The sequence below is a fragment of the Vipera berus genome (genome assembly GCF_964194415.1).
Source record: "Vipera berus genome assembly, chromosome: 3".
Taxonomy (NCBI): Eukaryota; Metazoa; Chordata; class Lepidosauria; order Squamata; family Viperidae; genus Vipera; species Vipera berus.
In genome coordinates this window covers 112,679,828-112,824,006 of record NC_138204.1, presented here as the reverse complement: position 1 = coordinate 112,824,006, position 144,179 = coordinate 112,679,828, and the positions used below count along the sequence as shown (strand labels likewise).

General features: G+C 39.8%; 1 protein-coding gene across 1 annotated transcript; it reads left to right on the top strand.

Annotated features, from left to right (window-relative positions):
- Positions 1-81,175: 81,175 nt before the first annotated feature.
- Positions 81,176-142,264, top strand: BRINP2 (BMP/retinoic acid inducible neural specific 2; the record flags this gene model as incomplete). The annotated part of the gene is made up of 7 exons (XM_081324783.1): positions 81,176-81,441; positions 112,034-112,224; positions 116,458-116,657; positions 120,070-120,175; positions 124,095-124,331; positions 129,803-130,025; positions 141,151-142,264. The coding sequence occupies 7 exons, from the start codon at positions 81,176-81,178 to the stop codon at positions 142,262-142,264; spliced, it is 2,337 nt and encodes a 778-aa protein (XP_081180909.1).
- Between the last annotated feature and the right edge of the window lie 1,915 nt (positions 142,265-144,179).

Genomic DNA, 144,179 nt, shown 5'->3' with positions numbered 1-144,179 from the left:
GTAATATAGGGAAATCATGTTCCCCTCCACAGAACTCAATCTGGTCATTGCATGCATTCCTTAATTAACAGGCCAATGAGATCCCAGCTAAACAAGACCTGGTTTCATAATTCCAAAATCCGAATTTCCTAATCTTAAGTCAATTAACAGTTCCCTGAGCGAAAGCATTTCCTAGGGTGATGATAGATATGAAGTGTGCTGAACAATAAAAGGGTTTAGCCAGCAATTCAATTCAGGGAGAAGCAGAAGGCTATGATAAGCTAGAGAGCAAAAATAAATACAAAGACAACGAGGAAAAAAGGAACTGGTGAACTCTCTACAGATCTTAGAATTACAGGCTTGCAACTCAGGATCCAAGGTGGAGAGGCATGCTAAATTTCAACCATGCAGTGTTTAACTGCATGTTGAGGTCAATTGAAACATATTAGTTGATGTTGCAGGCCAATTTTCTTCAATATAGGAAAATGCTGGGAACAGATGGAATGAGAAAGAGAAGCATCATCTACAGATTTGGGGGGAGGAAATGGGTACAACTGGACAGAGGTGCACAGAATATTTATAAGATGGGGAGAAGGCCCTTTCCCCATTCAACTGGTACCTTCTCTGTATTAAAAGTAATTTGGTCAATTTTCATAGGGAAATAATGTGCTATTTACATGCTTCCGGTCTTTCTGTTGGGAGAGAGTTCCTTGTTCTGGGGCCTGGTGTGCTGAAGCTTGTTCACAAGGAAAGTTTCTTGGAACAGGGACATTCTTTTTATTATTATTCTGTAAAACACCAGAGATCTTGATGGTATTACTTCTATCTACCTGATTCGATGTCATATTAATAATTAGTGGTGGTAGACTGGACATTCTTAACTGGGGCTTTAAAAGCATCACCTATAACGTCTGTCCCAAGATAATCATAAACAGTTCTATTCAGGCTGCCAATGAACTACCTTTCTTAGCAACTGTGTTTGAAAGTGTCTGAACTGATCCTTCATATACCACCGATCTACAAATTTCTTCAAATTATTGAAAATAGTTTGGTGTACATCTTTGGCAAAGTGGGTGACATGTGAGGCTCCATATATTATCAGAGCACAGTTCTCGTTCTTCCTTATGATTGAACTTATTAGTGAGGGCTGGTGAAATTCAGCAATAGTTGGAGAATTATGATACTTATCTTAACTTTTTAAGGGTATTGTTCAGTCTTTCCTTATTCCACTAGAGCTCTTCAAAGTAATATTCTCCACAGTAATGTTGTTTGTAATTTGTGGGTCCATTTTCACTATAGGGAAGGTTGACTAACCTAATTGCAAAATTAGAGAAAAATTCAAGAATATTTGAAGGTTCTGACTTCCTGGGGAGATTCACTGCAGCAGAGTATTGCCTACATTTCCCATTATTAAGACATTAGCTAATTTTCAGTGATTAGCATGGATTTTTTTTGTCATGCTACATACATTTCTCCCACCATCTTTTACAGTCAATTAAGAACACTTTAACCAGGGGCCAAACACCTTGTTGGATATGCAATGGTCTGGAAACCCACAGAAGAAGTACAATATGTGCCATTAACTTTATTGCTGCAAGGTGAATTAATAGCTCACCAAACAGCTTTAATTCTTGAACATTGGCACTATGGAACAATAGTTGTGCTCCTTAAGACACGGAATGTCCTGCTTCTTGACTCTCATTTTCCAACCCACATCTGGAATGGCCAAGTTTCCAACCTATTAAATAGGTCCCATCTGTCCAATAAAACTGTTATGCTACAAGATAAGATGATTTTGCACCACTCTTATGGTAATCATGTTGCCAGCCAGTCCATCTTTACCAGGTCCAATTCAGCAAGAGAATGGTAGTACCACAACTTCTGCCCTGGTCTTATCTTTATGTTATTTCTATTTGCCTCTGATCAGTGCAGGCTCAAGGATATATGGTGTCCTAGGCCACATTGACTGAGGGTGCCATCTTCCATTAATAGTAATATTTGAATTTTAGAATGTATGATTTAATATCTCTCTGTATTATAAGGCCTTGGAACTATAACTTGGTCCATTGCTGCTTCAGAGCAAACATGCCAAATATAATCATTGAAAATCACTAAACCACAGTGCAAAAACATCTAAAATCCTCTAGTATGAATGGTTAATGAAATGTAAACAATTTTTTCCTGTAGCCTTTGTTTTCAGAAAGAGAATGGTGTTGGTGCCCGCAAAGCTTTGGTATCCGAGTCTAGTGCTTAATAGGCCTTAATCTAAAGTCATTCCTACATCTGATATGCCAAAATGGTTGGGCTATATTTCTTGGAAGTAGCTGAATGATAGTCCTTTGGATTGGGCTAGAATTGTAGAAGTGGCAATCTTTTGTTCTGCACAAATACTAGTTTAGATAGGTGTAAAGCATGGTAATTTGATAGCTTTCCTTATCCTTCTATCTATTGCTTTGCTAACTGAGGTAAGGAGGTATAGGATGAAGCATTGTGACTGGATACTTTACACCATTATGAGATATTGAAAGATAAATGTTACTGCAGCATCTGTCATTGGTATATGCTTTCATCATGATACTTAAAACTCCCACTGAAACATTTCTATATTTTGCTATCTATTTTTGCTTTTCAAGAAGCTTGATAAAAATATGTGCATGCAGCAAGTCAACCAATCCTTTTTTTCTAAAAAAAAGGAAAGAAAAAAGAATTGAACATGAGTACAAGGCAGGGCCATTCTCCCCATTGATATGAATTAATATCAGCTCAAAAATCAGATCCATCAGGCCGTGGCCTCTCCTGGCATCTCTAGATTGATTTTTTTCCCCGCATTCATACCTCTCACTCTTACACCTTATCTCCTCAAGGTGGAATTTATGTGGGCTAATTTTGGGAAAGGGGTGTACGTAGATCCCACTTCCAATGTCTCTGCATGGCTGGCTGCTCTTATATATCTTTCCACATAGATAGGAAACAGTAATGTAAACGCCTTAGAGATTCTGGAACATTACCACTAAGTGCAATGTGCATATAATTCAGGCACCTTTCCCAAATTTAATCTTCATGTTGAACATCCACGGAGGACTCTTTTGCTATGATCTGCAGATCTAGAATATCAAAAAATGCATATTTTCCTATTTTTTAAAAATTAATTTTAGCTATCCAAATATGTTTTCGAGAAACTGACTTACTGTAGCAAAGCAAAACTTTTTACAGAAGTCCAAAAAAATGCAAAAGTTTCTGCATAAGTTATTTATATATAGCATTTACAAATAAAAATGATAATCCTGAACTTTATTCATGCAAAGCCTTTGCCAAGAAAGAGAAACTCTTGTAACTCAGATATATTATGAAATGTAAACTTGCAAGGCTTTGCTTATTTTAATCAATTGTATTTGTTGCAATTAATCCCAAGAAAATGCAGTGCTGAATCACTGAGATTTACTTACCTAACTTTAGAATTAGAACCCTACTTCTAGATTAGCCTTTCCTGAATTGGTGTGTTCCAGATATACTGTGACTAAAAGTGTCCACATTTTCAATGGCTTCAGCCAAAATATCTGGAGATATCTGTTAAGTACAAAGTGTGGTGCACAGTCTGCAGCTTGTATATTACATCATCATAGAGGAGGGCCTAAAGTAAATCTCTGTTTAACCTCCTCCCACCTTCCCCAAATCTAATTTTGTGTCGCCTAAGAATATAGTGCTTGCGAGGGAGAACCATGGAAACAAAAAAAAACTTGCTTTGATACTGGCCTGTGTTACAGTTGCCAAGGCAGTTTTAAATGAATCCCAAGTTTGGTGAGGCAAATCTATTGTCAGAGGTTGCCATATATTTAAATAAAACTATTCAAAAAGAAGGCAGGAGTGCATTTTTGGGAGCTGAATCAAGATTTTGAATCTGATGCAGCCCATATTGACAGCCTTTTATTTCTGGTGCTGAGATATTGAATTGAAAGCTCAGCCATGCCAGGTAGACCAAACAGGAAGTACAATGAGAAAAGCTTATTCTAAATTATTGCAAAGCTACATTAACAGAATCTTGCAAGTCTGAAAGTACAATTGTCCTGTTCTCACTTTTCAGACTGATAACTTAGAGAGAGTCCCACCTGAGCCTCTTGCTCTGCCCACTATGCAGCTATGGTCTATGTTCAGTGGTGGGATTCAAATATGTAAACAACCAGTTCTCTGTGTGGATGCCGTTTCTGGAAGACCATTCTGGGCCTGGGCAACAAAAAATTAGCTACTGGTTCTGCTGAAGTGGTGCGAACCTGCTGAATCCCACCACTGGCTACACTGTTGCTTATCTGACCATACCCTCTCTTCCCTTGGTCTCCCAAGGTCATTCACACATACCATTATATCTATGAGACCCAGTTCTCAAGTCTGATTGCCAATCATCGATCTCTAATTTTATTTTATTTTCTTTCTCATTCCATGGCAGCAGACAGACTTCATTTCATTCATTTGACTGACAGTGTCTGCTGTTGAGCAATAGCCATTTATAGCTAGGATTTGATCACCACCTGCCTGGTAGGAAGAAAAGTATACAGATTTAACAGTCTAGATGATTTAGATCCACACAATTCAACAGTATGTGGAAATGACCTTGAGGGAAGAGAGGAAGAGATGTTCTCTAGGAAACCATCAGACAAGAGAGGGAGCAAACTCCAGTGGCTTAAGGTCAGAGGAAAAAACTTAGGAAGGACACATCTCAGCCATAAATAAGCCAACAGCCAAATTTGTTTATTGTCCAGCTTCTTCTGAAACCTTCCATGTTCATTCTTCTCTTGATATAAATTGGATTATGTTTACAGGACTGAAAGTTCTCCTCTTAGATGGTGGGTGGTGGTTTATAGTAGACCAGGAACCAGAAGATATGGCAAATTATCGGAATCAGGACTTAAGAGAAAGTTAGAAAGTAAGGTTAAGAAACAATCCAGACAGACATCTACATCCAGGTTAAATCAGGTCAATATAGAAAATTCTTTGCTGAGAAGATTCCCACATACAGAGAAGTCATATACCAGTTCAACAGCAGTTCTTTTGTTCTGCTTATTCTAAAGACCCAGCTGAAATTATGTGTGAACTCACACTGGTAATCTCAGAAACAGTACTGAGAATCCCAGACTGTTTAGATAGGACCAGGGATCATCAGGAGTTTGTAACATTAACCATAGCATTGTCCCAATCTCTCTGATTTAAACTGGAAACTAGGACAGTTAGCATGACTGGCAATCCAACTGCTGCCTTGGTCACTCAGAATTCACTGCAAAATTGCTTCTGCCTAGCAGAGACTTATCTGTTTGGTATTCTATGGAGCGAGTCAAGGGAAATAAATTGGGCAGTGCCTAGATACTTGCATTAAATATGATTAAACTCTATTTAAAACTCATTATCAAGACTACTTTGTGCTGCTGGTATAGGCAAAAAGCAGTTATTTTTAATCACCATTGTATCATTTTGCCATCCAAGGGACTTTTCTGGGCAGTTCAGGATATTATATAATTTGGACCAATTGGCCATTTCATTTGTTGAGCTCTAATGATGTAGACAAAGTAAATCTACTTCATATGTACTGTTCAATTCCTTCGCCCCTTGATTTATTATTAAGGGGAAAGAAATTGACTGTCTGATTCCAGAGGATAATAAATGCTTCCTTGGAAAAGGTGAAAGCCCAATCTGCTAAGAACACTGATTATGTTTACATATTTATATCTTGTACTACATAAACTCACCTGCTGCCATTCTGGTGTAGTCTCCTTAGGGACAACAGCGTTGTTCTGGTCATTCTTCAGATAAGCCTAATAGCAACATGCCTGTTTTTTTTATTTTAGTATGGAGACTTCCTTAGCATTTATTTATATTTATATGGCCAGCCATCTAATATACAAAGTTTGGATGGCTAATAACAGTCAACATGAACAATATAATGAAACCTTTATAAACCAAACAAAAAATTAAAATGAATTATAGTACAATAACCAAGGAATCATAAAACTCATTGACACAAAGCCACAGCTATATTGGTCTCATCTATTATCTCAACCCAGGGCTTGTGGGGGGAAAAACATGATCTCAAGTGTTTATGTGAGTGTTCCATAGAGCAGGTGTTGTGACAAAGAAAGTATTGCTCCTTGTCCCACAAGATGATAATTGTTCAAAAAAAGGGATCTGGAGCTCACTCTCCCTGTCAGATCTGCTAGGATGGCAGAGACCCTTGGAGACAGTCCCACCTATAGACTGGTCCTGCTAAACCTGTTCACAACACTGCTCTAGGTGTATGCAAATGGTTCCCTGCTGCACACATCTGCCCACGTACCACAATATGAGAAGTAAACATTGCTATGACTGGCAGACGTTTTCCCCACTGGTTGAAGATTGGGGCAGCGAAACTGGAGGAAACAACCATATGCATGCATATAACAGTGGAAGCAATATTTGATGGTTACTCAACATAAAAAATATAGGCAGAATAGGGATCAGCAATGGGAGCAGCACATTTTCTGCCAACATAGCTTTCTGATGTTTTAAGATAGATGGGTATTAGAAGTAGCAATGCTTCAGATTCAAAGGCAAGCTATTTTGGAGTATGTGAGCAAATCCTCATAATGCATGCAACACTATCCCAGTAAAACATGTTCCTGAGGTCTGCAAATTTGATTGGCCTGAATAGTGACTTGGAATGAGAAGGTCCTGGGTGCTCTGGATCAGATCATACCCAAGTGGCTTTTCCCTACCTGGGGATCCCGGAACTTCCCTTGGTTCACAGAGGAGTGGAAGGAGATGCGTGGGTGAATTGGATGAAAAGTTGCCTGGAGCACTTCTGGAGAATGCCAAAGTACAAATCTGACTGAAAACAAGTAACAGCCACTATAAGGGCCTATATTGTGGTAAAGCCAGCAGAATATGAGTATTTCTACATCCATGTTTTCTCTGTGGATAGTTGACTGGTGGCCTTGTTTCAGGTGATGTGAGCCCTCCTGAGGCTGAGAAACCTGCAGGGCATCTGATCAATAAGATTAGTTGGACTTGTGCTAAGTTGGACTCTACATTTGTAGGAAGTCCTGTGGTACAGGATCTGACTTAGTTATTGGGAAAGAGTCTGAGCCTGTTGGGCTTGATGAAGTGGATAGGGTTCTTGTGACTATTAGTTCAGCCACCTCTGTTTTAAATCCATGCCCCTCAATATTGGCTACAGTCTCCCAAGACTGACAAGACTGAGTGGCTGTTCGTGCCGGCATCCCGGGATATTCTGGTTATTCCATCTCTTGCCATGGGGGGTGAGCTATTACCCCCCATAGATAGGGCGCGCAACTTGGGGGTCCTTCTAGACTCACAGCTCTCTTTAGAAGAGCATATTGGAGCTGTGACTAGGGGGGCCTTTGCCCAGGTTCACCTGGTGCGCCAGTTGCGACCCTATCTGGACCGGGATGCCTTGCGTACAGTCACTCATGTGCTCGTGACCTCTCGTCTAGACTACTGTAATGCTCTCTACATGGGGCTGCCCTTGAAGTCCACTCGGAGGCTCCAACTGGTGCAGAATGCAGCCGCGCGAGTTGTACTGGGAGTTTCCCGATACTCCCATGTTACACCTTTGCTCCGCGAGCTGCATTGGCTGCCGGTTGTCCTCCAGGTGAGATTCAAGGTGTTGGTAATGACTTACAAAGCCCTACATGGCATGGGTCCGGATTACCTACGGCAACACCTGCGGCCGGCGTCAACTTCCCTCCGTCCAGTGCGCTCCCACAGAGAGGGCCTCCTCAGGGTGCCTCCAATCAAAGAATGCCGATTGGTGGCCCCCAGGGGGAGGGCGTTCTCTGTGGGCGCGCCAGACCTGTGGAACCGCTTGCCGGTTGAGCTCCGGATGGCCCCCGACCTTCGCTCCTTCCGGCGCTATCTAAAAACGTATTTATTTGAGCAATCCGACCTGGTTTGATGGGTTAGGGCATGGGTTTTAATATGTTTTAATTATTGTTTTAAATTTGGGCATTATATTTAATCGTTTTTTAACTTTTGTATTCTGTTTTTACATTTATTGCCCTGTACACCGCCCTGAGTCCTTCGGGAGAAGGGCGGTATAAAAATATAATAAATAAATAAATAAATAAATAAATAAATAAATAAATAAATAAATAAATAAATAAATATTATGGTTGGGTCTTGGTAGAGGTGAAATCTTCTTTGAAAGAGAGAGTGAATACCACCATTTCTTAAGGAGACTGATCTGCCTCCCTCCTCAATAGGCCATTGCTGGACCCAATAATGCTGGACAATTTGCATGCATCTCTTTGGGGAGAATGTTGTGGAGATGGTAGTTGTGTAGCAGTTACCAAGAGCTCTGGAAGAAGCGGATTATCTGGGTCCCTTTCCATCAGAATTGAGACCCAGCTATGGGACAAAATTGGCATTGATTGCATTCTTGGATGATGTCTGATGGGAGAGAGATGGAGGTGATACATCCACCTGTGTGCTTCTTGACCTCTCAGTTGCTTTCAATAAAATCAGTAATTGTCAAAGGAGATTCTCAGTCATCCAGGTCATGGTTGTCTCAAAGGTGCAACTGGTCTTTTTTTTCTCTTCTTCTTAAAGATGTTTCGCTTCTTATCCAAGAAGCTGAAGAATCCATCTTTCCATCTTCAAGGGAAAAAAGAAAGAAAGTCCAGTTGTCTTTTAAAAAAGAACCTTTTGGTATATCAATCATGGTATTTTTCTGGCCCGGTTTTGGGAATTGCAGGTGAGCAGCAACATGTTGTGCTGGCTTTCTTCTTCCACTGGTTCCAGTCAATGTTGATAGGAAAAGAGAGATCCAGACCATGATCTCTACTACTTGGGATGCTGCAGGGCTCAGTACTTTCATATCTCTTCTTTAACATTTACATAAAGCCACTGGATCCTCATTTTTGTGGGACGAGTTTTCATCAGTATGCAGATGATACCCAGGCATATATCTCTGCCTCAAACAATCTGAATGATGGTATGGAAGTCTTCACTCAATATCTGGAGACTATAGTAACCTGGAAGCAAACAGCAGGCTTCAGTTCAATCTTAGCAAGACTAAGTAACTCACCCAACCCTACTGGCTTTTTTCAAGGCCTTAAAGATCTAGTTGTGCAGTTGAATCTGGGGCCATGATAGTACAGATGAGCCCATATCTTGGCTGCATTGATTGGGATGATAGTGCTGTTGCTTGGTAGCTATTTCTGTTATTTATCATTTGGTGATTGCTCAGAATCATGGATTGAGATGGGTCCCATATAAATTTTAAATAAATATTTAAAATATATTTGTTTTAAAGTGCTGAAGAAACATGTTATGTAGATGCCCTTCCCCATCTGTTCTGAAAAGACTTGTTGCCTTCAAATCCAAAGTGCAATATAATGTTTAGAGTAGCAGAATCAGAGTGATCCAAGATCAAATGAGTTACTAAAAGGCTTTTACATCATGGCTGCAAATCCTGGGAACTGCATACATATATCTTTAGGCTAGGAGAAAAATCATACATAGGTATTGTATTCTATTTAGAAAAATGGAACTGAATAATTGGTTTTTGTTTTGTTCTATGACTTGTACTTTGGCCACCTAATGAGAAGGAAGGACTCACTGGAGAAGAGCCTAATGCTGGAAAAGATTGAGGGCAATAGAAGAAGGGGACAACAGAGAATGAGGTGGCTGGATGGAGTCACTGAAGCAGTAGGTGTGAGCTTAAATGGACTCCAGAAGATGGTAGAGGACAGGAAGCCCTGGATGAATGTTGTCCATCAGGTTGCTGTTGTGATTCATGGTCAGCCTGTGGGTTCGGCAGTTGGGTCGGACGATTCAGAGGAGGAGGAGGGGGGTGTTGGAGAGCTTGCTGATGAGAGCCCTCAGCCAGGCCCCTCCCACCTGGTTACGACACAGACCCAGCTGTGTGAGCCTGACAGCGTGGTTGAAGATGACCCACAGCTGGCCCTGTTCAAGGATGCCCAATGCAGGAGGCAGTCAATCAGGAGTAAACAGAGGAAGGCAATGGGGCACCTCGGAAGGAGGCAGAGAGAAGCCACGCCCTGAACTGTTTAAAAGGGGAATGCGTGGGAGGGCTGGTTTGCTGAAGGCAACCGTTTGAATAGTTCCTGTTGCATGGTTCGTGTCTTGTTTTGCTCTATTTGCTTTTGTGTTCATAAATTTGGCAGGCTTAGTTCCAGCCTCTTGCCTTCTTGTAAAGGGGTTGTCCCTGCCTTATCTGCAGGGCCAGTAGTAGGCTGGTACAGAACAGTTGCGATGGGTCAGACATGACTTCACAACTAACAACAACAAATGACTCATATCTAGAAATATTTCCAAAACAATGTATATTTATATGCCATTTTGTTTCACATAGAAAATCACAATAAAATTATTACTCATAATCAACACAGCATAATAGCTTTCCTTGGAACTGCTTCCACTGATTTCAGGTTTTTTTTTCTCCATACATGTTTGATTAAACAATCATAACTTCAGTTGGCATGATAAATGCTTTAGTTCAATATTTCTGAATCAAATAATGGGAGTTTAGTCCAAAACAACTTGAGTTTACTTGCTCGGGATGAGTGTAATGGGTTCATCTTTTCACTTAGCAGATTATGAACCATCTGAACATAAATTTCATGACAATGTGGACTACATCGTATTGACAGAGACATATTTCATTCAACTTAATCTAGTGGTAAAATATTTCATCTAAGTCTTGTCACTCAGGTGATATTTGTTGTTGATCATTTAAGTTACTGTTTCTCATAAGAAAATATGCACAGATCCTTTTTATAATGTTTCCCATCATCTTTAGGCAATGCTTCCAAAATGTAACAGCATATAAACTTTACAAAAGAGGATGAAGATACAGTCATAGGCTGTATCATATTATCTTCAGTGTCATAAATAAGAGTGTTATCTGTTTCCAGCCTTTAAAAGATCTATCTTTCTGCATAAATATTGGTTGTTCGTGGTGATTGTTGCACTTAACCTCTCTGTGTTGTTTTTCTTTAAAACAAACTTTCTGATAAAAGTCTTTATGCACTTGCAGATCCACTCTTATACTTTCTTGAGTGCTCAGTATGGGAATTTTGTGTTTGCCTATTTTCTGGCTGAAGGATACCTATGCAGATAGTGTTCTTTCTTTTCTATGTTCTGTATTCAGTGTTTCTGAACCTTGATACATTTAAGTTATATGGATGCATGCTGGCTTGGAAATTCTGGGAGCTGAAGTCCACATATCTTAAAGCTGCCAAGGTTGAGAAACATTGGTCTACACCAGGGGTGTCAAACTGCTACCCCATGGGCTGGTTTCATCATACCAAAGTCGTGCCCACCCCATTGCCGGCAATGCAAAAAGAGTCGCGATTACGTCACGACACATCATGTGACGTGGCGAGTTTGACACCCGTGGTCTACACTAATTTTGTTCTCTGGTCATGTCGATATGACAGCAATCTAATTTGTAGATGAAACATGTATCTGGGATGGAGTGAAACTGATTGATCTTAAAGACCCAATAAAGCAAAATATTTGTAGTTCAGGGTTGAAAGGAAGGGTGCAAATGAGTGCTCTCTGAACTTGTTTGTTTTCTTACAGACATTTCACTACCCAAAGTATGTAACATCATCAATGCTAGTAGGGGAGTGGGGTTTGCTTTCATTTTATATTCTAGTGCCTTGTGCTGGCAGTTTTGTTAGGAGAGGCCTTGGTTTTCTTTTCTTGTTTGGCAGTTCCTAGATTGGGGTATTGTTTACTTCTTAATTGTTGACCTGGTGTTAATTTTGGTGTTAATCTATGCTCATCTCGGTGTTGATTGCTGGTAGGAAGGAGTTTTATTCCTTTTTTTGATTTGTTGATTGCCTCTTTTGCCTAGTATGTAGATGTTATTTTTGTCTATGTGTCTATTGATGGCTGATTTGTCAGAATGCCATTTTGTACTTGGCATTCATGAACTAGTTGAAACTATAATTAAGTCTCTCCATGTTGTGATAGACTTTTTTTGTCATGTCTTCTGACTGCTAGTTGTTGTTCATGGATGTGCTCTGCTAGTCTTCTGTTTGTCCTTCCTGACCAATGGGGGCATGGCCATTCATTGTCCACTTATTTCTTAAAGAAGAAACTGGAGTGTTCTTTTTTAAACTTTATTTTACTTCACATAAGTCAGTTTCAAGCAATTAAGTCAGTGGTCTGGGCACAGTCCCAGCCCAGAACGGAGCATAAAAATGGAATAGACCTTGTCAAACTGGAACATACGACACACCTAGAACCAATTTCAGTAAGGAAAAAAAATAGAAGCCTTTTTTTGTTAGTTCTTGTTGATTCTCTCCCAGCTACAAAAATGGTATTCCCAGATAATTGAAACTGTACAAAAATAAATGTTGCTTTTCTACTTTAAATGGGAACAATGCATTTTTAGAAAAGAAAAAACATGGCTAATATTTGATTTTAAACATACTTATAAATATAAAATTACTTTGTGATTTTACATAAAGTACATTGTATAATTAGGTTTGCTTATTTAAGTACGGTATATCTGGTATATAAAATTACAGAGTATAATTTAGATAATAATTATACTTGTACTGCTTAACTGGAGCTGTAAGTGGTTGAACTCTAATAATTTAATTTTTCTTTATTTTTGCCCAATCAGGAAAAAAGTTGTTCTAGTAAAACAAAAATGCTATATATTCTGCATTTTTCCTGCAACTATATGAGACTGATACAAACATTTTCAAAAAAAGTAAAATGAGAAGAACCAAGAATTGGTGTGAAGACACATATACAATTTTTTTTACACTTTAACTACTGTCTATATAGCATTTAAATAAAACAAAAATCATAAACTTTTATTTTGTAAAATTACAGAGTGCTTTTTTTAGATTCTGGCTCCCGCTCTGGGAACTTCTATCTCTACCCAAGGGGATTGGAAGGGCTATTGTAGTGGACAAGTGGAAGGTCGACAAGGATTAAGTAATCCTTTCTGTCAGTGCTTCTTAAATCTGTAATGTGATCACATTTTTGGAAAGCAAATTGATTATTTTTATCTAAGTAATTTTAAAGTTTGCCCTTTATTCTAATTCTAGCTGTTATTCTAACAGGTCTCAGGCCAAAAGTTCTTCACATGACATAAAATTGAGAAACAACAAAACAATACAACTGAAGAGGCAGTAAAAATAATTTTGGTCAGATAAGAACGTCTTGGCCTTCTGTTGAAAAGATTCTTATTTGGGGCTATTAAGCTTTATTACAACCTAAGATACACAGATGATACCACTCTAATGGCAGAAAGTGAAGAAGAACTAAAGAGCCTCTTGTTGCAGGTGAAGAAGGAGAGTGCAAAACTTGGGTTGAAACTTAACATTAAGAAAACCAAGATCATGGCATCTGGCCCTCTCAATTCCTGGCAAATAGATGGGGAAGAAATGGAGGTAGTGACAGATTTTATTTTCCTGGGCTCCAAGATCACTGCAGATGGGGACTGTAGCCAAGAAATTAAAAGACGCTTGCTCCTGGGGAGGAAAGCCATGGCAAATCTAGACAGCACACTAAAAAGCAGAGACATCACCCTGTCAACAAAAGTGCGTATAGTCAAGGCTATGGTCTTCCCAGTTGCAACGTATGGCAGTGAAAGTTGGACCATAAGAAAGGCTGAGCGCCAAAGAATTGAGGCCTTTGAACTGTGGTGCTGGAGAAGACTCCTGCGAGTCCCTTGGACCGCAAGGCGATCAAACCGGTCAGTCCTAGAGGAGATCAATCCTGACTGCTCTTTAGAAGGCCAGATCCTGAAGCTAAAACTCAAGTACTTTGGCCACCTAATGAGAAGGAAGGACTCACTGGAGAAGAGCCTAATGCTGGGAAAGATCGAGGGCAATAGAAGAAGGGGACGACAGAGATTGAGGTGGCTGGATGAAGTCACTGAAGCAGTAGGCGTGAGCTTAAATGGACTCCAGAAGATGGTAGAGGACAGGAAGGCCTGGAGGAATGTTGTCCATAGGGTCGCGATGGGTCGGACACGACTTCGCAGCTAACAACAACAAGCTTTATTAGGAAAAATATTTTAAACTAAGGACATCCCTAAAGAAATTAATTTCTCCTTTGTGTAAACATAATGTATTACAAAACCTGATGGCCCCTGGATAAGGAGAACCCAAAGATTGTAATACATTAACTGGTTGACATAGAAAGAGGCATACCTATAAATATTTGGATCATAAACTACTAAACGCTTTTCAGATAATCATCTGTGCCATATATTTCATTGGAGGAATGATCCAATAACATTAAATCTTTAGCTCCTCTTCACTTACTGGCCACTAAAAGGCAGTAGGGTGTAATTACAGAATTAAATATTTACTTTTTGTCCCCTCTTGTCTATCACGCTGCTTCTTCTTGCCTATCAAATTACCAATCTGAGGTCACTTCTTCTTTTCTCAATAAACTTGCATGAACAGTATACCTAGTATCCTTTTGGTAGGATGAGCCTATACAATACATTTCCTGCAGATAAATCTTTATATTATAGTTATACAGGTAGTCCTTGACTTATGATCACACAACTGAGCCCAAAATTTCTTTTGCTAAGTGAGTTTTGCCCCATTTTATAAGCTTTCTTCCCACAGTTGTTAAGTAAATCACTGCAGTTAAGTTAGTATCATGGTTGTTAAGTGTATCTGGCTTCCCCATTGACTTTGCTTCTCAAAAGGTGATCATATAACCCTAGGACAGGGGTGTCAAACTGCCGCCTCATGGGCCGGATGCATCATGGCGAAACTGCGCCCAACCCCATTGCCAGCAGTGGAAAAAACCTCACGATGCATCATAACACGTCATGTGATGTTGCAAGTTTGACATCCCTGGAGTAGGACATTGCAACCATCATAAAAACATGCCAATTGCCAAGCATTCAAATATTAACCATTTGACCACGTGGATGCTGCAATGGTTGTAAGTTTGAAAAACAGTCATAACTCATTTTGTTTGGTGCTGTTTTGACTTTGAATGATCACGAAACAAATGACTGTGAGTTGATGATTACCTGTATAGCCTCCTTTGCCAATCACTGCTCAGATCAGATTGACACATGCACACAGAATGTTTTAACCTCCTCATCTCTAATTAATTCAACTTGTGCCCTGCCCTCCTCTTCTTAGAGCATCTAAATTTTTGAAGTGAATATGCTGACCACTGTGATTAAGCTAGATATAATGTAGTTACATCTTGCTTAATTAGTAGAATTTTCAAAGCCTAATTCTAAGTGCAACTTCTATATCATCATCAAAGCAAACTTACCTATAAAATATTATTTGTTTGACTTTGATAAGTACCTTGAATATTGGCTGAACAACAGGCAGCCCTTATGGAAATAAGCATGAGCTGTATAAGAGGAAAGAAATAGGTCCTAGGTATGCATGGAACCACTCAAAAAGCTGGTCTAAAACGTCTATTGGTGATTTAGAAAGGCTGTTGAGAGTACAGATCAGAGTCTCATCATTGCTAATTTGCCAATTAGAATCAATAGGAAGCAGGAGTGCAAGCTGAGCCTTGTTTTCAGCTAATTACAGGAAAATAGTTGCTTGCCGGTGCAGGAAAAATCTTCGTTGAAGACCCCGACCCTGAGTTTCTAATCAAAAACTCCTTGAGATTCTTTTCATCAGAGATACTGAGGATTAAAAAAATAGAAGCAGAGTTGAATACTATGGCCTCCTTCTATCGCATCCAGCAGCTTATCTGGTTGCCTGAATCCTCTCCTTTCTCCTGACTGATCCTCTTCTAGCTCTTGGGGAATTGTCTGACAGTTTACTACCCATCTGCTTAATTTCACATAGCTGTTTTTATTCTGTTTAGCTCTGCAAGCCTCCTGTGCCAAAGATGGACACATCCCGGAGGAAAAAGGGCCAGTGTTTGTTACCCTTATTTTCTCCACTGGATTCTCAAGTGACTAGGCAGCATTGAATGGGATGTCAGAAATATTTGAAATCTATATTTAGAAAAACAGATGGGCTTCTTGCTGTGGCAAGTCAGGAAGTGTACCTAGGCACACATGAAATATAAGATTTATAAAGAGCAAAACCCCAGGGAGATTAAACATAGATAAAGAGGGAGCAGAGGCCCAAAGCCTAAACACTGCCATTATGTTCTTTGATTTCAATAGAAGAAAAGTAAATTACAGTACCAAGAAGCTAAGTTGGAGGGTGGAAAACAGAACACTGGGAAAAAAACACCCAGCACTAATAGACTAAATTAAGGAAAGCAAATGCATAAAATGGCTATCAGGAATAATTTTGTAGCAGTCCAAATCCCTACAGCATAGAATTATCACCCTTGGGAAACAGCTAGAGGCCTGTGGCTTAAATCTTTAGATCTGGAGAAGACAAAATATGGAGACACAATCCATAGGGACCAATCCTGTATTAAACATCAGGATTAAAAAGGCCAAATGATTTTTCTGCCCTCTAATATCTGCTGTTCCACTCCTGCTGCCTCCTATTAGCCTGAAAAGAGAGAAATAATATATCAAGAGACAAAGGAATTGGAACTTGCAGCATCTGAAAGCAACTTGCAGCTGTATGAGAGCTGGTGCAGTCAATGGTGTATTTACAGGTCTTTGTTATGAATCAGGAAATGTCTGATTCAAATCTCCGTGAATATATTGGATGGCCTTAGCCCAGCTACTCTTCTCTCAATCTTGGTTCCTTATCTGTAATGGGAGGGTAATAATACTGTCTAGGCCATGAAGTTTCCAAAAGAATTGGAATATGACTGTGCACACAAAGAGCTTTGAACAGGTTAAAGCCCTGTGTGAATGCCAAGAATTATTTTCTTAAAAGCATGGGACGTGGGACTGCCGACAGAGATCAGCAGTTCTTTTGTTAGAATACACCAAGGAAAGACAGAGAGGTTCTTGTAATCTTGAGAAACATAAAGAAGAGGGGATGGTAGCAAGAACAGCTTGTTGGACTGCACTCTTCTTTTCTTAGGGTTGTGTACTTAAATATAAGGGACCCCTTTATCCTTGGACCATATTTCTTCTCATTTCCTCACAGGAAAGTTTAAGTAGACAGCAGAAGGATTGCAAGATATGTTGCTGGAGTGTCACACTCAAGCTATGCAAAAAAAGGTTATTTGAGGGACCATCTTTTCCTGATTATATCAGTCCAGCCCATTAGATCTGGCAGAAGGCACATGCTGTGGATACCATCTGCTAAGAACCTACATTTGGTGAATCCAAAACAGTGGATTATATATATATAATTTTTATAATGCTTGTTTTTATATATGTATTGATTTTATTGAATGTTATATGCTGCCCAGAGTCACTTTTCATGAGAGGAGTGGCTATATATCAATCAATCAGAATAGAACTGGAAGGGACTTTTGAGGTCTTCTAGTCCAACCCTTTGCTCAAGCAGGAGACCCTATACCATTTCAGACAAGTGATTGTCCAGTTTCTTCTTAAAAACCTCCAATGGTGAATCACCCACAACCTCTGACAGCAAACTGTTCCACTAGTTAATTGTCCTCAGTGTCAGGTAGTTTCTCCTTAATTCCAGGTTGCTTCTCTCCTTGATTAGTTCCCATCCATTGTTTCTTGTCCTGCCCTCTGGTGCTTTGGAAAATAAACTGACCCTCTCCTCTTTGTGGCAACCTCTCAATACTGCTATCATGTCCCCTCTAGTCCTTTAATATAAAATAAAATAATACAACATAAAATATATTCTTTAATATAAAATTGGTTGACAAATAAATAGCCTAGCAAGGCTGCATACAGTGAGGGATCCTGGAAAAAAATGAGGCCAGTAGCATAGCTGCTTTCTTGCCAGCTTCAACATCTGCAACAAACAAATTATGTACCAAGGGTGTTGATCTTGTTTGTTCTCTGGAGTATTCAGGGAATACAGATGTCAATGTATAGGATTTCTAAAAGATAGAGCAGCTAGTGCAATTTATTCCAGATCTCCATAAAATAAGTAGAACCTTTGCAACATCCTGGTTTATAGGGAGGAGAGCTGGGTAAAATACCCTCAAACCTGGTCACTGTTGCCAACTGGAGCATCAAATTTCTACGTGGAGAGACAGAACACTGATCCTTCTTGTTTTTCTGTTCACTTTTTTAAAATACAATTTCATTACTGACCAAGTATCTCTCTGAGAATTTTATGCTTGGGCCTAGAAATAATCTAAAATATATGTGTGCCTATTGAAACATATCATCCATTTAGGTAGCATATCTAATTTACCTCAGCTGATCTCAATAAGCTACAACAACAACAACAACAACAACAACAACAACAACAATCACCACTGACATTGATAAAATTGCCATCAGTCAATTGCAAAAGGCAGCTTTACTTGGAAAAGCTTACATCCTGTGATGATACTTTTAATACCATCAAAAAGGAACATCTGCCTATCCCAAGTTCTTGGGAACAATTCAAGTGGTGGATAAAAATCCAGACTAAATATCTGGTTGATTCTGAGACCAACCATAATAACAGTAATAAATGGACTTGGTCAATAATTAATGGGAAACCTCCAGTGGATTCTTGGACTGAAAAATCCTTCTGGAAGAAGACAGTGGCAAGCCCCCTCTGTTTTGTTGCCAAGAAAACTACACATCCATTGCCACACGCTAAATAAATATATACATACATACATACCTACATACACATCCATGTAGTCACCAAAACTCAAGCTTCATTCAGGGCAGGCTTTATGCATACTTGGTAATTCTGATATTATGCATAGCCCTGAGAGTGGGCAACCATGTTCACAATTCTTTAAGCTAGTCAAAATAGCAGAATGATATGAGTGGGATAGGTGAAAGTGTATCCTTTTATTTCTGCAACCTGCTCTGTCTTTTTCATCAGGATATCAAATGTAATAGGGTACCTCAGGAATACAATTCAGTTTACAAAGAAGAAAAGATCTGAAGGCATCAGACTTACCATACAGTTTTCCTGAAAGCAAACATTTCAAAGCTTAATAGGAAGTTTCTGATTGAGCCAAATATTCAGGGAATTCTGAGAACAGAAATAATTTCAATAGGCCTAGTCCACAGGTCTGCAACCTGCGGCTCCGGAGCCGCATGTGGCTCTTTCAGCCATCTCCTGCGGCTCCCAGTCCTCTGCCATGTGCAGTCCAAAAAAAAAAGTGGGACTAAAAAAGTTCAACCAATCAATTCAAATATGCAGGGTAGGTGCATATCTCGCCTTGGCTCCACTCTTCAGTCAAACCCTGTTCTGCGCATGCACGCATGTACGCGCATGTGCACACATTTTTTGCAGCTCCCAGTTTTTCCTTTTGTGAGGGAACCAGTTCTGAGTGGCTCTTTCACTGTTTCAGGTTGCTGACCCTTGGTCTAGTCTATAGTCTGAAGCATACTGCATAAATCATTTGTTCCTGAGCTGATATATTCTAATGGCTGAAAAGTGAAAATATGAATCAAAGCTGGTTACTCGGTAGCTTTACCTAATAAAAGGATCTTTCTCCAGTTCAAATATCTGCAAAATGAACATAATATTAACCTACATTGTAGGGTGCTTGTGTACAATGATAATATAATGAAGAGCTCTGAATGCTTTCAAACATGGTATAAATACTATATTATTATTTCACTATTTTTATTCTCTTATCTCTACTACTTGGAATTATTTTATATCATTTTATGGCATGTAAATATTTCTAAGCAATTTCAAATTTTTCATTCACCATTTTTGTGATATGAAAGTTCACTCATTAGATAACAAAATATAGTGTAATTGCTTCAGTTCCCAACAACCAGACAAGGAGTAGTGTTTAAAATATAATAATCCTACTGTCATGGGCTGTCATACTGATTAAATTGTGTGTGTGTGTGTGTGTGTGTGTGTGTAAGAGATCATCCTGAAATTGCATCAACTGTATTCAGAAACAGAAAACATTCAAGCATTCCCACACATTTGTGAAACAGTCTTGAATCAAAAGCAAATTTATATAAACCCACTCCCTAATTTTATGACCGATGTACTGATAATTCAAGAAGACTGTTTGTGTTTTCTTCAGGAATTTGTGAGAACCTATCAACTAGCCTGACTGAAGTGAATTCCATCTGTTTGTTTTTAATACCAGCACCCCCTAGAGCTCGGAGGGTTGGAAACAGTATTTAGGACCATCATAGAGAAAAAGGATTAATCCCATCTTTCCTGTCTGTTATAGTTCCTGCACTCCTCCAAATAATCTAATAACAGTATTTTACAAAGTGTACATGTTATAGGTAGTCCTTGACTTACAACAGTTCATTTGGTGACTGAAGTTACAACAGCACTGAAAAAAAGTGACCGTTTTTCATTCTTATGACAGTTGTGGCATTCCCGTGATCATGTGATCAGAACACAAACACTTGGCAAATGACTCATATTTATAACAGTTGCAGTGCCCCGGGGTCATGTGATCACCTTTTACCACCTTCTTAACAACTGCAGTGATTCACTTAACAACTGTGTCAAGAATGGTCATAAAATGTGCCAAAACTCACTCAACAACTGTCTCACTTAGCAACAGAAATGTTGAGCTCAGTTGTGGTCATAAATTGAGGACTACCTGTACTTGCTTTCACATTTGGATTTTGGAAGGAATTACTTCACTGTGTAAATCAGGAGCCTGCAGCGCTGATGAACAAAGAGTTAATCATCTTCCTTTGTCCCCAGATGGGATAGAGCTTCAGAACACTCAGACATAGAATTGCATTCAGCACTCTAAAATGCTGAAGTGAGCTGTTAATGAGCTGCCGAATGAATGTTAGCACCAGCCATGACATTCTGAGAGTAACATTGCACCTGTGAGATGCTAGCTGGCTGCTCTCAAAAAGCCTATATATGTAACATGTGAAGGAGGTGGAAGAGCGTGGTTGGTGAAACTGATAGTAAGTTGGACCATGATGCATTTGCCGAGCATCAGATCTATTGAGCAGCTGAAACGTTTGTCCTGTGCTCTGGTCCTCTAAAGCAGTAATATCTTAGATTTCAATCTCAGGGAAAATTGATTGGAGAGAGAGAGCAGGAGAAACAAGTGCAAGTACAGAGAGGTTTTTAAAAGAGGTTTTAATTTGTTTCAAATTAAACTCAATTTTAAAAAAAACAGTTTTAATTTGTAAAGAAATAAAATCACATGTACAAAGCAACAACTCCCTTTCCCATGCTATATTTGTAAAATATGGGTTAAACAGAATGCCTTGCTTGCTTCATGTCCTTTTACAGCATAAACAAGTCTACCTGAACATACATGATGCTTCTAGAAAGAATGTACTCAGATGTGATCCAGGCCAATGGATGCTAGTGACCATTACACATTTTGCCTCAGTCCTAACCCCTATGTGGGGTTAGAGAAAATAGAAGAAAGCACAGAGTTTGCCATGAAATGGGATATTTTTACTGAAGGGGTCCTTGTATGAGGAGAAAACCCAAGTGAATGCCATGTCTAATTGCTATATAAATAAAACAGTTTCACTACAATCACTAAACTCTACACTGCATTCAACTGTTCAGTCTTTGTTATGCCACAATATTTGCTTTTTTAAAAAAAGAATGATTGGGAAGCTGTGGATCTGTCCAGGTTTGGGCTGTAATAATTCTACCATGGTGAAATCATTAACTTCACATTTGTGACAATCCCTCTGAGATGTAGCACCCATCAGCTTTTATTATGAAACCTAATCACCTGTGACAGGAATGGCCTATATAGCATTTCCATCGGCAGACAGAAAACAGTGGTGCTAGGAACCTGAAGTGAGGAAAAAAGTTGTTTGACTGTGTGCGTGTGTGTGTGACAGACACATAATTCCACCATAATTTCTCCTTGACTGATGTAATTTCCCAGAACAACATCCTTTCTTGCACCCATCAGATAATTTATTTCCTTATATTCAGGGTATGTTGCAAAATATATTTCAGCTTGGAAAATATAGTTTCTATAATGCCAGTGTTACATAATAAATATCAAGCATTCCCCCTCTATATGCATCATTTTTTCCTTGTGTGTAAAGCACAGAAGCTTATGCCTTAAGCTGAACTGCCACTATAATAGAACTGTAGAATTAAGAGTGTTGGTCATGAGAGATGCCCATTTTTTCCATCACCATTTATTTTATTTCCACTTGAGTGATTAAAAGAAAAAAAATCACAGAAATGTCATTTTTAAAAAGGTACACACAATTTTATATTAAAATTGTACTTTGCTTCAAAATTTGTAATTTTTCTAGATTATACATTCATGCATCTTTGAGGGCTGCACAGTTATTGCAAAGAGCTAATCCATTCCAATTTGTGTATTATTGTGTTAATAATGCAAATTAGTTCCACTTGCTTAAGAATTAGGCTTGAATGCAACCTTCAAGCTGCCTTTGAAACCTGACTAACCTTTGAAAGCAAGGGCATGGGAAGGTATCATTCAGCTGAAACTAAGCTAAATATGACAACAAGAAATAGAATTAGACTAGCACTTCCTTGCATTCAGTGCCTATAGATGTGAATAGAAATGCACCAGAAGGCTGTGATCACAAAGGCACTGTAGTTAAACTTGAGATACCATATCAGTCTAATCAGATAACCCAAGCGGAGACTTATTGATCAAGCAGCACTTTATTTGATCTAATTAAGCAGCTGGGTGGTCAACAATCTGGAATGCTGGCAGAGTTATGTCCAGAAGTGCCATGCCTTAGAAAGTTGGCAGCATTGCTTTATAAACTTTGTTAGCCAATGAAAATCAGACAACGGCGCCATTACATCATAAAGAACATATCAATCATTCCTGTACACTCCCTTATTCCCTGCTTCAGTACAGCCTATTCATGTACACGATTCTCAAGCCTGCATGAGATTTCCCTGGTGCAAAAGCTGATTACAAAAAGCAAGAAAGCAACAGTTAGACTAAACAATTCCCCTTTGTTCCAGAACCCTTCAGCACTTTCCATGAGTGTTCCATACACATGCAGTAGCTAATATCCATAGAAGAATCCTGATCTTCAGTGCAATTGTCTCACTTTCTTTTGAAGTCACTCAGATTGCTCTGTTATCTATCCTGAATATCCAACTGTTCAGCCTTGCTAGAGGATTTCCAGTAGGTGGAGCAAGACAGAAAGATTTAACCTTACCCTGTCCATTCCCACCCCCCACCCCATTCCAAGCGTACCATTATCAGTTTTTATTATGTTCTTACTTTCATCCCATTCCCAATCTAGAAAGCATCAAAGATTATTACGTTTCCTATCTAAAGAGCCCTAATGGTTTTAGTTGTCCATTTCTGTTGTGGTTTTAAAAGGGAACATCTATAATTTTGATGGCTGCTTGTCAAAGTTCTTTGGAAACTATGATTTCCTGTGTGCATTGCTTTGAGTCTCCTTCCCCAAAGGAAGGAAATGATAATTCTGTAGAGCAGACTGTGAAAACCTTTGCTAGTCTGTAGACATGAGGCTCCTTCTGGGATCTTGGCAATGGGTAAATGTGAAAAGCATAAAAATATGCTAAAGTATATATTGCTGGGCTTCCGTGTCTAAGCAAATCATTTAGCAAGTTATAAATAGCGATCACTAGAAGTCTATTAAACAGAAGCCCAATTTTTCTTCCTTATAGCCAGGTTTTCAGCTTCCTATTAACTTGCCAAAATCAATGACCAGATTATCAAATTGCTCACTGGGTTGTAAATCATCTGTATAAATGAAATAGACTGGAGGCCCAACTTCCTGATCTTGAGTCTCGATTACAATTAATATGACAGTGGATATATATTAGAATAAAAGGGGCAGGTAAGAAAAATGGTTACTGTATAAAAAAACTGGAAAGACTGTAGTGCTGTGGTGAGAATGTTCATAAATACAAGCCGCTGCTAGAATAAAATGTACAATGGAGACAAATGGGATAAAATTAAAATAATAAATGTTAATGATTCAAAAAATAACAAGGTTGAGAAATTGTAAGATAAAATAATGTGAAATAAAAAGAAACATTAACCGGTCAGTTTAATTGCAAATAATTCTTTTTTGCAAGCCAGTGGAAAATGCCAGTCAGCATGTGTCATCCACCTGCAAACAGGTGATCTCCAGATATAGTGTAATTAGAAGCCCTAAAATTTACAATTAGCATGGTTGTTAGTCACAGTGTTTGGAAATCCTAGGAGTTGTAGTCCCAAGAAATCTGAATGGCACCTGATTAGGAGAGGTTTCATGACATTGTCCTTTAGAGCTGCCAGTTGAGCAAGGAGCAAAACCAGATAACTGAAGCTATCTATGACTTACGCTAGCAGGACTGTGGTCCCATTAATGACAGTCCATATCCAGGTGGATAGGAGAGATGTATATTTCACAAACACCACTTCATCTGGCATCCTTTCAAACTAGCCCCCCTCAGAGAACTTTCAGCTTAACAGGGTCCTACTTCTACTTAGGTGGTTGTTCATTTGCAAGGACGTCAGCTAGAAATTTTGCCCAGTTGCAATAGCAACTTAGCTGTTTGAATGACAGCAAAACAATTTATAGATCTCAGAATATGATCTGAAGTTTCTTGCTTGGCTTAGGAGATTCTGCTATTAGCTCTTTCCCTTAAGCCCTGAGTTTATCCTCTGGCATGATGGTGTTCACTTTCAATAAACTTCACACCTCCCCAACAAGTCCCGCATTTCTGCAAGGTAATGGTTCTCCCGTGTTTTACATCTTAACTTTCCCCTTAATCATTTTGTCAAAGAAACTGAATCCTACCTTATTAGAAACGAAAACTCCACTTTTTCCCAAGAAAGCTATGATTATGTTGGTTATTAAATTTGGTTATTAAATTTATCATTTACAGTACTTTAATGACATAAAACAAGGCTGGGGATAAATTTTATTTCAGTGGATTCAAAGCACAAACAAATCAATTCCATTTGTAGTTGAAAATTTTAATACCATTTGGTATATATATATATATATATATATATATATATATATATATATATATATATATATATATATATATATATATATATATATATATATATATATATATATATATATATATATATATATATATATATATATTACTGGTAGTCCTTGCTTAATTATCCTAATTGGGACTGAAATTTATATTGTTAAGCAAAGCAGTCATTAATCACACTATCATGTAACCGCATTGCTTAGCTTCAGCAATTATGGTTATGGCTCTTAGGCAAGAACTGCACCATCATTAGGCAAGGACCTCACAATTCTTTTACCCTGCCACACTCACCTCTGTTTCAACTCCCCCCCCATCCTCCTATTTTGCCAGCAACTCTGCCCTTTTGGTCATCCTGCACTCCATCTTTCCCTGCCTCTCCCTGCTGCTCCCCCCGCCCCCGGTCTTCACCGTCTTCTTCCTCCTGTGGCTGACAAAGGATGCTTGGCCTTGTGAAGGCCCAATAGGTGCCTCAACTGGATCTGCTTTGTCAGCCGCAGGAGGAAGAAGGACATTTAGGGGCAATGTGTGTGTGTGTGTGTGTGTTTGTGCAGCAGTAGGGGGTGTAGTGCAGGGTGGCCAACAGGGCAGAGATGCGGGTGAGATAGAAGGAGGGAGGAGTTGAAATGAATACTGTGGTTGTAAATGTGAATGGACTGACAAATGCCTGAATTTTGAACACATAACCAAGAGGGTGCTGCAGTGGCTGTAATTTTGAAGACCACCATAAATATATTTGTTCAGTGTCGTCCCAGTGGTCACTTAATGAATGGTCGTTAAATGAGGACTACCTGTATGGGAACTGTAAAACACAGATAAGCAATTCATACCATGGCAGCATAACAGCACACATTTTATTGTTATGACTAAAAAATAAAAGCAAACAAAATTGCCATACTTCATCCCAGGCTTGGTAATAAATCAACTCTCCAAACACTTAATCCCACACTCAGGGACTTGCTTACAGCAGACGCTCAGAGACAAATAGCTAGATAAGCTACTTTATTGCAGACAACACAGAACTCATACATCTGCCAAGAATCCATCTCCCACAGAACATGGAAATTACATACCGTATATACTTGAGTATAAGCCGACTCGAGTATAAGCCGAGACCCCCAATTTCACCCCCAAAAACTGGAAAAAGTTATTGACTCGAGTATAAGCCGATCCGCCGTTCTGCAAGCCTCTGCCGCCAGCAGAGGCTCGATCCGCCATTTTGCAAGCCTGAATACACAGGAATACCCTGTGTGGCCGCGGCTCGTCGGCAGGTCTCCGTTCCTCCTGCCGACCTTTGGGGAGGTTTGGGCGCCTCCCCAAACCTCCCCAAACGTCGGCAGGTCTCCGTTCCTCCTGCCGACCTTTGGGGAGGTTTGGGCGCCTCCCCAAACCTCCCCAAACCTCGGCAGGTCTCCGTTCCTCCTGCCGACCTTTGGGGAGGTTTGGGCGCCTCCCCAAACCTCCCCAAACCTCGGCAGGTCTCCGTTCCTCCTGCTGACCTTTGGGGAGGTTTGGGCGCCTCCCCAAACCTCTGCAGGTCTCCGTTCCTCCGCGCAGACCTGCCGACCTTTGGGGAGGTTTGGGCGCCTCCCCAAACCTCGGCAGGTCTCCGTTCCTCCTGCCGACCTTTGGGGAGGTTTGGGCGCCTCCCCAAACCTCCCCAAACCTCGGCAGGTCTCCGTTCCTCCTGCCGACCTTTGGGGAGGTTTGGGCGCCTCCCCAAACCTCGGCAGGTCTCCGTTCCTCCTGCCGACCTTTGGGGAGGTTTGGGCGCCTCCCCAAACCTCGGCAGGTCTCCGTTCCTCCTGCCGACCTTTGGGGAGGTTTGGGCGCCTCCCCAAACCTCCCCAAACCTCGGCAGGTCTCCGTTCCTCCTGCCAACCTTTGGGGAGGTTTGGGCGCCTCCCCAAACCTCGGCAGGTCTCCGTTCCTCCTGCCGACCTTTGGGGAGGTTTGGGCGCCTCCCCAAACCTCGGCAGGTCTCCGTTCCTCCGCGCAGACCTGCCGACCTTTGGGGAGGTTTGGGCGCCTCCCCAAACGTCCCCAAACCTCGGCAGGTCTCCGTTCCTGTTTGGGGAGGTTTGGGCGCCTCCCCAAACCTCGGCAGGTCTCCGTTCCTCCGCGCAGACCTGCCGACGTTTGGGGAGGTTTGGGCGCCTCCCCAAACCTCCCCAAACCTCGGCAGGTCTCCGTTCCTGTTTGGGGAGGTTTGGGCGCCTCCCCAAACCTCCCCAAACCTCGGCAGGTCTCCGTTCCTCCGCGCAGACCTGCCGACCTTTGGGGAGGTTTGGGCGCCTCCCCAAACGTCCCCAAACCTCGGCAGGTCTCCGTTCCTGTTTGGGGAGGTTTGGGCGCCTCCCCAAACCTCCCCAAACCTCGGCAGGTCTCCGTTCCTCCGCGCAGACCTGCCGACCTTTGGGGAGGTTTGGGCGCCTCCCCAAACGTCCCCAAACCTCGGCAGGTCTCCGTTCCTGTTTGGGGAGATTTGGGCGCCTCCCCAAACCTCCCCAAACCTCGGCAGGTCTCCGTTCCTCCGCGCAGACCTGCCGACCTTTGGGGAGGTTTGGGCGCCTCCCCAAACGTCCCCAAACCTCGGCAGGTCTCCGTTCCTGTTTGGGGAGGTTTGGGCGCCTCCCCAAACCTCCCCAAACCTCGGCAGGTCTCCGTTCCTCCGCGCAGACCTGCCGACCTTTGGGGAGGTTTGGGCGCCTCCCCAAACGTCCCCAAACCTCGGCAGGTCTCCGTTCCTGTTTGGGGAGGTTTGGGCGCCTCCCCAAACCTCCCCAAACCTCGGCAGGTCTCCGTTCCTCCGCGCAGACCTGCCGACGTTTGGGGAGGTTTGGGGAGGCGCCCAAACCTCCCCAAAGGTCGGCAGGAAGAACGGAGACCTGCCGAGGTTTGGGGAGGTTTGGGGAGGCGCCCAAACCTCCCCAAACAGGAACGGAGACCTGCCGAGGTTTGGGGACGTTTGGGGAGGCGCCCAAACCTCCCCAAAGGTCGGCAGGTCTGCGCGGAGGAACGGAGACCTGCCGAGGTTTGGGGAGGTTTGGGGAGGCGCCCAAACCTCCCCAAACAGGAACGGAGACCTGCCGAGGTTTGGGGAGGTTTGGGGAGGCGCCCAAACCTCCCCAAACAGGAACGGAGACCTGCCGAGGTTTGGGGACGTTTGGGGAGGCGCCCAAACCTCCCCAAAGGTCGGCAGGTCTGCGCGGAGGAACGGAGACCTGCCGAGGTTTGGGGAGGCGCCCAAACCTCCCCAAAGGTCGGCAGGAGGAACGGAGACCTGCCGAGGTTTGGGGAGGTTTGGGGAGGCGCCCAAACCTCCCCAAAGGTCGGCAGGAGGAACGGAGACCTGCCGAGGTTTGGGGAGGTTTGGGGAGGCGCCCAAACCTCCCCAAAGGTCGGCAGGAGGAACGGAGACCTGCCGAGGTTTGGGGAGGCGCCCAAACCTCCCCAAAGGTCGGCAGGAGGAACGGAGACCTGGGGAGGTTTGGGGAGGCACCCAAACCTCCCCAAAGGTCAGCAGGAGGAACGGAGACCTGCCGAGGTTTGGGGAGGTTTGGGGAGGCGCCCAAACCTCCCCAAAGGTCGGCAGGAGGAACGGAGACCTGCCGAGGTTTGGGGAGGTTTGGGGAGGCGCCCAAACCTCCCCAAACGTCGGCAGGTCTGCGCGGAGGAACGGAGACCTGCCGAGGTTTGGGGAGGCGCCCAAACCTCCCCAAACGTCGGCAAGTCTCCGTTCCTCCGCGCCCTGCCTGCCTGCTTCTTTCCGCTGCGGAAAGAAGCAGGCAGGCAAGGCGCGGAGTTTGGGGAGGTGCGCGCGCACCTCCCCAAACCTCCCCAAACTTCGGCAGGTCTCGGACGGCGGTGGCTTGGGAAAGGTGCGGGCGATCCCGGAAGCACCAAAGCCTCGGCCGCGCACAAGTCCTCGGTAAGTTTTTTTGTTGACTGGAGTATAAGCCGAAGTGGAATTTTTCAGCCCAAAAAGTGGGCTGAAAAATTCGGCTTATACTCAAGTATATACGGTATGTCTGCTCCAGGGTTTAAATCCATTCACTGCCTGAACTTGAAACTGAGAGCCATTGGCTCAATGTTTTCAGAAGAGTTCTACCTAGCCTGAGAAGCTGTTCCCCACCCCATCAACTTCAGCCCTCAAAAAACAATCATTTCATTGTTAATCACTGTGTGAATATAATTCAGCATTATTATTTCTTCAGCTGCGCATCTGTGTCTATAATGTAGTGTAGAGTTCAGGGACAGCTCTGTGAGGATCCCTCCCTCCATTGGACTAGTAACACTAAACTAAAACTCTATCACAGAACATAGAACATAGACTCATAAGGCTGGAAGGGATCTCAGAGGTCTTCTAGAATAGGATAGAGCTGCAAGGGACCTTGAAGGTCTTCTAGTCCAGCCCCCAGCTCAGGCAGGAGAACCTACGGTATTCCATTTCAGACAAGTGACTGTCCAGTCTCTTTTTAAAAACCTCCAGTAATGGAGTGCCCATGATTTCTAGAGGCAAGCTGTTCCACTGGTTAATTGTCCTCACTCTTAGGAACTTTCTCCTTAATTCCAGGTTGCTTCTCTCTTTGATCAGTTTCCAACCATTGTTTCTTGTCCTGCCCTCTGGTGCTTTGGAGAATAATTTGACCCCCTCTTCTTTGCAACAGTCCCTCAAATACTGGAATACTGCTATCATGTCTCCCCTATTTCTTCTTCTCTTTAGATTAGCCAAACCCAAGTCCTGCAGCCATACTTTCTTTGTGTGTTTTAGTCTCCAGCCTTTTTATCATCTTAGTTGCTCTTCTCATGTGATCCCCTTTTGCAACCTTCTGACGAGCACTGTCAATGGGGAAGCCAGATTCACTTAACAGCCATGTTACTAATTTAACAACTAGAATGATTCACTTAACAAATGTGGCAAGAAAAGTCATAAAATGGGACAAAACTCATTTAACAAATTTCTCCCCCCCCTCCTCCTTTTCTCTTCATTGCACTTCCAGCTGATTTTTCTCCTCACGGCTACGCTTCTCCATCTTTCTTTCGCCTTCCCCTTCTCTTTCCCACGTTGTCTTTTTTTTCTCTCTCCCTCTCTCGCCAAAATCTGCTCCTTTTATAGCCTCTCCTCTCTCCCCCCTCCTATTCTTTTCTGGGTGTGTCTCCTGGGTCCTCTGTCTCACTCCTGCAGCCCTGCCGAAGCACCAATCAGCATGTAGCTGCATGCACCGATCCTGGGGCTTCTGCAGAACCCTGCAGCTTGTGCAGTACTGCTGCCACTTCAGCAAATTCCCCTCCTCCTCTACACTTGTCTAGGATGCTTGTCTACCACCTGCCAGTGCCAAACTACCACCAGGGGTACACATACCACTGGTAAGAGAAATCAGCTGGAGGAATTTCTAAATAGAGTTTATTGCAGGATGTCAATATTTTGAACTTTTCAATGTGCAGCATAAGAGTCTGTTGAAAAGTCCCGATGGAAGAACACCCAGTTTCATATTTAGAATCTTCCTAGCCAAAGTATTCAGGCTTGTGATCATCTTCAAATTTAAAGGATGAATCTTTGATAGTAATCTTCATCTCCACCCCATGGAACATTCTTTCTCCAGAAAGCAAGTTAGCTTCAACCCTCCTCATCTTTCATAAGACATTAAAAATTATTGGTTCTGTGCTCAGACCTGGGGTCCCAAGTGGCTATGGTACTGATTGTTGTGGTTTACTTGGCTACTGTATGTTTTAATTTTTGTATATCTTTTTTTAAACATGTTCACTATCCAGAGTCATTTGAGATGGCCAGACATATAAATCAAATCAGTCATTCAATTAACCAATATGAAACCAACTCACAAAGCAGGGGCAACACAGGGGCATGTCAAGACAGGCCCACTACTGTTCACCCTGCTTTATTATGGACCAGTTGAAGTTTCCAAGTGGTCTTCAAAGGTAGCCCAATATCAGGAAGGCCTCCATGCATTTATAAAATACTTTTCTCTTCAACACCTCATTAGTCTCTAGATAAATATTTTTGTATGACTTGGCATGTCTCTCCTCACTCTCAAAGTAAAAATTTACATTTTATTCAGGGTGATCATAAAGTTCATCATCTCCAGGTGTTGTTTCAATTATTTTAACTTTTTGGATGTTACTATCAAAGGTTGGCAGTTTGGCGGGTCGAATCCCGAGTGCCGCGTAACAGAGTGAGCACCTGTTACTCGTCCCAGCTTCTGCCAACCTAGCAGTTTGAAAGCACATAAAAATGCAAGTAGAAAAATAGGGACCACTACAGTGGGAAGGTAACAGCATTCCATGCGCCTTTGGCGTCTAGTCATGCTGGCCACATGACCACAGAGACGACCTCGGACAAGTGCTGGCTCTTCGGCTTTGAAATGGAGATGAGCACTGGCCCCTAGAGTTGGAAACGACAAGCACGCATGTGCGGGGGAACCTTTACCTTTACCTTTATCAAAGGAATGAAGAGATTATCAGATCTTTGTTATCTGAAGGCTGTAATGTTTTGCAATTGTTCCTAACCTTTAAATATAAAGTTTCATAAACATAATGGCTATAGTTTTATGCCTTACATGGAAAAAGAGGTGCCAGATGTTCAAGCCAAGAAAAGGCCAAGGAACATGACACAATTGCTGATACATTCTGGACAATTGAGAGTGCTGGTATGCTTCGTTGATTATAGAAAAGCCATTGATTGTGTCAAACATATTTATTTATTTATTTATTTATTTATTTATTTATTTATTTATTTATTTATTTATTTAATTTGTATACCGCCCTTCTCCCGAAGGACTCAGGGCGGTGAACAGGGCAATACATATTAAAAACAAGATACAAAAATTAAAAGCGATTAAACAATCAATGCCCATGAATAAATTAGTACACATTAAAAAGTTAAAACAGATTTATAAAACCCAACCCCATCCCATCAGGCCAGGCCAGCTTGTTCAAAAAGGTAGGTTTTGAGATCGCGCCGGAAGGAGCGGAGGTCAGGCACCATCCGGAGCTCGGCCGGAAGATGGTTCCATAAATCCGGCATGCCCACAGAGAACGCCCTCCCCCTGGGGGGCCACCAGTCGACATTCTTTGACCGGTGGCACCCTGAGGAGGCCCTCTCTGTGGGAGCGTACTGGGCGGAGGGAAGTTGACGCCGGCCGCAGGTGCTCCCCAAGGTATTCCGGACCCATGCCATGTAGGGCTTTGTAGGTCATTACTAACACCTTGAATCTCACCCGGAAGACAACTGGAAGCCAATGCAGCTCGCGGAGCAGAGGTGTAACATGGGAGTGTCGGGAAACTCCCAACACAACTCTCGCGGCTGCATTCTGTACCAGTTGGAGCCTCCGAGTGGTCTTCAAGGGTAGCCCCATGTAGAGAGCGTTGCAGTAGTCCAGACGAGAGGTCAAGTTATAGAAAATGCATGGAAAAATGGGAATCCCCAAACATATCATTGTCCTCTTGAAAAACTTATATACAGATCAGGAAACCATAGTATAGTCAGAACATTGTGAAACAGAGTGGCTCCAGGCAAAGAAGTACAAGAAGTGTACATATTCTCCCCTTATTTATTCCACCTGTACTATAGGTGGAATATACATTAAGTATATATGGATTGAAAGAAAAACATGGTTTTAAAAACTGGATGAAGAAATACAAATAACATGAGACTGATAGCGGAAAATGCAAAGGATCTGCAAGTCCCTAGTCCTAAAGTCAAAGAGTACAGTGAAAATATGGGCCTAAAATTAAATATAAAGAACATGTAGAACAATCAACCTTAGAACTGACAGTGAAGATATTGAGGTGGTGTTGGATAGTTTCTGCCTTTTTGGATTTACCATTAACAGTAAGGGAACAAGCAGTCAAGAAATGCGCTAAAGACTAGCACTTGGTAAGAGCAGCCATGAAGGCTTTGGAAAAGTTACTCAAATGCCATGATATCTCTATGCCTACAAAGATCAAAATTGTGCAAGCCATGGTAAAGTATTCCTTGTGATACTCTAGGATATGAAATATGTACTTAGCAGGATAGGAAGAGCATTGATGTTTTTGAAGTTTGGTGTTGGAGAAGGTTTCTGAGAATACCAAGAAGAGGCAAGAAAACAAACTAATGGTTCATTGAATAAACCAACCTGGAGTTCTCAAATGATCAGGCTCAAATTATCCTATTTTTGACATATTATGCAAAGACACAGCTCTTTGGAAAAGACTCAAATACTGGGAAAGGTGGAAGAGAAGAGGACAACCATCTGCAAGATGGCAATGAGTGGACCATTGGGAAACTTGAAAGAACTTGTTAAGAATAAATCATCATGAAGAAAATCTATGTGGTTGCTAGGTGTCAAATATGACTTGATGGTACATAATAGTTTTATGTCTGTGTATCATTTATTTTGTTGAAGAACATTGGAACTCTACACCAACAAATGATTTAGAATGTGATGTGATTCTCATCATAATTTAAGTGCACATCACTGTTTCCAGTGATGTAATTCAGTTCCCTGCCATTTATGTAAGCCATGCAATTACATATGCCCAGAAACAAAAACATTTTGGTAGAACATCAGTAGATAGGAACATATGTAGTGACGTCAACAAACATCGATCATTCTTTAAAATGTGGAGAAACTTCTGGTTTTGTATAAATTTTGCTTTGGAGACTACTTGACTAATTTCATGCTCAGCTGCTACATCTGCACAACTTGTAAGCGTCTCCCTGTTTCTTTCCTCATTTTCATGGTGCAGGGCCCTTGGGGAGTGACGATAGCTGAACTGTTTGTCACATTTTCCAGTTGGTTGCCTGAGCATCCCCAAGGGAGCTTTATGTGCCAGAACCCAGAGGAGGTGAGAACTGCTTCCTGTTTGCATGTGCAAGGAAAGCAAAAACACAGCAGGCTGAGGAGAATAGAGGAGCTGTCTGTGGCTCTTTCAACTTCAGCAACACCAGTTGATCACCGCCTTTGACGTTGTGGTGACAGTGCCCAACTGAGCTTGGCTCTTGATGAAATCTCCTGGTACAGGGGGAAAAGGTGACTTGGGCAATCAAGAAACCTGGTTCTAATGTAACTCTAAACTGTCATAGGAATTTTAGTAGATTTAGCATAGTTATATGTTGGAACATACTTTCTTATACGCTGCCTTGACAATTCCTAGAATATGTTATTAAAAGGTTTAAACTTGTGACACAGCATAGTGATGCTTGAGGCACTGAAAAAAAGATTTTTAAGTTCCAGGTTTGACTGAAATGGTGAATAGCTATTAAACTGATCATTTCTCTGCAGCCATTTTCTCCATTAAAATCCTTCCTCAGCTAGTTTTCTGTATTATTTGGATAATAGGTATTTTTTTGAGAAAAAAAGTCTCTTGGGAAGGGCATTTAATGGTCAAGTGTCTCCATGGGAAAATTGAAAATATGCCTATCTCTTCTTTTTGCTGCCCTGCTCATATTTATAATCCCCAGGAGCAATATTAACCTCAAAAAAACCACAACATACATTAGGAGATAGTCTACTTTTCCTCTTATTTCTTTGTCCTGGCATACTATATTTTTCAGAATCAGAGCTTAACTCTGACTAAATAATTAGTATAGATTCAAACTCTGCACAATTACATCTGTGAAGCAATTAAAATGGCTTTGCTGTGCTGCCTACTCAGATATATTACTTAGCTGTAGTTTATTTTTGCCATAGTTTTAATTGTAGTTTATTTCAGCCGTGTGTTTTTTTCCCCATAAGTGAGAGCTCCTCTTGATTTCCCATGTTCTTTACCTACTTTTGCCAAAACATGTTTAGGTGCATTTTAAACTTCTGGGGTGGGGTGGAAGAAATAAGTGAAGGAGAGAGGTTAAATCCATAGGTTACGAAAATTTAAACAACTGCTAAATACTTCTGTTTATGATGAGAAATAACGGCATCCTCTTTCATTTTGAAACCTGCTGTCTCTTGATCTGTTTACAATTATAAATAAACCATGATATTTAAACTTTTTTAAAAATAAAAATAGGATTCAGAAAAATCTCTTCTGTGCCTTTGGAAAATTTGCTGCTAGGATAAAAGCTGTGTTTCTAATCTTTTACCAGCTCCGCCCACCTTTGAGGGGAATTCTGCTGAGGAAGCCTGACTGCTACATTGACCTTTCAGCTCCCACTGTGTTTTCATCTCCTCGAGGTGGGTTGCAGATTAGAGCTCAGGTTGAATGGAGAATTTCCCACAAAATATTTTTTTGTACCAGTAACTCAAACACATAGGAATGCCTTGGAAGAGATCACCAGTAAGTAACTTCTGACTAGCAGGCTGGCTGTAGTTTTCTGATATGACACTGTGAGGACCATTTTGAAACTGCAAGCACCACATTCATTATTAAGTCTTCCTTCTTGCTCTGCTCATCACTACAGTGGGAATAGCTGGCAGTCTTCAGGTCAAGTTAAAGGTGTTTAACCAAGTACTTATGAAACTTGCAATAGGGCAGGCTGGGGAAGCTGGAGACCAGTAATAAAACACAGAGGTTGTGATGATTCATTCTAGTGCATGAAGAGATGGAATAGCAGGGCTAATGAAGGCCTTTGTGGAGGCTCAGCAGAATTGCTGTAAAGAGCTCCAGATCTCTTGAGTAGTAATGAGCTTTGCAAGAGCTGAATGGCAGGTATTAGAAGTGATAAAGAGTAGAGGAGAAGTTGACTGGGGAGTTCAGGATTGCATACATTTGCTGAGCCACTTGAGGTCGTTTATCATCTCAGGTGTCCACTGACTTACCTGGTCTGAGAAACAAAGCATGGTTAGGCTTTGGATGGGAGCCCGTCACCGGGGTTAGGGTTAGGATTAGGGTTAAAGTTAGGGTAGGATATAGGCTGCACTGAGAAGCATAGAAATTTATAAGAACTCACATAAACTTCTTTAGTGACTGTGAAGTCACTAAAATGAGCTTGATTCGAAGGAAACATTTTATAATAGAATGGCAGGGCTGTTTCAAATCACATCCAAAATGGTTGATTCTAGAGGCAATATTTTCTACTGTTTTTTATTATTATTATTATTATTATTATTATTATTATTATTATTATTATTATTATTATTATTATTATTATTATTATTATTATTATTATTATTATTATTATTATTAGGGTTGAATGGCACAGCCAGACAATTTGTACAACAGAATTGGCTCTAATGTCAGCATGCCAACATACAAGGCCTGATATAAGTGAAACACATAGAAATCATATTAGAATTGGAAGGAAAATATCTTTTAGGGTTGGATAGTTGGTTGTCAAATTTGGAATATTTTGAATAGAGAGATGGATTGGTATTTATCACAAAGCTATTGATTTATGAAAATTTGTATGATAATTTTTATTATGTTCTATTTATTTAAACCCCATCATGCATTATTGCGTTGTCATGGCGAAGGGGCTTGCGTAATTCAATGAAGTTATGAGCTATGCCGTGCAGGGCCACCCAAGATGGACAGGTCATAGCAGAGAGTTCTGACAAAATGTGATCCACTGGAGAAGGAAATGGCAACCCACTCCAGTATCTTTGCCATGAAAACCCTATGGACAGTACCAAAAGGCAAAATGATATGACACTGGAAGATGAGCCCCTCAGGTCGGAAGGCATCCAATATGCTACTGGGGAAGAGCAGAGGGCTAGTATCAAGGCAAGCTGGACGTGGTCAAACAAGAGATGACAAGACTGAACATCGACATCTTAGGAATCAGCTAACTAAAATGGACAGGAATGGATGAATTTAATTCAGATGACCATCAGGTATACTACTGCGAGCAAGTATCCCTCAGAAGAAATGGAGTAGCCTTCAGTCAATAAAAGAGTAGGAAAAGCAATACTGGGATACAATCCTCAAAATGACAGAATGATCTCAGTTCAAATCCAAGGCAAACCATTCAATATTACAGTAGTCCAAGTCTATGCCCCAACCACTGGTGCTGAAGAGGATGAAATTGACCGGTTCTATGAAGCCCTACAGTACCTTATAGAACTAACACCAAAAAATGATGTCCTTATCATCATGGGGGATTGGAATGCTAAAGTAGGAAGCCAAAAGATAACCGGAATAACAGGCAATTTTGGCCTTGGAGTACAAAATGAAGCAGGGCACAGGCTGATAGAATTTTGTCAAGAGAATACGATGGTCATTGCAATCACTCTTTTCCAACAACCCAAGAGATGGCTCTACACATGGACATCACCAGATGGTCTACACAGAAATCAGGTTGACTATGTGCTCTACAGCTAAAGATGGAGAAGCTCTATACAGTCAGTAAAAACAAGACCAGGAGCTGACTGTGGCTCAGACCACGAGCTTCTCATTGCAAAATTTAGGCTTAAACTGAAGAAAGTAGGGAAAAGCAGTAGGCCACTCAGGTATGAATTAAATCATATCCCTCTTGAATATACAGTAGAGGTGACAAATAGATTTAAGGAATTAGATCTGATAGACAGAGTGCCTGAAGAACTATGGATGGAGGTTCGCAACATTGTACAAGAGGTAGCAACTAAAACCATCCCAAAGAAAAAGAAATGCAAGAAAGCAAAATGGCTGTCTGAGGAAGCTTTGCAAATAGCTGACGACAGGAGGGAAGTGAAAGGCAAGGTAGAAAAAGAAAGATACGCCCAATTGAATGCAGAATTCCAGAGAATAGCTAGAAGAGATAAGAATGCCTTCTTAAATGCACAGTGCAAAGAAATAGGAAGAAAACAATAGAATAGGGAGGACCAGAGATCATGAAAATTGGAGAGATGAAGGGAATGTTTCATGCAAAAACGGGCATGATAAAGGACCAAAATGGCAGGGACCTAACAGAGGCAGAAGAGATTAAGAAGAGGTGGCAAAATTACACAGAAGAACTATACAAGAATGAGCTTAACGTCCCTGATAACCACAATGAGGTGGTCACTGACCTTGAGCCAGACATCCTAGAATGTGAAGTGAAGTGGGCCTTAGAAAAACTGAACAACAACAAAGCTAGTGGAGGTGACAGTATTCCAGCTGAGCTATTCAAAATCTTAAAAGACAATGCAGTAAAAGTGCTACACTCAATTTGCCAGCAAATTTGGAAAACTCAACAGTGGCCACAGGATTGGAGAAGATCAGTTTACATTCCAATTCCAAAGAAAGGCAGTGCCAAAGAATATTCAAACTATTGCACCATTGCACTCATTTCACATGCTAGTAAAGTTATGCTTAAAATCCTACAAGCTAGACTCCAGCAGTATGTGGATAGAGAACTACCAGAAGTACAGGTAGGATTTTGAAGAGGCAGAGGAACTAGAGATCAAATTGCCAACATATGCTGGATCATGGAGAAAGCTAGGGAGTTCCAGAAAAACATCTACTTCTGCTTCGTTGACTATGGTAAAGCCTTTGATTGTGTGGATCACAACAAACTGTGGCAAGTTCTTAAAGAGATGGGAGTACCAGACCATCTCATTTGTCTCTTGAGAAACCTATATGTGGGTCAAGAAGCAACAGTGAGACCTGGACACGGAACCACTGATTGGTTCAAAATTGGGAAAGGAATACGGCAAGGTGTATACTGTTGCCCTGCCTATTTAACTTATATGCAGAGCACATCATGAGAAAGGCAGGGCTAGATGAATCAAAATTTGGAATTAAGATTGCCGGAAGAAATATCAACAACCTAAGATATGCAGATGATACCACTCTAATGGCAGAAAGTGAAGAGGAACTAAAGAGCCTCTTGTTGCAAATGAAGGAGAGTGCAAAACTTGGGTTGAAACTAAACATTAAGAAAACCAAGATCATGGCATCCGGCCCTCTCAATTCCTGGCAAATAGATGGGGAAGAAATGGAGGTAGTGACAGATTTTATTTTCCTGGGCTCCAAGATCACCGCAGATGGGGACTGCAGCCAAGAAATTAAAATATGCTTGCTTCTGGGGAGAAAAGCTATAGCAAATCTAGACAGCACACTAAAACACAGAGTCATCACCCTGCCAACAAAAGTGTGTATAGTCAAGGCTATGGTCTTCCCAGTTGCAATGTATGACTGTGAAAGTTGGACCATAAGAAAGGCTGAGCACCAAAGAATTGAAGCCTTTGAACTATGGTGCTGGAGAAGACTCCTGCGAGTCCCTTGGACTGCAAGGTGATCAAACCAGTCAGTCCTAGAGGAGATCAACCCTGACTGCTCTTTAGAAGGCCAGATCCTGGAGTTGAAACTCAAATACTTTGGCCACCTAATGAGAAGGAAGGACTCACTGGAGAAGAGCCTAATGCTGGGAAAAGTTGAGGGCAAGAGAAGAAGGGGACGACAAAGAATGAAGTGGCTGGATGGAGTCACTGAAGTAGTAAGTGTGAGCCTAAATGGACTCCAGAAGATGGTAGAGGACAGGAAGGCCTGGAGGAACGTTGTCCATGGGGTCGTGATGGGTCGGAGACGACTTCGCAACTAACAACAATGATACTTTAGTTACAGTATGTGTAAAGATAGCCCTTTTATCTATCTTGAATGTTCTTCCATCCAAGTAATTGGATGACCCCAGGTTCTAGGACAGAAAGGTAGAAAATTTCCCTCACATACTTTTGTTATAGAATAAAGTATCATCAACTGTCAAGTCCACCACATTTTTCTTTTTCCTTAATAAAAATATTTGTTTGTTTGTTTTTGGTGCTTTCTCAGTTCTGCAGGATCCCTTTTACTTCTGATGACTAGAAAAATACCCAAAATGATGTAAACTAAATGATGTTATACTTTAATTTTGTATAATACCTTGAACATTTTACCATTGCAAGAGCTAAAGGACCAGGTTAAGGGGAGATGTTTATGTGGATCCTATCAATGTAGTTGCTAAGAACTGACAATAGTGTGGTGACACTTAATCATCATCATTTTTTACTATTTTAGCAGCTTCATCTAATATACTTTCCTTCTTTCCAATGACATGTATTCATTAATTAACACAGGTCAGGTTCCTCCACCCTCGTCTTCATAGAGAAATTCTGAATCAGTCTTTCCATTTTAGTGTTCTAAGATCCCCTTCTGATCTATCACTATGACATCAATTATTTTCAATATATACATATAAATATAAATTACATTAGAAAGTTGCCTTTTAAAAAACCCTGCAAGGCATACCATGTTTATATTTTACATGTAAAAATACATCCCAAAGCCCATTTTTCACATTCTCAAAATATCCTTTTGGAGCCATTTACTGTAACTTTTTATTCAACAGTCTTAATTGTTTGATGCTTTTAACTAGCTGGGAAATTATAAAAAGATTTTATCAAAATAAATGGTAGAGTTCCAAATATTATACATTAACTTGTTCATTTAGATTTTATTAAATAACTGAACTTAAATTAGCTTTTTAACAAAATATTGTTAAATATTGTTTAACAGAATATTATTATTCATTATTTTTTGGAGAAGGCAAATGTATTTCTAAATTAAAGATAGAGGAGAGACCTGTTAAGGGTTGTTTTTTTTTCCCACAGGCAGGACAAGGGCTCCACTTGTTAGCTGTAAATTCAGGTATTTGTTTACATGCAATGCCAGTCATCTTTGTTGTTCAAGACTGGTTTAAAACTCTGGACATTTTAACCATTCAAATACTGGTTCACCTGGATATATCTCACTGAATTGTAAAATATTTTGCCACATCTGTTTTACCCAACAGGAAAGAAAGAAATTAAGATGTCATCAGGAAAACTGAGCTTTGTTCCCCAGTGTATACTTTTATTTTTACTTTGTCACGTTGCTTCAGCAAAAAAAGTATTTCAACCAATTCTAATTGATTCACTTGTAATATTTTGGTTTTCAAACAGTCCAATAACCTTTATGAACTTAAAGCAGGTTGGTTAAGGCAGGCGCCCCACAGAGAAAGAAGCTTCAACCCAGGGGAGCAAAGAGAGCTTTGCCAGAACAATAAAGCAAAATTTGCAAACACATTTCCATTATTCCCTTCTATAATAAACCATTCAAAGTGCAAGAAAGGAGACATGCCAATCCCAGCGTGTAACATGTCATTCTAATGCAAATACAATTTAGCAAACATGGTACACCTGCCAAGTTTTGCTTTTCGAATGGTAGATTATCACCATAAAAGCTGACTTAGTGTGCCAACAAGCATATAGGGACATGTGCAGCAGCTATAATGTGAAGAAATGACTCCCCATTTTAAAGATTGTTAAAGAGAGGAGATGATGGTTTTCAAGAACCATCTTTCATCTAAGGACTAAGTCATATTTCAAGCTGATGAATTATTTGACATCTCAGTTATTGTTTTTATATGACTATGGTTATTGAGTTCAGTCATATATTGCAAGTTCCACTTGAGCAGACCCAAGGGCAAGATAATGAATCTCTAGCCATGGGTGACTATGGGGATGTCAACATCTGCAAAATGGCAGACTCTCTGTTGTAACTGAAGCCCTATCCACATATAAAAATGGGGTGGGGCACTGATAGTAATATCATGCCTACCATCTTGTAGTTTTGACCCACTCAGCACAGATACCTTTGCCCCGGATCTTCTGCGCCTAGGATGCTTTTAACCAAATTAGTTTATCTTTCTTTCTAGGCAGATGGGTACCCTTCCAAGCAAAGGCAAGCAGTACGGCCATCCCCATTTGTGTGTGTCTGGAGGGGACAGAAATAGTGAAGATGTAGACTACAGTGGTTTGCTTGGCCTTGCTGCTTCTCACTGCTGCTGCTGCTGCTCATGATGATGGTAATAGTAATAACATTAGCAAGAAGCCCTGTTAGTATCAAAATATATATGTCTAAGGCACAACTATTGCCTGCAAGCAGATGTTTCTAATTAACTGCATAGTAAGAAGACTACCAAAAACATCTAATGTTCAGGGAGAAGACCTGATTCCAACTGGAGAGCTGCAGAAAGGTTTTGATAGACATCTCTGCAAAATAGTTCCAGATCTAAGAGAGCAGCATCTGCATAGAGAAGCAATAAACAACTCTAAAAAGGCTTATTGTTAAAAAGTAATAAATTGTAAAATAAATAAATAAATAAATCTATTTTGCCTTAGCAACAAGTCAAAAATGTAAGTTAAAATATTTAGAAATCCTGCAGTCTCAAAGAGTAACTCAGTAAATATTTTGGCTCCTCTTATTTTTTTCATCAGCTCTATGAGTTTATACTGTAGTTGGACAATAAGTGAGTTTACTGTTTTTCTCTACCAGGCAAAAATATTTTAATGGTCTCAAGAATTTTAATCAATGGATAAACTAATTTTAAGTGTACATGCTGCTTAGAAAATGTTAACTTATCTTGGTTACTATATTTATTTTTATTGTTTATAATTATATTATTGCACATTGTTTTAAATAAATTTGTTGTTGTTAGCTGCGAAGTCATGTCTGACCCATTGCGACCCCATGGACAATGTTCCTCCAGGTCTTCCTGTCCTCTACCATCTTCTGGAGTCCATTTAAGCTCACGCCTACTACTTCAGTGACTCCATCCAGCCACCTCATTCTCTGTCGTCCCCTTCTTCTCTTGCCCTCAATCTTTCCCAGCATTAGGCTCTTCTCCAGTGAGTCCTTCCTTCTCATTAGGTGGCCAAAGTATTTGAGTTTCAACTCCAGGATCTGGCCTTCTAAAGAACAGTCAGGATTGATCTCCTCTAGGATTGACCGGTGTTAGTTCTTTAAGGTGTTAGTTCTTTAAGGTGCTGTAGGGCTTCATAGAACCGGTCAATTTCATCCTCTTCAGCACCAGTGGTTGGGGCATAGACTTGGACTACTGTGATATTGAATGGCTTGCCTTGGATTCGAACTGAGATCATTCTGTCATTTTGGGGATTGTATCCCAGTATTGATTTTCCTACTCTTTTATTGACTATGAAGGTGTTGTGATTCAGGGTCAGCCTGTGGGTTCGGCATTTGGGTCGGATGATTCAGAGGAGGAGGAGGGGGGTGTTGGAGAGGTTGCTGAGGGGGTTGGAGAGCTTGCTGATGAGAGCCCTCAGCCAGGCCCCTCCCACCTGGTCACGACGCAGACCCAGCTGTGTGAGCCTGACAGCATAGATGAAGATGACCCACAGCTGGCCCTGTTCAAGGACGCCCGACGCAGGAGGCAGTCAATCAGGAGTAAACAGAGGAAGGCAATGGGGCACCTCGGAAGGAGGCAGAGAGAAGCCACGCCCTGAACTGTATAAAAGGGGAATGCGTGGGAGGGCTGGTTTGCTGAAGGCAACCGCTTGAATAGCTCCTGTTTCATGGTTCGTGTCTTGTTCTGTTTGCTTTTGTGTCCATAAATTTGGCAGGCTTAGTTCCAGCCTCTTGCCTTCTTGTAAAAGGGGTTGTCCCTGCCTTTTCTGCAGGGCCGGTAGCAGGCTGGTACAGAACAGAAGGCTACTCCATTTCTTCTGAGGGATTCTTGCCCGCAGTAGTATACCTGATGGTCATCTGAATTAAATTCACCAATTCCTGTCCATTTTAGTTAGCTGATTCCTAAGATGTCAATGTTCAGTCTTGTCATCTCTTGTTTGACCACATCCAGCTTTCCTTGATTCATGGATCTTACATTCCAGGTTCCTATGGAGAAAAAATCTTTACAGCATCAGACTTTCCTTTCACCACCAGACACATCCACAGCTGAGCATCCTTTCAGCTTTGGCCCAGTCGCTTCATTCTTTCTGGCGCTACTAGTACTAGCCCTCTGCTCTTCCCCAGTAGCATATTGGATACCTTCCGACCTGAGGGGCTCATCTTCCAGCATCATATTTTTTTGCTTTTTGGTACTGTCCATGGGGTTTTCATGGCAAAGATACTGGAGTGGGTTGCCATTTCCTTCTCCAGTGGATCACATTTTGTCAGAACTCTCTGCTATGACCTGTCCATCTTGGGTGGCCCTGCACGGCATAACTCACAGCTTCATTGAATTACGCAAGCCCCTTCGCCATGACAAGGCAGTAATCCATGAAGGGGAACTAAAGTATAGGTTTCTTTTTATCACATTGTATAACAATAGATGATAAAATGATGGATAGCTTTACTATGGGATTAGAGTAATTAATGGAGGATAAGACTATTCTAACTATTAATCATAAGAAATGAAAGAATTTGGCAGTGACCTAATTTAAATTGCACTTACCAGATAAATAAGTAATTCAAATAATCATCCAATAAACTGCTTTTCTCAGCTTTGAAACTGCATATAAAATACAACTATTTTGGACAAAAGACACACAAAATGAGTTAGGAATTGTACTAAGTAAAGATATATATATGATACTAGGCAACCCGTGCCCCATTATGTCATCATTTCAAAGATGTTTTGTTATGTTAACTGAGAAACAGGATGACCATAGTTGGGCAAAAAAATCAGTGCATAGAAGAATGACTTTTCCCATTGAATTTCCTTGTGGGAACCTGGAACCCTATTCTTCTTTTGCTTCTGACCCGCAATACAGGAACCCACAAATTATGTGTCAGAATATACTGTTCCAGTCCCTCACTTTGAGCACAAGGGTGCCATGTCAGATAAATATAATGTGCCTTTCTCTGGGCAGCTCTACCTAGTTCACTGGTCTGGACTTCCTTCCTTCCTTCCTTCCTTCCTTCCTTCCTTCCTTCCTTCCTTCCTTCCTTCCTTCCTTCCTTCCTTCCTTCCTTCCTCTCTCTTTCCAACAGGCAGGTAAATAGTTGCTGCTGGATGAGGAAGGAATTGAGGGATTGTGAGAATGGTTGGCAAACTGTGATGGAACCTTGAAAATGAAGATCAAGTGGCTGCAGAAGCAGCATAACAGCAGCCACTAGCACAGAAGCAACTATAAACTCCCCAAATTTTATTTCCTTGGAAATCATGGGTCCTGGATTTTAGACATATTCTGTAAGTTAGCCATTGAAGTACAAAAATTGTTACCCTATGATGCATCATTTTACCCACTTAAAGGTCATAACAAGAATTTTAGCAGTAAATACATGTATTTTTGTGAAAGGTGTGGGCAAAATGTGCATATTAGAGAAGGTTTTCAAATAAAGTCATGTGCAGATTTCTATGCATATGCTTGCACTTTGCTGAATGATGCAGAAATTGGAGGGAATGGAATTGAAATTGAGTTCATGCAAAACTGGCATGGATATAAAACAGATTTTTTTCTCTCCATGTTTGTGATGATTATATACTGTAGAACACCAGGTATCAGAAATAGAATGGCTCTGATTACTACTTGCTAGAAAACATGCAGGCCAGTGTTATTGTTCTGGGGCTCCCCAGAAGCATATGGAATAGTAAAGTGGCCTGTGTGGGCTTGGTTTTACAGTGTTCTTGGTTTAGCAATGCTATTCTCATGCATACCTGCCTAAATGTTAGGGTAAGAAATAAGTATATACATTTATCTACTGTGCTGTGCACTAATTTTTAAATTTAATGTATGCTTCCCCTCAGAGCACACCTGTCTCTCAGTCCCTGAAGGATTAAATCCAATAAAATGAGAAATAAATAAGTGAGAATAGAGCAGTATTTGCCACTGTGGAACAATTTTCCCTTAAGCTTCAACCAAGAAATATGTCAAAATAATGAGTGAGAGCTGTCTACCAGCTTACTGAAATTGTCATTCATTCAAATGTAAATTACGCTATATTAAGAAGCCCCCTGAAGTTTATTTCAAACAATGATCAGATTTCCAAATGAAAAAAGAAAAAAAAGTTATCTTCACTTTTTTCTTTTGTTTCATGTTAGTTTGCTAGTATGGGATTGATCTTATTTCATCCCACAATTTGATTTATGGGAAAAACAAAATCCATGTTATGCAATTTGTATCAGTGGAGTCAATTTACACCAATGTTCCAGAAATAGGCCAAGACTTTTCCCCCATCAAATCTCCTTTCTGCCCTACCATTTCCCTACCATTGTGTTGTTCACTTCTATTTGTGTATTCTATCTTTCACTTATTTCAGCACCTGCAATAAGTATTACTACATTACCTAGTACTGTATTGATTTGGGATCAAAATAGCCATTAACATCTTGTCCAATGCTCTTACCCCCCCCCCCCAAAAAGAAAAAGATTCCTCTAGTTGAGCATGTTACATCAAACCAAAGTTGCTGAAGGAACCTCCACTCTAGGCTAAAATTTTAACCAGAGTGAATCTACAACGTGTACAACGTGATGAAGAATGCTAATAAAATTCATAGTGACATGATTCATTTTAACTCCTTGACTGCCATGGTAACCATGTACATAAGAAATCCAGCTGTAGAAAAGAGGGGAAAAGGTTTTCACCATACTTAGAACATAAGACAAGGAAGAAAATTTGTTTGAGTAACATAGTGCTTAAGAATAAAGCTCTTACAATTTATGAGCACATTGGTCAATGTGCTTGAGTTACAACATTTGAACCCATTTCCCCAAAACTCCCCTCCCTTCAGTGATTTAGTGCCTCTCTTTATGGAAATTTGCTGCATGTGATGTTTTGAAGAAAATAACCCTAAATTCAGAGAAGCCTGTATTTAAAAATCATCATAAAATTATCTAGAAAACATTCTAGATGTAGCATTATCCATAGACACACTATTTGGTTCTTATTCCACCTAAAGCGAAAGGTTGGCAACAAAAGGAATCTTGCAAACATTTTTGTAATCTGGTTAAGAGTTAGACGAGAATATTTCTTGTTCTACTTGGGCGTCTATTTAGAAGAAAAAATCTGAAAGGTTAGAGGAAAAGAGGCAGTGCAACATTGAGCATGCCGCAGATTCAATTTTCTCTGAGTGTTTGGATTGTCCCCTCTAAAGTACTGAAGGTAGGACACTGAATTGAATGAAAGGGGGTGATTTGTGATAAATAAGAAGCTGTGGTAGACTTTCTATTAAATACAATAATAGATTGTTAACAGAGGATTTTGAAGTTTGCTTCATCTGTTAACTGCTTTACTTTATACATAGTAGAAAGATGATAGGTCCAATAAGTTGGAAATAGATATAGAAGTTTATAAATTTTGGGCTTGGGAGGGAGAAACTAACATTATACATTATATTTATCAGTATTCAGCTAGGGGACGTTTTGTTTTTTGTCCCTTTTTTCAATGTTCTGTTTATTTTTTGGTCTTGTTTTTGTAAAATTTCTTTTTAGTTTGTATTTTAATTTTCTGAACAAAAATAAAAAATACTGTTAAAAACAAAGAGGCAGTGCATAAGTACTGTATAGGCAGAGAAGAGCTGATGTTTTTTCTCATGGAAGTGGTGATTGCAGGGGGGAAGTCCTGCTCCTTTGCTCCTCTTGCCAGCAGCATGTCACCACATGACTACTGCATCATCCGTCAGGCTAGGATTTTTACCAGTGTGCCTTTTTCAAGATGGGTGACCTGCTAAAGTCATGACTGTCATGGTGAAACCTGAAAGCAACAACATTAAATTGAAAAAACAAAACAAAAAAATGTAGATAGCAGTTCAGAATTCAGATCTCTTGAAAATAGTGGGGAATAAACTGAAAATGATTACAAAATTAGTCAATCAAATATATTGACAATGGAATGAATTGTCAATATATGAATATTGAATAAATGAATAAATTACATTTATCTAACTATAGTAGGTATCAGGAGAGGGGGTGTTTCTTCAGAATCAAAATGTAATCCTAATAATCCAGGCATTTGCTAAGAAATCTACTGGTTTTGTTGTCACCAGTAAACATATTCCTGATTTGGAAATGCTTTTAGTTTTCTCGCCTATTTCTTTTTATTATGTTTTGAGGAGAACTCAAGTTGACTTGTATTATATAACTTTAGAAGAGTGTGAGTTGGTTCTCTTATGATTAGAATTTAAGTCAACTTCCTTATTCTTTTAATTCTCACAGCGAGATGTTACGTTGTCTGTATGTATTGCACAAACATTTGTAGGCTACTGATCTTTATTTTAATTGGCGGTAAGGGTCTTATCCAAGCCTGGACCAGGATATCAATTCCATAAAAAGGTTAAAACTGCCTTTATTGAGATGGGCTCTAATCACAAAATTTTGCAAGTCTCAATGTGCTCTACTTCCTCCCCTTCCTATATTTCTGTGAATAAGGGGTCTGTGTCCCTGCCTAATCCACTTCTGAATATTAGTTTGATTCTCATGACTTAATAAATCCTTCCACCTCTTTTGCCTAGGTAATGGTTCTTGCATATTAACATCATGTTAATTTTCCCTACTCCCTACAGGCCCTCCCTCCTTCCTTCTGAAATATAAACAGGGAGGAGAGTCCCTTATTAGCATACAATGATTGGCATTTCTAGTAACCAGTCATCACAGAAAACAAACAAGAATTTAATTAGGGAAGAAAACAGTTTAAATTTTCAAAATCGTTAACTGTGAAAGGTGGATTCACTTCATGTTTCTCCAGCATGATAGATGGAGAAACAAATGGGTTAACTCTGTCTTCCTTCCCAATTAGACTAGGACACCTTCCAGTCATGACTTAGTCTGTGCCCAGAATAGACATGGTAATTTTGGCTCCCAGAATCTTGCTCTGTGTGTGTGTGTGTGTGTGTGTGTGTGTGTGACTACACGCGGCACGACGAGACTTACGCGCCTAACAGCTGATACGTGCCAAGCAGCTGCTAGGTGCGACTTTTAAAAATCAACCAGAGACCGGCTTTTTCCTGCAAAGCTGAAACCACTGTGATTATAAACGGGCGAGCTTGTCACGAACAGGCCACACCCACATTCCACAATTTGAACGTTATAACTGCCATACAAGTGTATGTACTGACTCCCTTATCATTCAGCCCTTGCTTTGATGTCAACAGCTTGTTGACGAAAGCTCAGCAATAAATAAGAATTTTCTCTTATATCCTAGAGTTCATCATTTTTATTTTTACTAACTTCAAATATATATATAGGGACGCGGTGGCTCAGTGGGTTAGGACGTTGAGCTTGTCGATCGGAAGGTCGGCAGTTTGGCGGGTCGAATCCCGAGTGCCGCGTAGCAGAGTGAGCGCCTGTTACTCGTCCCAGCTTCTGCCCACCTAGCAGTTCGAAAGCACGTAAAAATGCAAGTAGAAAAATAGGGACCACTACGGTGGGAAGGTAACAGCGTTCCGTGCGCCTTTGGCGTCTAGTCATGCCGGCCACATGACCACGGAGATGTCCTCGGACAAGCGCTGGCTCTTCGGCTATGAAACGGAGATGAGCACCGGCCCCTAGAGTCGGAAACGACTAGCACACATGTGCGGGGGAACCTTTACCTTTTTTATATATATATGTGTGTGTGTGTGTGTGTGTGTGTGTGTGTGTGTGTGTACGCGGTGGCTCAGTGGGTTAGGATGCTGAGCTTGTCGATCAGAAGATCAGAAGGTTGGCAGTTTGGCGGGTCGAATCCTGAGTGCCGCGTAACAGAGTGAGCGCCTGTTACTCGTCCCAGCTTCTGCCAACCTAGCAGTTTGAAAGCACATAAAAATGCAAGTAGAAAAATAGGGACCACTACGGTGGGAAGGTAACAGCATTCCGTGCGCCTTTGGCATCTAGTCATGCCGGCCACATGACCACGGAGACGTCCTCGGACAAGCGCTGGCTCTTTAGCTTTGAAACGGAGATGGGCACCGGCCCCTAGAGTTGGAAACGACTAGCACACATGTGCAGGGGAATCTTTACCTTTACATACATATATACAATGGACAAAGATACAAACAAATGGAAGGAGCACCCATGGGATCACCCCTTTCACCTGTCATCGCAAACCTCTACATGGAACACTTTGAAACCCTCGCTCTAGAAAAATCCAACCACAAACCCAAACTCTGGCTCAGATACGTAGATGACACCTTCGTAATCTGGCCACACGGCAAAGAAAAACTGGATGACTTCCTCACACACCTCAATAGCCTACACCCCAAAATACAATTCACCATGGAAACAGAAGCTAACAATCAACTTCCCTTCCTTGATGTCTTAGTCTACAAGAAATCCAATGGCTCCCTAGAACACACTATCTACCATAAAAAAACACACACAAACCGCTATCTGAACGCACTCTCACACCACCACCCAGCACAGATCAACTCCGTAGCCAAGAACAAAACACCTAGCTGACGAACAACACCAAAAAACCGAACTACACACTCTCACTAATGTACTAACAGCCAATGGATTCCAAAGAAACACGATTACCAACTTAATCCGAAGAGAGACACCCACAAAAACCCAAGACAGAGAACAAGAAAATGGCAAAGCCCTCCTCCCATACTTAAAAGGGACCACAGACAGAATCAGCAAGGTCCTCCAAAAACACAACATCAAAACAGCATTCTACACAGACAGAAAAATATCCACCATCCTAAGAAACCCCAAGGACATAATTGGCTTAGAAAACCAAGGAGTATACGAAATCCCATGCACCACCTGCCCCACCACATACATCGGACAGACCAACAGAAGAATAAGTGCACGCATTGAAGAGCACAAAAACTCACTCAGAAAAGGAGAACAAACGTCATCCCTCGTCCAACACTTTGAAGCCACGGGACATGAAATTGATTTTAAAAAAACCAAAACTATCGCCAAAATTGAACATTTTAACAACAGAATAATCAGAGAAGCCATTGAGATAGAAAAACGCCCCCACAGCATGAACAAACGAGATGATACCTCTCGCCTACCAACCATTTGGAAACCCACCTTGATTGACAGACGAGTCCCAACCACCAAGAATGATAGACCCAAACTCATGATAACACCACATGACATCACCACCACACAACCATTCAAAAAGCAAATCCGAACCCACAATGATAACGAGGCACAACCACAAAACAGAAACCTAACTACAGCTGCAACATCAGCCACTTTAAACCCCTCCAAACCACACAATAAGCAAACTGACACCCACTATAAAAACATGGCACCACCACAAACACGAAGCCGAACAAAAGATTTAAGATTAAGATTTAAGATTTATTGAGATTTTTATACCGCCCTTCTCCCAAAGGGACTCAGGGCGGTTCACAGGGCATAAATATAAACAACAGTACAAACATTAAAAGATAATTAAATTAATGCCCAAGTTAAAACCAGAATAATAAAACAAACCTATAAAAAACCCAAGTACCCCCATCAGGCCAGACCCGCTAGTTCGAATAAATGGGTCTTCAACCCGCGACGGAAGGATCGGAGGTCTGATGCCATCCGGAGCTCAACCGGCAGTTGGTTCCATAACGCCGGAGCACCCACAGAGAAGGCCCTCCCCCTGGGGGCCACCAGTCGACATTCCCTGACAGGAGGCACCCTGAGGAGGCCCTCTCTGTGGGCGCGCACAGGGCGGAGGGGAGTCGACGCCGGCAGCAGGTGGTCCTCGAGGTATCGCGGACCCATGCCATGTAGGGACTTAAAGATCATAACCAAAACCTTGAACCTTACCCGGAAGACAACTGGTAACCAATGCAGCTCACGGAGCAAAGGTGTAACATGGGAGTACCGGGAAACTCCCAAGACAACTCTCGCGGCCGCATTCTGTACCAGTTGGAGCCTCCGAGTAGTCTTCAAGGGAAGTCCCATGTAGAGAGCGTTACAGTAGTCTAGGCGAGAGGTCACGAGCGCATGAGTGACCGTACACAAGGCCTCCCGGTCCAGATAGGGCCGCAACTGGCGCACCAGGCGAACCTGGGCAAAAGCCCCCCTAGTCACGGCCACTATGTGATCCTCCAAAGTGAGTCGTGAATCTAGGAGGACTCCCAAGTTGCGAGCCCTATCCACAGGGGGTAAAAGCTCACCCCCCATAGAAAGAGGTGGAACATCCCAGGTGTCTCGGGAAGCCGGAATGTACAGCCACTCAGTCTTGTCAGGGTTGAGTTGAAGTCTGTTCCTCCCCATCCAGACCCGAACCGCCTCCAGGCAACGGGACATCACAGCAAGGGCATCACTGGGGTGGTTTGGGGTCGAAATAAAAAGTTGGGTATCATCAGCATATTGATGATACCCAACTCCAAAACCACGAATGATCTCACCCAGCGGTTTCATATAGATGTTGAACAGGAGAGGCGAGAGGACCGACCCCTGAGGAACTCCACAAGCGAGAGTCCTAGGGGTCGACCTCTGCCCCCCTGCCAACACCGACTGCGAGCGTCCCAGGAGATAGGAGGAGAACCACTGAAAAACCGTGCCTCCCACTCCCAATCCCCTGAGACGCTGCAGCAGGATACCATGGTCGATGGTATCGAAAGCCGCCGAGAGGTCTAATAGGACTAGGACAGAGGAATACCCCCTATCCCGAGCCCTCCAGAGATCATTCACCAGAGCGACCAATGCCGTCTCCGTGCTGTGCCCGGGCCTGAAACCCGATTGGTAAGGGTCCAGATAATCCGCTTCATCCAGGACCAGAGGGAGCTGATGCGCCACCACACTCTCAACAACCTTCGCAAGAAAGCGAAGGTTGGAGACTGGACGAAAGTTGTTCAATACAGCTGGGTCCAAGGCAGGCTTCTTGAGGAGAGGTCTCACCACCGCCTCCTTCAAGATGGTGGGGAAACAACCCTCACTCAAAGAAGCAGATATAACCGCCTGGAGCCAGCCTCGTGTCCTCTCCCTAGCTGCATAAACCAGCCAAGAAGGGCACGGGTCCAATAAACATGTGGTGGAACTCAGCTTCCCCATAATCCTGTCCACTTCATCAGGGGTCACAGAATCAAACTCCTCCCAGATAACATTGACAAGACCGCCCGTGTCCTGATCGTCAGACTCTGCCCAGCTGGAGTCCAAACCGGTCCGAATCCGAGCGATTTTATCCGACAGATGTTGACCAAACTCCTCGGCACGACCCTGCAAGGGATCCTCCCTCACCTCCTGATTAAGAAGGGAGCGAGTCACCCTAAACAAGGCGGCCGGGCGATTATCTGCGGACGCGATGAGGGTGGAGAAGTAATTACACCTCGCCTCCCTCATCGCTGCGAGATAAGACCTAATGTAGGTTCTTAACCGCAATCGGTCGGGTTCAGATCGGCTGGACCTCCAGCAGCTCTCTAGGCCCCGTTTCCGACGCTTCATCTCCCGGAGCTCCGCGGAGAACCATGGAGCTCGCTGGGATCTGCGCCGGGTCAGGGGCCGCAAGGGTACAACCCGGTCGAGTGCCTCAGTGGCTGCCCTTTCCCAGGCTTCCACTAAGGCATCCGCCGAGCTGTGAGCAATGGAGGCAGGTGGAGACCCCAGCGCCGCTTGGAATCTCTCAGGATCCATTAGGCGTCTGGGGCGGTACCATCTAGTTGGCTCCGTACCTCCACGGCGGGGGGTGGCAAAATGGAAGACCAGCCGCAGGAGGTGATGATCGGTCCATGACAGGGGCATAATAAATGGAAAGCCCCCACCAAGATCATCCAACCACCGTCCAGATAAGAAAATCAGGTCAAGGGTGTGGCCTCCCCCATGAGTTGGCTCAGAAATTACCTGCGTCAGGTCCATGGCCGTCATGGAAGCCATGAACTCCCGAGCAAGCTCAGATGAACCTCCCAGGGATGGTAGGTTGACGTCTCCCAAAACTATAAGTTTGGGGAACTCAACCACCAACCCTGAGAGGACATCGAGCAGCTCGGGCAGGGCTGCCGCTACGCGACTAGGCGAGATGTACACGAGCAGCAAGCCCAACTGCGCCCCAGAGCCAAATCTCATGAAGAGAGACTCACACCCGACTATCTGAGGAACGGTGGTCTCCCGCGGACATAAGGTCTCCCTAACGATCACCGCCACACCCCCACCCCTACCCTGAGCTCGAGGCTGGTGCAGCACCCGGAAGCCTGGTGGGCAAAGATCAACCAAAGGGACCCCACCCTCTGGGCCCAACCAAGTCTCCGTGATGCAAGCCAGGTCCGCATGCTCACCCTCAACTAAATCCCTAATAAGGGGAGCCTTGTTGACCACGGACCTGGCATTCAAGTACACCAGCCGGAGCTCAGGAGGCTGCACATCATCGCTCCCGGAACCTCGGGAAAGAGGCAGAGGGTCGGAGCGCCCCACCGCTTGCAAATAGCGGAGCCGGCGCTCCCGGTAACGATATGGCCCCCTGTCTATCCGCCTGCTGCCATTCCCCATCGTGGGAATTGGTAATCCCACGACCCGCTCATGAGCCCCGGAGACAACGACCCCTCGTTCTCCCCCCGCGCGGTCAGACCCAAGTCTGGCCTGAACTATGGTTGATTGGCCGCCCCCCAAAGCCAGACAACCCCTATCTCCCACCCCCCTCCCCAACCCCGTAAAAAATTTTGATAAAAACAAAATCAGGGGCCTCTTATTACATTTATGTTGACGGCCCCTACCCCTGCCCAGCCATCTCTCAGAGACCCAAAACTCGGGCCCTTCATCGAGGTTAGAATTTAAAGAGGCGGGTCGCACCCAGGCGAGGGGGGCACCCCTGAGGGCGAGCAAGTCCGTGCTGGTATATTGTCGCATGTTAGTCCAGCAAGTCCAGAATAGGTAGTCCTGGAGATGATCAAGTCCATAGGAGGGTCGAAGGCCGGAAAAGAAAATATCTGGATCCACACCCAGCTGCACTGCCACTTAGCTGGGTGCCCCAGTAAACAGGTCCCCCCCGCCCTCTCACGGCAAGTTGCAACTCTGTACCTGGGGATGGTCAAAGATATACTCTGGGTAGGCATGCCCCATAGAGCTCCCACCTCTATGGGGCTGCAGATGTAAAAGTCAGCCACTCTCCCACCATGGCTGATACCCAGGACCGACCAAATCCAAAGGGGAGAGGGGGAGGCAGACAAAGTTATATATTCAGGCAAAAGAGTAGACGGGCCAAAATGGGCGAAATGGTCTAAAAGCGTCACCGCCGTTAGAACGGTCCAAAGGTGGTATAAAGACCGCCTGTTGCTCCACAACTCACCAGCTCAGGTCTAAGGCTGGCAGCTGAGACCAGCCCATCCACTCAAAACACCCCCCCACCCAATCAGAACACACCCACCATTCAAAACACACTCCCACCCAATCAGAACACACTTAATCCCCCACCCAATCAGAGCACACCTCCACCCACAGAACACACCCCCTCTGGCAGTTTAAAAAAGAGGAACAAACAGCCACATGCTTCTCCCAGAAGAAGGAAGCAGAAGCCACCAGCCTGATGATGACGGATGGGATTCCGTTGAAACGTCGCCCCTACACCTTTAGTTCTACGCGGGGAAAACCCCGAATAACCAAAGATCCATATATATATATATGTCGGGACGCGGTGGATCTTTGGTTATTTGGTTATTCGGGTTTTTCCCTGCGTAGAACTAAAGGTGTATATATATATATATATATATATATATATATATATATATATATATATATATATATATATATATATATATACACACACACATACATATATATATATATGTGTGTGTGTGTGTGTGTATACATACATACATACATATATATACTGCTCAAAAAAAAATAAAGGGATAAAGCGTGTAGTCACCCTGGCCATTCTTTCCCAACTGTTAGGGAAGTTGTTTTCCTGCATGGGAATAGTCCCATGGGCCAGACTACGTTCCAGGGACCTGCAATGCCAGGGGCTCTTTGTTCCAGGAGCTCATTCAGATCACCCTGACTACGGACGCCAGCCTCTTTGGCTGGGGGGTGCATCTAGGGTCTCAGTTGGCTCAGGGCCGGTGGTCCTGGTCTGACCTGAAGCACAACATAAATTGATTGGAGCTCAGAGCCATACATCTGGCCCTATGCCACTTCTGCAACAGGGTGGTGAGACAACATGTCCTAGTCCTCACAGACAACGTAGCGGCAAAAGGCTATGTGAACTGGCAAGGGGGTACCCGTTCCAAGTCCCTTATGGCCAAGGCCCAAGTGTTGGGCTCTTGGGCAGAGACCAACTTCTCATCACTCAGGGCCGAGCACATCTCAGGGGAGGCAAATCAGCAGACGGACTTTCTCAGCTGTGGATCACTCCGAATGGTGCCTGCATCCTGGTCTCTTCGAGGAGATATCAGAGAGGTTAGGTTGGCCAGTACTGGATCTGTTCGCTTCTCCGGTGAATTCCCAGCTTCTGAGTTTTTCCTCCCAGATCCCCTCTCCAGGGACAGTGAGGATGGATGCCCTCTGCAGCCCTTGGCCAGGGGGCTTGCTGTATGCCTTTCCGCCTCTCCCTCTCATCCCAGCAGTCATCCGCAAGTTACTGTAAGAGCGGGCAGAGGTGATACTTGTTGCACCACACTGGCCAAGATGGCCGTGGTTTGCTGACCTCGTGAGTCTGTCAATCTCTCCCCTGTGGAGGATTCCTCCAGATCGTGTTTCACTCAGCCGGGGAGCTCTGCATCATCCAGAACACCAGTGGCTTCAGCTGACCGCCTGGCACTTGAACGGTGGCTCCTGACATGTCTTATTCATCGGAGATAATTACGATGATTCAGGCCTCTAGATGGCCTACAACAAACAGGATCTATGACTCCACTTGGCAGAGTTTTCTGTAGTTGGTGTGATAAGAACCAGTTAGATCTTTTGGCTATTACTATCCCAAGGATCTTGGAATATTTATTGGAGGGGCTTAACAAAGGCTTGGCGCCCAATATCATCCGCTGCCAAGTAGCAGCTCTCTCCACCGTATTTTCTTGGGCAATTCAGAGGCATTGGCTCAACATCCTATGGTACACTCATTTCTCAAAGGAGCGACCAACACCACACCTCCAGTGGTTCGCTGGTATCCCTCTTGGGATTTGTCACGGGTCTTGCAGGCCCTTACCTCTCTTCCATTTGAACCCATCAGGACTCTGCGGTTCTTGACAATTAAGGTGGCCTTCTTGATAGCCGTCACATTGGCTAGACACATCTCTGAATTGGCAGCTCTCTCTGTCAGACAGGACTTATGAGTTTTTCATGCTGACAGGGTGGTCCTTCGATTGGATCCCTCCTTTATTCCTAAGGTGAATACCTTGTTTCATAGAGCTCAGGAAGTCATTTTGCTGGATTTTTGTCTTCATCCATCTCATGCCTTGGAATGGCAATGGCACACTCTGGACGTCTGCAGGGCTTTGCGCCACTATATTAAGCGGACAGCATATTTTCGCAAGTCAGAAGCCCTCTTTGTTTCCTTTCAACCCTCTACTATGGGGCGGAAGGTTTCTGCCTCCACTACAGGCAGGTGGACCAGGGCTTGTATTGTAGGGGCGTGCCAATCTCATTCCCTGTCAGTTCCCAGGCATATCACTGCTCACTCCACTCTTAGTGCTACAACCTCTGCAGCTTGGGCGACACAGGCATCAATTGAGGACATTTGTAGGGTGGTGACATGGTCCTTGCCTTCCCCTTTGGTGAGGCATTATAAACTGGATAGGTTTGCCTCCGCAGATGCCTCATTTGGCCAGAGAGTGCTGCAACAGGTAGTGCCACAGGGTGGGACACAGGCCCAGACTGATTCCCTCCCATAGGGACAGGGCAGCTTTGGTATGTCCCATTTGTGGATTCTCCATCTACCATGCTGGAGAAGGGGCATTGTCTTACCTGAACGCCTTTTCTCAGCATGATGATGGAGAATCCACACCCACCCCTTAGTGTTTGTCAGGGCCTGTGTCAGGGGTATGAGAGCCAACACATCGGACTGTCATCATTTGCTTCACCTTTGTCGTGACTGGGAGGTGTCCTGGCCCAGGAGAGGCGTGGCAAGTTTGACTGACTTAGTCTAATTGGGCAGGAAGACAGCTCCATCATCATGCTGAGAAAAGGCATTCAGGTAGGACAATGCCCCTTCTCCTAGCTTCAAAGGAATTGTTCTTCTGTGTGTGTTTTTTCAATACAGTACATCAATTGTCAAAATAGATATTGTCTGAAACAAAAATAACATTCTGGGATAAACAGTCATCTTAATCACAGAAATTCTCCCCAACAGTGACATTTGTACTTTGTCCTATCCTGATATATCTTTTTCAACTTCATTCCATTTTTAACATAGTTTTTGAAATAATATACAATTCATATTTGTCATAGCTGACAAACCATACTCAATGTGTAGTTGTCTCAAACCTGCTTTTTCAAGAGGCTACTGGACTTTCTTGTTTGTTTTTTTAAAGACATTTCATTTCTCATCCAAGAAGCTTCTTCAGCTCAGACTGGATAGTGGGGAATGGAAGGATTTATACTCCTTGTAGGCAGCTAGTAATTTGCATTCTTTTAGATAGTCATTGAGGCCACCTGGAGGTTTATCTGTGTCCTCAAGGTCACCTGAATGGTGCAAATGGGTGTGGAGTCTTCTTGGAACTGCTGAAAGGATTGTGTTGTAAACTGGAGATAGATTGTCTTTTAAATGCAGATAGACTGCTGAATCTTGTCCTGATGGGTTTGTTCTCCTATGTTATGTCATGTATTTATAAAGTGTGCTATGCCACGCATTTATTAAGTGGTTATTTTGTTCTGTACATCTGTACATTGGGCTCCCTTCCAATCCTGTTAGTCTATGTTTATACCCAAATATCTTATTTCCTGCTCAATCTTGAAATCCATTTTATTCATCAGTTCCTGTAGCTTCTTAGTCTTGTTAACTTCATATTTTTTGTTAGCATCTTCATCTTCTGTTTATTAGTCTTTTTTAAGTTTTATTTTTTTAACAGAGTTCCATAATAATTATTCAACAAAAACATGTTGTCTGAGTATCTTATTCACTAATACAAATTAAATTCCTAATCCCTAAATCTTTTCTCTAACCATTGATAAAATAGGTCCCAAGTTTGAAAATATTCCGTTTCTTCTTTTTTTTTCAACCTTAAAGTAAGTCTGTCCATTTCCACACAGTCTAATATTTTTTTGATTATTTCCTCTTCTGGTGGTATTTCTTTGTTCTTCCAATATTGTGCAAATATAATTCTTGCTGCTGTTATCACATATAGAATCAAATATGTACTTTGCTTATCAGGTTTTTCTGGCAGTATACCTAGTAAAAAAAAAAATCAGGTTTATAGTCTATGTGTTTCTCTAACATTTTTTCTAACCAAGTGCAGATTATTGTCCAATATCTCCTTGCTTTAATACATGTCCACCACATATGATAATAAGTACCTGGTTTGTGTTTACAATCCAACATTTCTCTGACATGTTTTTAAACATTTTTGCTAATCTTGTTGGTGGCAAATGCCATCTATATGAAAACATTTTATATAGGTTTTCTTTGTATGAAGCTGACATTGTCAATTTATAGTTACTTTCCCACAAACTTTGCCACTTTTCTAAGTCTATATTATATCCAAAATTCTTTGCCCATACTATCATTGTCTCTTTTACTTGTTCATCTTCCATTTTGAAATTTAATAAGAAATTGTACATTTTTTTAACTTTTCAGAAGTTAATAATGTCTGATCAAACATAATCTGTTCTTTGTAAAATCCATACTTTTTAATATCTTTATCATATCTTTATTGCATTTGTAAATGTGACCACCATGTTAAATCGATGCCCTGATTTTCCATCTCATATCTTTGTATGTCCATATTTTATTGAGACTGACTAGATTTGAATGTACGAATGCTTCCATTGTTGAAAGCCATCCTGGAATTTTAAAGTAAATTTTATATTTTATTTTTCCCCAAGTTGATAATAATGCATTACTAATGTAGTGGTTTTGGAAGTATTTATGTATTTTATTTTTCCCATACCATAGAAAAGCATGCCAACCAAGTTGCAGGTCCTGTCCCTCCAGATAAAGCAATCTTTTATTTCTAAGAGTTATTGTCTGAATTGCATTTATAAAGTTTTGACCAAAGTTCATTGTTTTTAGTTGTTGAATCATAAATTGCCAAGAAACATTATCAAATGCCTTTTGGGCGTCTAAAAATACTAGTGCCAATTGTTTCCCTGGATGAAGATCATAATATTCCAACATATCTAGTATTACCCTCAAATTATTTTTTTATTTGTCTTTTTGGCAAAAATCCATTTTGATCTGGGTGTATAAATTCAGTCAAAAATCTTTTCAGCCTCTCAGCTATTATTGAAGTGAAGATTTTATAGTCCACATTCAGTAGTGATATCGGTCTATAGTTTTTAATCTGGGTCAGATCTGAGTCCTCTTTTGGTATCAAAGTAACATTAGCTTCTGTCCATGTATTTGGGAGTTTTGCCTCCAATAAAAGTTCATTACATATATTTTTCAATGGTGAACATAATATATCTTGTAAACATTTATAAAACTCTGCCAGGAGTCCATCTAGTCCCAGTGTTTTTTTCATTTTTTTTGTCTTTTTATTGCCTCTGTAAATTCCATCATTGTTATTTTTTCATTTAACATAGTCTTAAAGTTTTCTGGAATTTTTGGTAAATTATTTTCTTCCACATATTGAGTCATTTTCTGCCATGGAGTTTCTTCCTTGTCATACAGTTTCTCATAGTATTCTTTAATTATCTTTTTTATTGTTTCATTTTTAAATTGTAAGCAGCCTTTTCATCTACTAAATTGTTTATCAATTTTTTCTCCTTTAAGTTTACAGTATAAGCCAGACATGTCAAACACAAGGCCCGGGGGCCGGATCCGGCCCGCAAAGTGGTTTCATGTGGCCCGCGAAGCCACCCTGGAAACAGTGAGGGAACAGCCCCCACTGCCTTGGCCCTGGCCCAGAGACCCTCCTTCTTCCAGAGACCCTCAGATCTGTCCCATTCCTGCCCAGGCCCCCATAGGCACCCTTGATGCAAACGATGTAGAGCTGGCCACGCCCACCCAGTTGGCCATACGCACTCTAGCCATGCCCACCCAGTAGGCCACACCCACCCTGGCCATACCCACCCAGCCCCTTGAGGGCAACCGCAATGCTGATGCGGCCCTCAATGAAATTGAGTTTGACACCCCTGGTATAAGCTAACCATTTTCCTGGTTTGTTTGCATTTTCAAAAAAGTTCTGCTTTGCCCTTTTAATTTGTTGTGCCAATTTTTCTGATTCTATTAAATTTAATTTATGTTTTATTATTTCCATTTGTCTTTTCAATATTTTCTTTTGTGGGTTTATTTGTAGTTCAAGTACTATTTTTTAAAATTCTTCTCTTAACAACTGACATTGTTGTATCTTTTCTTTATTTTTTTTTCACCATGTATGTTATCACTGCACCTCAAAAATATGCTTTGGCTGTATCCCATACATTTTGTACTGTTGTATCTTCTTTTTTATTTTCTTTGAAGAAAAATTGAATTATTTTTTTTGCTAAGTCTATAAAATTCTTTCTCTTTTAATATAGATTGATTCAAAGACCATCTTAATGTTTTCTGTGTTCTTTTCCACACCATTTTTAAGGGGTTATGATCTGCCCAAATACCTAATTCTATTTCAATTTCCTGCATATTAACCCTTAATTCAGGCATCATCCAAATCATATCAATTCTGGACCAAGATTTATGACTATTAGAATAAAATGTCTATTGTGATTTTCCTGGGTTTGTTTCTCTCCAGATATCTTGTATACCAATTTCTTCTATCATATTGAAACAATCTTTTTCTTTCTTGTTTCCCTGATTTAATGCTTTTATAGGCTAATGTCCCATCTACTATTGCATTGAAATCCCCCGTTAAGCATATATTTTGATATTCCATTTCTACTATTTTTCTGTGAAGGTTTTGATAAAATTCTTCTTGTTTATTATTTGGTGCATATATTGCTATCAAAAGTATCTGTTTTTGATTTAAAAATATTTCTACCATTAATATTCTTCCTTCTTCATCTGCATAAATCATTTTAGAATCTATTGTCTCTTTGACATATATAACTACTACTCTCTTTTTTTGTTGAGCTGATGTATAATAAAGTTTTCCAAGTTTTGGATTTTCCAAAAATTTATGAAGTTGTTTTTTTATGTGTGTCTCTTGCAAACAAATTATATCAATGTTGTAATTTCTGTAGTTGTTTGAAAATTCTCTTCCTTTTTGATGGAGAATTCAATCCATTTATATTCACTGGAAAAATTCAATTTTCCTTCCCCATTTTGGTTTACTTATATTCAGTGCTTTTTTCTAAAAAAAAAAAAAAAGGTGCCGGAACTCAGAGGTGCCGTCACTGGGAGCGATGCTAGTGTCTTGCTACGGCGTCGCTGCCCGTCCTTTGCACCCTCACCCCTGGAGCTCAGAGCCACATGCCATGGGGATTCCCCTCCCCACAGCCGCCATGGGGATTCCCCTCCCCGCAGTTGCCATGCCGTGGCCCATGCTCAGCCCCCACCCGGAGCTGCTCTGAACCCTGACCCAGAGCTGTGTTCCTAGTGGCAGCGGTCTCCGGTGCCAAACAGCTGATGGCCTCCAGCACCGGCACTTGTTCACTTACTGCCCCGTCGCTTCTAAATGTAGTAAGTGAGCGAGCGAGCAAGTGGCCTTTGGAAGCATTTGGAAGTGATGGGGCAGTAAGTGAGTGAGTGAATGAGCAAATGGCGTTTGGAAGCATCGGGGCAGTAAGTGAGTGTGTGAATGAGCAAATGGCGTTTGGAAGCAACAGGGCAGTAAATGAGTAAGTGAATGAGCAAATGGCATTTGGAAGCGACGGAGCAGTAAGTGAGCAAGTGAGCAAGTGGCCTTTGAAATAGATGGAGTGAGTGGGGGAGAGACTGAATGAGGTGCCTTTGAAAGAGATGGAGGAGTGAGTGAGAGCAACTGGAGGCTTTTGTGAGCAAAGTGTGGGTGAGTGGGGGGGCTTTTGCGACCGAAGGGTGAGAGAAAAAGGGAAAAGTGAGGGGGAGAAGTGAAAAAGAAAAGGCACTGACTTCTGACTTCCTCTGTTACAGGAGTAGAAGGAAGCATTAACATTGAACCTCAATTTTTTACTTTTTTATAATATTATAAACTAGCCATTTCTGTAACAATAAATGAATCTAACCAATGAAACCCAAAATACCCCCCCTTTTTTTAGTCATCAAGTTTGTGACACCTTGTTAAGCACTGGTGGTGCTTGAATATTGTCATGTCCTAAAAGTGGTACAATTTCTGAAAAGGTTGAAAAGCCCTGATGTAAATGCAGCCTAAATTGTTTATTGCCATCCTATTTGCAAATAATATCTTACTTACCTAGTTGAGATGGTGTAGTTGGGCAGCAGGGAGGGGTGCAAAGTTCCTGCCTCTGCTGCAGACAACTTGCCTGTGCAACATTTGCCGGCCGGGTCTTTTGGCGCGCTCAGCAGCAATTCCTATTGGCTTTCAAAAGCCAATAGGCCAGGCGTAGGCCACCGGAAGTCTCGGAAAATATCATATATTGTTATGTATATACTAAGTTAATTATTTAAAGACTGAAGTGCAACATAACTAGATTCTAAATAATCTATTTTTCAAAACACAACAGTCCAAACAGTAAAAGTCAAGTCCAAATTAAGAATATTTCATTCTTAAGAATTGTTTAATTTAAAGTGGTTTAGTTGTAATAGATGGTTATAGATTCAAAATAGTTTTCAAGAGTGTACAAAAGATACTATTTTTTTTCTAGCATCAGCTAAATTAGACATATTACATGGAGAAAAATGTTTCTCATTTCTTTCCTGTTACCTTTATTGATTTCATTGAAGAGATGTTAACATAGGAAATAGATTATTTTGTTATCTAATTTTACCTTCCAAAAGACAGAAGCAGATGAAAAATGTGAGGTTCTTTCCTGATGGCTTTTTTGAATTAGCTGCTTTAGATTCTAAAAGTTTAGTTCCTAAAGAATTAACCTTGTAAATAATTTTAATGTCCTCCTCTAGTGCAGGGTAGGCAACCTTGGCTCTTTTATGACTCAAGGACTTCAACTCCCAGAATTCCTGAGCCAGCATGGCTCAGCTTGGAAACCTCTCTCTTTCCCCTCAGAGTGGCTGGCTCAGGATTTCTGGGAGTTGAAGTCCATGAGTCATAAAAAAGAGCCAAGATTGCCTACTCCTGCAATAGGCTTTCAAAAGCCAATAGAGGGAGCTTTTTTTTTTTGCAAAAAAAAAGAAAAGTTGCTGGAACGCCGTTCTGAGCATTCTATGAGAAAAAAAAAAAGAAAAAAAAGCCCTGCTTATATTTAGGTCTTGTTGATCTCGTAATCCTCTGTTCTCTTACTATTTCCTAATTTTCTTGATTCATCTTCTCTTTTTCCTCTTCCATCTGTGTAATTGTTTCCTCTATTGTTTGTTGTGTCTGTTTCTGGCTTTTTTCATCCTCTTGTTGATATTTTGTTCTTTCTCCCAGAAATGCTCTATATCTTTCATCAAAATCCTCTGCCTTCCACACTGAGTCCAAACAATATCTTGTGTTATTCCAATTGATTAAAATCCCTTCTGGCATCAGCCATCTAAAATTTACTCCTTTTGCAATCAGCTTTGTAGTCAAGAAATGATATTGTCTTCGAGTATCCCTTATTCTCTTGGGAATCTGTTTCAGCACTACTATTTCTTTATCTTTATATTGTAATGGATCCTCTCTAACTGTTCTTAATATCTCATCCCTCATTGTTTTCTTCATAAATCTTACATGGACTTCTCTGGGCAATTTGTGTTTCCTTGCATAACTTGAATTCATTCTTAATATTTCATCCACTTCTTGCTGCATCTCTGATCTTTCCATTTCTAGGGCCTCTGCTAATAGATTAGTAATCATTTCTGCTATATTTTCCTCTTTATCTTCGGGTATGTTCTGAAATCTCAAATAGTGAACCGCCTTCTCCATTTCCAAAGCAGTGACCGCTCCTTCTAGGTTTTGATTTGCTTGTTCTAATATTTCATTCTCTGTCATTAGTGCTTCAATTTTTCCCCAATATCTTCTGATTGAATTCTTTGTTCATTTTTAAGGATCATTTGTTGGTGAACCTCAAATTGTGTCTTTATGTCAAGCATTTGTTCATTTAGCTTATTAAGATTGCTTTTTGTTTCTTGATAATTCTTCTGCATCATTTCTTGCATTAGTTGTAAATTTGTATTCATCTCTTTTTGGAGATTGTTTCTCATTGTAACATTGCTTCAATAGATACCTGACTTGTTGGACTAGATGTTCCAGAAAAGGGTGCAGGAGCAGGTTTTTTGTGATTTAGTGAGGTGTGGTGCACACATTATTCAATCAGGCAAATTTTGTAAATCCACAGGGAGAAGAGAAAGATCAAAAAAACCCAACTGCTTTAGGCTATATTCCAACTTTTTAAAGGAGCCAACTATTTTATGCTATAATCCAAGTTTAAAAGGGAGCCAACTGCTTTAGGCTATATTCCAAGTTTAAAAGGCAGCCTATTACTTTAGGTTATATTCCAAATTTAAAAAGAAGCCAACTGCTTTAGACTATAATCCAGGTTTAAAAGGGAGCCAACTACTTTAATCCAGCAAAATAAAAAACACCAACTGCATAAATCTAATCCAAATATTTCTGTCAGTTCAAAGATATTAGAGAAAAAAGAAAAAAGAAAAAAACCCTGTCTCTAAATAGTTTCTATAATAGTTATGTCTAAAGTTGAAAGATGTAGTTTAAAAAAATTGTTTTTTCTTTTGTAGAAACACAGGATGTTCTTTGTTTAGCACAGGTGTTGTTTCAAGGTCATCACTCTTCTGATTCTTTCTGTATTATTGTAGTATCTTCCTTCACCACTAGATGTCCTCATTAGTTATAGTGTGTCTATCCAGTAGTAAAACTTTTATTTAAAATGTCTTTCACAGCAAAAAAAAAATCTTCCTAAATAAAAAATAAAATAAAAAAATAGCCAACAACAGATTATCACTTTTTTTTCTTTTCAATCAGTCTCAAATCTTTTCTGCATATTTTTTATATTCCTTAATTTTGTTCCCCCATTCCAGTTTTCTCGCCGCTTCCCAAGTCTTCCTGGGCCTTTTTACTTTTAAAAGTTATCCAATTCAGGGAATTATATTTTAAAAGTCCATAGGGAAGAGAAACAAAGAAAAATCTCACCCAGATCAAACATGTTGTTGACAGTCAGCTGTTTGGTGGCGCTGCTGCAACTCTTCACTTCTTCCCTGGCTATCTATGGCTTGGGCTGTCTGCGTACATGCTGGCAGCCTTTCTGCCACCTGTTTAAAGAGTTTCCTCAGTCTGTTTGGGCCAACCGCCCTTGGCTCCATACTCCCAAGGTTTCCCTTCCTCCTCGTTGCCTCTCCAGGGCAACTTTCTGACCTCTTTGGGTCGCCAGACAAAGCGAAATCGGACTAGGAAATTGGAGCTCTGGTTTCTTTCATACATATCACCATGATGCCGGGGGTGAACTCTCTTCTGTTTATTAGTCTTGAAGCCTGCTAATGTTCCAAGTTCTTTTATTGTTGTTTATATTTTATTTTATTTTATTATTCTTTAGATACATATGTTAATTTACCAAACAACGTGTGAGCTGAGATCATAATCCATTAATACATATACAAATTTCACTTTTTGGTTCTCTTTTCCAACCATTTATAAAATAAGTTCCAGCTTTCATAATATTCTGTTTCTTCTTTATCTTTTAATCTCATAGCTAATCTGTCCATTTCTGCGCATTCCAGTATCTTCTTTATTAGTTCTTCTTCTGATGGTACTCGTTCATTTTTCCAGCATTGTGTATAACTTATTCTTGCTGCAGTTATAATATGTAAAACCAAGTATGTATTTTGTTTATTAGTCTTTCCTGGTAGCATACCTAATAAAAATAATTCAGGATTAAATGTTACCTGTTCTCCTAATATATTTTCTAGCCAAGTATGTATTTTCCTCCAATAAGCTTTTACTTTATCACATGTCCACCAAGTATGATAATATGTACGTATATTACATTTACATTTCCAACATTTACTTGATACATTTTTAAACATTTTTGCTAATCTAGCTGGAGGTAAATGCCATCTATAAAATATTTTATACAAATTCTCTTTGTATGCAGTTGACATTGTCAATTTATAATTTCTCTCCCATAATTTTTGCCACTCTTCTAATTCTATATTATGACCAAAGTTCTCCACCCATGTTGTCATTGACCCTTTGATTTGTTTACTTTCCATCTCTAAAGTTAACAAAAAATTATACAACTTTTTAATTAGTTTCTCATCAGAAGTTAATAATATCTTATCAAACACATTTGTTCTTTACCTCCAGCTAATCTAGCTGGAGGTAAATGCCATCTATAAAATATTTTATACAAATTCTCTTTGTATGCAGTTGACATTGTCAATTTATAATTTCTCTCCCATAATTTTTGCCACTCTTCTAATTCTATATTATGACCAAAGTTCTCCACCCATGTTGTCATTGACCCTTTGATTTGTTTACTTTCCATCTCTAAAGTTAACAAAAAATTATACAACTTTTTAATTAGTTTCTCATCAGAAGTTAATAATATCTTATCAAACACATTTGTTCTTTATAAAATTCAAACATTTTCATGTCTTTTTCATACCTGTTTTGTATTTGTAAATGTACCCACCATGACATGGTGATACCCTGATGTTCCAATTCTTGCTTCAATGTTAATGTCCCATCAATATTTAAAATATCTTTGTATGTCCACGTTTTTTCAAAATCTAACAAATTTACGTGTGAAAAAGCTTCAGTTGTTGATAACCACCCTGGAATTTTTACATATATTTTCATTTTGATTTTTTCCCATACAGTTATCAAAACATTTCTAATATAGTGATTTTGAAAATATCTATGAATTTTGTTTTCCCCATACCATAGAAACATGTGTCATCCGAACTGTAAGTCGTGTCCCTCCAAATATAACAACCTTTATTCCTAAGCATTATCCATTCTTTCACCCATGTCAGTACAGATGCTTGATAATACAAAGTCCACTCAGGTAAACCAAAACCCCCATTTTCTTTCTATGGCTTGGGCTGTCTGCGTACATGCTGGCAGCCTTTCTGCCACCTGTTTAAAGAGTTTCCTCAGTCTGTTTGGGCCAACCGCCCTTGGCTCCATACTCCCAAGGTTTCCCTTCCTCCTCGTTGCCTCTCCAGGGCAACTTTCTGACCTCTTTGAGTCGCCAGACAAAGCGAAATCGGACTAGGAAATTGGAGCTCTGGTTTCTTTCATACATATCACCATGATGCCCGGGGTGAACTCTCTTCTGTTTATTAGTCTTGAAGCCTGCTAATGTTCCAAATTCTTTTAATTTATTCATTGAAAGTTCAATTTCCTTTAAAGAGTCTGCTGAAATAAAAATCAAATGATCTACAAAAGCTCTTAACATATGACTTTTAAAAAAATTTATACCCATGATCGTCTCATCTTGTCTTATATCTCTATTTAATATTCCAAGAATTAAAATATAAAAGGAGACAGTTGTTTCTTTTTTATCTCATAGTTAAATCACCATCACTAATTATTTGTGCTGTCTGTGGAGTATAAATTGATGTCATTCATTTTACAGAATTCTCTCCCAAATTCATATCTTCCAAAACCTTTAAACAAGACAGTCCAATTCAAATTGTCAAAACACTTCTCTGCATCTAAAAACATCAATGTGGCTTGTTTTCATTATGTTGTCCAACTATTTCAAAATATTTAATACAGTTCTAATATCTTTTTAAACTGCCTTTTTCGATAAAAATCCACATTGTTCCTCATGAACAAATTCTAGCAAAATTATTTTCAGTCTTTCAGCTAAAAGCATTGTGAACAACCTATAGCCATTATTCTATAATGATATTGGCCTGGAACTTCTTGTCCTTCTTTAGGTATTAAAGAGACTGGCCTCTTTCCAAGTCTCTGGCATGCTTCTACCCTGTAGAATTCATCATACTTTGTAATGGTTATAAAGGTTCGTCCTCAAAATACTTATAATATAAACCCAATAGTCCCAGACTTCTTTCCTGATTTACTCTTTTTTAATTGCTTCTAAGATTTCCCTTATTGTTATAGATCCATTCATAATTTGTTTTTGTTCATCTATAATCATTGGAAGATTTTGTTTTGTAATATATTCATCTATTTCTCCAAGAGAATATCATAACCTTTATACAGTTTAGAATAATATTAATATTTTTTTGCATGGACACATTGTCCATAAGTGTCAGATCTCCCATCTTCAGTTTAGTGCTTTGCTGGTATCATAAATTATTAGGGATTCAGTGACAAAGTCTATCTATCCACAGTCCAGACCACTTTCAAAAAAGCTGGGCCCAAAATATATTGGCCCCTTCCCCATAAAAAGAATCATCAACCCAGTAACCGTTGAGCTTGAACTGCCAAAAAATCTCCAACATGTTCACCTGGTATTCCACTGTAGTCTGCTAAAGCTGGCAACTAAACCACCACCCAATCCCATCATGATTGAGGGGGAGCAACATTTTGAGGCCAAAGACATTTTAGATTCATTCACACAAGGGGAAGGGGGAAAAATCCATTACCTAGTGGCGTAGAAAGACAGAATGGGTGGATTCACAACGCAGAAGAGCCTCCACATTCCTCAAAAAGTTCCAAAAAGAATACCCAGACAAATCTCATTGAACACAGATTAATTTGGCATTTGTGCTTGTTTTTCTCTCCTCTCTCACTTTTCTTTCCTCCACAGGTCTGATGTCTCTGAAAAGCGGCAGAATGTCAGATCTGCCATCTTCAGCTTAGTGCTTTGCTGGCATCCTGTCATAAGTTGTTAGGAGTGGGAGAGAGGAAGTAGGCAATTGGCATGCAGAGGGTAGAGATGAGCAAGGCCAAGTGGGCCAACATGTCCTTCATGAGGGGTAGGGGGTAAACATTTTCCACACAAACAGCAGTAAGCCTGCAATAGTCTACGCATAAATGCAGGATCCCATCTTTCTTTAGTGACATAGTATCTCTCTCTTGTAATTTCAATTTCAATTTCATTTTCTTTTCTCTTTCTCTTTGCAATTCTCTGGTTTATTCACAAATCAAAATTTCTTTGCTTTCCATCGTTCAATTTTATTTCCATTTCTCTTATTGTTAACATAGGTAACTGTTCTGTAAAATCTTAATTTGTTAGGAGATACTTGAATTTCCTGGGGAGTTCTTTAATTATTCTTTTTTTCTTTTTATATCACCCAAAACATTTTGTATTTTCTCTTGCCTCTTCCTCTTAATTTCAGAATTTTGTTGTATCAGGTAGTTTCTAATAAAAGCTTCATTTGCATTACAAACCATTGTCAAATTCTTTTAATTTCGTTTTGCAATCCTTAATAACTTTTTCTTTCTGTAGCAATGCTTCATTTCATCTCCATCTGAAAGATCTAGATTTTCTTGTATAAACCAGACTCAGAAAAAAAAGTAAGCCTTAGTATTTGAAATGTCAACTCATTTTTTTAATTGTAAAAAAGCAGTCGTCTGTTTAATAATTATCAAGATAGGTTGAGCTTTTTCAATAAATTGAACTTTTTTATATCTTTCATTTTCTGTTTAGGGGAGGGTAGAGGTTGTAGGTCATGTGCAAAGAAATACAATACAGTAAAATCCTTCTTTTAATGAAAACTGAAAGCATTCTTTCTTTCCTGGGCACTTAAGAATAAGCAAGAATAATCCCCTGCTAACTTGCATCTGACTAGGCCAGGGGTCGGCAACCTCGGCTCTTTTATGACTCGTGGACTTCAACTCCCAGAATTCCTGAGCCAGCATAGCTGGCTCAGGAATTCTGGGAGTTGAAGTCCACGAGTCATAAAAGAGCCGAGGTTGCCGACGCCTGGACTAGGCATCTCTTTACAGCTTGAGATCCTTGAGTTTGGAAATGTTTTCTTGAGTTGCTTGCTTGTTTAATCTAATCTGCTTTGGGCTTAAGAACATCTTAAAATATTTTACTCTCCCTAATCTCTGTGGCAGTATCATGTTATGTTTTAATTTGCAGTAATTTATTTGGAAATATACTTTCCATTTATTAGTATTTTTATTTAACTTTTTATCCCATATTTAAACTATCAGGGTTCAAAATATAACTTTATATAATATAATATGGTATGATATACATTAGAAACAATTTTTAAAAATTAACCACAGCAAAAGTTCATGAAAGTAGTTCAATAAACTGATTTAAATGACTTGGACAAAATATGAAATTCTTAATTGTCACCTAAAATAATTTTAGGGTTTTTTTGTGTTTGTTAGTTTGGATTCTACATATTTCTAGATTGCCTTTATTGGCAAAAAAAAACCCTCCTAAAATTTCATATTCTGTCTTTCTCTCTGTCTCTCTGTCTCACTCACTCACTCACTCACTCACTCACTCACTCACTCACACACACACAAAAAAAACACATAAACTAAATATTAATAAAAAATATTAATGAAACAAAGTTAACAACAACAGTATGTAGCACAATGTAGCACAAAAGGAGAAAGTTTCTCCCAGAGTAAAATTAACCCAACTGTGACTGACTAGAGAAGAATTGTTTTTTTAAAAAAATAAAAAGCTTTGAATGAATAAATGGATGGATGGATGGATCAATGGATCTTCAGGACCAAATAGGATTACCAGATGTCCAAAAAAAGGAGAACATGATCTTATTTTTGTCTCTGTGTGCTCCATCTCAGAGGCAGGTCTTTAAATAAGTATTATCTGGCCTTTTCAGTATCTAACAAGTTTCGTCTTCCTGAGCAGCTTGTCTGCAATGTGCAGCTCTTCCCTAATAAGTGCTAACCACACGTTTTCAAGCTCAACTTTGTGATCTTAATTAGTTAAATTAGTAGCATCCTCCTGCTAATTTGCACTGCAGCCTGAAATTGACAATACCTGTCAGCTGGATCAGATGCCTTATTTTCCTCTGGTTCTTGCCCAAGCCAAGAATCCAATAGAATACCAGATGATCAGTGGAGGTCAAAGAAAATATATTTATTCAGCCCAAGATGGTCAAGTAGTTTTGGGTGGTGGCTGCAATGGACTGCTCCTCTCTCTCCCTTCTTACATGTTTTTAGTTTAAAGATTTAGCCAGAATGGAATGTGGTAGCTTATTACAATAGTTTCTTTTTTAATAGATATTTTCTTAGTTTTTAACTATAACAATCTCCAGTGCCTGGTGTACAGCATGTTGTCTTGGTTTATATTTTAACAAGAAAAAAAGGACAATAATAATTAACAATAATAATTAAATTTGATAATTCCATAATTAATATATTAATTAATGATATATTTCTTTGATCTTCCCTTCTCCCATTTGTATTCTCCTTCTTCAACCTTAGCCAAATATAATTCTTAATATTTTCAATGTATAAATGATTATATATAGGCATTTTTTTATATTTATACAAATAATAATAATATCTCTATATAACATTTTTTCAGCTTATATTATTCTTTTAACCATCATCTCATTAGTTCAGCATACATCCTATTTTTATAATTTTTGTTCACTTAAATTCTCTTATATTCAATCCAATTCTTATCAGTCGTAAGAAAAGGTTAGTCATCTAACTGTCCAAATTTTCCCATTTAGGTGCATCCTCCCAATATTTTATATCATGCATTATAAAAATACTATACTTTTTATCTATCTTATAATATCTAGATATAACATTCTTTTTAATCACTTTATATTTCACTTATATATTAATAAAAATTACATCAACCTATTATTTTAACATTTCATATATTATAAAACATACTATATTACTTAAATCTCTTACCCTTCTTGTTATAAGGCCCCTTTATGTTAAAAATTCTCTGTTCTTTTAGCCATATTCAAACAAATGTTTATTCACGTAATAGTCAATCTGGTAGGGCGAGTCAAATCTCTTTTATCTGTCTCTGGTCTTCTTCTTTTGCTGAGTAATTTTCCAAGTTGATGTAAACCGCTTACCCAGCAGTTCCTGTATTTTTACAAATGTTGTTGGGAATATAAAAGATGAAGTAAGTAAGATAAATACTTTCTGTCTCCCAAACTTTGATGGTTCTCCTGATAATTCCATTTTTCTTGTTGTATCAGAACCTTGAAGATTTTCCCTGTTTGTGTCAAATTGTAATTCTTTTCCTTTGTTGTTTCATCAAAATAATAATAATAATAATAATAATAATAATAATAATAATAATAATAATAATAATAAAGTTGGAAGGGACCTTGGAGGTCATCTAGTCCAACCCCCTGCTCAGGCAGGAAACCTTATACCATTTCAGGCAAATGGCTGTCCAGTCTCTTCTTAAAAACCTCCAGTGTTGGAGCATTCACCACCTCTGGAGGCAGGTTGTTCCACTGGTTAATTGTTCTAACTGTCAGGAAGTTTCTCCTTAGTTCTAGGTTGCTTCTCTCCTTGACTAGTTTCCATCTGTTGCTTCTTGTCCTGCTTTCAGGTGCTTTGGAGAATAGCTTGACTCCCTCTTCTTTGTGGCAGCCCCTGAGATATTGGAACACTGCTATCATGTCACCCTCTTCTAATTTGTTGTCTGCTGTCTGATTTATTTGTGCCTTTGTTGTTATTTCCTGGGTGTTTTTTAACTGTAAATTTAAATTGGAAATATTATTTAAATCATCAACGTTGTTTCAGATTTCCTCATGGTTTGAGACTATTGTCATTTGTATTTGTCCTAACATTACATATATTTACTCCTGGAAAATATTTATCTTGCCTTGAAGTATTGCTTCTGGAGGCCCTTGATTTTCCAGGCTACATCCTTCAGAAGAAAATATTGAATGTGGCATCCTATCATTTTTTGATATCCATGTTGTCTCCCCACTTCGAATAATCTTTCATCAATGTTTTAATTCAAAAGTCAGGTTATCAGTCAGTCAAAATTACAGTTCAGTATGTTGAGCCACTTTAAACCCTTCCTACATATTCTCCTCTAGAAGATTAGCCAAAAAGCCAAGGTTTTTCTTTTCCATAAACAGTTCTTAGATTTAAGCAACAGTCCAGGTTTTTTTTTCTTTCAAACACTTTATAATCTTATAGCTTGCTCTTCCTTTGTTCCCAGCTGTCTTCAAGGTTATTTGCAATTCAAAGGAACAACTTTTTCTTTGTTTCTAGGCACTCTGCCAATTTCTGAGTCCTTATTGTTAGTGTTCTATTCTCAAATTCTCCACTAGATGTAAGCAGCTATTTCTTCTTTCAGTTTTTCTTTCAATCAAAAAGTTATTTTTGTTATATATTTTTATAATTCCATCAAAAGAGTTTAGGTATAATCTTGAAAGTTTGTCCAAACTTAAGTATTTTAAATCAAATTTTAATATATTTCTTCCCCCCTTTAATATTAATTCACGGCTTCTATCTGTAAGGGAATGGGGATATAGTCCCTCCCTTCACTTCTGGAGATTTTCTTGCTTTGGGGATCTTTTCAAGGATTTAGATAGTAGATAGAAGAAACAAAATCAGTACTCTCACCAATTCCAAGCATGCTGTTCACCAATGTTTAGGTTCATGCTTTGGGCTAGATGCTGATCTCATGCTAGCCTTTCTCCTGTCAGGTTTGGAGGGCTTTTCTCAGATCAAACAAAGTGATTGCCATTGCTTGATGATCAATGGGGCACCCCTCCTTCACGGTCACCTCTCTGGGGCAACTTCAGACTGATCTAGAGTCCCCCAAGCAGGAAGAAACTAGCCGTGGGGAGCGGAGGTCCGCTCTCGCGTGGCCATATGCTGCAGGCACAAAACTAGAAGTCCTTATTACAATAGTTGCTGATCTATTGGCATGAAATCTTCCCCTGTGCAATCCTTCCTTACCCTTTCCTTATCAGATCACAAGACACTCAATAGGTATAGGACCACTACAGAACAGTAGTGTCTTCTTTTAACTCGGCAGCCTTTACAGGGGAATAAGAGATTTTAAAAAGAGGACTGAAGGATGGAATAAACCAGAGAGCACTGCAGGGTGTGTCTCTCAAAAACATAAAGACAAAAGCCAGACCATGTAATCAAAACTCCAGTCTTTTTAGGCATGAAAAAGATGAGACTACAATCACATAGTGTGACTACCATATTTGTTTTTGATCCCAACCTTTAGAGATGCCCTTGGGGGAATGGTAGCCCTTCAAACAGATGTATTGTCTTAAAGTAGGAAATAGTCAGTTCTGAAAATAATTGCCACGTTAGTCCATCAAAATGAATAGATATCCAAGTAGTTAATAATTAGAAAATACTATCTTTAAGAGACTGTGTTATGTCAGTAAAAGATTAAAAAACACCTCAGACTTTCAGTGTCATGGCCCCCTAAAATTTCAAACAGTATTTGACTTTTCTCGTCACCTTAATGTCACTTAGGAACCTGCTTTAACTAAAGTTCAGTTAGACCTCTTGAAAAATGCAGGACTTTTGGAATGTAAGATAATATACAAGATTGTCCATGTAGAGAATTCCTTTTAATCTGTGCAGCATTTCTGGGTAATAAAATGTTGGAAAAATGGTTCCTAATTCAGAAACTTCAGAGAACTTATTATTTAGCATATGATGGGAACAGGACAGAAGAGAAGTAAACATATGTACACAGTCCACATAATTATAAATTAAACTTCTATGGGGCTACGGCAGTGGCCTCATAACTGGATGTCCAATTCAGCTATCCAGGCAATTGCATCTGGCATTGCTTCATGCAGATCTTCAAGGGAACCAGAGAATGCATGTCATGGGCAATCTTGCATAATAAGTTTAGTAATTTTCATATCAGCACCACAATCACAAGAAAGAGAACCTTTCTATCACCACTGATATAGTAGAAGGATCACTAATGGTCAGACCACAAGAAATTACCTGAACTGAAACTATAATAATATAATAGATGATATAATAAGGAACTGATTTTCTTCCTTAGTATAGATAGTAAAAATATGAATGCTTAAATAAATTTGTTTTTCATTTAATTTTTCCCTCTGCCTTCTTTTACTATTGCTGACATGGTACCCAGTAAGTTAATTAAAACCATTTTTAATTAGAGGCATAACTTACAATCCTAAACTCACTGGTCTTACCACTTCTTAAAACTGGGTTGATGCAATACCATCTTATGCTCTGAGTCCCATTGATTTGAATAGGTATATGTCCACTTAAAAATGTGATAAATTTTTATCATAAACCACAGTTATGCACGCCAGGCATGTCAAACTGCTGGCCCACAGGCCAGACGCATCATCCCAAAACCACGCCCACCCCATTGTCAGCAATGGGGAAAAAATAACGATACGTCGTGTGACGTCACATGACGTCGCGAGTTTGACATGCCTGCATTAAAAAGAAGCTGTAGAAATTAAATTCTTGATTAAGTTCCAATATAAGTAGAGCTAAGCAAAACCTCATAGCAATAGGAGTTAGACTTACTGTATATACTGCTCCACAGTGTTTTATTGCACTCTCTGGGTGGTTTACAATGTCAGCATATTGCCCCCAAAAATCTGAATCCTCATTTTGCCAACCTAAGAAGGATGGAAGGCTGAGTCAACCTTGAGCTGGTCAGGATCAAACACCTGATAGTGGGCAGAGTTAGCCTGCAATACTGTATTCTAACCAGGGCTCCATATTTCTCCTGCTCTGAATATCTGGAAAGTCCTGTGAAGAATGTGACTTGGCCTAATTATGAGACATCCAATCCCTGTCTGATCTATTCCAGGTTTTTTTTTTTAAAAAAACTCTTCTGCCTGACCAAAACTGGGAAAATATGATATTTTGACTTTAACTATATTATCTGAAAAGTTATCATCTAGTTATCATGAACCAGCTACATTACACTCCTGTTTTCAAGCAAATTGAACTCATAGCAATTCAGGCTTTAAATATAGGATAGTCTCTGGGTTAAGGATCAGTTATGCTCCTAACTTTGTCTTCAACCCAATCTTGTTTGTAAGTTGGAAGCAGCACTTACAGACAGACTGCCTATTGCTAGAGGTGGGAGATGCTAGAGGTGGGAGATGGGGACAGGTTGTACTTTCAGAAACTACTAAAACCATTGAAAGACTGCATATTAAAAAAAGCATACCTCCAGCAGTTCCTGATGGTATTGCACAGCTTCAGCAATTTGTCAACTTGGCAAGGGGGGGGGGGCTGGAAGCACCAACCATCATTTTTGGTAACTGGCAGTCCATTTGTATCTAAAGGTTGGTCTTAAGTTGGACGTTCCTAACCTGGAGACTATCTTTATAGAATCACTGCTTTATTTTCCCTACAATGTTCTAAACATTTCTACTGGTTAAAATTTCCCCAGAATTAATTACCTTAAAGTATTTAAATCTAAGGGACGCGGTGGCTCAGTGGGTTAGGACGCTGAGCTTGTCGATCAGAAGGTCGGCAGTTTGGCGGATCGAATCCCGAGTGCTGCGTAACAGAGTGAGCAACTGTTACTCGTCCCAGCTTCTGCCAACCTAGCAGTTCGAAAGCACGTAAAAATTCAAGTAGAAAAATAGGGACCACTACGGTGGGAAGGTAACAGCATTCTGTGCGCCTTTGGTGTCTAGTCATGCCAGCCACATGACCACGGAGACGTCCTCAGACAAGCACTGGCTCTTCGGCTTTGAAACGGAGATGAGCACCGGCCCCTAGAGTTGGAAACGACTAGCACGCACGTGCGGGGGAACCTTTACCTTTACCTTTATTTAAATCTATTTTCATATCTTAAAAAATAAGTAAGAAGAAGACACAAAAAAAAAGAAATAGAAAAAGAAAAGACGTAAGAAAGAAAAGAGAAAAAAAGGAGAAGACAAAAAGAAAATAATATACTACTTAAAATACGTATCCCTCTTGAACTAGTATACACTTATTTCCAAATTCTTTCTGTTCTTTTTACCCATAATTAAACCTATGTTTAATCTTTAAATGTTCCATTTAATAAATCCAATCATCTAATCTTTTAACTCTATTCAAAACATTTTCCCCATTTTTAGTTATCAATTGGAATTTTCTTAAAATCAATTATTTTAAATATCTAAAACATTTTCTTTATGTTAATCATCCCACACATTTTTATAGTTCTCATATCGAAAAACAAAAGAAAAAAAGATACTGTCTTACTTAGAGTTAAACCCTCTTAAACTAAAATCTTTCAATTTCTTCAGCCATATTCAAACAAGTGTTTAATTTTTAAATATTCCCTCTGATACACCCCATCATCTAATTCCTCAATTCTCACTTTAGCCTTCTTCTTTTGCCAAGCATCTTTCCCAATCAATGTATTCCATTGCATCAAAGAGTCTTTCCATAATCTTGTAAATGTTGTTGTGGATATAGTAGACAAATCAAACAACATGTCTTTGTAAAAAGATTTTGACCCTTCATATTCATTGAAGATTTCTCTCATCATCCCTTGTCTCCCCATTTCTTGTGATATTCCCAACAGCTCAGCAATCTATTTTGTCAAAACTTTTTCCTTATTCTCAAATTTACTTTGTGATCTTAGAGTTATCTTTTCAATGTTCAGTGTTTCTTGTAAGTCCTTCTCCACTTGGGTCTCCACTAGCTTATATTCAGTTGTCTGCTTTATATGTTCTCTCTCTCTTTTTGTTTTCTGATCATTTTATTGTTGTGACATTAAATTGAGAATGCATTCATTTAAATTTTCGAATTCATTTTTAATTTCCTCATGGTTTGAAGTTAATATCATTAATAAAATAAAATAAAATAAAAATAAATTTGTTGTAACATTGAACACTGTAAGGAATATAAATTTAAATAAGAATTGTAAACAGGATTTGTGATGTGACAACCAAGATGACCAGATAGAAAAGAAACATGATATTGATGAGATTATTATTGGTAGAATTTTTAGAAAAATCTTTATATTTAATTGTTACCTATCAAATTAACAAGAATTGTATTAATTTAGGTTGCAAAGAGAATATTATTGGAAGAAGAGAAAATCAAGCAAAGTTATGTGGATTTTGGAATATAGAAATTAACTGTTAGTGATTACTTTGTAAATATAAACCCAGACAACACTGTTTACCAATATAAAAGAATCACTGCTTTAAATTGATTCAGATAGGTACAGTTAGCCAATGCATCAGATAGGAATGAGGAGCACATTATTCCCCTATTCTTAAAGTGGTTGTATTCTGCAGAGCAAAGGCAGAAATACACTATGTTATAATAAGTGAACCTATTATAGTTATAATTACAAAGTGAATAGGTTTAGTAACATCATACCTCCTTTGTAAGAGTATTCAAAAACTAGCATGCTGCACTCCTTTTTAAAATCTTACAACACATAGAACATATTATACTGTGTATTTCTACCAATCCTGAATATTGATTTTAAAGAAAAAGGTGGGTCTTTCAAGTAGCAGTGCATAACTTCTTAGAGAATGATACCACAGTGCCATAGGGAAAATTACTGCCTGCACAATTCTGATCTTTGTAGGTATAAATGTATTCTTGAGTCTGAATATCTTTTCGAAGGTCTTCATGGCTATTCTACTAAATGCTAATCTGCACTGTATTTCTTCACTGCTGGTTTCTTTTCTCTTGATGGTTGATCTTAAAAGGCAGAAGTTCTCTACTGGAATTCAGTATCTCCATTGTCAATTCTTAGGCTGGTTACTGTACCTGTTCTTTTTAGCCTGGATTGTCTTTATATTTCAACTTAGTCCCGTTTTTTTCCCCACTATGTGCCTTGACTTTCACTCTACATCTTGGAGCTCATTTGCATTTACAGCTATCAGAGTACCCCACTGCATGAGAGGAAACCATTGTAGAGACCTTGATACAGCTTCTACCTACAAAACAATAGCAGACAAAATATAAGCATAGCAATACATAATACCTTTGCCTTCTGACCCTTTCTAGTTGTTAGATACATTCTCCAGTTCCAGGGGCCTCACTTCTGAATCCAGACAGACCTTCTTGCCAAAATTAATACTCTCTCACAGGGACATTTCAGCTAATCAGGAAAAGTGTTGTATGGATTAATAGGTCTCTGACACCCTTAGTCTCAACATCTCTGTGACAAAGTCCCTCACTACTGTGCTTCCAGGAAGCAGGTGCGCAAGCCTCCCTTCTCCTCCCCTCAGCTGAAGCTTCATAGTTCATCCCAAGCTCCAGAAGGTCATCAGTGAAAGTAATATTATGCTACTGCAGATTTCCCTTACTTGCAGTTTTCAGCATTCTAAACTTGGCATGACTTGTGGAATTATTTAAAAGGCATCAGACTGGGGAAACTTGTTCTGGAATGAGAGCAAAGGGAGACAACCTTATACTGTAATTCTTTGCCAGTGAAGAAATAAACACATGAAGGTTTTATAGTATTTATTGGATAGCTTCAGAGAGGAATGGTCTTGGAGATAAAAACAGAAACTTGTGTTTTGAGAACAAAAGTGAATCCTTCATAGATTTGAAAATGAAGATCCCAAGGAGTAGCTTTTCAAATATTGACCTGAGACAATGTTTACTTAGGAAACAAAACTGCCATTATTTAAATCTTTTAAGTAATCTACCTGCTTATTGCAGTTTTGAGTTTAGAAGTAAGCAAAACCTCTTTAGGAACTTATTTATACTGTGTTTGTACTGCCTGTCTTGGATTTATTTAGGTGGTTTAGGTGGCTTGGCAAAAAAACACTGTCCATTTTGACAAATTATTCCCACTCTTGTCATTCAGCATTTCATTTACTCAGCAACAGATACTTACAACTGAAATAGGATGTATAATGCTGAAATTGAGTTGACAATATTTTATTTTAAAAGTTTGGGAAAGGGAGTAGGGACAGGGCAGACAATATCCTTTCTGAATAAGTGGGATATATTTCAATGAGAGCAGGTAGGAACACAGAAGACCTGTTATGTCTATATGTCTATATAAGATGACATAACCTATGATGGGGAATTTATATATATATATATATATATATATATATATATATATATATATATATATATATATATATATATATATATATATATATATATATATATATATATATATATATATATATATATATATATATATATATATATATATATCAAAACTCACTTAACAAATGTCTCATTTAACAACAGAAATGTTGGGCTCAATTGTGGTCATAAATCAAGGACTACCTGTAGTATGTGTTCAAGAAGGAAGTTGTAACAAAATTGTATGTATTCACTGCAGCTCTCTTTCATTTACTCAGTTGTTATAATATATTGATACATTCCAGATCACTGCCATTTGTCTTGCCTCCTATGCTTTAACTCCAGATTGATCAAGAAAAAGCAACTTCAACAGCAGTACATTCATAAAATGTTGAGAAGGAATCACTGATTCGAAAACAGCATGCCATACTTAATGGACAAATCTTGGTATAAGCTTAAAGTTGCAAACATTTTAATTACTTGCTTTGCTACACAGTTATTACTATGAACCTCAAATGTCAGTGTCTTGGAAGTATCAGTTGGAAATCATGTTCAGAAACACATCTACACATTGAGTGTTTGGTTTTATGAACCACAGATGTGCAGGCCTCTCCACAGTGGTTCTCGGGACTTCATGTACGGTTTATTTCCTTATCCTTGTTCCTTCCTAATGCAGGAAATCCTGAAGGAGTACCAAGAAGGAAAGAGTGGTGAGAGAATGAAGAAGCCAACCGAGCAGGAGAAGCATGAGGTGGCAGCGTGGCTCTCGATTTAATGGTCTTCGGCTGATGGTCCCATGGTTGTCATCAGTCTTGGTTCTGATTCTGGGATTCTGGGGCCCAACTACAGCTGTTGCAACGCCACATGAACAGCATGCCTCAACTGCTTTCTCCAGCCAAGTGCCATTGGACTGGCTGCTTACTGATCGAGGACCATTCCACCGAGCCCCAGACTACGTTGACTTTATAGAGCGCTATCGTCAGGGTTTCACCACTAGATACAGGATCTACCGGTAAGCCATGCAGAGAAAACAAATTTTTTCACAAACTATAATGCCTTCTAAAATCCTTTTCTCAAGCTTTTATGGAATAGCGATGTAAAACAGTATAGATCAGACATGTCAAACACAAGGCCCGGGGGCCAGATCCAGCCCGCGAAGTGGTTTCATGCGGCCCGCGAAGCCATCCTGGAAACAGTGAGGGAACGGCCCCCGCTGCCTTGGCCCTGGCCCAGAGACCCTCCTCCTGCCAGAGACCCTCAGATCTGTCCCACTCCTGCCCGGGCCCCCATAGGCACCCTTGATGCGAACGCACTTTAGCCATGCCCACCCAGTAGGCCACACCCACCCGGCCCCCTGATGGCAACCGCAATGCTGATGCGGCTCTCAATGAAATTGAGTTTGACACCCCTGGTATAGATTATAGTATAATATTCTGTATTCTGCATTGGCGTATGCCAGGCTTTTATATCTATAAGGACCTGTAATAAGGGACAGTGTGTGGTAGCTGCTAGCTCAAGTGGCATATTGAACAGTAGAAGGCAATCAGATAAAGCTCTTGGATTCAATTCAATAGGAAGATCTTCTGTAGAAGGTGAAAAAAAATGGAAGCCATGATCATGATATCATGCTGCCTCTGTTTTTTCAGCAGCCTTTCCCAATCTGGCACTTTCCAAAAGTGTTGGAACTGAGATTCCTGGTTAGTATGACAATTTCAGTAGAGTCTGAACAGTAATTCTTCATTGACTGAGATTGTGGGAGGACAGCATCTTCAACTAAAGATGAAAGATATCTGATGCTTTCTAACGTGAAGTATACTGTAATAGACAGACTATTAATCCTCTCCTGAATATTTCTTGCCATCATATTTGTTCTGCAAGGTTTAATCATTCATTCAAATTTAGCAACAATTCATGAGGAGAATGAATAGAATGATAATGCCATTGGCCAACTTCTCCAATCTCTGCCTTGTAAATATTGTAGGTTATAGCTTTTACTGTTCCCAGCCATGCTGACTGGGGATGTTGGTTACTGCTAAGCTTGTAAGCCGCCCTGAGTCTTCGGAGAAGGGCGGGATATAAATGGAATTAAAATAAAAAAATAAATAAATAAAACTGTAGTCCCCAAATCCAGGATAGAATGGAATTTCTCTTCTAGAATGTCTGACACTGTGTTTTTAACCATTCTAAGATTATCCTGGATGTATCTTAATTTGATATTGATGGATGTGAGTAACAAGATGGATCTATCTAACCAAATTAAGTTAGGTGGCCCAACAGCCAACAAAAGATTATTCAGTCATCAGCCTGGTAATTAATACCTGCTGTATGTTGAAAAGAAGTAGCATTTGTTCAATAGACCTTTGTCATCCATAAATCTGATTTACGTTTTTGACTGATAGTTGATTTTTTTCATGTCTGCAAAGAAACATTTCCAAACATTTAAAACAGGGACTGCTTCCAAATGCACTTGAGTTCTTCCCATACCACAGCAACAAAAAGAAAAGATTGTTATACATATGGCACTCATATAGCACACTGTTCTGTCTAAGGATAACTGTTCTAGTTGAAAGAATAGTCTAGAAAGAAGAAGAAGAGCGACAAAGATGATTAGGGATTGTTGTTGTTGGTTGCGAAGTCATGTCCGATCCATCGTGACCCCATGGACAACGTTCGTCCAGGTCTTCCTGTCCTCTACTATCTTCTGGATTAGGGGACTGGAGGCTAAAACATATAAGGAACTGTTGCTGGAATTGGGTATGTCTAGTTTAACGAAGAGAAGGGTGAGGGTTGACATGATAGCAGTGTTTCAGTATCTCAGGGGTTGCCACAAAGAAGAGGGAGTCAAGCTATTCTCCAAAGCACCTGAAGGCAGGACAAGAAGCAATGGATGGAAACTAATCAAGGAGAGAAGCAACCTAGAACTAAGGAGAAACTTCCTGACAGTTAGAACAATTAACCAGTGGAACAAGCTGCCTCCAGAAGCAGAGAATGCTCCAACACTGGAAATTTTTAAGAAGAGACTGGACAGCATTTATCTGAAATGGTATAGGGTTTTCTGCCTGAGCAGGGGGTTGGACTAGATGACCTCCAAAGTCCCTTCCAACTATTATTATTATTATTATTATTATTATTATTATTATTATTATTATTATTATTATTATTATTATTATTAAACTTATTCATAAAACATGAAACTCAGTCAACTGAACACTCAAATTGACTGGTGCTAATGGTTGATACGGATTGCTGCCAGCATCCTAGGTATCAAATTATTATTATTATTATTATTATTATTATTATTATTATTATTATTATTATTATTATTATTATTATTATTATTTAATGGAATTTGTCTGACACTAACATAATGTTTCTCAAACTTGGCAAATTTCAACTCCTAGAAGTCCCTGGCCAGCATGGGGAATTTTAGGAGTTGAAGTCCACACATCTTAAACTTGCCAAGTCTGAGAGAGACTGTCTTACTTCAAGGACACAAGATATTCCAATATGAGCATTCATATTCTTCTATATAAGATCAGAGGCCATCTACTTCAAGGGGTTACTATATCATGAAACTTTGCGTGCACACACATTAAGCTTTCTTCATATCCCATACTTTGGGAACCACTGCCACAAAAGGCAAAAGGGGACAATGTTAGAATTTTTTTAAAAAAGCAAAATGCATTTTTGCAGAACTAGTTTAACTCATAATATCAATAGTGTCTGCCAATAGTAAATTGGTGTAAGTAAGGAGCTTTTGGAATCTAGCTTGATTTTTATAAGTCAATATAAAGGGACTCTTTTGAATAGAACATGCCATGACGTTTACCCACTCCAGACTGGATCTCACAGCTGTGGTGAGAGGTCAGCTGTGAGCTCACCGTCTGGACCGGCTCAGGTGAGAGCAGAGCTGGATTGGTGGATGAAGACGTGTTCCAGTTTTAACATCTTTAACATCTTACAACATCTGATAACATCTGACTTTCCATTGTGAACAATGGCTCACACGGATATTTGCTCTGTATGGTCCGATTACAATATTCTGGGTCGGACTTGTACGCCCTTAGGGGGGCTTCTCCCTCCTGGTCACGACCAGCCTGTTCGCTTACCATCTCCCTTGATGACGGGCCCAATTGTTGGGATCCCGAGAGGTGGTTGGGTTTACCTAGGGGCCTCTGGGGGAGACGCATTAAGAGGCCCCTGATATGGTTATTAGCCGGTTATTTTAAAGGGTTAGGGAGGGGGAGGAATAGTGGGGAGGGGAGGGAACTATTAACCGGCACTCAGTCTGGGCCCGTTATGGGCTCTGGTGGGATGGGGTTGGGGGTGGAGGCTGCTGGCTCTGTGTGTGCTGGGGTGGGGTGTCAAATCCCCACGATGATAGGGAATGGCAGCAGGTGGTTGCACGGAGGGCCACATCAATATCTGGGATCGCGCCCTCGCTATCTTCGAGCAGTGGCGCACTCCGACCCTCCGGTTAGCACCCTTTTGCCTGGGGATGAGGGTGATCAGGTCCCTGAGCTTAGGCTGGTGTATTTCAATGCCAGATCTGTTGTTAATAACCTCCCCTCGTTCGTGATTTGATCGAGGAGGAATGCATGGATCTGGCATGCATTACCGAAACCTGGTTGGGCTCAGAGGGAAGGGTCCCTCTGACTGTGCTACACCAGCCACGGGCTCAGGGTAGGTGGGGTGGCGGTGGTGATTCGGGAGACTTTATGTCCGCGGGAGACCACCATTGTCCAGATAGGCGGGAGTGAGTCCCTCCTCCTGAGATTCGGCCCTCGGGTCCAGATGGGCTTGTTGCTCACATACCTGGCACCCAGCTGTGTGGCAACAGCCCTGCCTGGGCTGCTCGACACCCTCTCAGGGTTGGTGGTGGAGTTTCCCAGGCTTATAGTGCTGGGTGACTTCAACCTGCCTTCCCTGGGAGGGTTGTCAAAGGTAGCTTGGGAGTTCATGGCTTCCATGGCGGCCATGGACCTGACCCAGGTAATTCAGGGCCCGACTCATGTGGGGGGGGTCACACTCTCGACCTGGTGTTTTTATCTGGGCAGTGGTTGGATGATCTGGGAGGGGGTTTGCCAGCCATCTTCCCCCTGTCATGGTCCGATCATTATCTCCTGCGGCTGGTCTTCCGTTATGCCACCCCCCGCCACTGGGCTGCGGAACCGACCAGGTGGTTCTGCCCCAGGCGCCTAATGGACCCAGAACGGTTCTAGATGGCGCTTGGGTCTATACCTATTGCCCTCATTCACAGCCCAGCCGATGCCTTGGTGGATGCCTGGGAAAGGGCGGCCACTGAGGCACTCGACCCCTGACCCGGTGCAGATCCCGTTGGGCTCCATGGTTTTCTGTGGAGCTCCGGGAGATGAAGCATTGGAGATGGTGTTTGGAGAGCGGTTGGAGGTCCAGCTGATCCGAATCTGACCGATTGCAGTTAAGAACCTTCATAAGGTCTTATCTTGCAGCGATGAGGACAGCGAAGGCTAATTATTTCGCTGCCCTCATCGCGTCCGCAGATAATCGCCCGGCCGCCCTGTTTAGGGTGACTTGCTCCCTTCTTAACCAGGAGGTGAGGGAGGATCTCTTGCAGGGTCGGGCCGAGGAGTTTAGTCATCATCTGATGGACAAAATCGCTCAGATCCGGACCGGTTTGGACTCGGACTGGGCTGAGTCTGACGTGGAGGAATCGGACTGTCTTGAGCATGTTATCTGGACTGAGTTCGATCCTGTTTCCCCTGATGATGTGGACAGGATTATGGGGAGGCTGAGCTCCACCACCTGTTTATTGGACCCGTGCCCCTCCTGGCTGGTTTTTGCGGCCCGGGAGGAGACACGAGGCTGGTTCCAGGCAGTAATAACTGCTTCCCTGAAGGAGGGTGTCTTCCCTGCCACCTTGAAGGAGGCGGTGGTGAGACCCCTCCTCAAGAAGCCTGCCCTGGACCCGGCTGTTTTAAACAACTATCATCCGGTCTCCAACCTTCGCTTTCTGGCGAAGGTTGTTGAGAGTGTGGTGGCGCATCAGCTTCCCCTGTTCCTGGAGGAAACTGATTATCTCGACCCGTACCAATCGGGTTTCAGGCCCAGGCACAGCACAGAGACGGCATTGGTCGTGCTGGTGAATGATCTCTGGTGGGCTCGGGACGGGGGTTGTTCCTCTGTCCTAGTCCTATTAGACCTCTCAGCAGCTTTTGATACCATCGACCATGGTATCCTACTGCGGCGTCTCAGGGGGTTGGGAGTGGGAGGCACCATTTTACAGTGGTTCTCCTCCTATCTCCTGGGCCGCTCGCAGTCGGTGTTGACGGGAGGGTAGAGATCCGCCCCGAGGCCTCTCATTTGTGGAGTTCCTCAGGGGTCGGTTCTCTCTCCCCTTCTGTTCAACATCTATATGAAGCCGCTGGGTGAGATCATTCGTGGTTTTGGGGTGGGGTATCATCAGTACACTGATGATACCCAACTTTTTTTCTCCACCCCGAACCAACCCAGTGATGCCCTCACCGTGATGTCCCGTTGCCTGGAGGCGGTCTGGGTTTGGATGGGGAGAAACAGGCTTCGTCTCAATCCTGCCAAGACTGAGTGGCTGTGCATACCAGCATCTCGGGTTGACCAAACTATTCCATCGTTAACAATGGGGGGTGAGGTGTTACCCCCTGTTGATAGGGCTCGCAACTTGGGTGTCCTCCTGGATTCACAGCTCAGTTTTGAAGACCATATAGGAGCCGTGACCAGGGGGGCTTTTGCCAAGGTTCGCCTGGTGCGCCAGTTGTGACCCTATCTTGACTGAGATGCCCTACGCACAGTCACTCATGCGCTCGTGACCTCCCGCTTAGACTACTGCAACACTCGCTACATGGGGCTGCCCTTCAAGACCACTCGGAAGCTTCAGCTGGTGCAAAATGCAGCCGCGCGAGTTGTGATGGGGGTTTGCCGTTATTCCCATGTAACACCTCTGCTCCGTGAGCTGCATTGGCTTCCAGTTGCCCTCCGGGTGAGATTCAAGGTGCTGGTGATGACCTATAAAGCCCTAAATGGCTTGGGTCCGGGATATTTGAGGGAACACCTGCTGCCGGCATCAAGCTCCCTTCGTCCTGTGCGCTCCCACAGGGAGGGACTTCTCAGGGTGCCGCCGGTCAAAGAATGCCAGCGGATGACACCCAGGGGGAGGGCCTTCTCGGTGGGGGCGCCTACCCTTTGGAACCAGCTGCCCGTGGAGCTTAGGACTGCCCCCGACCTTCGATCATTTCGCCGAGACCTGAAGACCTGGCTCTTCGAGCTTTCCGGCCCAGGCTGAGTTTTAATTGGGGGTTTTAACTGGGGGTTTATATTTTTTTCAGGGACTTAGTTTAATCTTTTAAAATTGCTCTTAATTTTTGTATTGATTTTTTTTATATACCCTGTAAACCGCCCTGAGTCCTTCGGGAAAGGGCGGTATATAAATTCAATAAAATTAAATTTAAATTACATTAAAATTTAACAATAAATCAGTGTAGTAGATAGTTCAATAGTCTTGTGAAAGCAAATGAGCAAAGCCTATTCTATGGGGCTGGATCACTGCTTGTGTTGTACTATTTTTAGTATGTTGTGGCTATTTGTATGTTTGCTCACTGGCTTTCTGACTTTGGCAAGCTGCAACAAAGCTGTCAGACATCAAATTAGATTGGGAAAACAACCATTTAAACTTGGCAATTCCTTGGCTTCCTCAAAATCATCGCTCTCCAAGAAGAGTCCTTAAAGTTACTCATTATTTCTGTTCTACACATAGCATCATTATGAATTGTTAGTCCTGCTTTGGATTTAATCCCAGAAAGGTGTTTCAAAAGGTAGGATTGGTGTGCAACTCCTTAAAGCAGATTTGTTTTTATTCAGGAAAAAAATAACACCTGTAACACCTTTTAGATGCACGGCTCTATTAAATAAGATATTTTTTCCCACTTTGTTAGCATTTCCGCCCAGCCCTTAAAGTACATTGAGAGTAGAAAAAAATGATTCAAATGCAGATTGATATGTGACCATTTCTGCTTGCCAAACCTTCATGGGAAGAGAGAAACTGCTTAAGTTAATTACAATATTATATACAGTTTAGAAATAAATGGCTTAACTAAAGCTGCACGTGACATCTGTCCTGAAAAGTGCTTCCAGGGACAAGCAGAGCAACCAGAAAGGTTTGCAGGCAAGGTAAGCTGGAGCCAATTACCTTTTCTGCTCTCCCTAGCAGTCTCTCTCCCCTTAAACAACTATTTGTCCTTGCTTCCCATTCCTAGTCTGGGTATACTTTGCTAAGTAATTAGATATTTCTAAGCCATGTTGGTAACCTGTGGCCTAGGCTTCATATGACACCTGATGCCTATTTTTGTGGCCTCTGAGCCTACTCAGACTGCAGCAATACAGTATGATAGTCCAGTTCTGCATAATTTCTTGCTAATTTGAGATACAAGGTAAGTGTAATACAAACACAAGTAAGACATAAGAGAATTAAAAAAGAAAAGGACAAACAAAAACAATATAACAGAAGAGACTGGACAGCCATTTGCCTGAAATGGTATAGGGTTTCCTGCCTGAGCAGGGGGTTGGACTAGATGACCTCCAAGGTCCCTTCCAACTTATTATTATTATTATATTCCTTCTCTCTGTAATCTGGAGAAAATAGCTTCCAAATTTTTGTCTTGCCATGTGTTTTTGACAAGGCCTTATGCAATCTCATTGCTCCATTCACTTTGGCTCTCCTCACTTGATACCCCCATCCCCTTATGTGCTGCCTTGGGCTACCAAATGTTTGCTCCACTCTGTGATAAATTGATATGTAAGTGGAGCTAAACTGCAGATAGAGGAAATTGGCTGGCAGTTCTCTTTTCTTTTATGTTTTTCTAAAAGTCCTCCCTTTTTCTCTTGCAGTTTTGCTTACAAAAGCTGAGAATGCAGGTTACTAATAATGAAAAAAGCATGTTGTTTTGCTCTGATAATTTATTTAAGGGGAGGCAATATGTACTACTCTGAATGTGTTTGTGAGGGAGAGAGAGTCATGTCGTTCAGCTTGAAAACATAATACATACAATGGTTAAAGTTTATAGTTGTGATATACATAATGTTTATGGACAGAAAGGTTGACTACGTACTTGCATTTAAATCCAGTGTCAGAGAATTAAAAATACAATTAATTTTCCTTGTGTATAAAACAGCTAACTACAGGAGAACAGAACGGGTCTGGTAAATATTATCTCCTAGTGGCCCTAGTGTGGCAGCTGATGAAGAACTCTAGGTCAGCTATAGAGCATGAGAGATATGATTCAGTTCATGTTATTACCAATTAGGAAGCAAGATGAAGAACATCTATACTGCATGATAGTCCTGGAGGATTACCAGGACTGCTTTATAGCGGGTCAGACAAATAAAAGGAGATAATCCATATCTACAAGCCTTGAGAGCTGTGTTTGAGAACTACCACATTTGAAACAAAATACTGTTGCACGTCAATTGTTTTCATTGTCCTCAAGGTCTGGTTCTCTGTGAGCATTTGATTGGCTGTTTTGGGAACATAATCCTAATCAGATGAAACTTTTGGTTTTCCAAGTAGATAGTTTAATATTTTTATGAGAGCAACTGCCTATCAGAGTAAACAACAGATGGAACAGTGTCCTGACTTGTTTTAAGGCAGTTCCATGTGTTCCATATATATATATATATATATATATATATATATATATATATATATATATATATATATATATATATATATATATGGATCTTCGGTCATTCGGGTTTCCTCCCGCGTAGAACTAAAGGTGTAGGTGCAATGTTTCGACGGAATCCCATCCGTCATCATCAGGCTGGAGGCTTCAGCTTCCTTCTTCTGGGAGAAGCATGTGGTGGTGGCTGTATGTTCCTCTTTTTTAAACTGCCAGAGGGGGTGTGTTCTGTGGGTGGAGGTGTGCTCTGATTGGGTGGGGGATTAAGTGTGTTCTGATTGGGTGGGGGTGTGTTTTGAGTGGATGGGCTGGTCTCAGCTGCCAGCCTTAGACCTGAGCTGGTGAGTTGTGCTGCTTTTGTTCGGCTTCGTGTTTGTGGTGGTGCCATGTTTTTATAGTGGGTGTCAGTTTGCTTATTGTGTGGTTTGGAGGGGTTTAAAGTGGTTGATGTTGCAGCTGTAGTTAGGTTTCTGTTTTGTGGTTGTGCCTTGTTATCATTGTGGGTTCGGATTTGCTTTTTGAATGGTTGTGTGGTGGTGATGTCATGTGATGTTATCATGAGTTTAGGTCTGGTATCATTCTTGGTGGTTGTGACTCGTCTGTGAATCAAGGCGGGTTTCCAAATGGCTGGTAGGCGAGAGGTATCATCTCGTTTGTTCATGCTGTGGGGGCGTTTTTCTATCTCAATGGCTTCTCTGATTATTCTGTTGTTAAACTGTTCAATTTTGGCGATAGTTTTGGTTTTTTTTAAATAATATAATATATATTATATTAAATAATATATATATATTAAATTATTATAATATATATAATATATAATATATATATTATATATTATATAATATATATAATATATATATATATTAAATTAATTAAATAATATATATATATATTATTTTAATTCCATTTAATTCCATTTATATCCCGCCCTTCTCCGAACACTCAGGGCGGCTTACAAGCTTAGCAGTAGCCTTCATTCTATGTATATGCCTGCTTATTAGGGCTTTCACACACACTCCCAAGCGGCATTATTACAAAGTCAGCTTAATTGCCCCCAACAATCTGGGTCCTCATTTTACCTACCTCGGAAGGATATATATATATATATATATATATATATATATATATATATATATATATATATATATATATATATATATATATATATATATATATATATATATATATATATATATATATATATATATATATATATATATATATATATATATATATATATATATATATATTCAATGCAGTAATAAAATCAGTATTCTAAATTAGACATAATCAAAACATTAGCAAGTTAGAATAAAGCTGTAAGCAGAACCAGTGTCAGTTTTGCCAGAATCCTATATCATGCCTTCAGAATGTGGATTTGCTACATAGGAAACTTTCCAGTTTATTTTGTTTATAGCTGCATGTCTTGTAAATATAGAGACAAAATTCCCACCTGAAAGATACAACATGGCTATAATTAGCTACTTGAGATTGGACCAGAAAGAAAGAAAGAAAGAAAGAAAGAAAGAAAGAAAGAAAGAAAGAAAGAAAGAAAGAAAGAAAGAAAGAAAGAAAGAAAGAAAGAAAGAAAAAGAAAGAAAGAAAGAAAGAAAGAAAGAAAGAAAGAAAGAAAGAAAGAAAGAAAGAAAGAAAGAAAGAAAGAGAGAAATTGGAGCAAAAAACTCTGTTTTACTTGCGATAATTGTATGCCACTCCTTTCTAAAGGCTCTGAGCAACTAACAATCTGAAACATCACTGGAAAAGTTTTTAAAGTTTTATAGGCACTTGTAAAAAATGTTTTTGGATTAGTGCCACTTTCTTTTCAATACCTATGACTTTGGAGAGTTTCTGTGACTATAGAGATCTTGCTATTTTGTTTGCAATGAGAGAAGAATTACTAATAGGTTTTTCTATTACTGAGCTATGCCACTTCAAAGATCAATTACATGGTTTATTCCAGTGCTTGTCTAGAGAGGAAAGCTCTATTCAGAAGCTGAGATTTCTGCATTTACTTGGACACACATTTTGGTTCCCTATACAATCCCAGCTCTCTCTATTGCACACTCCCTATTAGCTAATTACCACTCCCTATTCCCCTGGACTCTATTTGGAAATTATTAAATTAATTAACTAATTAATAAATACGGGAAAGTTCGGATGGTGACTTGGTTGTGTTTGGGTTAGAGAAGGCAAATGCTTGCCCTTAGCTTAGCTTCCCTTTCACCAGACACTGGTGGTAGCTACCTGTAAAGAGCCGTGGCTTCTTGGTTTAATCACATGAAAACACCATTGCCCAAATTAGATGTGAGAATGCCAGGCAGTTTAGTGTGAATACCCCAATAAGCAACGAACCAGGGCTGTATTTTGTCCCCCCATCATCTTTCTTTAATATCTATCTGAAATTGTAGCAGCCAAATTAAAAGGGAATTTTTACACACATACACACCCAAACTCAAGGATACATTTTTACCATTGCTTTATGCAGATAATGAAGCAATCTTTTCACTTTCTCTGATCAGTCTAAGGAGGAGTCTCTGGGATGTGGTGGCCCCTTAAAGGGAGGAAAGCCTACAATGATTTATTCCAAAATTAAAATTATGGTATTTTCAAGGGGACTATAGTGCCACCTAGCAGTTCGAAAGCACGTAAAAATGCAAGTAGACAAATAGGGACCGCTACGGTGGGAAGGTAACAGCGTTCCATGCTCCTTTGGCGTCTAGTCATGCCGGCCACATGACCACGGAGACGTCCTCGGACAAGCGCTGGCTCTTTGGCTTTGAAACGGAGATGAGCACCGGCCCCTAGAGTTGGAAACGACTAGCACGTATGTGCGGGGAAACCTTTACCTTTACCTTATAGTGCCACAAATTCCACTGACAGAGTGATAACAAAAGGCACACTCCTGCCTTTAAATTGTGATGTGTTGTATTCCAGGGTTCTATATTAAAACTATCTCTGACAAAGGGAATAGTGCTGCCAAGACAATATTGGGCCTTTGGTAGATGCTGTCTGGTTCCCTTGTATCTGTTTAAAGCTAAACTTGTGTTACAGATGCTTTACCACTCACAATTTGTAAATATAACACCCTTGAACTCTTATATCACTCTTATATCAACCATTCCCAGGGTTGCCCAACATTCTTTGACCTCCCCCCATACCAGTTGGCAGAGACAGGGCTTAATACTCTTTCTGAAGGCCAAAAAAGTGGGGACCCACCTCTCCTTGGTGGTGGAGGTAGAAATGTTTCAAAGGGTGGGGGCAATGGTAGAAAAGGCTCCCATCCTGCATCCTGCCAGGCCAAATTCTTTAACAGACAGGATCTACAACATGCCGTCCAGGTACTAACTGGGTAAGAGAAGATGAAAAATCCCTTTTGAAGGATCAGAACTCAACTGTTATGAATAGAGTGGCTAAATTTTTGTTGGTTGCTGTCTCAGTGAGAAGGAAAATACTGTTTTGACCCTGATGTTGCTGATATTTTATTACCAATTCTCTTTTTCTCTCTAGCTTTATCCACATTTTTTTGTTTTTAGGCTTTCAAATTTCTTTCTTTCTTTCTTTCTTTCTTTCTTTCTTTCTTTCTTTCTTTCTTTCTTTCTTTCTTTCTTTCTTTCTTTCTATCTTATCTTATCTTATCTTATCTTATCTTATCTTATCTTATCTTATCTTATCTTATCTTATCTTATCATTTTATGGCTTTTAATTTGTTTTTCTGTTTGTTGGTCACAGAGCGTATTTGTTACTAAACAGAAAACCTTTTGATTTTTCTTTTTCATCACAGCTACCGTCATTACATCTATTTGGGGGACACTTCCCCAAACTAAAAAAACAACAACATGCATAATAGTCTCCTGGCACTGTACACACATGAATGAGAAGAATAATTTGGCAACAGTGTTATGAATGCTGGTCTGTGACCATAATAAAAATTGATTGATTGATTGATTAAACAGTGTTATGAGGCTGTAATATGAAGCAATGTGAAAGCAGTCTTGCTAGATCAAACTAAAAATTTATCTAGTCTGCAAAACTAACAAATGTGATATAAAAGAATATGGTTGGGGTTTATGAAAGATGCTTCATGTACAGTTTTATTATTTCATGGCAAAGCATATTCAAGGTTTATTGGTGCTATACATATGTTGCAAACCTCTACAGTTCATATGTCTATAAAGTATAAAGATGTGTTGAAGGTATTTGCTCCTGTGCAATGCAGCCCATTCAGAAACAACTTTCCAGAGACTGACCTACAAACTAAGATTATAAAATATAAACAAGCTCATTTTTATAGAATCTTCTCAGGAGTAAAAATCAATTCACAAAAAATAGATATATTATTCAGAAATATCTATAGATAAAGCATGGATCATCCCTTGGGGCATGGTGTTAATATGTTTGAAAAATTTCGCGGGCTTTTAAATGTGCAGGCAGAAAGGATAACAGCTTTAACAAGAATTTTAAAAGTAGCAGCTAAGAAGTTGGGATATACAGAACTTCGTATTACTCACTCAAGATATAGAAAGTTGGTGCTCCTGAGGAAATGAAGCCTTTTTCAACCCTAAATGCTATCTTTAAGAAACTCAGAGCCAATAAAAAAATAAAGATTACAAGGAGAGGAAAAATCAATGTACTATTCTTTGAAGGCAGTTCAAATGATTGCTCTGGGCATCTTGAAAAACTGGGTGCCATCTGCCAAGAATAGCTATTTATCAGTTTGACTTTGTCATGGCTCTACTGATGAAAAAAGATGGCAGAAAAAATATGGCCCTTAGAATGGAAAGTAAAAAAGGTTGTGCGTAATTAGGCACAATATAGGAGGTTGTTCAAAATCAATCCTCTTCCATTTAAAAATTAACAATATTTACTGGCACGAGCTTATTAAATGCATGAAGTGTTAACCTGAATTACAGGTATATGTATAGGTTGCTACTGTAAGCTTTGAGGGAAACTGTAAATTTTGAAGGCAGCTGCTAGTGCTCAGGATTATGCTGGGGATTACATCATTTAGTCCACTGGGGCGTGGCATTCCCTTTGTCTCTTTAGGTTTGGAAATTGGCTTTTAAAGCAAAGTAATTTTTAACAGTAAATTTGGCTGAACTGGTTTAGACTCAATATAGTGGTTTACCTGGGGAAAGGCATAGAAAGGGTTAGATTACAGCTGCTGTGTCATACTACAGTTTATCCCAACAGGAATACTGGCTACCTACTTCACAAAACTGTTATTAATAGTGTTATCTATTCTGAGGTTGTTGCTCTGAAGTTCCTAGGCTGTTATTAATAATGTTATCCATCCTGAGGTTGTTGTTTTGAAGTTCCTGTTTCAATTGTTTCCTCCAGGCCAAATGCTGATGCCTCTTGCTGTGCAAAGTTTTGATGTCAGTGATTGTGTGCAGGGATGGTAAAAACAACAGCCAAGATGGTGGCTGAATTGCCATGACCACCATCCCAGCAGACGACCCTCCTGTACCTCTTACCTCAAGGCTGGGTGCAGCTGGTCCTCTGGTTAAGCAGCCGTGGTAGTTATAATGAGGGTTTAAGGGATGGAGCTATGTCACTTTCATCTCTTCTACCTTGCCTAAAATAACTCGTGGAATTCAGGTGTGGTGGAAGACTATAACCACTCTTAGACTATAACCACCTTCTGGGCATAGAAAATAGAGTGGGAATGGGGAGACGAGAGAACCACCTTGCAACCAGTTTGGACTGGGAATTGTTCCAGGTTGGACCTCTCAGTAATGGAGAAGAGTTAGTGATATGCTTACTTCCCCAGCTAATGCACACCTGAGGTGGAGAAATGCTGTCGTCTGGTACAAGCCAGGATTCCCAGTTCAGATGTCATGAGGAGCACTTCTTTTCTTAGTTCAATATGAAATGAATGTGAATGGGGCATGTTCACTATCACCTTGCTTGTTCTTTTTAGTAAAATATTGCCATCCTGTTCTCCTGTGCTGGGCTCTGCTTTTTTCCTGTGAGGTAAGACTCATTACAGTACACTGAAGGTGTCTGAATGGGATTGTAGTGTGAATATAGTTTCATGCAGTGGTTAGAAAAGAGGACAAGTGTGTCCTGATACTTGATATTCTCTTGCTGCAGCTTCCCAACGCACATTTATTTATTTCTTGTCAAACCAACCTGCTTCTTCACTCTCTTTTTTGTGTGTGTATTGATGTGATTTGGCATCATTTACTGATTTTTAGCTAGTGGGAACAATGAACAAACTTAAGCCAGGAAGTTTTTACGGTACAGATAGTCCTTGACTTACAACCACAACTGAGCCCAAAATTTCTTGTCAGTTTTGCCACATTTTACAACCTTTCTTGCCACAGTTGTTAAAAGAATCACTGCAGTGGTTAAGTTAGTAACAAGAATGTTAAGCGAATCTGGCTTCCCCATTGACTTTGCTTGTCAGAAGGTCACAAACAGGTGATCACATGACTCCAGGACTCTGCAACTGTCATAAATATGAACCAGTTGTCAAGTGTCCAAATTTTGATCATATGACCTTGGGGATGCCGCAGTGGTTGTAAGTGTGAAAAATGATCATAAATCACTTTTTACAGTGCTATTGTAACTTTGAACTTACAAATGGTCGTAAGTCAAGGGCTATCTGTACTTGCTTATAAGCTGCATAGTTCTAATCAGTGCTCTCTGTGTAATAGTTGATTTGGTCAATGAGCCATGGTGGTGCAGTGGTTAGAATGCAGTACTGCAGGCTACTTCTGCTGCCTGCCGGCTGCCAGCAGTTTGAGTCTCACCGACTCAAGGTTGACTCAGCCTTCCATCTGTCCAAAGTCGGTATAATGAGGACCCAGATTGTTGGGAGCAATATAAACTGGTTAGAGAGTGCTGTAAAGCACTATGAAGCAATAGATAAGTCTAAGTGCTATTGTTATTAGCAAAAATTTAAAACAACAATAGCAAAATAAAATCAAACAGATAAGATAAAATATCAGGCTAACAAAGCTAAACTAACTCACAAAAATGTGTCGTATACGACTATAATGGTGCATTAATTACCTGTGCAAGTGTAAATCTAAAATATTACAAACTATGAAGTAAAATATATATCATCTAAAAAAGATAATATGTGTTAACCCTAAAGTAATAAGTAAAACAAAAATGATTATTTTTGAAACCCATTATGTGTTTTTTTTGCAGCAACCTAGCATTTGGCAACTGCATAGGTGATAAATGGTTTCAAATCTTCTAGAAGGTGTTTCACATAGAAATTGTCTAGTCTTGTGGAAATTACATATTAGGAACAGAAGATAAGCAGACGTGATATCCTAAAAGAGTTTACAGTGTAGTAATACATGTGAAATGGTTTTAATCTTCTTGTCGCCACATTGGCAGGTATGCTCAGTTAATGGGGTTTTGGAGTATCTGCCTTGTAGCAGTGCAGATGGTAAGATGTTATGACTGACTTTGAAAAATGTTTTTCTCAGCTTGGGAAAAGTTAGATTTTGAAGATACCTTGTTACTTCCCAAGTGCCCTTATTCATCCAATTTGTGCTATGTTGGGACAGCAATTAACTTTAGTCTTAAATTCTGCTTCCCTTATTTTATTTTTTTGACCGAATAGTTGTTTGACTTGGTCATATCTTAAAGAAATTAGGAATGGCACAGAAATTCCATATAATACCTGTTCTGCTCTATGGCCTGTTTCCAGGGAAAAGAAAAATTGTCTATTAAAACTAAGGGGTTCAGTCTGAATTGGATTTTCAGCCAGTAGTTTATCATCCTCCTCCAAGGCCTTACCTGAATTGCAAGCTTTCCTGCCTCAAGCCTTAACTAGGTGTTTGCTGATCCTTTGGGTGTAGCAAGGACTGATCTCAAAAATTTTGTTTGCGCTGTTTCCAGTGCATCCTTCTATGCATAAATGCCTACTTGTGCCCCATATAGGATATAGGCCAGTGGTTTAGCTTGTACATATAAGAGCTAGCTGCACTATGTGATACTGGTGCACATTCCGGGTCCCTTTAGAGTGGAAAACTACCCCGAGGTATTTAAATGCAGTAGATTCCTCTAATTTGTGGTCCTCTCTCTCCAGGATTGTTAGGTGACCCTCTTAGCAAAATTTAGATTCATCAGAATTAAGAAACAGGGGATTTGGGCTGTAGTACCAAAATATTGCTGCTCTTGGTCGTTTTAGCCCTATAGGATTTAATTGTGGAACTATGGCACGGTTATCAGCATAGAGGGGTATGTGGATTCTGTGCCCTGCTAGTTTAGATCCATGGAAATGTGGATTATGACAAAGGTCCATGAATGAATTGATGTATAAGTTGAAAAGAGAGGGGGCAAGAATACATTCCTTTCCCACTCCTTTTTGAACACTTACTGTGCCAGAGAGAAAAGCTTGGAAATTGTATCTCGCTGTTAAGGTAGTATTAGAATACAATTTCTGTATCACAAAGAGGAGGCACCTATTAGTAGTTGTGGGGTTTTTTAAAATTTTTTTTTCCAAAAGAACATTCCTGGAAATTAATTCAAAGGCATGTTTAAAATCTAGAAAGTGAGGGAGGATTTCTTTGTGCAAGACAGTGGAACTCCAGAAAGTGGCCTTCTGTTGGCCTCCTTTCTCTGAATCCTGCCTGCTCACCTTGGAATGTGCCCTGTGTCTCTATCCAGTCTTGGAGCTTGTGATTTATAATGTTAACAATACTCAAAAGGCCGGCAGGCCTGTAATTGTATGGATTGTTCTTATCGCCCTTTTTAAAAAATAAATTGGGATTATTATTGCCAGCCCCCAATATTTTGGAACATAACCAGTCTGATCTATGAATGTAAATAGGGATGCTAACAGAGGTGCTTGCCAGCTGCGATTCTTTTTTAATTATTTCAAGCAAAACACAGCCAACACCTGGAGCCTTGTTCACCTTAGGATTCAGTCAGTTAGGTTATCTCTTGCACGGAGACAGGAGGCCAATTATGAACCTGATCTAGATCAATCTCATTCTCATTTAGGTTACTAGCAGGATCCATGTATAACCCTCTGAAATACTCCTCCCAGGGTTGAATTGGTACTTGATTGAGGGGGTGTAGGCTAAGAGTTTTCCTAATCCTATGGTAGTTTGTCAGAAGAGGGAAGAATCCTTCTTCTTGATTGATTGCAGGTTTCTTTCAGGTAACTTTCATTGCCCATCTTTTCTTTTGCTTTAGGAGGGTCTTGCATTGTGCCTTTAAATTTTATAGGAAAAGTACTTGGTCTTCAGAAGGAAAATGTTTCTTCTTTCTATACATTTAATGATATGATCTTTTCAGTTGCTCACAGTCCTGATCAAAACATTTTTTTAATGTTTTAAACCCCAGTTAATGGAGTGTTGCTTTGTTTCTTTGATAAAAGCAGATTTCAGGTTAAAAATTCATATATCATATCATATAAATCGGTATGGGTTTTGAGACTTGATGTCTAACAGGCATACACACATTTCTAAAGTTTCTCGGGCTGCCAAGCTGTCTAGCAGATGCTTTTGCATTACTTTCATCCCATTTAATTTGTACCTCTTTGTGTTGTTGATTTCCAGAATTGGGGTATAGACTGCTTCTGTTTTTAATGATTCCCAGAGGGGCATCATAGTTAGTAATAGGGGATGGTGATCGCTCTCTAATCAGGGATTTACCTCCATGCACCATAGGACATTTAGGAGAGCATGCATTGAGATTCAGCAATCAATTATTTTTCTTCTGTCTCCCTCATCCCCCCCCCACCTCCCCACTTCTGCTGGATGATTCTCATCTCTGGAGCCATCAAGTATGCCCAGCTCCAAACATTTGGTCATTTGCCTAACAAATAATCCTGCCCAATTAGATTTTAATTTTTTTAAAATTTTCTAGTGTATAGGGGTCTCTCTAGTGTGTCCTCTAGCGTGTCCTCCTCATGAAAGATGATAAATTGATGGAGTAGTCATTTTCTCACTCCAATGAACATTATCAAAGCCCATTAATTATTCCTGGAAGAATTGTGTATGCATTCCCCATTTCTACTATTATAAGTTCTCTAACAAGACTTAGGTTGGGAAAAGACAGACAGGAGAAGACAGCTTCTGCAAGGCAGTGCCTAACAAGTGCGGCATCCCTGGCACCAGAACCAGAGCTTTACTCCTCCTCCTCCTCCTCCTCCTCCTCCTCCTCCTCCTCCTCCTCCTCCTCCTCCTCCTCCTCCTCCTCCTCCTCCTCCTCCTCTTCTTCTTCTTCTTCTTCTTCTTCTTCTTCTTCTTCTTCTTCTTCTTCTTCTTCTTCTTCTTCTTCTTCTTCTTCTTCTTCTTCTTCTCCTTCTCCTTCTCCTTCTCCTTCTCCTTCTCTGAGGCTCTTAGGAGAGATGATTTCCCGATTGACAAAGGGAGGACAGGAAGGGTAGTGGTTCCCTCTCCACCTGCCTACTCATTCTCCCTTTCCTCTGGGGACCACAACTTCTCCTGAGGCAGCACTGTGATGGAGATGGGGAAAGGGGAGAGAGAGCCCCTTGGCACTATTCTTGCCTCAGTCTTTCCAGTCTAATCTTTTGTGGATTCTCTGACGCTGAACAGGTAAGAGTAGGCAACCAATCCCAATTCATGCTAATTTAAAAGCTGGAAAAACTTTGGCTAGGGCAAGATGCTTTGTGAGCTTTATAATAGAGTAGAGATCAACCCTGACTAGAGGAGATCAACCCTGACTGCTCTTTAGAAGGCCACATCCTGAAGCTAAAACTCAAATACTTTGGCCACCTAATGAGAAGGAAGGACTCACTGGAGAAGAGCCTAATGCTGGGAAAGATTGAGGGCAATAGAAGAAGGGGACGACAGAGAATGAGGTGGCTGGATGGAGTCACTGAAGCAGTAGGCGTGAGCTTAAATGGACTCCAGAAGATGGTAGAGGACAGGAAGGCCTGGAGGAACATTGTCCATGGGGTTGCAATGGGTTGGACACGACTTCACAGCTAACAACAACAACAACAATATTTGTTATTTTTACAGAATATACCTCTCTCTCTTTTATTCGGTGAGATTTTCACAGTGGTAGCTCAAAGACTCAACATGGCAGAGATCAACTTTGGTATGCATTTTCTTTTGATGCCAGCATTTCCATGTTTGAACCTAAGAACTGATGTTTGAAGGAAGCCCACATACAGGGCATGAAGGTAGCTGCTGGTGCTCAGAATTATGCTGGGGTTTCCCCCACATACTCTAGATATTTAGGTCTGCATGTTAAATTGTATGTACTATCCTAAAGGGTTTTTAGAAGTAAATTGTGAATTAACATTGTAGTAAATAAAAAGATAAGTAGGTGAATTGGCTTAGATTCAAAATTCAGGAACTTTTTAAAGGCAGGTTAAGGTGGGGAAAATAGTCTGCAGACTTTGATATGGAATTCTGTAGGAGGAAGGAGAATTGGGTCATGTCTGAAAAATCCTGGTAAAATGGTGAGGTCAACTTTAGGGATTCTAGTGTTGTCAGGGAAACATTAGTAGATTCAGCCTGCAACCTTAATTCATTTAAGAACTCTGGGCTGGGGTCTGGTGGGCATAGACTCATGCAGGCATCTGTTGGGGTGGTCTATCTGATAGATCTTAGGTGAAAGTGCATGTGGACATGCAAAAGCATTTGTTGTAGATGTTTCAAGCTGTTTCAAAAATCAGGCCAACTGCAGCCAGAGTGAAATAATCATATCCTATATCCCCTTTATTCTATTTCTGTATTCTGCTATTAAAATATAAATATCAAAAGTTGTATTTTGAATACATTTTACTTTCATATCAAATATTTTTCCCCAAGGTACACATTTCTAAACATATGCTATTCTAAAAACATACAGTTTGTCTGCATTTTAATTTTTAATGGGCAGCCTTGCAAATCTAATAAATAAAAATCTGATAAGTCCTGAAAATGTGATAAAATGAAATGCTCAAGCATAGCTAGGGAATAAATGTAGGACCCAAAGGACTATCCTGATATAGAAAGAAAAAAATGCTAAAAATTGCCCTCTAAACCATAACATAATTTGTTTGCATATAGCATATTGGGTAAATATGGCCAATGGTAATTTATTCAACAAATATGGTTAAACAAACTATGACTTAGTAAACTATATGAACTCCATCTGAGTCAGGTGGTGTAACATTGCCAGATAACAATGTTCACTACAGGATCTGGAGATATTCAGGAAAATGAAAAATGGGATAGCACAGCTGTCTTTCCAATCACTGTATTTCTTTACCGTTATTGTAGTCTATCAACTGCTAGGTTTCTGTCTGGGAAATCGGAGATAAGGGGTTTCCATATATTATCCTTGATTCTTTTTTTCTTTTTTCTTTTTTTCTTTTTTTGCATTGCAAAAAAGATACAGATATGTCTTTGGAGAAGGCATTACTTGTGTTCACACAAATTCCTTGCCCATGGCTAACATAATCCCATTTTTCTTCTTGTCTGAGTTTGCAGGACATGTTGAACCACCAGTTAATCAGATTTTCCGGGTTCACACAACTTGATAGGCTAAAGTTTGATTTTTTTTATTAGATTACAGATCAATGTCTCATGCAAACACAACCCTTCTCTCTCCATCTAACAAACATGAAGAATTCCTGTAGTATCCCTTTCTCCTGTATAACAACCTGACTGAATTAGAAGAAAGCAATGAATTCATGCACTCTCTGCCACAGCTAAACATGTTGACACTCAGTAATTTCACATATATCAACTTAACATCTGTCGCCTGTGAAGGAATTCTCATGGTGTGTGCCAACCAGGCCTCAGCTTCAGAGGTGGCACATATTCTTCACACTGGTGACTGGCATGAAGATGATTTCAACAGCCTGCTGTGTTCTCCAAACAATGCCTCTGTAAACAATGATCAGCCAATTTCATTCTAATTTTGAAAATTTCAGGGTAATTAAAGCCAGGCAATGGCTTGCAAACACTTTAATTAAGTCTGATTGGGGAAGATGGAAGGGGAGCGAGGGAGTAAGGGATGATTGGCAAAGCCAGAAATAATACAGAGTTCCAAAATGAATATATAAACACTAATCACCTAACTACCAATGTAGCTTTTAGGCCGTATTTAGCCTGACCTGAACTACAGGTGGTCCTTGAGTTACAACCACAACTGGGACCAGAATTTCCATTGCTTTGCTATGGTTGTTATTAAGTGAGTTGCATCCAATTTTTCAATCTTTTTTCTTTGTGCTGTTAAGCAAATCACTGCTGCTATTGTTAAGTAATCGTGCAATTCTTAAGTGAATCTGGCTTCCCTCATTGACTTTGCTTGTCAGAAGCCAGCTGGGAAGGTTGCAAATGTCTATTTCATGACCCCAGAGCACTGCAACTGTCACAAATCCATGCCAGTTGCCAAGTGCCCAAACTTTCAATCGCATGACAATAGGGATGTTGTGTGGTCGTATGTGTGAGGACCGGCCATAAATAACTTCTTTCATTGCCATTGAACAGATGCTAAACAATGGTTCTAAGTTGAGCACTACCCGTAGAGCCACCGAAGCTGAACTCAAAGGACAGTTACAGAATTGCCAGATGGTTAACATTGGTCTCCAAACTTCTGACAGTTGATGCTTGTCTAAATTTCTGCCAAACAACGTGGGTCATTTTTCCCCCCCCATGAAAACAAGAGGGCTAGAAATAAGGATTCAAAATCCCCTGTGGAACTTTTCCTTTTTCTACCTGGGACACTGGGTGTGGCTGCTGAGGTGAAGGTTGAGCAGAAGGTCTGTGGCAAATGGAGCTTGTTCTCAGTTCCTTTATGATCCCTCATTCCAAATAAAGAACTAGAATTCGTGATCATATTGTGTGAAAATTTTATGCAACACTCTGCTGCTTTGATACTATGGGACTCCAAAATGTCAAAATAGCGAAGCGCACATAGAACAAAATTCATAGTTGTGCAGTAGGAAATTACAGGGTCGTTTCACTGTGCAGCTTTGTCCCCATCTTTCCTCTGGGAAATTCCTGCAGATCCAAGCTGACATTTGATTACCATTTTAAACTGAAAATGTTGGGGGTGAATTATTGGACCTACTGCTTGTAAAACAGGTATTTGACTTCTGATACAGGACAAAAACTAGAGCTGCATTGCTTTGTAAAGCAACAAATTCTTCTCTCTGGGTCGCAAAGAAGAATGCAACACAGATTACTTTTTAAATGAATTATGCTAATTAAGAGAAAAAGCTGGACATTGCTTTAATTTGATTAATTTATGGCAGCTGTAACATGATATATGCATTCTCTTGAAGATATATTTAAACAATAAAAACAGGAAAAGTAAGTATAATTTTCACTATTCAATGCTTTCCTTGACACAGATTTTGATCATTTGGCTGGCATATACTGCATACAATAGGTTTTTTTCCAGGAAATTTTTGCAGAAAGTTCAAAAAGTACTTTCTATTTCATTGATGAAAGCTTTTAAATCAGATTCTATGAAGTTACTTTACATTGGGTAAGATCACCTTTCCATTCAACTCAGTGGACCCTGATCTATTCAGAAATGTCTTTCTTCAGGGTATGCTTTTTCTACTCTTTCTGTCTCATTTTTTTATCTAAAAGTTTTAGAAGTATTAATTTTGATTTAGCCTGATTCTCAAAAAAATAAAATAAAATCTTGGAGTGTAATGGTTGCTATCTTTTCCCCCTTAGACAGATATTTAATAAAACTACTTTTATCATTCTAGTTTATGATAATCCATCCTGGGATCATGTCTTTTTATTCAACTATGCTTTAACCTCTAGTTATTTTGCAGGGGGAAAAAAGATAAAAGCATGGAATTATTAATACATTTACCAAAATGTAAGAAAAAATAAGTTATTTTTGTAAGTACATCTATAACAGCTAAAAATAAATGAGAGGGGGCTAGGTTGTGATTAAACTCAGAGATAAAATTTATATATCCTTCATCAGCTGCTTGCAAACATATTTTAGGAGCATTAACTTTGTTGATCTGTTTGGCAGCATTTATTCTGGCATAAGTTTTGGTAGCGTGTAAAATAATGTCCTCAGGCTGAATAGTTAAAGACAATTTAAATGTTAAAGCCTAACAATTCACTTTATATAATATTTAGTTAAAGACTAAATATATGCAAAACAAATCTAATAATCATTCATTAACAATCACTCTTAACCACTATAGATGATACTTTATGCATTTAATTATGGCTGTAAAGTCACAAAGGTTTATACCATAATAAATTTCTTATTTTTTAAAGTATCATTTTCCCATATATAAATATGTTCCAGCTATAAAAAATCATTTGCCTAACTGTTACATAGTGTGGAAAAAAAGTCTCATTTTTTACTTCTTAAATGAGACGTGTGTTTCAGTTCTCTTCCATTTTGCCCCTCCTTGCTAAATGGGAATGATAAGCTGTCACAGGCAGGCTGTCTATTCAGCACTTTTCTTATTAATAGTCAGAAATCATTTACTTGAAAGAAGTTCCCTCATTATCATTTACTCTTTTACAGTCTGAAGTGACACATAATTAGCAATAATTTTTAACTTCCCAGTTCCCCATAATTAGCAAGATTATGACTTCCCATATTCTTTAGTGGTTGTCCATCCAAGATCCATTACAAGGCACAAGCTTACTTAGTTTTTTTTGTTGTTGTTTTAAAAAATCATTCAAGGTCACTGTTTGCTTTGAGTCTGTATAAACCCAGAATGAAAAGTGGGAGGGAATGCTAAGATTATTGGCTGCAAATTCCCACCCATTTTATAATTTTGAAAATTCCTTTGCTTATAATTGTTCTTTCCACCAGGTCTATGTGGTAATCAAGTCACATTTATGATGTCATTTTTTGTCTGTCAGTCACATTTCATGTCCTGTTGGAGTCTCAGGCTTATGAAGTCCTTATGCAGCAGACAGGTTATACACTCAACTTTGGGATAACATCTATTTTTTAAAAAATAAAGACAAATATGGAATGGAACCTCAGACAGGCCTAATCAGAAGGAAGTCTTACTCAGTGGAAGGAGGCTTTTCCCTCTGTAATCAGTCTACCGTATTTTCCGGCGTATAAGACGACTGGGCGTATAAGACGACCCCCTACATTTCCTGTTAAATTATAGGGTTTGGGCTATACTCGCCGTATAAGACTACCCCTCTTCCAACGCACACCAAATAAAAATTAAAAAACATCAGATTTGATTTTAATATGGTAATTTTAATTCAAATGCTTATGACATGCAGGTGCTTAGTAGGAAAACTGTCACTTATAAACATAAGGCTGTTTGTCATCAAACATGTAAACATAAAACAGTGCAAGTGGATTAAACTAGAAGAAGAAGAAGAAGAAGAAGAAGAAGAAGAAGAAGAAGTTGTTGGAGGGGACCTTGGAGGTCATCTAGTCCAACCCCCTGCTAAGGCAGGAAACCCTATACCATTTCAGACAAATGGCTGTCCAGTCTCTTCTTAAAAACTTCCAGTGTTGGAGCATTCACCACTTCTGGAGGCAGGTTGTTCCACTGGTTAATTGTCCTAACTGTCAGGAAGTTTCTCCTTAGTTCTAGGTTGCTTCTCTCCTTGACTAGTTTCCATCCATTGCTTCTTGTCCTGCTTTCAGGTGCTTTGGAGAATAGCTTGGCTCCCTCTGCTTTGTGGCAGCCCCTGAGATATTGGAACACTGCTATCATGTCACCCCTCACCCTTCTCTTCGTTAAGCTACACATACCCAATTCCAGCAACCGTTCCCTATTTTCCTAATTCACTTTTTCTAATTCACTCTAAAGCTTTCCCTGCGCAGAGCCTTAAATAACACCAGCTGCCTGCAATTAGTGCAGGTTCGCATCCCACCAGGCTCAAGGTTGACTCAGCTTTCCATCCTTCCAAGGTAGGTAAAATGAGGACCCAGATTGTTGGGGGCAATAAGCTGACTTTGTAATAATACTGCTTGGGGTGTGTGAAAGCCCTAATAAACAGGCATATACACAGAATGAAGGCTATTGCTAAGCACATTGATTTGTGCTTTAAATTGTAAGCCACCCTGAGTCTTCGGAGAAGGGCAGGATATAAATGGGATTTTAAAAAAAAAGACCAAATGGGAGATCCGCTCCAGGTTTTCCAGCCAGCCCGCCCAGTTCCTGAGTCAAATGTGTCCTTAGAGCTAAGCCGCTGCTCTGGTTGCTGCCTTCCCCACCTGCCTTTCAAGTTGGGATATACTACAGCTGCTCTTCAACTTTAGAAGGAAAGACGCCCAGACCCCAGCCTGTAAAAAATCACAGACTGCAGCTTCTTCTCCAATTGGTCCCGCTTTCCCTGCGCAGACTAAATGGGAGATCCGCTCCAGGTTTTCCAGCCAGCCCTGTCCCTAAATTTTCAGCACCCGGTGTATAAGACGACCCCTGACTTTTGAGAAGATTTTCGTGGGTTAAAAAGTAGTCTTATACGCCGGAAACTACAGTACTTAGAAATTTAGCTTTAATTATACTGCACTGATGTGAATTCCACATATTCCACTTGTTTTTTAAACTGGTTTGCATGTAACATTTTTTTGCATTCTCAGGTAGGTAAAGATGTGAATAAAATTCTGGAAACATCAACAGCTTAAAGGGACAGTGAGGAGTAATATTAAAAAAAGTATTTCATTCAGAAGTAGGTCACTGGTCCATTTAACCTTTTGCCAACTTACAGTAGATGTGTATCAGCTTTCAATGTAGACAGATCTCATTCTACCTGAGAGGAGGAGCCAAGTTGGTGAGACAAGAGCAGCTCCTGAAATAAACTCTGGGCTTGTGACAGGCCTTATCCATCTGGCTTAATCCTACTCCACAAAAATGCCATCTAGAGAAAAGAACCAGACAAGCCCCACAAATGACACTGGGACCCATAAAACTAGCAGAGAAATAAAGAAACACAGAACCCAGCATTACATAAACAACAAAAAATCTGCCTGAGAACCCATTCACCTCCGAAGATTACAACAACACAGAATCCAGTCATAAGACAACCCGCCTCCCTGGCCCTTCAAAGGCCCAGCCCAAGTCTCTCCCCACTCCAAAAAGGGGTCTGTGACAACTTGCTGTGGCCAACTCACCACTGGACAACTTGCTGAGGGACAAGAGTTACACTAATATAAAAGAAATGGTGGAATACAATCATTAAAGAAAGGATGCAAAAGGAGGGATAGAATGAAATGTGAATGGCAAAAATTAAAATATTTTTAAATTTTTTTAAAAAATAATTAAATAGAATTGTAAAATTGTCCTGCAGCAAGCTGGCCATGGCAAGTTGTCCGGTAGTGAGTTGACCACGGCGAATTGGCTGTGGTGAGTTGGCCGCAGAAGGTTGGCTGTGGCAATTTGTCCCATTCCCCCCAGCAGGGAGATAACCCCTTCAGACAAGGGGTCTTGCATCTCCCTCCAACTACATCACTAAGCCTTTCCATGAAGTCTGCCTTCTGTCTGCAGAAATTTTGACCCTTATATTGCGACAGCTAAATGAAATTGCAGCCAAGGTGAGTGGCTACCAACAAGGCCTTGACTGCAAATTCCCCATAGAAACCTGGGAATTAATATCACAGCAGAAGCTGGCCACAGTCAGAATTCCGGCACTCTATTCCTCCAGGCATGCAGGAAATAGTGAATTTAGCCAACCATGCCATGTGCTACAGAAAAAGTGACTCCTCCTAGAAATCCATAGGAATGCCCACAGATAGAACAGCCTTTAGCTTATTGCAGACATGTCAAACACAAGGCCTGGGGGCCGGATCCGGCCCACGAAGTGGCTTCATGTGGCCTGCGAAGCCATCCTGGAAACAGTGAGGGAACAGCCCCCACTGCCTTGGCCCTGGCCCTGAGACCCTCCTTCTGCTAGAGACCTTCACATCTGTCCCACTCCTGCCCAGGCCCCCATAGGCAGCCTTGATGCAAAGATGTAGAGCTGGCCACGCCCACCCAGTAGGCCATATGCACTCTAGCCACACCCACCCAGTAGGCCACGCCCACCCTGGCCATACCCACCTGGCCTCCTGAGGGCAACCTCAATGCTGATGCGGCCCTCAATGAAATTGAGTTTGACACCCCTGGCTTATTGTGATCTCCCAATCTTAGATCCTAAACTGCCAAAGCAGAACAGTTGTCGTTCACTTGATTTTTCACTACCTACCCACTTTAAGAAACACAGAATGCATCTTTTAAAGTTTTTTTTCCCTCAGCCTTTTCTCTCTTCCAGATTCATTCAAATGAGCAAATTCCTAGGGCAGACTTATCACTTCCAAACTGTCAAGAGTCTTTAAGGAGACTTAGTTGGCAACCTCATCACTAGGAAAGTGACAAAAGGTCATGAACTTGCAGATAAGATCCATAAAAACACTCATTTCCAAAAGCAATAAATCTGCCAGACTTGACAGCAGCAAAGAGGTTAAGCAAACTTCAAAGGAGGAAGCTATAAACTCAGAACTCATTAATCTGAGGGGGAAAAAACCTTGCTGACATCAAAACAATCTTGATGTGCCCTCCCAGTGCTGGTCGTGATATGGAAGTCCAGCACAATTTAATTCATGTGCCCCTTTGAGTTGCTCAACCTCTAAACTATCTCATGTTATTGCCTCTCCTATGACCAAAACACATAGAAAGCTGTCAGCACATTACACTGATTCCCTCATCAATAACAGTGAAAGTGACACTGACAGTGACTCCTCTGGAAGTTTTACACCAGCAATACTCAAGAAACCTATGCAATCCCAAGCAGCTGTTACCCAAAGGAAACAGCTTGTAAATGTAACAAAGCTCAGCCAAGCAATACAGAAACCCAATCTGGAGATTTAAACTCATCTGCCTCCAAAACTAAGATGCCTCCCCTGGCCCATTGGAACCTGACTCTTAGGAGAAACAGTTCCCTTCATTTCCACTTAACAATGGATAACCTGCAAAGAACGCTTGGGATCCCCGCTTGCCAGTGATCCACATTTCACTGCTCATGTTGCACTGATTCTCCACCTGGACATATATTTGGAAGAGAAGAATGTGAAGCCAGTGGTGCCATTCCTCATCCCCCTCATAGGGAGACACAACTACAATAGCCTCAAGTGTCAACTAATATGAACCTTCTTCGCTTGCAAAAATCACCCACCAAGTGCACATTACCTCCGCTTGACATTTAAGCAGCATTTATTCACCAGCATAATGTCATCCTTTTAACCTGGAATGTGGCTGGGTGGTTTATATCCATCAGAGAACCTTGTTTTACTGATTTCTTCTCCCACCATGACATCAGACTGCTCCAATATGGCCACCTCATTAAGGCTATCAGATCTGAGAAAGGCATAAAGCAAGGCTGCACATTGGCTCCATTCCTATTCTATTTCTATATGTTGAACCATTTCCTCAACTTGACGTTTCACTCCGCCAAACTAGCTGTAAGACACATTTCTGTCTTATTCTAGGCAAGAACTCAAGTATAAGAAAACCAAGATTTGCCAAAAGTACTTTCCAAGAGGTCCAAGAATCAATGGAGGATATATGGCCATGAGATTGAGCAGGTGTACTGTTTTAAATATCTGGGAAATAGTCCTATATTCTGCCAACAGTAGAGAACCCCGTGAAAATGACATCACTGAAAATACACAGATGAGCTCATTTGCAATCCTTAAATTCTTTAAGATAGTGGCCTTCAAACCCCAAACTGTGTCTCTAATGCCACTCTGAGACTAAAACAGCCTTCATGAAAGTAGAAGCTAGAGTATAGGTGACAATACTCAACTATTGGTTCTGACTACCCTTTATTTACCTTGGCCTTGCTCCACTAGGAAGGGTGATTTTCAATTCACATGGAAAAAGACAGTGACAACTAAAATGTTATCCTTGGATTTTCTCCAGGCCTTCTATATGATTAGTAGGTGATATGTTTAGGTCACAGCACTCATTAAACAGTGTATAGCAGACACAGAGCACCAACTGGACCTGGCCAGGTCTCCAACCTTTACTGACAGTGAACCCAAGAGATAGTCTGTCTATGGCATACTTAACTAATCTTGAAGTACCTAACCACTTGAGGGCTTCCTCTGGCATGATGTCACATTTTTCTCTCAGCTGATCATTGAAGGCTGATACAGCAAGATTCCCTACTTCTGTCACTCTGGACACATAGAAGCAATAGAACATGTACCTCTCCAGTCCCTGTATTACAGAGACATTTGTATTAGCCTCATCGCATCCTTACTGTATAAAATACCCAAGGAGCACAGGACATTTTTGCACCTCCCTGCTGCTCTCCTACAATACCAACCATCCTATAACATACACTGTTGCCAGGTTCTGTACAGTAACACTTAAAAATCCATCAGATGATGGATGATCTGTGCTGCAGACCAGTTTTAATGAGCACCTAGAATGCTCATTAAATGCTGTATTATAATAGATTTAGTTTGTCATGCTCCTCTATACCCAATTACTGCTTCAACCACTCCTTTTATATTATTTTTAGGGTTTTGTTTTTATAATTTTTAGCTTTTTGTGTGTAATCTTTATTCTGTTGTATCTTTTATGCTTTTTAATTTCCTGTACACCACCCTTCTTATGCTGGTCTTTGACTGTAATAAAGGTTTGACTTCATTGGATTCATTCTTCCTGCTTGAAGAGAATAGAAATCAAGCACTCAGTTCAGCAGTGAATTCAGTCTGCTGAACATTTCCATTAGAAAAATATTCAGCAGATTAAATATGTTCCCAGTTTTATCTTCCTACCAAATCATATAGCAAGTTAAGGTCTACTTATAAACAGTTGTGTTAAATAATAATAATAATAATCAGAGATCCCTCCAGGATTGAGGAAACTATTTTCAGCAGATTCTACCCCACCACTTGTTACTTATTCCTGAAGGCTAAAAACTTGTTCTTTTTTTTTTGATTAACATAAATTCCTAGAGCCTCCCAGGTGTGATCTGCTTTATTTATTTCTAGCTTCCCTTATGTTCTTGTCTTACTATTTTCTTCCAGAGAATTTGCTCGCTGGAAAGTCAATAACTTGGCATTGGAAAGAAAAGAGTTCTTCAGTTTGCCTTTGCCTCTGGCTCCAGAATTCATCCGCAACATTCGTCTTCTGGGGCGCCGGCCCAGCCTTCAACAGATCACAGAGAACCTGATTAAAAAATATGGGACCCATTTCCTTCTCTCGGCAACTCTGGGCGGTAAGTACTGAGTTCATAAACTATAGATGCGAGCTGTATCAGCAAAGGTTATATTATATTAAGAGTATTTCCTGATGCTTTTACAGTGGACGAAGCCTAACTATAACAGTTACAGTTCAAATCATTTATTAAGATGAATATCATTTATTCCTTAAATAAGCTCAGGTGAGATAAAAAGACTCAATAGTAAGTGGCATGGAGTTATTTGCAAGCATTGGTGCATTATATGTGGATCTTCTGAACATGTGTTTGGAAGCAGAGTCAGTGCCTTAGGTGCGGTTTATTCTCAGATAATCGTGCACAGGGTTGCAACTATGCAGTTCAATCCAGTTTTAATAATTGTTATGCCATGCTAAAGCACAGATATGAAGAGACTCTGGGCACAATCAGAAAGATCAGTTGTCTAAATGGCAAGAATATATAAGGATTACATAGAAGCTGTAGTTCATAGTGATAGCCCATAGTGATAGTGCTTCTGCGCTACCTATTGCAGTGTCACATCCTGACAATATCTGTCATGATCACACACATGCTTTCCCCATCAGTGAACAGCACTTGTCTCCAGGAAAGATGTGTCATGGCTGTGTCTTCATAACATTTCCCTGCAACCTCCCTCTGTGAACCACAGTCTTCAGCCTCACAGCCATGTTGGCAAAGATTTTCATCACTGTCATCTTTCTAGAATCAGTTAGAGACAGAAGGATATGAAACATTAGTATATTCCAAGGCAACTCCAATTTCTATTACTGTCATCTCTTTAGAATTAGAGGCAGCAGGATATGCAATGTTACAATATTCATCTCAGGCAGCCTCCAATTGGTACCACAATACTATGTGCTCAAGAATGCCCCCTGCCATCAAGCTGACATGTCCCTTTTTCCAGCTCAAGAATAGCAATTCAACAGACCGCATGACAGTTATGGATAAACAGCCCCATGTTTCAAAGCTGTGGTTTGAATAAATGGTACTTCAGAAACTCTTTCTTCTGCTACTTTTTCCCATTCTCACCCCCAATAATTTGAGGAGAAGGACATTAGATTATTTAGGTGAGTGGGTTCTAGAATTTAAAATAATACTTGCAATGATCCATATATGGATTCCCCCATAGGTTCCTCTGTTCATTGGCGCTCAGAATGACTGTTTGTCACTCTAGATGGTCACTTTAAAGTCTTCATGGCTCCAACTGGAATGTGCATGACAACGTTGCCCAATATAAGTTAAGAGAAACTTGTTTTTTAATGTATTAAAAAAGGGGGGGAGCAGAATGAGTTTAAAACATTGAGCCACCTTGTATACATTGTAATTGAAAATAATACCATGAAGCCAGTTGGGTGACCTTGAGCCAGTCACTCATTCTCACCCATAGTAAGCAGGCAATAGCAATAGCACTTAGACTTATATACTGCATCATAGTGCTTTACAGCATTCTCTGGCTGGTTTACAATGTCAGCATATTGCCCCCAACATTCTGGGTCTTCATTTTGCTGACCTCAGAAGAATGGGAGGCTGAGTCAACCTTGAACCCTTTCAGGATTGAACTCCAGGTGGTGGGCAGAATTTTCCTACAATACTGCATTCTTATCACTGCATAGTCAGGGCTCTCTGGGAATGGCAAACCACTTTTGAAATCTTGCTACAAAAACTGCAGTTATTTCTCAAAACTGAGTGGAAGGCACTTGAGTGAGTGAGTGAGTGAGTGAGTGAGTGAGTGAGTGAGTGAGTGAATGAATGAATGAATGAATGATCCAGTACTTTATCCATATAACATTCACTTCTTTCAATAATACTTTTGGCCTTTGGGAGGATTTCCATAAATTTCTCTCCCCCTCTCCCCAATTGCTAATGTATAAAGAGCTAAAAAGAGAATTGTAACTTTGGACAAGATGTAGTTTTCTATCCAAAAATAGCTTTGAGGAGAGAGTTAAGATACATGACACTTCCTCAAAAGAAAAAGAATTAATTCTAGCTTCAGGCTGTGTATAACATGGTGGTCAAGAGAATTGCTGCAGAAAGCAGTAGGCGAAGCGGTTCACATCTTTCTCTAAGGATTTATCATACTAGGATTCATTGGTGTGGAGGATTTGTTATTGATTAAAGCCATAGTTCAAAGAAGAACTTAAAGCAGCAGTATGGATTTTGAAAAATCCATAAGTCACATCTAGTATTAGCAACACAACAAGCTTGCCAAGAGACTAAAGACAATTAGTGATATTTCACTAAGTGAGTGATTGCTTGGTTTAAATAATACCTTTCCCATTGCCAGATTAACATCATTTTTCCTCCTTTACTCACATTAACCATCCTTTTTAATGTTGTGATGTGCTAAAGATTTCAAGTACTGGGGCAACTGAGTTTTTGTGTGCCATGTAAAGTAATTCTCTAAGTTATTACTGGATCTGACTCTACTACTGTATGTAATAAGACATTTCACATAAGCACGAGATCTTAGAATCAGAATTGAGCTGGAAGGGACCTTTGGAGGTCTTCTAGTCCAACCCCCTGCTCAAGCAGGAGACCCTACCATTTCAGACAAGTGGCTGTCCAGCCTCTTCTTAAAAACCTCCAATGATAAAGCACTTCTGAAGGCAGGCTGTTCATATTTAAGGCTCATATTCAAGTGATCGTCCACTAGGATTCTATGGTCCCTCTCACAGTTAATGTTTTTGAGCCAGGTCTCTCCTGTATCTTTGGGTTTTCCTGACTAAGTATAATTTTAGTTACACTTTAGTTACTTCTCAATCAAAAATGATTGCAATAGACATTCTAATAGAGATGTTTGGGCTAATGCTAAAAGCTGCACCAGGTATTCTGTCCCTCAAAAGGGCTTCCTGTGGATTTAACATTGATCCATTTTTATTTGTAACTCCAAGGATTTTGGTCAAAGAAAGAAACTGCACTGTGATTGAATGTGATAATTGCAGAAGAGTCAGGATTTTTCAGCTCCATGAATGCTGTTCAAAGGTCCATTAGATGCTAATGTGTGATAGGAAAGTGTCAAATCAAGATAACTTGTATTGCTTGGAGTAGACACCAGATTCATTATAAAATAATCCTACATTTCTATCTCTATTGTTTGAAATATAATTTTAAAAAACAAAACTAACTTAACCAATCCTACATAAATTAAAATATATTAAACAAAAACAAAAATGTTAATTTCCCAATTTAAAATGTATGTGAAAAGACAGTAAAGAGATCCCTTTCTTAAGTTTTACTTCCTCAGAGAAAAAAAAAATCCTATACTATGGGGACAATCAGAGCTGGAGCTAGAGACAACAATCATAGGTAGATCAATCTCCTCCAAGCAACAAGCAGCCCCTCCCAATATCACCTTCCTGGTTTCCATGTGTTCATTGCTCTTTGTCCATTCTTGGGTCAGATTATCTTATACAAAGTGTACTGGGTTCAACACATTGTTGTTGTTAGTTGCGAAGTCGTGTCCGACCCATTGTGACCCCATGGACAACGTTCCTCCAGGCCTTCCTGTCATCTACCATCTTCTGGAGTCCATTTAAGCTTACGCCTACTGCTTCAGTGACTCCATCCAGCCACCTCATTCTCTGTCGACAACACATTATAGATCCCAATTCAAGATGATTAAGTATGGGGTGTGAAGTATGCTTACCAGAAGTTGTGTTATGAGTCTTATTAAATGGTGGTTTATGACTGATGAAGATGATGATGATAATAGTAAATAATTAATCTTGACCAAAGCTGTCCTACAAGGTATATACAGATAGTCCTCAATGTATGACCACAAATGAGCCCAAAATTTATGTTGCTAAGTGAGACATTTTTTGAGTTTTGCCCCATTTTATAATCTATTTTGCCATAGTTTTTAAGTGAATTATTGCAGTTGTTAAGTTAGTAACATAGTTGTTAAGTGAATCTGATTTACCCAATGATTTTGCTTGTCAGAAGATCGTAAAAGCTGATCACATGATCCGGTGACATTGCAACCATAATAAATATGAGTCAATTGCCAACTGTCTGAATTTTGATCAGATGGGCATGCTATAATGGTCGTAAGTGTGAAAACTGGTCATAAATCACTTTTTTCAATGATGTCATAACTTTAAACGGTCACTAAATGAACTGTTGTAAGTCAAACTGTTGTAAGTTGTAGGGTTTTTCCCCCCATTATTCTCTTTTGTGGTTAAATTTATCCATTACCTCAATGCTTCTGAATGCTGGTATTGAACCAACTCAGCATAAAGCCTCATGTCTTCACAGGGGAAGAATCCTTGACCATTTTTGTGGACAAACGGAAGCTCAGTCGGAAGGCAGAAGCTGGTAACCTATCAGGGAGCGGTGGAAATAACACCAACGTCTCCTTGGAAACACTGCATCAGTTGGCAGCCTCATACTTCATTGATCGGGAGAGCACCCTAAGACGTCTCCACCATATCCAGATAGCAACTGCTGCAATCAAGGTAAATCTAGAAGCACATACTGTAAATAAGGGTTATGTAGAGTACCCTTGAGAACGAGCTCTGTGCAAAACCATTTCTCTGAACAATAACTGAGAGCCTGAAGTCGCAAAATTGGGAATGATGATTAAAAAAAAGCAAGCGACCCATAGAAAAAGAAGTGTAGCTTTGCACCAGAGATGAAACTGTTAAAAATATGAATAACCTTTTACACTGGGCCACACTTAGCCTTTTGTTTTGTTTTTTTGTTTTCCTGGTACTGGGTATCCTCAGGCACGACAGAAAAGTGGGCATAACACTGAGAAATAGAAAGAATTTAAACTCAAATGAATACTCAAGAATTCCAAAACAGAATAATGTCAAAAGACAAGTACGCAGAGACCTAAAACGTGACTTTACTGTTGCATCTTTACTGCAAAATGAGGGGAAAAGAGATGAAAGGGCTGCCCAAGGGATGCATATATGTAAGTTGCCGACTGTCTGAGCCATAGACAAAGAAAAAGACTTGGATTTGGTAGAGCAGACAAATTCCATTCATTGGATTAGCTTAGAGCAATCACTATATATAAAGTTACTTAAGCTGAATTAGACTCTGGTTCCATCCATTTCCCACTTTTTCAGCCTTGCCAGCTAATCCCTTTTTCAACCCAATGTGCTAGGAAGGAGACAGTTTTAGTTTTGGACAGGAGCCTGCAGTATTTCTCCCAGAGTATTCTGTAACATTTGGATGCTGGTTACTTTACTTTTCCTTCTGCATTTGACAGAATACAATTTATACCCCTCCCCCACTCAACTTCTCTGTGTGCCTGGACTATAATTTTCAAGTTGCTTAATCAGAACTCCCATCCCTGAGATTTCCACAATTATAAACTCTTCATGTTAGTCATCTATTTCTATTCCTCCACCCACCCAAAGAATCAGGAGGAATATCAAGCAAGAGTCAGGCCTGTTGACTTTATGGTATTTATAGGGAAATGGTTTTGCTAATTATGCTGAATTTTGGAGAAGGAAGTACAGGTGGGGGAATCTTCTCTCTCAACAAGCCAATTATTATACGTTTCTTTTCTTTTTTTAGAGCAGTGCTGCCTCTTGCACTGTCACAAACTTGATGTACTTCACTCTTGCTTATACAACCAATTTTCCACCCTTGCAATTTCAAAGTACTTTCATATTTAATTTCATATGCATGAAGTGCTGTTTTTTTCCTCATTTTTTACTGCCATTTTTAAGTTTTGGGGTTGATATTTGTGCAAATGTTTCCTTCCTGTTCTGGCATTGTTAACATAAGGAATACTCTAGTGGAAATTTTTTTTTCTGCACAAGTCTCACTGAAACAATTCTAAGTTGTGCAGGAAAGGCTTATATTCTTGTGCAACTTTCTTGTTAGGAAAGAAAAATCTGAATCAGTCTTGATAGTGATAGAAACTGTCTCCTGTGTACCATTAATGGCCTCCAAAGCATGATGCTATCTTTATTTTATAGTGGCATTTTTTTTCTGGAAGTAAAATGTATAGAGTTATTTTGTGGGAAGACATTGCAATATTATTGAAATTGTGCCATTTATAGCTTAAATAGAGAGTAACCTCAAAATACATTTGAAGTTACTTTTAAAGATTTAAAATTATTCCAACCAATTATAGTGTAAGTACTATACACTGTTGTATTTTTATACTGCCTTTCTATATAAGCAGCCATGATGGTTTATATGTTGTCTGCCACCCAGAATCACTTCAGGTGAGATGGGTAGCCAAATAAATTTGACTAAATAAATGAATAAGAAATAAAAACAAAATAAACAGTATTAATAACATAAAAGCCAGTCAGAGAACTGTAATAAATATAAAAAACAGTAGAGCAATTTCAAAATAACAATAAAGCTTGTTATTTTGTTTTAATTATATTTCAGCATGACTCTATACCATGCCAGTTTACAAAGAAATATCTTCTTTCATTCATTTTCACACCTACTTCAATTTAGAGTGATTTCTAGTTCCGTGTATATCTCAATATCATATTTTATGATCTAAACTGTTTGGAATCAGGTGTTCAGTTTTAGTTTCCAACATGGATGATCACTCTCCATGGAACTGGTCCCTTGTGCCCCAAAAGTTGGGGACCTCTGGCCTATGATATATCCAGTGTTGATGTTATACTACTTCATAATGTATAGTTTCTACTATGAATAAATTATGTTATCTGGTAAATTTTATAAATGGGTACTTAATATACATAACTTATTGCAATGGGATATGTGGAATTTTACAAGTGATGTTGATAAAGACTGATGTTTTCTAAAGGAGAAAAAAAAAGAAAGGCCTTAGAAGAAGTTTCATGATGGCAGTGAGAATAGGCAAGAGGCAAGATCTTGCTCTTCAGAAAGGAATGGCTTCATTCAGAAAGGAATGTCTCCTCAGCTTTATTAAAATTATGAATTTCCAGTAATGAATGAGAGGATGCATACTGAAATAAGACAAGAGATTCACAAGATCCAGTTCTAACTTGATCCAGTTAGATACCAATTAGGTCTATACTAATGCAGGCCCATTTAAGCAGGATCAGATGAAAAAAGAAGCTTTTGTAGACAACATATGCTAGCAGGGGAAAATCATTGAAGATTTTGCACATAACATTGTCCAGGGGAAGAAGATGGAATTCAGAAGTAGGGCCTGAATTGATTCGTCTGAAGTAGAGAGTGTGTGTATAAATTCTGTGTCCACATCTAACCTTATGAAGCTATTATAAGGCAGCTTCTCTGAACACCTGTCCTCCAGTTGCACAGAACTTCTTTTCCCATAAGCATATCCTTTGGCTGGCGCCCTCCAGCCATTGGGGAATGTTACTATGAAGCATTTGGTTGAATCACTAAAACCTAAATGCTGCAACATTTTTCTACCTCCCATTGCTAGTTTTTTCATCAATCAAAAGTGTCTCCTGGCAGTCCAAGCTTCTCCTTGGATCAGAATGGGTTACCTTCTATTTGTTTTACTTAGGGCCATGGTGGCGAACCTATGGCACGCGTGCCACAGGTAGCACGCAGAACCCTCTCTGTGGGCACGCACGCCATCACCCCAGTCCTAGGCCTTCAGCTGGGTTTTATAAAACTTTTTCGCTTTAGGCCTCTGCCGCTATGTGCAAAAAAAAAAGGTTCAATCAATCAATCAATTTCAACTTCTCGCGGGGAAAAAAAGATCTCTCAAAGTTGGAATTGATTGATTGAACATTTTACTCCCACCCAGTCTGCCATTACCACAGCAGCCACTCCCACCCAATGGGCCACACCCACCCAATGGGCCACACCCACCCGGCACCCAAGGATACATAAGTGGGTTTTGGGTTGCACTTGGTCTCTAAAAGGTTCACCATCACTGACTTAGGGGCTTACATTACATTAAAGCTGTATGCTTCCCAACTTTAGGTTACTGAAACCAGAACGGGCCCACTTGGCTGCAGTAACTACGACAACCTTGACTCTGTGAGTTCAGTTCTTGTGCAAAGCCCAGAAAACAAGGTTCAGCTACTTGGTAAGAGTGTTTCTCTTTTCACCTTCTCTGTTATTTGCATTCGTCACTGAACACTCATTTTGCAATGTTTGTGTGTCAGTGTAATATACTGCCACAAAGAATACTAAAATGCATTTAATGCAAAGTATTGCTCTTCTGACTGAAATAACTTTGCTTTCTTTCTTAGGAAACTATGTGGCAATGGGCTTAAAAATGGGATATGCTCTTCCATACTAGCATCTTTAGCCAACACTGATTGCAATTTAAATTATAGCTTCTATGATTATAACTCCTACTGTCCCAAGATAATTTCCACACAGAAATCTTCCTGATGCATTATTTGTTGTTGTTAGCTGCGAAGTCGTGTCCGACCCATTGCAACCCCATGGACAATGTTCCTCCAGGCCTTCCTGTCCTCTACCATCTTCTGGAGTCCATTTAAGCTCAGGCCTACTGCTTCAGTGACTCTATCTAGCCACTCCATTCTCTGTTGTCCCCTTCTTCTATTGCCCTCAATCTTTCCCAGCATTAGGTTCTTTTCCAGTGAGTCCTTCCTTCTCATTAGGTGGTCAAAGTATTTGAGTTTCAACTTCAGGATCTGGCCTTCTAAAGAGCAGTCAGGGTTGATCTCCTCTAGGACTGACCAGTTTGATCGCCTTGCAGTCCAAGGGACTTGCAGGAGTCTTCTCCAGCACCATAGTTCAGTGGTCCAATTTTCACAGCCATACATTGCAACTGGGAAGACCATAGCCTTGACTATATGCACTTTTGTTGGCAGGGTGATGTCTCTGCTTTTTAGTGTGCTGTCTAGATTTGCATGGCTTTCCTCCCCAGGAGCAAGCGTCTTTTAATTTCTTGGCTGCAGTCCCCATCTGCAGTGATCTTGGAGCCCAGGAAAATGCATTATACCATAACCATTATTTATTTATTTACTTGATTTATGCAGCCGCCCATCTCACTTTTATGTGACTCTAGGTGGCTTACAATAAAACAAGTCAAAACACAGAACATGATATATATAAAAAAACACATAGCAGCTGGGCAGGATCTAATCTATCATCCAGAAGACAGTCTATAATACATGCCCAGGGACGCAAGCTCAAGTACAAGGCAAAGTTCTTAAGGCCTTATGAAAGGCAAACAGGGACAGAGCCAATCTAATCTAAGGGGAAATGAAGATTATAGAGTTTCACTGATCCTACTCAAAGCAAGCATGAGGATGCTATTCATATAAAGTAACTAGGAGACCCAATCAGACTATTTGGGTCAACCATCTATCTGGCTGAGGCATATAACTGCATCACATATTCAGGAACAAAATCAAAAATGTTTGTGTGTGTGTGTGTTTGTATATAATACATTCATAAACAAATATACATACACAAGAATAACTATGCTAGTCCATCAGAAAAAATAATTCAAAATATTAGGTCCTTAGAATTTTCTTTAGGCTGTGAGATAAAGAATAAATAGACACTCCCCATAAGATTAGATATTGTAGACCTAAGTTGCAGTTTAGACTCGAAGTAGCTAAATCACAGACCATTAGTACATTTTGGCAGTGGCTTCCCCATCTCATCCTATTCCCTAATTTCAGAAAATCTAAAAGCTGTGCTCTGAACAAAAAGGACAGACTCTGGATTAGTACAGAACAGAATTAAAACAAACTTAATTGCTTTTATATTAACAAAGTGGAGATTAATTATAAATAATTAGACAAAAAAGTCAGTAATGGCATTTTGGTTGGTCCTAATTAACTTATCCAGGCAGTTGCCAGTAGCCAAAGCTTACTCAAAGGCATAGCAATAAATAAATAAATAACATATTGCCCAATTACAACTTTTGGCTTTTCTATATATTATAGATATAAATTAGGAATACTAAAATTTAAGTGCTCAGATGCACAGTTTGGGGAATTGTGTATACTCTCTTGAAGAGATGTTCACAAATTAGCAGAATTGATGGAAATTCTAACATCACCCATTGAATATTAATCATTACTAATGGCTACAGTAGAGTGTGAATTGATCAGAGGCGTTATTTACAGTGTCTGTTTGAAATATCTTGATATGGCTATAAATTTGTTGATTGCAAGTATATGGTCTGCAACTGAAGAAGACACGCTTTGAAAATGTATGCATTACTTAAGTGATATTCTCAATATTGCCAGTATAATTTAGAATACTGTGTCCAAATTGCCAGCACATATTACTGGATATGAATTTATCCAATATTATTATTGCATATGAATTTGTCTTGTTTTTGAGTGGAGGAGGATAGGTATGAAAAACAGTATACTCAGATTATGAGAAAAACTTGTTCTGATAATTCTCAGGCAATTTCCTTCACTGAAGAAAAGACTAAGTCAATAAGAAAGCCAGACTGATGAACTCGATCATAGCAAAATGAACAAGGAATTATACTGAGACGTGTCTTCCCATCCAATGCTGTGAGATGTTTCAGTTTCTTGCAGGCAGCAAATACTATTTTCTCTTTTTCCCACAATTGGTGAAAATAACACCATCAACCTGGACCAAGCCAAAAAGCCAAAAATGTCTCCTGCCTCCATATGGTGGAAATCATTTGTAAAGGAATTATCTAACTTTAGACTTTTCCTAGCCAAACGAGAAGGGATTCTGGACAAGACTAATCTATAGTCTGTCTATGAAGAAATTGGTCTCAAAAATAAAACCCACCATCCTTCACTGGAGACCTTGCAGTAGGAAGTTGGATCCTGTAGCTCTAGTGTGGTAATCATAATGTTAGGAAGCCTTCTTCTCTGTTGCAAAATAATTCAGAAATTATCAAAAGAAAACACTACACTCAGTACATTCTGTATTCATATTTGGCAATCAGCCAGACCAATTCAGATCAATGAACGGAATTTCAGACCAATTCTGCATTAAGATTATTGCCACAGAGTCATTTACTATTTTCAACATATTTGTGTTTTAGCTGTGGTAAGCAAAAATTTGAGTATTAAACTTTTGTCCTTTTCTTATCAATCTATCTTAAGCTGTCCAGTTTTTTTATCAAGATGTGATTACAGCTTTGGTTGTACTGCCTATCTATTCATGTAATGCATTCTAAGTGTGAGGATCAATATTGGAAGAATGTGGAAATATTATTTATGATAAGTTTTCAGATCCCACCACAATAATTTCATTGCTTGGGCTATTTGTTTGTTTATTATTTTATCTTCAAAAAGAGAAACAAAAAGAAGAAAAATGGGAAAAACATAAAACATATATTTTCTATGGATCAACTAAACTTGTGTATATACATGTCTCATACAATAAAGTTATTAACACTGAAGTTATTTTGCTTAATGGGAAACAAATGAAAAGTTAAACATACCAAGTGATATATGCAGTTTAGATTCCTAAATAAATCCTAATTGGAATTCATAGAAGTAAAATGATGGTTTAGCTATAGAGAGAAAGCTAACCTCTTCATGCTGCTGCATAGTTAATTTATTTTATTTTTATTTTTATTAGATTTATATACCACCCTTTCCCGAAGGACTTAATTGCAAATTGATAGTCTTCCAATGTTATAGTATCATTTTTTTGTAATCATAAAAATATATTGTATTCATATACAGTATGCAGGCTACCTATTAATTTCCAGAAATCAGTACATAATTTTAAGAACTGAACTTCTCTAAATAACCAGATAATCCTTCAAAACAAAATTAATGTGAAGTAATTTTTTTGTCTAAAAATGACCCTCTGCAAAAATCAGTCTTATCTTTGAAATGCCACTTTGCCAACAATTTGTTGAACTTAACAATTTTTACCTCCTTTTTCTTTTTCTATTTAAATCTTTACTCTCCTGAAAAGAACTATGAGGGCAGCAGTCTGATTTCTAAAATACTCATTTATTCCCAATGTGGATATCACTGTACTAAGGTTGCAACTACTCTGTATGCCTTTGGCAGGTCTTCAGGCAGTATTACCTCAGTACCTGCGAGAACGCTTTGTTGTTGCTGCTCTAAGTTACATCACCTGCAATTCAGAGGGGGAGCTGCTGTGTCGAGATAATGACTGCTGGTGCCAATGTGGGTTTAATTACCCACAATGCAATTGTCCCGAGACTGACATCCAGAGTATGGAAGATAGCCTTCTCCAGATCCAGGAAATCTGGCAGAGTCACAACCAACAGTTTCGGGAATCAGGTGAGATGGGGAAACATGAATTTTCAAACATTGAGTTTAGTATTTTTCATACTCTGATTTTACATTTTTCATACTCTGCCATTAATAGTGCCAGCAATATATTCAGCAATATATTCAGCAATAACCATAACTCATTCCAGTTTCAGAAAATTGTTTGTTTCCAGCATGCTTAGTTTGAAATAAGGAAATATTGGCTGAGTGGGCCATCAATTGGTTAGTTTTTTTGACACTTGATACCTGAAATATTCTGTCATTTATAAATCTGAGTTTACACAAATTAGAAGTGTTTTGTGACTGTGATTAATCAATCTATGTAAATGGCCTCATTGTTATTTGAAGAGATAGGTTGCTTCACTAGTTCTAATACTTCTTTGAAGCAGAGATCAGTGAAATTTCTATCAACACTGTGACAATGGATATCATCGCTCTGACAACTGAGAATCAGCAGCCATTTTTACTTTTGCTTCTAAAGTGCCTTTTCTATTCTTTTAGAGTTCAGATGTAGAAGGGGGGATGGGGTAAATGCTTGAGGGTTTAGCTAGCCATAACAATGTAGAAGTGTGGGAACTCAAGGACATGGTCTGATAAGGTTTTGGCAGGCTGAGGAGCCAGTGAGAAAAGCCCGGTCTTGCATTAATTGGGGAATGTGATTTATGACAGCATTTGTGGGGTGAGAATTGCAACTTGTTACTTTATGTCTGCGGGGAGGGAATCTCAGTTTTGGGTTCAACTATGTAAGTGCCAATACTTGGTTTTCTAATAAACTGTTCTTTAAGGAAGAATTCTTGCCTTGAAGTTCTTTGACTGGTTTCATCTGTCGGAACCATGACAATTTCTTTTGTGAGAATGACTAATTTTTGTAACTAATTTTTAGTCTCTGGAAGGGACAGCCATAATAGTCTGCTGTAGAGAACACTGAGATTTCACAGCTGTAATGTAATGTAACACAATACATATTTAACTGTTTGTGACTTTATTCTTGTTGTTTATTATGTGTGTTGGTCTTATCTTTTCTAAAGCCTGTTGTTTTCATTTTATTTTAGAAAGATATTACAAAGAATTAAGGGTCTGAGGTAGAGTGTAGGATGAACAACCAAAGCTTATAGGTTACACAGGCTCCAAGAATTATTTTTGCAGTTCCTAGAACTGCCTAAGATTGTAGACAATTCTCAGAAGCTCAGCCTTGGAGGAAAAAGATCAGGACAAATAATTTGATAGAGTAAAGATGATTACAGTATTTTGCTTTTAATTCCTAAAAGCTACTTAAATATTTCAATCCTATCGCTTTTGTAATGACTTCAGATTATCATCGTGACCTTGCATTCCTCAAGGGTAACATTAATGAAATAATAAAAGTATGATCCTGGCTACAAGGTTATTTCACTGCCATCCTAGTGTGACAGCTTGTTAGGAGGAAGTTGTTGGTTTTCTCTTGAATTTCAGGTAGTGGGATTTCAGTTTAAAATTTTTCCTCTCTCTTCCTCTTCTCTCTCTCCTTCCCTCTTTCTTCTATGTAAGCATCCTTCCTGTATTTTGCACATTATGTGGAGTTTTTAGAACAAATCACATCATGAGCCTGAAGTCAGAAAGAGTGAGAAGTATGCAGAAATGTTGCTTTTTGATATATTTAAATCCTCCACCTCTGACTTCAAGGAGTTTGGCCTGTGTACTGTATATAGATAAGATAAGATAGATAAGATAACTTTTATTGTCATTTTTTTTACTGTGAGCATGACACACATCAAAAATGAAATTTAGTTGCCTCTCTCAAAGTGAACACATACATAACACACACCTAACATACTATATACAACATATGTGTAGACCCACACGCCTACATATACATAACAAATAAATATTAAACACTGTCCATCTTGAAAATTATAATGGAAGGAGGGAGCTCTGCTCCATCTACAATTCTCTTCAAACTGACCCTTTGAGGAAGCTTAGGGTGAAAGCTATTGAGTGGCCATTCACACAAAGTCTCAGATATTTCAGCCCTGTTCTCTTGATCCAAGTCACTGCAACACATAATAAATAGCTTAACATATATTCTTCCTTTATTATTTATTCATGCTTAATTCTAGGGAATTCAATGCAATCTGGACATGCCTTTAAAAAGAAATGTGCTAATCCTGGATTAGGAGTAGATAGTATGCTGCCTTCTAGATGATTTGGATTGCAACTTCCATAGTCCTTTTGTACTGGCAATGCTGGCTAGAACTATTGGGAATTAAAATGAAATATTTTTGAAGGGCATTAGATTGCCAATTTCTCAACTAGACACTGTAGAAAGAAATATTGGTACTGTATTGCAACCTTTTTGCCATTGCTGGTAATGGGGTGGGCGCAGTTTCGCTATGATGCATCCGGCCTATGGGCCGGCAGTTTGACACCCCTGCTTCAGGGGAAGAAGGATGGTCTGACCCTCAGTTCTGCAGCCGACTAACTACTACTGAGAGTTGTTACAGTTGATGTGACCAGCAATAGAATCAGGTTGGTAAGAGCACTAAGAATTTCCCATAAAGCATCAGGTTGAGGGTGTGATTACTTTCATTCATTCAGAAATAGAAATCTGGTTCCTGTTCCACATGGTTGAGGGAAAAATGAAATTGGGTTTTGATATGTGTGGGTAAGCCTAGATTTGTTTTTTTAGATATTCTGTATTTGGAACATGAATGAAAATATGCCTCACTTTCAAATTTACAATACTCAAGCACTTTCATTTGCTGAATTAAAACAGAAAATAATTATGAAGAGTAGAACTATGTGAGTTAACATTATATAGTTTTAGAAGAATATTAGTCAACAGATTGAGTTTTTAGAATTCTTAATTTATAATTTATAATTAATTTATAATTTATATATTAATTTATAATTTAAGTTTGTGTCTTACTTTCCATTCCTGGAGAAGGGGTTCTCAAAGCATCTAATGGATTGGTTTTTAAAAAAAAAATAAAGTAATACAACAGTTTAAATCTAATTAACTATACATAAATAGCAGTTGAAATGGATGAAGGTTTACAGAATATTTCATTAGAGTCTCAAACATTTAGAAAAGTAATGTATACACAACAGTTGTTAAACAGAACAACATTTGAATATCAGTTAAGCATCTTTTTTATTTTTTATTAATAAATAATCTTATTTATTTATTTATTTATTTATTTATTTATTTATTTATTTATTTATTTATTTATTTATTTATTTATTTATCAAACTTCTTAACAGGCCACAGATGGGCTCTTCATATATCTTTATACAGTTCCATTAATGTGCATGGTGCATTTTTGCAGAGTAACAGCTGAAGACTTTGCTCTGGAAGAATTTAGTGTCTAAAACTCAAAATAAGTAGAGGATAGAAAGAGAGATGGAAGAAAGGATATGTATGTGTTCTGTTCAATTGAATATTAGCTTATACTCAGTAGAGAATAAAAACATTTTTATTCTCTTTAAAGTATGAGTTTATATAATTACATCAAATGCAGGATACTTACTGTGTTTGTACAATGTATACAGACATCATAGCTCTTAAAACAAGACACAAAGTATTGGATTCAGCTTCAATAACATTTATCCAACTAAAATTGCTTTTCCTATAATTTATTTCCCAGTACTGTATGCATTTCCAAAGAATGTCAAGGTGGAGGTTTTAAAAATATATGTATTGAATTCTTCCCTCTCTAAATTGAATACAATATGTCAGCTTCAATAAATCTGTGATAAGCCAGTGATTATTTAACAAGTGTGGAATGGAGGTTAGAGATTAAGGGCTGGAATCCTCCTCCTATCACTGATCCCAAGATTTCAAAGCTACTCACCAGAGACCAAACAAGCTGTAGTTGAGTAAGGTGGCAAGTGATGGCACTTTCACCCAGCCATTTATTTCCAGCCCTGTTAATGCTTTTTCTTGGTTTGTGTGACCTCTGTGACTTTAAGATGGAGACAGGTCCAAGTCAACCCACACATATTTCCCCTCTCTCAAACTGCACCTGGTCATTGTAAGAATTTTAAGTATAGATCCTGACAGTGGTACATACAATGAGCATGGGCTCAAAGATGGCTACCCATTTTAATTTATAGCCCCATTCAGACTTGGAACTTTCTTATTTGTAGAATGTACACTTCATTTGGAGAATAGATTTCAGAATTCTGACAATTTGTTAGCTATAAAATAGGATGGTCTCAGAGAATTTCTGCTGATTGGAACTGTGCAAGTGCTCCAGTAAATTTTAGCATCTCTGTTCCAAAAATATGAAGGAAGGAAGATGCTATTAGCTCAGTGGATTCAGGATAAATCTTCTTTTCTCAATGTTGTTCTCCATTATTTGGTTCCCTACCTCTCCTGTAAATGATATGTACCCATTAAAGAAAAACACAATAGCTAAATCCTGTTTGGCACAAATGTAAATTAATAAGTCATTCCCCAGTGTATTTAAAAGAGAATAATTCAGGGAAATTACCCAAAGTTATTGGACATCATTTAAGAAGAAGAAACCTATCACCAGAAAGATGACATAGGAGAATGTAAAACTGAATAAATATGCAGACCATGGTTTATTTGTATATATGCACATTTTTAATTATTTACTATCATTTCAATAGAAATAAATACATTACATCCTAGTGTGAAATAATATAATAGGGGATCTGAATACTTGTTTATTCTATTTTCTAAGGCTCACTGTAGATGATCAACTCAAAGTCCTTACGTCTTCTTTTTTAAACTGAGGAGGCATTGGCCTTACCTGGCATCATTAGCAACCTCAAGTAGAGAGCCAATTTGGTGTAGTGGCTAAGGTACAAGGCTAGAAAGCAAAAGCCTATGAATTCTAGTCCTGCCTTAGCCATGAAATGGTGGTGCAGTGGTTCAGTGGTTAAGACACTGGGCTAGTTGTCTGGAAAGCCAGCAGCCCAGATTCAAGATCCAAGCTCCATGTGACAAGATAAGCACTCATTCTGGGCTCAGCTCCCACCAACCTACCAATTCAAAAGCATGCAAATGTGAGCAGATAAATAGGTACCACTTCAGTGGTCAGGTAACAGCACTCCATGATGTCATGCTGGCCACGTGACCATGGAATTGTCTTCAGACAGCTCTGGCATAATGACCTTGAAATGGAAATGAGCACCATCCCCTATAGTCAGCAAGACCTAGCAGAGTAAAATCTGTAGGGATTCCTTAGCCATGAAAGCCCATTGGGCGACTTTGGAGCAATCATCTCTCTCAGCCTAACTCACCTCACAAGATTGTTGTTGTGGGGAAAATAGGAGGAGGAAGTTGCAATGGATATGTTTGTCACCTTGAGCTGTTTGTGAAAATAATAAAGGCAGAATGTAAATAAATTATAAGTAGCATGGTCGAAAGCTCAATTAACTCCATGGCCTTCTAATTATTGAAACAAACTATAGCAACTTTGTGATGTTTTCCAGTGCTTCCTCACAGCTTATATTTTGTTTTGTTTTCCCAGAGGAACTACAGTCTCTTGTGAAGAAGCTGCCAGTGGATCTCTTCTTGAACATAACTGCTATCTCTCAATATTGGGCAACAGATGTTGATATTCAGCATCGCTATCAAAAATTGGGCATGACTTTGAAGATGCTATCCAAGAAAAGCCATCGGATTGTCCGACGCCTTTTCAATCTAGCTAAACGCTGCCCCCGGCAACCTCGCTTCAAACTCCTAAAGGAGAGGTTAGTTAAATTAAGGAACAAATGAGATAGTTGCATTGTAAATTTTAATCCTCCAGATGGTTTGACATACACATCTCCAGTTGGAGAATATTCAGAGAAAAGATAATTGTAGGTGAAAATCAGGGAATGATTAATTTGTAGGTATCCTATATTAAACCCATTCATGAAATGTTTTGAAATCTAGGTGGAATTGACTTTTGGGAATATTTCTAGATATAATTTTTGCACAATTGCTGCAATCTACCATGGAATTTCAGATAAGGTTTGGGATATTAGCCACTTAGTGCAGAAGGAAAATCAATGGAATTATAGTATTTCTGAAACTGCCCACATAAAAAGTAAACATTTCCTTCTACATTGTACCAGCACATAGGCAACTGTTTATATTTACTCTAGGGAAGCAGTGATCTGTATGTTATGATAGGAAGAACCAATTAAAGTATGAAATGAAAATAAACCTGCTATCTTTCTCCTGGCTTTTTATATCATGTACATGCTAAAACATAGTAATAATAATAGTAGTAGTAAGTTGGAAGGGACCTTGGAGGGCATCCAGTCCAACCCCCTGCTCAGGCAGGAAACCCTATACGATTTCAGACAAATGGCTGTCCAGTCTCTTCTTAAAAACTTCCAGTGTTGGAGCATTCACAGCTTCTGGAGGCAGGTTGTTCCACTGGTTAATTGTTCTAACTGTCAGGAAGTTTCTCCTTAGTTCTAGGTTGCTTCTCTCCTTGATTAGTTTCCATCCGTTGCTACTTGTCCTGCCTTCGGGCACTTTGGAGAATAGCTTGACTCCCTCTTCTTTGTGGCAGCCCCTGAGATATTGGAACACTGCTATCATGTCACCCCTAGTCCTTCTCTTCATTAAACTAGAGTCTAGACATAGCCAACTCCAGCAGCCGTTCCTTATATGTTTTAGCCTCCAGTCCCCTAATCATCTTTGTTGCTCTTCTCTGTACTCTTTCCAGAGTCTCAACATCTTTTTTACATCGTGATGACCAAAACTGGATGCAGTATTCCAAGTGTGACCTTACCAAGGCATTGTAAAGTGGTATTAATACTTCACGTGAACTTGATTCTATCCCTCTGTGAATGCAGCCTAGCACTGTGTTGGCTTTTTTGGCAGCTGCAGCACACTGCTGGCTCATATTTAAGTGATTGTCCACTAGGACTCTGAGATCCCTCTCACAGTTACTAGTATTGAGCAAGGTATCCCCTATACTGTACATTTGGTTTTTCTTGCCTAAATGTAGAACCTTACTTTTTTCACCATTGAATTTCATTTTGTTAGATAGCGCCCAGTGTTCAAGTTTGTCCAGATCCTCCTGTATCTTAAGCTTGTCTTCTGAAGTGTTGGCTATTCCTGCCAGCTTGGTGTCGTCTGCAAATTTGATGAGTTCCCCATCTATCCCCTCATCCAAATCGTTGATGAAGATGTTGAAGAGCACTGGGCCCAGAACAGAGCCCTGGGGCATCCCACTACACACTTCCCTCCATATAGATGCGGTTCCATTGAGGACCAGATGCTGAGTATGGCTGGCCAGCCAGCTACAAATCCATTTGATGGTGATGCTGTCTAACCCACATTTTTCTATCTTATCAAGTAGTAGTTTGTGATCTACTTTATCATATGCCTTACTAAAGTCCAAATAAATTATACCCACAGCATTCCTCTGATCCACTAATTTTGTCACTTGGTCAAAGAATGCAATAAGATTTGTCTGGCATGATCTGTTTTTGACAAACCCATGTTGGCTTTTAGTAATGATTTTGTTTCCCTCTAGGTGCTTGCTGATTTATTGTTTGATTATCTTTTCCAGAATCTTCCCAGGTATTGAGGTCAGGCTATAAGTCTGTAATTTCCTGGATCCATTTTTTTTCCTTTTTTGAAGATGGGAACTACATCAGCTCTTTTCCAGTCCTCTGATAGTTCCCCAGTGCTCCAGGATGTTTGAAAGATATAGTTCAGTGGTTCTGAGATCACATCTGCCAGTTCCTTGAGAACCTTGGGGTATAATCCATCTGTCCTGGTGATTTCAACTCGTCTAGGCTGGACAGATGCTCACTTACCATTTTCTTGCCTATCTTAACTTGTGTTTCTATTCTGTTTTTATGGCACTATTTTTGATAGGTTGGTCTGTTTTTTCCCTTTGTGTAAAGACAGATGGAAAAAACGAGTTAAAAAGTTCTGCTTTCTCCCTGTTGCTTGTCACCTTCTTGTCACTTTCACCCACTAATGGACCAATCATTTCCTTTACTTTTTTTGTTTTTTCCATGTTGAAAGAAGCTTTTTTTTGTTATTTTTGACTTTGGTTACAAGCCTTAGTTCATTTTGAGTCTTAGCTTTCCTCACTTCATCTTTGCAGGCTCGGGCTATTTGCTGATATTCTGACTTAGTTATGTGCTCCTCTTTCCACTTTCTATACTTGTCCTTTTTATCTTTCAATTTATCAGAGAGTTCTTTATGAAGCTATAAAGAGAGCTGTTATTTTTCCTCTTTGTTGGTATTGTGCTAGACTGGGCTTTTATTATCTCACTTTTCAAAATTTCCCAAGCTTCTTGAGTTGTTTTCCCCTTGAGGATTCTCATCCATGGAATCCTTCCCAAGTTTATTGAAATTAGCTCTCTTAAAGTCCAAGACTCTAGTTTGATTGTATTCTATTGCTTGTGCTTCCATAATGTTGAGTTCCAATATTGCATGATCACTTCCTCCCAAGTTTCCTGTGGCTTCAACACTTTCTATCATTTCATCTCCGTTAGTGAGAATTAGATCCAAAATGGCTAACCCCCTAGTTCCCTTCTCTACTTTTTGGGAGAGAAAGTTGTCTGCTAGGTTTGTCAGGAATCTGTTTGATCTTCCACTTGGTGCAGAGTTTGTCTCCCAGTTGATGTCAGGGTAGTTAAAGTCCCCCATTACTATTGTGATGTGCTTCCTACATACCTTGGTTAGCTGACTAGCAAAAAGTTCATCTATTTCCTCTGTTTGGTTGGGTGGCCTATAGTATACACCTATGGCAATGTCATTTTTTCTCCCTTTTATATTGACCCAAATGCATTCAAGTTTACAGTTTTCATCATTGTTGTGCTCTGTTTCTGTAGAGATGTAGTTATTTCTTATATAGAGAGCAACTCCACCTCCTCTTTTATTTGGTCTGTTTCTTTTGAATAATTTAAATCCCTCTAGCTGTGTGTTCCATTGGTGGGAGTGTTTTACTAGAAGGCAAACTGAGGTGGCTGTCTCAGATACCAGACTGTGGAGGGGGTGGCTACTAAGATCTAGAATGTAGAAAATTGTTGCTGGGGCAAATGTATTCCTTCTGCTCTAAATGCACAGAGGTGCAAGAAAGTATGATGCTGAAGAAAGAAAGGCACAAGAGATATAACAAGAAAAAGTGAGAAGAAATAACAGAAAGGATAAACATAGGGAGAGAAGAAGAAGGAAGACCCTCTTATATACTTCTCCAGTACCCCCAGGATCATAGACAGATGAATAAAAGCTTCTCACAGAGTTGCTTCTTTGAATCCACTTGAGGAGAATGGACAGTCAATTGTTCAGGGACATGGTAAGAAATATTAATAGAAGGCACTTGTCCTTAAGACACTAACATCATTCTATTTTAGCCCTGCTACTACCCTGCTTATTTTTTTAGTGTTGAGAGGCACCATAGTTGGCACAGAACAACAACAATGAATGAAAGGGGGGAAAAACATCTGAGATACTGTAATGTTCAAAAAGAGGCCAAAAGCAAAGGAAGTCTTTTAACTGCAGAATTCTTAAGATACAGAGGCAGAAATGTTCATGACCCTTCTAGTTAGTCCAAGTGCAGTTGATCTAACAACTGCTTTCAAATGGGTATAACTAAGAACATTTCTGAAGATAAGTTCAGGTCAGAGAAGAGTTGGTGAGGACACCAGAAGCATCTACCGTTAAATTAAATTTCTTAAATCTACAGTAGATTAATCAAGACTGTAGGCTCGTCTGACCACTCACCATCGTATTTCAGAGGTTAGAACATGTGAAAAATTTCATGCTCCTCCAAAACTATAAAAATAAGATGTTTCAGTTTGACCTAATATAAAATTCCTAGCAGTGGCAAAGTAGAGATGCCATGGCTTTTGTTGCAAATGCAACAGCCAGAAAGGACTGGAAAAGTCTGGAACACAAATTTGGTGTGCTGTGAAAAGTCAGTAAATCACCAAAGGGTTTTTCATAAATGGAAACAGTTTAAGTGGACACCAAGGTTAAAGATTGTTGTAGGTTATCAGCTTCAAGAGAAAATTTCATCAGCCTGTTCAGAGACTAAATGCTCTGAAAAGATTCATTACAATTGTGCAAATGCTTGCTTTCCCAAAGCTAGCACTGTGTGACATTTCACATCAGTTGTATGCACCAAAACAGTGGACATTTTCTTAAAATTTAAAATTCATAGCTGGGTTTATGATATATTCCAAATGTATCTAAGAAGAATCACAAAATCTACACAACCCTAAACATTGGGGGGCGGGAAATGAAATAAAACCATACAGTTACAGCAAAAGTCAAAAAGAAGATTGAGGCAGATATAAAATCAGCAAGTTATTATTATATCATGATTCTGAACAGCATATCTGACATCAGTCATAGGGAATATGAGAATTGATGTTATTTTGTAACAGCAACAGAAGCTAGTGAACATATTCCTGCTATAGGGCTATTGTAGAGCATTTTCTAGAATTTATTGATACTTCTGATGCTACAGGAACTACTAATATGGCAAATGTACTTCTTAGAAAGCTGGAACATAAAGGAATTACAATCGCTGACATATAAAGTCAGGACTATGATTAAGAATATGCAGAAGTAGGAGTATACTGCTATGATTAAGTACACAAAAGCAGCAGCAGAGCTAAACTCTTTTTTAAAAAAATCCCTTGTAAATTTCCTTCACTGAATTTGCTTGTCAGTGATACTGCATCAGTTTTTATCAAGGTTGCTAAATTTTTAAAAGTAATATAAAACATCTATGTGTTTTCTGCATCAACTTCTCTGTTGGAAATTTTCAAACAATAGTTTGGAACTTCCTCTGTAACACTAAAAGCACAGAGTGCCATATTATGGGAAAGTTAAGTTGAGTTGGTGAAGCTTATCAAAGAGCAGGTTGGGAAGACAGATGATGACATAGTTTAAATTAAGGAGAATGATCTTTAATAGGAATTATTTGTGGGAAAACAGTGGGAATCAGCAGAAACATCTAATTTCATATTTCTTTATGGCTTAATGATTGAAATAAATGTAAGCAAGAGATTCCAACATGTTAACTCTGAAAAAAAGAAAATGATGGGCCAACTGGAGTAAATTTAGTCAAACCTATAATCTTACCAATCAGATGATGACTGTGTAGAAGTTCCCATTCACTTAAGCATACAACAATCACTGGAAAAGAATCATTATGAGACATGGGATAATCTCATTAAAGTCCCTAAACACAAGTAGAAATATTTAACCAGACACTAGATTGTGTGATCCAGTCAGCTGAAAAACATTTCCTGTAGTTCAAAGAGTATAACAATACATTTAAGATGATAAATGATACTCTAAAATTCCTCTAGGAATCTGAAAAAAACATACACGAACAATGCAAGGCACTTTACTAACAATATTGAGACATGACATACTCAAAAATAATGAAAGTGATTTGGGAGATAAATTGAAAGCCATTTCAATTAAAAAATAAATAAATAAATAAAGGCTGTTTGATCAGTGTCATCCCCCTCCTTTATTGCTCATTCACCATCCATGTATGCTGAGGTGATCAATACACTATGAAAAGCTTTGGTGAGATAACAACACTATCTCCCCAAAGGTGTTCTCATTAGTCCCTGAAGAAATTTTCAGAATTTCTGGTGGCAACAAAGTAAATTCTTCAGGCTTTCCAATGAAATTATGATCATCATGTTCCAAGAGGAAGACCCAAAGAAGTGGGCAGGGACCTCAGAGTTGTGAGTTCAGCCATCTCTGTGTTTGATCGGTGTCCTTCTGCTAGCCAAGAGTTTGTTTGTTTGTTGGTTGGTTGGTTGGTTTTTTGGTTGGTTGGTTGGTTGATCACATTTTGGAACCACCAATGTCCCTCAAAGAGGGACTTATGGTTTGGTCTGGGCATAGGTCTCTGAGAGTTAGGTTGTTAATGCTTAAGTAATAGTTTATTGCTTCCTCAAGAAGCTGTCATTGAACCCAACCATTTTGGATAATTTTCATTCTGTTTTCAACTTTCCCTTTTCAAGGAAGATTGTCGAGATGGAAGTTGCACTGCAGCTTCACAGAATCCACAGGAGAAAGTGGACCCATTTTAATCAGGTTTCAGGCAGCACTTGCCTTTTAGAACACCATCCCAGATTGGCTCCAAACCTCCTGGCCTTTTGGAAAGCTTTTAAGAGCTGGCTGTTTTCCTGGGCATGGGAATTGGGAGGTTTCCTTTAGTTTCCTTTTTTTTTCTCCTTAGCTTTAACCCCATAAAATCAGTCCTCCAAGAAATGAAAAATGCCAAAGCAGGAGCAGAATGCCATAATACTATGAGAAATAAGCCATAGCTGTTAAGTGTGGAACCTCAAAAAACTGAAAGCACAGAAGCTTTGAGTAACACAGCAAATGATGGAAAGGCAAACACTAACAATTTCATTTAGAGACCAAATCTGAAATATAAAAGTTCACCGCAGAACCAGTATTAAAGTTATCATCAAAATGGCATAAAAATTAAAGTACAAATTGGTGTGCCATGTTTTACACATAGACGACAATGGGTGTGAAAGACACATTAGTGGACCTACAACTTTAGACACATACAAGGTCGATCATCTATGAGTTGTAGTGATGAAAATAGGCAAAAATCCTGTACCCGGTTGGTACACTGTAGCGTTGGACTGTATGCATTGTAAAGACCAGATGGTATTGTTGCTTTGGGCAGTGAATCCACCTGAATGAATTACAACCACCAAAGTTTCGCCACTTTGCTTCTTTTCCAAGGGCTGTTCCTCTGCCCAGACTTTTAAAGTTGCCCAGGAGGCAATGAAACTTCTCCAAGTGAAGTTAAACAAAATCCCCATAATGACAGAGAAGAGTCAGGATGGCCTTGCATTCATCTCAGTACAGTCCTTGACTTACAACCATTCATTGGAAGTTACAACAGCACTGGAAAAAACCTGACTTATGACAGCTTTTCACATTTACGACCATTGCAGCACCCTTGTGGTCACATGATCAAAATTTGGATGCTTGGCAGCTGGCATGTTTTTATGACAGTTGCAGTGTCCCAGGGCCATGTGAACACCTTTTGCAACCTTCTGACAAGCAAAGTCAATGGGGAAGCCCCTTAATGGCCATGTTACTAGCTTAACAACTGCAGTGGTTCACTTAACAACTGTGGCAAGAAAGGTTGTAAAATGAGGCAAAACTCACTTAAGAACTATCTTGCTTTCCTATCCATATTTTGGACTCAATTGTGGTCATAAGTCAAGGACTAAAACATGAATTGCACAGACTGCAGACTTTCAGAAGGCTTTGATTATTCAAATAGATAAAATTCCAGCACTTCATCTGAAAAAAGAAAGAAAACAGAAAGAGTTATGTTTGTTCTTTAGTCATTTAAAAATTACTTGAAATGTTTGAACAGACATTTTAGTGGTTCATTCTCCTCTACTACTGCAGTTGCAGAACACTACCATGAAAAAAAGAAAACAGGATGAAAGATATTTGAGAACTCCCTGGGTTTTGGGCCAAGCAAGGAGCACTGGGGTGTAGTTTGAGCAATTCCCAACCTTAGAAACTAAAATATTGCAGCTAGGCTGGCTAAAACAGACCTATTGCTGTTTGCATTAGGATGCAAATATGATTAATAACAGGAGAGAATTAAAGAATTGGAGCTGAAATATGACTAAACACTTACAGTAAGTAGATGTGCAAATAAATGTACAACTTATTTTTACTAACTTTTATTCAGTGATTTCCAAAAATGGAGTTATATGTTTGTATTTTAATTTACATAGCAGAATAGCAGGTCTGTTCAATACTGAAGCTACTTTCTCTAACAATTCTGTAGAGATCAGAATAGATTTGGAACTAAGGTTGACACATGCTGGTGGGATATAGTCTTCCAGCTAATCCTACTATAAGAATTCCCACTAATGTTATGTGACTGTTATTTTTAATGCTTTATTTAAAAAGAAAGAAAGAAAGAAGTAATGAAATCTGTCATCTCTACCAATTTATTTGCCATATAATTGTTGACTGGCTCTTCAGCTTTCATTAAATAGAGGTTGGGTGATTGGCTGAAGAGTCAGGGAGAATATTCCCTAGTAATGATTGATGCAGATAGTACTAAGACAATCAAGGTTGAGGGCACAGTTCTTCTATCTCCTGCTGCAGTAATGACACACTCAGGCACATCCTTCATCAGTCTGACTAATGATCTGGAATACACACAGACAGACACTTTTTTGTGTCTATGCCTTTGGGTCAGTTTTTGACTCTGGCAACTGCCTGGACAAATCCTTGTAGTTTTCTTGGCAAGATTTCAGAAGTGATCTGCCACTGCTTCCTTCCTATGACTGAGACAGAAGGACTGGCCAAAGGTCACCCAGCTGGCTTTGAGTCCAAGGTTGGACTAGAACTCATAATCTCCTGGTTTCTAGCCTGATGCCTTAATCACTGACTGGCTTTCCAGACTGTATTGTAGGTTCTGATATATCATTCAAATGCGTGATTTGCTGGAATTATCTTTAAAAAACATGGAAAAGCCATGTTTCTTGTTGCTTGCAATTTCTCCTAATATACACATGGAATTTTGTCATCAGCTTTTATAATATGGACTTTTCAAAACACAATTATATTTAATAGATGCTTTTTTGCATGCAGCTGTTGCAAATATATATTATGGTTTAGGATGCACCTTTCTTAAAAGTGCTTTTGTTGAGGGGAGGGATGCACCTGTGTATTTGTGCACATGGAAAATGATGAGTGCTAACATGCACCATATATTTTTGGCTGTTCATCACCACAACAATGAATCTGCTTGGAGACTATACCATTTTGCTCCCACTAAAATTTGTGGCAGTGTTTTTCCCCCCATCCTTATTCTCCACTTCTTAATAGATATTGAAAGAATATCATCAATATTTGGAGTAGCTTAGTGAGTCTCCATATGTCCCCCCCTGTCCCCCCATAACTCCATATGGGGAGGGGCAGAAAAGGATTTCAGGGAGACTGAGAGGTCCTGGAGAATGCTTCTTTTGTACTTGGGAAATGGAAAACTCTCTTTTATCCTCATTCCCAAAACGGCCAAAAAAATTTCTACCCTATCTCTCATGCCTCATGGTTAGGGAAAGCAATCTGTCTTTTTTCCGAGGAGTCTGCCTGCCCTGTCTTCTGTTTGTCTCTTGGTTTAACTTAGAGAATGGAAATGCTAGAATTGATTCACAGTCTGCTACGCTGTTCACATTGTCTTTTTAATTAAATCATAGCTCATAAATGAATCGTGATGCAATGATGTGATCATATTAAGTTTTTTTTTATTGAGACTTAAATTGCATGTTAATCAGTGCATTGGTGACCTTAAGAAAATGAAAACTGCAAACGGAGAATTACAGCAAACAGCCAAATATGTAAAATGAAAAATAGAGTTGTAGTTGATTGCAGTGATATAAATTTAGTGAAGGCAGGCAGAAGGCACTCCTTTACCTCCCATTCCTTATTCCTTATACCTTCAACAAACATGGGCATTTTGGGTAGAGCTATCATATCTGGACTACAAAACTGATCTGCTACTAGATGGCAGCAAAAACATTGTAGTTTTCTGAATCCCTGTGCTCCTGCCTCTAGTGTTCCTCCAGATTTTTGCATGTCAGATGTGGGACCCCAAGTCAAGAGCCATAGCAGGAGAATGATGCAGAAACAGAACAAAGGAAGAAAGACCTGCTGCTGCCATTGCTTGTCTGAAGGCTCTCATCACCTTAGCAACAGCAGACTGGTAGTAGTGACCTCAGAGATTGTGGTGGCTTCCCAACTGATTGCTGCTGGATGCTCTCTTCTTCTCTCCTCTTCCTCTATCTTGAAAAGGAGAGAGAGAGAGAGAGAGAGAGAGAGAGAGAGAGAGAGAGAGAGAGAGAGAGAGAGAGAGAGAGAGAGAGAGAGAGAGAGAGAGAGAGACTATTATATCTGGGGTGCTGCAATTGTTGGATGGCAACAAAACAATTAAAAAAAATATAACCCTTTCTTGCCATTTATTGGTCATCTACATTTTTGCACCCCAGATATATTTTGCCTCTGAGAGAAAAATTTTCAGGTGACAGAATGAGGAATGGAGGAGGTAGAAGTGCTGTACAGTCTGCTGTACAGGCTCAGCTACAGTCTGAATGGGCAGGGAAAATACATCCCCTGCCCCGAATATGGTGGTTGAACAGGAGCAGGGAAGGTATATTTCAGGCAAGTGAGGAAGTGAAAATGGACCTTTCTGTAGTTGCATAAAAGTGACCATACAACCCTCCTCTTCCCTTTCTCCCATGTAGCCTCAATTACCAGAGCACTGGGGGAGGGGGGAGGGGAAAAAAGTTTGCTGGGACTCTTAGTCTTCCCTTTTGAGGAGTGGTCTGAACCTTTTAATGCATCCCAAATTGTCTGAAGGCTCCCAGTTCCTCTGGCTTTGAATTCTCACCTCAAGTCTGTTGGATTGCATTTGCCCAGCCATTGTAATGCAAAAGAAATTTTTTCTATTTAGCTTATGGACTGAAACCTCTGGTCTTGAATTTTTCCATTCCTTTATGAAATCTATACGCCACCTATCTCACTATCAAGCGACTCTGGGCATCATAAAATAACAATGTTAAACCATTAGAATGTCCATTAAAAGCATTAAAAACATTGAGCATTTAGACAGATTTCAGATATTGCTCATTTGTTTTTATGTCAACTTGAATTAATAATTACAATTCCATGAAGGATATTACAATATAAGTTTTTTTAGGGGGGGGGAAACCCCATTTCCTTTTGCTTTGGGGAATGAGTTGATGAAACATAAAATCTGGCTAGATCAAATGAGGTGCTTCTGAAGTGTATAATTCCAGAGCTCACATTTCTCTGTTTACCTTCTTCCTCTAGGCCTTTGACCTACTGGTGGAGCCACATTCAGTCCCTCCTTTACTGCAGTGAGGCCTCTGTGCTAGGGACATTTGTTGAAGAAAGCCGCAGCTGCATCTGCCCTAATGATCAGCCCTCTTGTCAGGTCACCATCCCCTGTGCTGTAGGAGAAGGGCCAGAATGTGCTGCCTGCGCAGAAGATAATATGACTCAGTGTGGATCCTGCAACCCTGGGTATAGCCTCACCTTGGGGTTATGCCGCCCAGAGGTGGCAGAGTCTCTTGAGCATTACCTAGGGCTAGAAACAGACTTGCAGGACTTGGAGCTCAAATATCTTCTACAAAAGTGGGACAGCCGCATTGAAGTACAGTCAATCTTCATTAGCAATGATATGCGCCTGGGGACTTGGTTTGACCCTTCCTGGAGGAAGAGGATGTTGGTGACACTGAAAAGCAACAAGTACAAGCCAAATTTGGTCCACCTCATGCTGGCCCTCTCCCTTCAGATCTGCCTCACCAGGAATAGCACCTTGGAACCAGTCATGGCCATCTATGTCAACCCCTTTGGCGGTAGCCATTCCGAGAGCTGGTTTATGCCTACCAATGAGACTGGCTTCCCTGACTGGGAAAGGACTAATGTAGATGCCTCTGGCCAATGCCAAAACTGGACTCTCACTTTAGGCAGCAAGTGGAAGACCTTTTTTGAAACAGTCCACGTCTATTTGCGGAGCCGCATCAAATCTCTTAATGACAGCTCTAATGAAACCATCTTTTATGAGCCTTTGGAAACTGATCCTTCTAAGAACTTAGGGTATATGAGAATCAATAGCTTGCAGGTCTTTGGCTACAGCCTGCCATTTGAGTCTGATGCAATTCGGGACCTTGTCCTTCAGCTAGATTACCCCTATACACAAGGCTCGCAGGACTCCGCTATATTACAACTGATTGAGATCAGGGACCGAGTGAACCGTCTCTCTCCACCTGGGAAAACCCGCATCGATCTTTTCTCTTGCTTGCTTCGGCATAGGCTCAAACTGGCCAACAATGAAGTGAGTCGGATCCAGTCTACTCTGCAGGCCTTCAATGCCAAGCTGCCAAACCCAGTGGAATATGAGACTGGAAAACTCTGCAGCTAGCCTTAGGAGTGAGTAGGGCTACTCCTGTAACCCTGGAGAGGAAAAGAATCAGCAACAATCAAAGGCCTTATTTTCATGTCAGCCATTAAATTCCATGAGACAGCCAATAATCTGCCTATTCGATTCAGGTGACTGCAGGCTCTGTGAACTTTAGAAATAGTTATGGCACACCAGTCTCTGGAACAGTTTACCTAAGAAGAGGCCACAAGGCAGTGCTGCTGCAAATATCCTACTCAAACACTGAACAGGTCATCTTTTTCCCTTTCCTGCTGACTACTTAGAACATGCAAGAAACTATGAAGGAACTGTAGGTCTGGGAAAAATGAAAGTGACTGAAAGCAGCATGACAGGGATGGCATAAAGCCCTTTACTCTGTGTCTGGCAATTGTCACTAGTAGGCCCTTAAAAAGATGATGAAGAAGAGTTAGATATGATTCTTGCAGGGGTTTCAAGAAAGTCTGGTTTGAAAACCCTCTTTAGCCCTTGCTTTCCTTGATACTGTTTACTTTTGTATTATTTTTATGGGTGTTTCTAACAATGGCATGGGCCTGATATTCTCTGTGTTCCCTTCTAACGCCACCATCCTAAGCACATGTTTCTTGGAAGGTAGCTCCATCTCTTCTCAGTTGGACAAATACCTTTCAAAGGAAAAACTTTAGAGATCACGTTTCAAATGACTCTCCATGTCCCTGCTTCACTTTTTCGTTTTAATCCTGGAGCCATTACATTAGGGTGCAAGCACTTCAGTGACTAATATCATTTGGGATATGAAAAGTATGCCTAAATTATCTCTTTCTCTCTCTTCTTACTATGGAACATATCACACTTTTCTGTCCCTTTAAATCACCCAATTCTCTCATATGTGGCTGATTTTATAGGAAATTACAAAATTTCCATCCAGGAAAAGTGATGCAGAGACTATTGTTCTTTAATATACAGTATATTTGGAACCTGGTTTGGCAAACAATATATAGTGTCCAAATATATTAATAATATATATTGTTTCCAAATATATATATATATGGAAATTGTTATATATTTGGAATATGTTTGGTTAGGCAAACAGTATATTGTCTCCAAATATATAACAATATATATAGTTTCCAAATACATGTTTGGAAATTGTTGTTAAATACAGTATATAAATTTACTTATGCATTTGTTTAAAATGATTAGCTTTTTAAAAAAGCATATGATTTTTGCAATTTAAAAACAAATTGGAATGGAGCATTCCATTTCCTTGTGTATACTGCTGCACACATCTTAGCCAAATGTATGTTTTATCTTATTTTATGATGGGGAGGGAGAGACACTTTCTTTCTCCAAGAAAAAAGGAAAGCAGTAAACAATCAAAATACTTTACATTATTTCTTTAATAGTCTGCAATTTGTGCAACGTGTGAATGTGTTCTCCATTTGTAAGTGCAAGGAAGAAGACCTTTGAATCCAAAGTAACAGCTAAATTTACTTCAGCAATAACCTCAGTGATTAAACAACACATTTATGTATTTAATTTCTCCTGAACTTGCAAAGCAGACAGAATAGAAGTGAAGTTATTGCTGCAATAAACTACTGTTGTTGGAGAGTGTGAACATGTCCCTACTTAGGTCAGGAAATTGAAAGACAGTTTTGTGAACAGAATGAAAGATGCCAAGATGGAATTCAGATAAATACCTTTTTCTTGTGTGAACCCCTGTCTCTCTTTCTTCAATTTCTGTGATACTAGTTAATAGGGGAGTTGACTTTATAACCATCTAACAAGCTTGTACCAAATCAAGGGTGTTATTGTCCGAGACAGCTGCCTTATTTCAATGGTATCACATGCTTTAGACTGAGATAAGCACATATCAGGAACATTAATTGTAGGATTTAATTATCCAGGGTTGGGCACTGAAACTGCTGTGAAAAGCACCTCT